Source organism: Mirounga leonina, unplaced genomic scaffold (genome assembly GCF_011800145.1).
Source record: "Mirounga leonina isolate KUSES-001 unplaced genomic scaffold, KU_Mleo_1.0 Mir_376, whole genome shotgun sequence".
NCBI lineage: Eukaryota > Metazoa > Chordata > Mammalia > Carnivora > Phocidae > Mirounga > Mirounga leonina.
In genome coordinates, this window is record NW_023270718.1 from 11206465 (window position 1) to 11349210 (window position 142746).

At 45.5% G+C, this 142746-nt stretch overlaps 4 protein-coding genes, 1 long non-coding RNA gene and 1 other non-coding gene across 19 annotated transcripts; all 6 read right to left on the reverse strand.

Annotated features, from left to right (window-relative positions):
- Positions 1-7382: 7382 nt before the first annotated feature.
- ZNF671 (zinc finger protein 671) lies at positions 7383-47028 on the reverse strand. 4 transcript variants are annotated; one of them, XM_034986280.1, is made up of 4 exons: positions 46772-47028; positions 11022-11148; positions 10135-10257; positions 7383-9310 (listed from the first exon to the last, which is right to left on the reverse strand). In XM_034986280.1, exons 1-4 carry the CDS (start codon positions 46802-46804, stop codon positions 8103-8105), a joined length of 1491 nt encoding a protein of 496 aa, XP_034842171.1. In that variant the 5' UTR covers positions 46805-47028; the 3' UTR covers positions 7383-8102. The 4 variants fall into 4 exon arrangements, with proteins under 4 accessions (XP_034842171.1, XP_034842170.1, XP_034842173.1 ...); XM_034986279.1 differs by lacking the exon at positions 46772-47028 and adding an exon at positions 30467-31615; XM_034986282.1 differs by lacking the exons at positions 11022-11148; positions 46772-47028 and adding an exon at positions 30467-31615.
- Positions 47029-48458: 1430 nt separating this feature from the next.
- Positions 48459-73835, reverse strand: CUNH19orf18 (chromosome unknown C19orf18 homolog). Its single transcript, XM_034986395.1, has 8 exons — positions 73693-73835; positions 72971-73064; positions 68827-68868; positions 64867-64959; positions 64329-64431; positions 57467-57654; positions 52455-52653; positions 48459-48774 (listed from the first exon to the last, which is right to left on the reverse strand). Exons 2-8 carry the CDS (start codon positions 73032-73034, stop codon positions 48687-48689), a joined length of 777 nt encoding a protein of 258 aa, XP_034842286.1. The 5' UTR covers positions 73035-73064; positions 73693-73835; the 3' UTR covers positions 48459-48686.
- Positions 50899-51005, reverse strand: LOC117998387. The gene has a single exon (XR_004675979.1). It is a non-coding gene; the product is annotated as a U6 spliceosomal RNA (small nuclear RNA).
- Positions 73836-75593: 1758 nt separating the features above from the next.
- On the reverse strand, positions 75594-106072 carry ZNF606 (zinc finger protein 606). Of its 11 annotated transcripts, none has more exons than XM_034986114.1 (7): positions 101248-101536; positions 100215-100271; positions 99605-99693; positions 90456-90582; positions 89696-89791; positions 89510-89548; positions 75594-75611 (listed from the first exon to the last, which is right to left on the reverse strand). In XM_034986114.1, exons 1-6 carry the CDS (start codon positions 101276-101278, stop codon positions 89514-89516), a joined length of 435 nt encoding a protein of 144 aa, XP_034842005.1. In that variant the 5' UTR covers positions 101279-101536; the 3' UTR covers positions 75594-75611; positions 89510-89513. The 11 variants fall into 11 exon arrangements, with proteins under 11 accessions (XP_034842005.1, XP_034842003.1, XP_034842006.1 ...); XM_034986112.1 differs by lacking the exon at positions 75594-75611 and adding an exon at positions 77144-77312; XM_034986113.1 differs by lacking the exon at positions 75594-75611 and adding an exon at positions 79060-79373.
- Positions 106073-113977: 7905 nt separating this feature from the next.
- LOC117997889 (zinc finger protein 391-like) lies at positions 113978-115343 on the reverse strand. The gene is given in 1 exon segment (XM_034986429.1): positions 113978-115343. A coding segment is annotated over 1 exon segment (633 nt). The 5' UTR covers positions 115049-115343; the 3' UTR covers positions 113978-114415.
- Positions 115344-115562: 219 nt separating this feature from the next.
- Positions 115563-122894, reverse strand: LOC117997927. Its single transcript, XR_004675900.1, has 4 exons — positions 122741-122894; positions 122208-122333; positions 121825-121920; positions 115563-115924 (listed from the first exon to the last, which is right to left on the reverse strand). It is a non-coding gene; the product is annotated as an uncharacterized LOC117997927 (long non-coding RNA).
- Positions 122895-142746: the final 19852 nt, after the last annotated feature.

Here is a 142746-nt window from a genome sequence, read left to right on the forward strand (position 1 = left end):
GGAATCCAAGGAGGTACTCTTTGTGTTCACAAGCAGGTAGCCTCTTTTCCCCTAGGGCCAAGTTTGGAAACAGGTGTGGAGCTCCTGGATCCTATGATCACATGACCATGTGGGTGGTAACTTGGCCCACAGGTATCAGCTCTACTTCCAGAGGAACTAGAGACTAAGGTCAGCAACAAGGGCAGACTTGTCTGCAGTACCAACCCTCAGTGAAAATTCTGGACACCAAAGCTTGAGTGAGCTTCCCTGGTTGGCAATACTCCATGTGTATTATACATAGTTGCTGAGGAAAATCAGTGCCATCCACCTGACTCCACTGGAGGACAACTGGAAGGTCAGTGCCTGGTTTCTCCTAGACCCTGCCCTATGGGCCTTCTTCTATTGCTGGTTTTAATCTTTTGCTGTAATACATTGTAACCATAAATATAATGGCATTGCTGAGTTCTGTGCATTCTTCTAGTGAAATATTGAACCTAAGGGTAGTTTTGGAGACGTCTTGAACTGTATCATGTATTTTGCTTCATTTTGTAGTTTTGGAGTGCAGGAAGGAAACCTGGACCTTTTATGAATCACTGCCTGAGAAAGAAATTGGGCTCTGATTCTTAATATATTCAATGGTTTATAATTAACTACTATCAATATTTATTTTGATGCTGGGGAGCCCGGGTGGCTCAGTCATTAAGTGTTTGCCTTCGGCTCAGGTCATGATCTCAGGGTCCTGGGATCGAGCCCCGCATCGGGCTCCCTGCTCAGCGGGGCACCTGCTTCTCCCTCCCACTCCCCCTGCTTGTGTTCCCTCTCTCGCTGTGTCTCTGTCAAATAGATAAATAAAATCTTTAAAAAGAATTTATTTTGATGCTAAATTTGTCCCAGATCTGGGTGATGGGAACACCTTAAAGCTACAGCCTCTGTGTGTGTGTGTGTGTGTGTATGTGTGTGAATATTATTCTTTGAGCATTTCTTTGTTTCCAAATGCAAGAATATTTTCAGGCACATGTTGCACCTTTTCTGTCCCAGATTGGAATCAGCTTCTCCAAGGAGTTCTGGTTCATCTCATCAGAAAATGGTATTTGTAAATAAACAATTGAGCACTAGTTGTGCTCTCTTAGACTTCTAAGTCATTGACTGTCAGAGTTGGGGGGCTAGGATACGCACACATGTATACATTTCTATATACATTGATTTCTTTAACTATGATTATACCTATAGAGATATCACACCTATCTTTGGAATTGTGAGGCGCTGAGAGCACTCTCCCTTAGGGCTTTCATTTAAATGCAGGGTATAGGGGCACCTGGGTGGCTCAGATGGTTAAGCGTCTGCCTTCAGCTCAGGTCATGATCCCAGGGTCCTGGGATTGAGTCCCACATCAGGCTCCCTGCTCCTTGGGAGCCTGCTTCTCCCTCTGCCTCTCTCTCTCTGTCTCTCATGAATAAATAAATAAAATCTTTAAAAAAAATAAAATAAAATAAATGCAGAGTATAGGATACAGCTAGACAAAGAACAGTCCAGCACTGAGGCTTAAAGACACAACTGCACAGAAGACCCTCAGGATCCTTATTCACAACTGGACATGCTTCATGTCTGGATTGAACCACTAAGATCTGTGTGATGATGGAACTTGACTTTAGGAGAGCTGAAGGCATAAGTTCCCAGCCCCAACTTTAAGGCCCCTCTGATTCCAAGACCTGAGCCAAGTGAAAGTCATCAGGAAAGAAACCAACCTTGGGAGACCTTAAGACATTAAGGAGCACGTTGTATTCCCACTGCTTTTATCTTGGCGAAGAATCAAACTAGATATCCAGATGTCCCCAGAGATAATTATAAAACAATCTCTATCCTCCATAGTATCCTCCTGTTGGTTAAGTGTTTTTAATTATAAATCACACATTCTTTTTTTTTTAAAGATTTTTATTTATTTATTTTACAGAGAGAGAGAGAGAGAGCACAAGCAGGCAGAGTGGCAGACAGAGGGAGAGGGAGAAGCAGGCTCTCCACCGAGCAGGGAGCCTGACGCAGGGCTCGATCCCCAGGACCCTGGGATCGTGACCTGAGCCGAAGGCAGACGCTTAACCAACTGAGCCACCCAGGTGCCCCTTAAATCACACATTCTTAATCCTTTGCCTGCATCACTGCAAAAAGATAGCTGCCAAAATATTAAGTATGTGTGCATCATATGAGGTGTGGCTATTGTTTTTTTTTTTTTTTTTAAGATTTTATTTATTTGAGAGGGACAGACAGAGACAGTGACAGAGACAGCAAGAGAGGGGAGGAGAATGAGAAACAGACTCCCCACTGAGTAGGGAGCAGGGGCTCGATCCCAGGACCCTGGGATCGTGACCTCATCTGAAGGCAGACGCTTAACCGACTGAGCCACCCAGGCACCCCAGGTGTGGCTATTGGTTTAAAGAAAATTTCAAAAACAAATTATTCCAGCAACAAAGGTGTTTGTAATCATGTAAAGATTGGTAACCATCTTACCTCTCCACCACCAAGATCTGAACTTTAAGAAAGGTATCAGTATAAAAATAGAATTACCATATGATCCAGTAATTCCACCAGTGGGTATTTACCCAGAGAAGAGGAAAACCCTAATTCAAAAAGATATATGCACTCTATGTTTATTGCAGCATTATTTACAATAGCCAAATTATGGAAGCAACATCTGTCCATCGATAGATGAATGCATAAAGAAGATGCATTCTTATATATATATACACAATGAAGTATTATTCAGCCATAAAAAGAATGAAATCTTGCCATTTGCAACAACATAGATGGACCTAGAGGGTGTTAAGCTAAGCGAAATAAGTCAGTCACAGAAAGACAAATACCATTTGACTTTACTCATATGTGGAATTTAAGAAGCAAAACAAAGAAAAATGAGACAGATGAAAAAACAGACTCTTAAATATAGCGAACACACTGATGGTTACCAGAGGGGAGGTGGGGGGGATGGGTGAAAAAGGTGAGGGGCATTAAGAGTACACTTATGATGAACACTGAGTCATGTACAGAATTGTTCACTATATTGTACACCTAAAACTAACAGAACACTGTACATTAGTTACACTGGAATTTCAATTTTTTTGTTATCAGGAAATTCATTAAATTTGAAATTATGTTATTTTTAACTAATTCTAGTTCCCCTTCTGGCCAAACAAATTCCACTGAGAGAGCATCCTGTAGAAGTTTTAATTCAGTTTCCCAACATGCTTTATAATCTGTATCAGTGTTACCACAGGTTTCGTTAGAATCCATTAAATTAATCTTACCGGCTATACCAGTATCCCACCAAGGAACAGTTATATTATGGATTAGACAACGATCATTACAAAATATGTCAGATTTAGAGTAGTATTTTCTTGGCCTTCCCCTCCAAAAGTGGCTTTGCGCATACACTAGATACCACCATGGAATGGAGTTTAAAGCAAGGGCCAAGTGTCAGCCAGATTTTTGACATCTTCTTTTGAGGACACAGTATCTGCATACTGGGGTCTACTTCTAATGAACGCTTTGGCTTCCTAATATAAAAGAAGGCATTAGCCAAATCCAGAACAAAACACTGATGTCTCTGAGCATGCAGCATAACTTTAATTGTAGATAGCATATTGGATACAGCTGATGATTTGGGGCCCAGGGTGGGGGCTACAACTATCAAGTCCTCCAAAATCTACAGTTAACCTCTCCTTTCCATCAGCTTTCCTTACACACCATGAGACCTTTAAATGGGAATTTGTAAATACTAACACAGCTGCATCTAAAAGATCCTGGGGGTGCCTGGCTAGCTCAGTTGGAAGAGCACGCAACTCTTGATCTCGGGGTAGTGAGTTCGAGCCCCCATGCTGGGTGTAGAGATTACTTAAAAAAATAAAAGCTTAAACAATTTTTTTAAATTAAAAAAAATCGAAGATCCTTAACTAGGGGCACGTGGCTGGCTCAGTCAGTAGAGAATGTGACTCTTGATCTTTGGGGTCCTGAGTTCAAGCCCCACGTTGGGCGTAGAGCTTACTTCAAAAAAAAAAAGGACTAAGTAGATTTATATAACACCATATCCATTCCAATAATGCACTATGGTTAGGGGGAGGCAACAACCATACATGGTTTCTGTCCAGAAATTCCTTTGTGGACTGTGCTTTCACCTGTAAGTCTTCTATAGTAACATCATATTCCTGTAATATTTCCCTCTCAATTTTCATTTGACTTTTAAGTCATAACAATACACAGATCATCAAGCCTAGCAACTGTATATTTTTTACTGCCCTAAGGCCATGTCACCAATACCAATGAAAGCAGACTTGGGGTCCCTGCTGGAAGGTCATGAGACCCCATCACTCAGTCAAATCCTCTGCATTTCCTTGCCTGGTTATAATCAAAACAGGTTCTGAGAAGATTATAGAGGCCTCTTTTTTATAATCTTAATATTTTAAAAGTTTATTTTGGCTAGGATAAATTGAATTTGTCCCAGTTCTTTGAACAGACTGCCAATTTCTTAGTGATCCACCAAAATTTTATTAACTATTCCATCTACCTTCTCCTTTTTAAAGATGTTACTTTTAATCAACCACCTGAACATCTTTATCTGATTTAGTTATTCTGAGAATTCTTCCATCTTTTATTTATAGTTATCTTTCTTCTGAATAATCCTTATCTTCCCCCCAGTATAAAAACCCACTCAAGAGAGCTGAACAGGGGCGCCTGGGTGGCTCAGATGGTTGAGCGTCTGTCTTCAGCTCAGGTCATGATCTCAGAGTCCTGGGATCGAGTCCCGCATCAGGCTCCCTGCTCCGCGGGAAGTCTGCTTCTCCCTCTGCCTCTCTTTCTCTCTCTCTCATGAATAAATAAATAAAATCTTAAAAAAAAAAAAAAAAGAGAGAGCTGAACAGAACAGAGATGCATAACATCATGCCTCACATCATACTGTCTCCCCTTTTACCATGTCCATCAGCTGGCTCAGAGGGATGGCGATAGAAGTTATGGTTTCATACTGAATCACAGGCTATAATCTACACGTTTAAGAGCCTCTAGCTGCTTCTCTGATGCCTTTATTTTTGCTGGCGGGGGGGCAGCCAAGGAACCACATTCTTGGCTGACGTCCCCTCAGTTTGCATTTGATTTGCAATCCATTTAGCAAGGACCTACAGACCCCAGTTCTCACTTATGTTTTTCCTCCTGTTTCTGAGTGCAGCACTTGAGCATACGCAACCCAGGGATGGCCTGGAAACCAACCCATTACCAAAAATCCTTCCTCAGCAGCCTCTGTCATCTTTTTCCTGTGCACTAAGTCATTTTTTTTTTAAGTAGGCTCCACACTCAATGTGGGGCTTGAATTCATGATCCTGAGCTCAAGAATCACATGCTCTATCAACTGAGCCAGCCATGCGCTCCCCTCTTAGTCATTATTATTTGAATTAAAATCAGGAGTCATATTAAATATCCCATCCTTATCACCAACTGCAACCATTTCACGAATATTGTAATTCAAAATACTTGCAAGACTCCACAGAACATACTCATGTGAGGTTTTCTTAAAAGCAAAGGATATAACATAGCAAGAGAAAGAATGCAGAGCCATATTGGGAGTCAAACATCCATGCAGTTTCCCAGATTCTTATTCACACACTCCTGTGATTCACTCCCAGATTAAGCCACAAATATGTGACTGATGAACCCTGGCTTCCAGAGAGTCAGAAGATTCCAGGAGGAATTTTTATGCCTTTCTGGTAACACACTCAAGCCAGACTATCTAACCATTATGCCAGTTGGAAACCATCAGCAACCAAACTGGGACTAGGTGTGGTCAGGAAATTTTTGGATATTAAACAACACATAATAAATCCCACGGCCCTTATCTTAGCAGAGTGTCAAAGACAGATACTCAGAAGTTCCTAGAAATAAAGTTAGAACTTTTTCAGTCCAATTTTAAACTAATTCTATCTCAAGATGAAACAAATGCACAATATATCAAAATCTGGGGAATGCTGCTAACATAGTCATTACAGGGAAACTTACAAAATTACTAAATTAGAGGGGAGTTTTCAAATAAATAACATAGTCCACCTTAAGAAAGTAGGAAAAAGACAAATTAAATCCTATAGGCAACCCTATTTACTCCATCATCACACTCCTCGTGCCTTGGGAGTAGTCCTGCTTCAGTGGCAGCATAAATTGGCAACTCAGGAAAGCTGTTTCTATATGAGTCACCAAGAACACAAATAAGTCAGGACGCCTGGGTGACTCAGTAAGTTGAGCATCTGCCTTCAGCTCAGGTCAGGATCCCAGGGTCCTAGGATCGAGTCCCTCATTGGGCTCCCTGCTCAGCAGGGAACCTGCTTCTCCCTCTGCCTACCACTCCCCCTGCTTGTGCTTTCTCTCCCTCTCTGACAAATAAATAAATAAAATCTTAAAAAAAAAAAAAAAGAATATTGGATAAGTCACAAAAACCACATCCCTGGAATCCCAGATCTCCCTTCTCTCAATCCATTTTCCTGCCAGCGCAGCAACAGTTCTGACCTGAGGCATCTAGGGTCTAAGGGAATCCACAAATATTTAGGTTATTTGTCCTGTAAGTTATCTTGGCCACAGGAGACAGCTCTGGAAGTCCTGAAAATTTCTGTACTCTTCTCATCCTACTCAGCCATAATATGGGAATACTATGAGCAGGTACCTTTCGTGGGGCATCTGTGTAGTGTCCTGCAATCTCTCTAACTCCGTATTAATCACACTTTGTGTCTGTGTCCACTATAGTTCCCACCTGGCCCCTGTAGTATTCCAGCCAGTGACATCTACCTACTGAATTCTGAACTCAGGCTCCTTGCCAGGTACCAGAGGCCAGTCATCTCTTAACAGTGCTTGGGGATATGAAACATTCCATGGGGACAAGGGACTAAACTCATTCTGCTTCCAGATGCACTGGAGGTTGTCACAACCACCTCCCCACATAGTTACTTTTGGACCCAAAAATTAAACTAGCACCCAGGCTGCCATGACAGGTCTCACAAAGTTCCTAAGTCTTTCCTATAAGACCTTGGGTAGCAACGCAAATTAGGCCAAACCTGGAGCGAGAGCTTTTCTCTGACATCATCGTGTCCCCTCTGAGACATGGAAAACTGGGGACTCCCACAAACTTTATCCTTTCATGTTGGTAGAACACAACTGTGTCCTCAACACACAATAAGCAGAACCTTCCAGATTAAAAGTAGCTCAAAGAGGGGCACCTGCGTGGCTCATTCAGTTAAGCGTCTGCCTTCAACTCGGGTCATGATTCCCAGGACCCTGAGATGGAGCAGGGAGCCTGCTTCTCCCTCTCCCTCTGCGCAGCCCCCCACCCCCGCTGGGGCTCTCTCTCTAATAAATAAATAAAATCTTAAAAAAAAAAAAAGTAGCTCAAAGAATAAGCCCTTTATTACTGTACAAACATGAGTGAAGTGAGGCATGTGCTTCCAGGGCTGGAGGCCGTGAGACCATACACATCCACAGTGAGCATCACACAAGATGAAAAAGTCCATGAAGATAAACCTTTGCAAGCTACCTGGAAAACCCACCTTGTGTGCTGATTTTTCCCATGCTTAACCCAGACAAAAGGGAGAAAATGAGGCCCCCCATGGGCCACGGAGGCCAATCATGACTCCTTCTAGGGACTGTGGAGACAGCACAGGTCTACCTGCCTAAGCGTGCTGGAGTGACTGACACACACTGTGGAACTGACAGATGGTCATAGGGGGACGGTTTCTGCCACTGGCAAAGGGAGGTGGCAATTTACAACGTGCAACACGGCTCCTGAGAGCACCTGACATACCAGGCACTCACAAGGAACCTCCCCAGGGCAGAGGTTCCTATGTGTGAGGTACCACTTCTGAATGATGGCTCCCTCACAAAGCCTCCTCTCAGAGCTTCACTCTGGGGAGAGCTGTTAGGCTGAACAAGGAGATGGCACATTCCCTGTACCACTGTCCAGTGTGGATTTTCCAGTGCCGAATAAAGTTTGCTCCTTGGGTAAAGACTGTCCTATGTCTGCTGCACTCATAATCACTGCTAGGAATTCTCAAATGGACAGTAAGTTGGGGGCCTTGGCTAAAGGACTCCCCACATCTGCTATGGTATTAAGGCTCTTCTCCATTATGAAGCTTCTGATGGAGAACAAGTGTGTGTTTGCGGTTAAACTCTTTCCCACATTTGCTACACACGTAAGGCCGTTCTCCGGTATGAACTTTCCAGTGCCGAATAAGATTGGGCCTTTGGGTAAAGGCTTTCCCACATCTGCTGCACTCATAAGGATTTTCTCCAGAGTGAACTTTCTGGTGCTGAATGAGTTTAGAGATGCAGCTAAAGGCTTTCCCACATCGGCTGCACTCGTAATCACTGCCATGAATTCTCCAGTGCACATTAAGGTGGGAACTCTGGCTAAAGGCCTTCCCACACTCGCTGCACTCATAAGGCCTTTCTCCAGTGTGAGTCCTCTGGTGCAGAACAAGTGTGTGTTTGCGGCTGAACTCCTTCCCACATGTGCTACATACATAAGGCCTTGCTCCTGTGTGAACTTCCTGGTGTCTAATGAGGTTAGACTTACTGCTAAAGAATTTCCCACAATTACTGCACTGATAGAGTCTTTCACCCGTGTGAACTCGCTTGTGTTCAATCAGGCCAGAGATCTGTCTAAAGAATTTCCCACATTCACTGCACTCGTAAGGCCTTTCCCCAGTGTGTATGGTCTCATGTTTAAAAAGGTCACAGCTTTGACTAAAGAATTTCCCACATTTGCTGCACTCATAAGGCCTTTCTCCAGTGTGGATTCTCCGGTGCCGAGTAAGCGTGTCTTTGCGGGTGAACAGTTTCCCACATTCGATGCACTTGTGATGCCGCTGTCCAGGGTGAAGGGCTCCCCCAAGCCTGGTGTTCTTGTGGGGCTTCATCCTCATGTGGGGGACCTGGTGCTGAAGAAGGTCAGAGGTGGCTGTAAAGTCCCTTCTACGCGCCCTGTGTGTATAGGTCTTCTCTGGCACATAGAATCTGCAGGTTTTCACCGAGTCCCTGCCCTCATCTCTTCTGAAGGATTTCTCTGCAGTGTGGTGCTGATGGACGTTTGCACCGTGCCAGAAGGGCTTCCAGCAGGCCCCGCCCGTGTGTGGTTCCAGCCTGGCTTCTCCCCCCTGGTATTCAGCCAGGTGTAAGATTTCTTTCAATACCGAGCCAGGTATGTCACATGGCTGGGGGTTCAGACCTGCCACCGGAGTCCTGACTTGTGACACTCCTTCTGAAGAAACACTCTGCTCAGGGGACGGAGCCGCATCCTCCACTGCACACCAACCACCTGAAAGCAGAGGAGTACTGCTGACATGCATGTTAGACTCGCGGGTAGGGGCAACCCCATCGCTAATGTGTGTACGACACACCCGGGAATACCTCAGTGGGACTGTTTACAGGACAAGAGAGGTAGGGACAGGTTGAGGAAGGGGCTGCAATGCAGACCAGTTCTCTGAAGGTCACTGAATGAAGGGAGCCTTCTGAGGACAAGGCTATGTGGACAGAGAGCAGAGAAGAGCAAGTGGCTTCCAGGAGGTATCCGGCTGTCGAGGCGGGAGTGCTGGGCAGAAGGGCACGTGCAGGCCCAGGAGGACCCGCTTACAAGTGTGCAGCTGGGGCTCAAGGGTACTTAAGGACACGAGCGCATCTCGAGACATGTCAAGTGTACGCAATGCCGCAGGACAATGCAGACCCAGCAGGGGGCAGCCTGGGTGCTGGGCAGACGGAAGACGGCACGGGGCTAGAAGGCATACAGGAGATAAGCTGCAGTGTCAAGAATGGGGAAGGACGGGTACCAAGGATGGCCACCAGCCTCGAGGCTGAACACTAGGGTGAAGAGTTAGTACTACTAGTCTTTTGGGGTTTTTTGTTTGTTTGTTTTATTTATTTATTTGAGAGAGAGAATGAGAGACAGCACAAGAGGGAAGAGGGTCCGAGGGAGAAGCAGGCCCCCCGCTGAGCAGGGAGCCCGATGCGGGACTTGATCCCGGGACTCCAGGATCATGACCTGAGCCGAAGGCAGTCGCCCAACCGACCGAGCCACCCAGGCGCCCAGCACTACTAGTTTTGAACCTAACCCTGATATCGTGCCCTTCCCTCATATCCACTCACCAAGTCCAGGCCCCCTCCGAGCCTCTCTTTCTGTGACTGGGGTCATAGCCACCTGGTCAGGCATCTGAGGATCTTCCTTTTGCTCCAGTTGGGTGACTGCGTGTGATCTGGAGGATACAATTCCTAAGAGAGACACAGGACAGGTGAGCAGCCACTACTGGCCAGAGCAAGACATCCTATGACACTCCGTAAGTTTAAAAAAAAAAAATTATTACCAAAAAACCCCCAAAAAAGCCTCGTGGGGGGTGGGTGCCTGGATGGCTCAGTTAGTTGAGCGTCTGACTCTTGGTTTCAGCTCAGGTCATGATCTCAGGGTCAGGGGATCGAGCCCCGCGTTAGGCTCTGCACTCAGCACGGAATCTGCTTGGGATTCTCTCCCTTTCCCGCCCCTCCCCCCACTCATGCTCCTCTCTCTCTCTCTCTCTCTCTCTCTAGAATGAATAAATAAAATCTTTTCAAAATTAAAAAAAAAACCTTGAAGGAAGGTTTTCGAGGAACTGCACAAAGGTCCCCATAAGTAGTGACTATGTGAGTGCCTGTACCTCCTGGTACAATTTAGCCCCAGAGAATGTCCCCTAGAGAAAGGGAGCTGATCTTTAGGCACAGAGGTGCCATAATTCTGGATAGATTCACCAGTCCCCAAAATGACCAAGACTATGGGATCCACTGGGCAAACGACACCTTGTGACTCCCAAGCCCTTCGCTGCATGGCTTCAGGACTGGCTCACCAAGAGATGAGAAAGCTCCATACAGCACAAACCCAGCCCTCACAGCACCTACTCCAGAAAACCTGGAAAGAAAGCAGTACCTATGATCTGACCATGGGAAGGACAGAGCAGTCCCTGGAGAAAAAGAGAAAGCAGATGGGATTGGCATGCAGACCTTACCCAGTGAAGCTAAAAGTGCAAAGTTTTCCAGCATCACATCCTGATACAAAAGTCTCTGAGAATCATCAAGGAGCATCCATTCTTCCCGGGAGAAGAACACAAACACATCCTCAGAGATCACACAGACCTGCAATGACATGGCCAACAAGGTCCAGGAAGTCTCTTGACTGAGTATCCTCACTCCATCTACCCACAACAATGTCGTGCTCACCCACTTCCCCACTTGCCAGCCAATCCCCCCGGGGTACCCTAAACCATGCCTCCTAGACATAAGCCTGGGCTCCCTGTTCTCACAGAAGCCCCCGGTAACGGGGCTGCAGGACCATCATCAGTTCCCACTGACTCCTCTCGTGCACATCACTTCTCAGACCACCCCCTCCCTCACAGCTTCAGCTACCCATCACAACTCTTCTCACCCACACCACAGACAGCACACCAGACTCCTCACAGGTCGCTCTGCACACAGCGTGGAGAGAGTGCTTGGCAATACCACCAGGATCCCGTCCTGCCCCAAACCTCCAGTGACCCCAAGTGTCAAAGGGAAGCCCCCATTCCTGCTTGAAGGCCTCCCAATCTGGACCTTTTCCTCAACCTCAGGCACCCAGGACGACAGGCACACATCGGGAACCCTCAGCCTTCTTCCGGTTCTCCGCTGCACACTGTATTAGTTTCCTATAGCTGCTCTAACAAATCATTACCAGCTCTGCGGCTTAAGTCAACACAAATTTTTCTTCTTAGTTTAAAGATTATAAATCCAAAATGGGCTTCACCAGCATAAAAACAAGAAGTTATCAGGATTGTGTTCCTTCTGGCAGTTCTACAAAAGAATCTGTTTCCTTCCCTTTCCCAATTTCTGAAGACCTCCTGCATTCCTTGACTCCCTGCCCCTTCCTCCGTCTTCGAAGCCAGGAATTATCACTCTGACCTCTCTTTACTCCCTGAAATCTTCTTTGACTCCATCCTCCTTCGACTACACTGGGCCCACTGGATAATCTCTCCATGTTGTTAATATACTCAATTTAATCACACACATAAAGTCCCTTTTGCCACATGAGGTAACATATCCAGAGGTTCAAGGGATTAGAACATGCATGGCTTTGGGAAGCCACTATTTCATCTATTAGACACATGCTGTGCCCTCACAGTCCGACCTTCTTATCCCCACCTAATCCTCTGAACATCCGATGTTCCTGGTTCAGCTGATGGCCGCAGCATGTTCACACCTTTGAGTCATCTCTGCCTCCCCACCTTCCCTCTGGCAATGCACCTCAGCAAACAAAACAGGCCCGAGTAAAGTAACGAAAACACAACCTGTTCTGCCCCCTTTACAGCAATCACTCTGACATAGCTCATCAATACTCACTGGGACTATAGTCATAGTCTCCTCCTTGGTTCTCCTGTGGTGTGACCACATATAAACATAAAATTCTTCCAGTTATAGGGGCGCCTGGGTGGCTCAGTTGGTTAAGCGACTGCCTTCAGCTCAGGTCATGATCCTGGAGTCCCGGGATCGAGTCCCGCATCGGGCTCCCTGCTCAGCAGGGAGCCTGCTTCTCCCTCTGACCCTCCCCCCTCCCATGTGCTCTCTCTCTCTCATTCTGTCTGTCTCAAATAAATAAATAAAATCTTTAAAAAAAAAAATTCTTCCAGTTATAAAATAAGTAAGTCACGGGGGTGGAAAGTATAACATAAGAAATATAGTCAATAGGGGCGCCTGGGTGGCTCAGTTGGTTAAGCGACTGCCTTCGGCTCAGGTCATGATCCTGGAGTCCCGGGATCGAGTCCCGCCTCGGGCTCCCTGCTCGGCAGGGAGTCTGCTTCTCCCTCTGACCCTCCCCCCTCTCATGTGCTCTCTCTCATTCTCTCTCAAATAAATAAATAAAATCTTTAAAATAAATAAATAAAAAATAAATAAATGAATGAATACAAACATACATACATACATACATTAAGTTTTCTGACCCACCACCTCTGCAACAACCAGCAGAAGCCAAACCACAGCCACTGCAGCGACTGGACCGGGAGGGTGAAGACTCCGTAAAAACTGCCATCTTTCCTAACTTTTTGCACCTGCTTCCAATTTGGGGCCAATCAGCTTTCCCACTCCCTTGCCTGCCTTTAAGCCTCAGCCAAATGCCAAGTGATGGTACCAGCAAGCTCTGAATAGCCTTTGCTTGTTCTCATTTGGGTGGCTTATTTTATTTCCACACACCCGCCTCGACCAGCACCCCAGCCCTTCACAGTCTTCTCCACTCTGCAGTGAGGGAGCCTGCTGAGACCGCTTCAAATTCCCTATGGCTCCCGCCACCCTCAGGACAGAGAATGACCTTACCATTTTAGGCTAGAATTCTCACCCTCTGCTGCCTCCACCAGAAAGGAATGAGACCTGTGGTGTGTCGAACACAGCTCAGCCTCACCTCCAAGCATCTCTACCTGCCTAGGATGGGTTTCTCTCTCTGGGTCCTACTGGGGAACCTCTCCACAGAACTGCTTGCTTGGATTGAGTCCATGTCCTCAGGGCGCAGAGACACAATTTCGGGGACAGAATAAAGGAACAAATATTCCATTGGGGGGAAGGTGAGCACACAGCCATAAGCTTAGCAGTCCTCACTGAAGCCTGCAGATAAAACAGGAGTAGCAGCACAACGGCTGGAGATGGAGATGCTAGTGCTCCCCTCGGTCACTCTACACCCCTAGAAACCAACATACCACATAGAGCTATATTAATCTTACGGCACAGGGACAAGAAAAGCAGTAGCCAAAACAGCTACCACAATGGCTGCCATTTGGGGCCTGGACCTTGTCATGGTGTCCCAGGTCTGTGGAGCAAGTGGACTGTGGGCTCTGTCTTCCTCATCTCTTTCATGCTCTCCTCTGGGGTGGGGGTGGGGCTCCTGAGTTTTGTGATCCTCCTCTGGAACCAGGTCACACTCACTGGCTTCACCCTGATGTTTTGGTGCAAGGTCACCACCTCCTTCCTCGTCTTTCTGAATGCCATCGGCGGCCTTCACATCAACAGCATCACCCATCCCTAGAGCCAACCAAGGAAATTTCAGGACCCCCTCCTAAATCTGAGGACAGCAGGTTCAACAAGAAAGTGTGGTCAAGATGGGACTTCTCAGCATGTGACCCCTGGTGGGGGTAGGGGTGGGACAATGCCCTCGACACCGCGGCCTCTTAACCAATAACCTTGGTGTGGTTGGCCACAATCAGCCCAGCGGCCTTTGCTGCCGACGCGAAGGGCCAGGGGCCGGAAGGGTGCCGCTGTTCCACCAGCCGCACAGGCTTCACCACGTTAGTAGGATGTTGATTTTAGAAGAAGTAACACATTTTAAAACCCTTTCCTTGAATCCTTCTTCCCAGGATGGGAATAAATTTGGAAGCAGCTTGGGTAACTGGTGCCCAGGCTGGCTGCACAGCTAAGTGCAGTTCACACCTGCTGCACTGACTATGTGTTGGCACCGAGGCCGCAGAGTCCCTGGAGTCTCCTGGGGTTGCCCAAAGTGGATCATTCTTGCAGCTAAGCATAAGCGGTCAGTGCCCGTGACTCCTCCACAGCTCAAAGGGCCTCTGTGCACATTTCCCTGCCACAGCTTTGGTCATGTTAGGGAGACAGAATTTAGGATTCCCTCGAGTTCTTGCACACGGGTTTTCATACCATTTGACTTAACTTGAACCCTGCCCTTTGCGGGGGGGGCTCCATAATCTCTGAATAACCGTAGTTTCCAGCAGCCGGCTATCCCCTCTGCCTGTGGGAATCCTGCCTTAACTCTCTGAGCAAGTCTCCCAGGATGGCCCACCTGCCTTCCAATACACAGTCCTCTCTGAAAACAAACAAACAAAACAAAATAATACAGCCACCTCAAAGAAGAGACTGGAAGACCTGCTGTGACTGAAGCACCGGCAGGAAGACGCCCTCTCCTGGGCCATCGTTGGCCGGGAGCTGCCACCTCACGCTGCAGAGCCTTCTGGGTATTGTAGTCACCACCATTCCACAGGACTCAGAAAGGCAGCCAGGGTGGTCAGAAGGTGGAAGGCAAAGGAATCAATTATTGAAAGCCTAAGGTATGCTGAGCTTGCCAGTTGCTCCCAAGCCACATTTTGCGCTTCATGACTCCTCTTCAAGTCTCCAGCAGGTGGCCCATGTCCTAAGCACGAATGAACTGTCCCTGGGTATTTTGGAGGTTCAGGATTTGTATATCTCACCCTTCCTAATTGTTTTAAAGATTTATTTACTTATTCGAGAGAGTGAAGAAAGAGAAAGAGAGAGAGCATGAGCAGGTGGAGGGGCAGAGGGAGAGAGAGAATCCACAAGCAGACTCCCGGCTGAGCGGGCAGCCAAACCTAGGGCTCAATCCCAGGACCCTGAGATCACGACCTAAGCCAAAACCAAGAATCAGATGCTTAACCCACTGAGCCACCCAGGTGCACCTCACCCCTCCTAATTTGGGACATGAGGAGAACAGTTTCACCTCCCTGATATAAAATGAAAAATGAAGACAAAACCTCCCTAGCAGACCTCTCTGATGATACTTAAATGTTCCTCACACATAATGCTCCATTCATTAAAATGGCAAGAAAAAACAGTACCTACATCTTGGTGATGTTATATATAAAGCACTAAAAATTAGGCACACAGCGCTGGATACGAATCTTATCACCACAAAACAGGGCTCTCATGTACCCATGTGGTGGAAGGTGAGTCCAGATTGCCTATTTGCAGAATTAAAGACAGTATCTATCAAAATTCAAATACACATACCCCAGACCAACAAGTAGCCTTAACAGAAATGATTAAAAATTTTATAGGATGGCATAGTGTGTACAATCTGTGACATTCAAAATTATTCCAAGAAAAAAAGTCATCAAACCTACAGAATGCTTTTGACATTTCGGGTAGCCCACTGCACAAAGAATATGTTTTTCTAAGCAAGATGATTAAGATTTACAATTTAAGAAATATTTTTTCCTTTGGACTAAATGGTAGCTAAAGGTGGACATCATTTCAAGTTTTGTAGCACATCTCTTCTAGATTTTATGTTCAAATTCACAAACGTTCAACTTAAATTATAACCAATCACATAGTGTTTTGGGTTCAAATTGGCAATGGAATCTGGCAGATGGCATCTGACTTCAGGGCCTGAGCTCTAGAGGGAAGCTACCTGGGTTTGCAGCAAGTAATCCCATTACTGATTATGGTTCCTTTGACAGGAAGCCTCACCTCTCTAAGGCTCCATTTCCTCATCGTTGACATGGGGGAAATAACAGTATCTAAAACAAAGGGTGGTTGGGATTATTGCCTGGGGAACTACATGCTATCCTCTGGTCATTCTCCCAACACTTCAAACCCTTCACAATGGAAGAAAGTGACTCCTGACCATGCACATCCTCTTAACCTGCACTCTTGATTCAGAGGGTTCCAGGTGCTCATCTCCTGTGGGAACCAGAAACTCACCCCCCAAACCTCTCCAACTGTCCTGAGGTAAACTGGGCCTCAGGTGGATCTCTGTAGTCAATGGAAGCTCAGACTGAATTCCTGACTCGCACTCACCAGGTTCCATGTCCAACAGGACAATATCCTTTAATACTGAAGACCAAAGGGGGTACTGTACAATTCTAGGGAGAAAAAGTGAAGCCACTGAATTCTATGGAAAATATCATACCATTTATTTAGGACACCTTTAACTTCTCTCAGCTGAAGTGTTTGTAGGCTTCAACAATGAAGTTTCAGTAATATTCAGACAACTTTGTAGTTTTCAATGTTTGGAAATGAATGTTAATAAAAGAACTTAAACATACTTCATTGTATTCATTCCTAAGAATTTTACTGATGCTATAGAATTGATCTGTAAAATGCTATCATTCAATTGTTGTGTTCTACACATTGTTGACATACAGACTACAGTTCACTCACATCTTTATCTACCTCCTGTGTGTGTATTTATACATTTATGTAAAAGGAGAGAACCTATTCAGAGCGCTGTTACATTCACTTATGCTAATGATTTTTCTGCACAAATTGATATGATTTTTCTTCTTTAAGCTGTTACTATGTTAGATAACATTCTTTGTTTTTCTAGTATTAAAGCAACCTGGCATCACTGGAATACATCTCTCTTGGTTATAGTGTATAGTACATTTTATATACTGCTGAATGTTATTAATATAGTCTTAGTGGTATTTGTGTCTATATTCGTGAGGTTAGTTCTAGTAAAATTTTCAGATGACAGAATTGTCTTTACATTCTGTGTTCGGTAAAGACAGTTGTACTTGGTATGAATTCCTCAATTTAAATGTGTTTGTATATATTTTCATAGGTCTGATAGCCACTTGGGTCCCCCCTTCCACTGACCACTCATATTTTGTCCATTTAGACTAGAGTCTTATTTCTTGCTCTGATTAATACTATTTCTCTGTATGGACTATGTGTTGATCCCTTCCTAATTTTAGACATTGGAGATATCCTCTCTCAACTTTTTTTCTAAATTTCAGTATAATTGTTATGTTAACTTCACGTGGACAATATAGTGATTCAATAATTCTACACATTACTCAAAGCTCATCATAAATGTACTCTTAATCCCCTTCAGCTTTTCCACCCACCCCCACCCACCTCCCATCTGGTAACCACATTTGTTCTCTATATTTAAGAGTCTGGTTTTCTGTTTCACTTTTTCCTCATTTGTCTGTTTTCTTTCTTAAATTCCACATACAATTGAAATCATATGGTATTTGTGTTTCTCTGACCAATTATCACTTAGCATTATACCCTCTAGATCCAACCACATTATCCCACGTGGCAGAGTTTCATTCTTTTTTATGGCTGAGTAACAGTCCTTTGGAGATTGATTATATATATCACCTTGCCAGCTTGCATTACCACCAACAGCGCACAAGGGATCCTTTCCCTAGACATCCTTACCAACACTTGTTTCTTGTGTTTTTGAATTTAGCCATTCTGACAGGTGTGATAGCTCAATGTGGTTTTGATTTTCATTTCCCTAATGATGAGTGATCTTGAGCAGCTTTTGATGGGTCTGATGGCCATTTGGATGTCTTCTTTGGAGAAATATCTGTTCATGTCTTCTGCCCATTTTTTAACTAAATTATTTGGGTTTTGGTGTTGAGTTGTGTAAGTTCTTTATATATTTTAGATACTAACCATTTATAGGATATACCATTTTTAAAGATTTTCTCCTATTCACTAGGTGGTCTTTTTGTTTGGTTGATTATTTTCTTCACTCCTCAAAAACTTTTTTTTTTTTTTTTAAGATTTTATCTATTTATTTAATAGAAAGAGACAGCGAGAGAGGGAACACAAGCAAGGGGAGTGGGAGAGGGAGAAGCAGGCTCCCCACAGAGCAGGGAGCCCGATGCGGCGCTCGATCCCAGGACCCTGGGATCATGACCTGAGCCGAAGGCAGACGCTTAACGACTGAGCCACCCAGGCGCCCTGTTGTTGGTATTTTAATAGGAATTGCATTAAATGTACAGACTGCTTTAGGTAAAAGGGACATTTTAACAATATTTGCTCTCCCAATCCATGAGTATGGAATCTATCTGTTTTAGTCATCTTTACTTTCTTTCATCAGTGTTTTATAGTTTCCATAGTACAGGTCTTTCACCTCCTTGTTTAAGTATATCCCTAGGCATTTTGTTATTTTTAGTGCAATTATAAATGGGATTGTTTTCTCTTTATGTTACTTCATTATTAGTGTATGAAAATGTAATGGATTTGTATCCTGGGACCTTACTGAATTCATTTATCAGTTTAGTAATTTTTTTGAGGAATTTTTTGGGTTTTCTATATAAAGTATATCCTCTGCAAATAGTGAAAGTTTTACTTCTTCCTTACCAATTTGGCTGCCTTTTATTTCTTTTTGTTGTCTGACTGCTTTGGTTAGGACTTCCAATACTATGATGAATAAAAGTGGTGACAGTGGACATCCTTGTCTTGCTCCTGATCTTAGGGGTAAAGCTCCCAGTTTTTCACCATTGAGTAGGTTAGCTGTGGGTTTTCCATATATGGCCTTTATCGTGTTGAGGTGTATTTCCTCTAAACCTACTTTGTTGAGGGTTTTTGAGTGGATGTTGTATTTTGTCAAATGCTTTTTCTACATCTATTCAAAGGATCGTGTGGTTTTTATCCTATCTCTTATTGATATGCTGTATCACACTGATTGATTTGCAAATATTGAACCACCTTGCATCCCAGGAATAAATCCCATTTGATCATAGTGAATGATTTTTTGAATGTTTCATTGGATTCAGTTTGCTAGCATTTTCTTTTCTTTTTTAAGATTTTATTTATTTGAGTGCTCGCTTCGGCAGCACATATACTAAGATTTTATTTATTTGACAGAGAGAGACACAGTGAGAGAGGGAACACAAGCAGGGGGAGTGGGAGAGGGGGAAGCAGGCTTCCCACCGAGCAGGGAGCCCGATGCGGGGCTCGATCCCAGGACCCTGGGACCATGACCTGAGCTGAAGGCATTCGCTTAACGACTGAGCCACCCAGGCACCCCAGTTTGCTAGCATTTTCTTAAGAATTTTTGCACCTGGGCGCCTGGGTGTTCAGTCATTAAGCATCTGCCTTCAGCTCAGGTCATGATCCCAGGGGCCTGGGATCGAGTCCCAAATAGGTCTCCCTGCTTGGCAGGAAGCCTGCTTCTCCCTCTCCCACTCCTCCTGCTTATGTTCCTGCTCTCACTCTCTGTCAAATAAATAAATAAAATCTTTAAAAAAAAAAAAAAGAATTTTTGCACCTATGTTCAGAAATATTGGCCTGTAGTTCTTTTTTTTTTTTGGTAATGTCTTTATCTGGTTTGGGTACCAGAGTAATACTAGCCTTGTAAAATGAATCTGGAAGCTTTCCTTCCTCTTCTATATATATATATATTTTTTTTAATAGTTTGAGAAGAGTAAGTATTAACTCTTCTTTCAGTGTTTGGTAGAATTCACCAGAGAAGCCATCTGACCCTAGGTTTTTGTTTGTTGGGAGATTTTTAAAAAAAGGATTTTATTTATTTATTTGACAAAGAGAGACAGAGAGAGAAAGAGCACAAGCAAGGGGAGTGGCAGGCAGAGGGAGAGGGAGAAGCAGGCTTCCCCACTGAGCAAGGAGCCCGACATGGGACCTGATCCTGGAATCCCGGGATCATGCACCAGAGCCACCTAGGCACACGTGTTGGGAGATTTTTGATTACTGATTCAGTTTCATTGCTGGTAATCAGAGGGTTCAAATTTTCTTTCTTCCTGATTCAGTTTTGGGAGGTTATATGATTTTAGTAATTTATCCATTTCCTCTAGATTATCCAATTTGTTGGCATATAATATTACATTCCTATAATCCTTTGTATTTCTGTGGTGTTGGTTGTTATTTCTCCTCTTTCATTTTTGATTCTAAGTCCTCTTTTTCATTTTTAATTTGATTTTTGATGAGTGTGGCTAAAGGTTTATCAGTTCTGTTCATCTTTTCAAAGAAGCAGCTCCTATTTCATTGATCTGTTCTATTTTTAATTTATATCGTATTCCTGCTCTAATTTTTATCATTTCTTTCCTTCTACTGGTTTGGGGATCCATTTGTTCTTTTTCTAGCTCCTTTCGGTGTAAGGTTAGGTTGTTTGAGATTTTTCTTGCTGCTTGAGGTAGGCCTGTATTGCTATAAAATTCCCAGTTAGGACAGCTTTTGCTGCATCTCAAAAGATTTGGGACTGTTGCGTTTTCATTTTGTCTCCATGTATTTTGTTATTTCTTCTTTGGTTTCCTGGTTGACTGACATTGTTTAGTAGGGTGTTATTTAACCTCCATGTATATGTGTTTTTTTTTTAAAAAAGATTTCATTTATTCATTTGAGAGAGAGAAACAGAGAGAGCACAAGCAGTGGGGAGAGGCAGAGGGAGAAGGAGAAGCAGACTCCTTGCTAAGCTGGGAGCCTGACGTGGGGCTCAATCCCAGGATGTGGAGATCAAGACCTGAGCAGATGCTCAACAATCTGAGCCACCCATTTGTGGCTTTATAGATTTTTTCTGTATTTGTGTTCTTTTATTTGTCTTCTTTACAGGTTTTTTTCTTGTGATTTATTTCTAGTTTCATAGCATTGTGGTCAGAAAAGATGCATGGTATGACTTTAATCTTTCTGAATTTGTTGAGACTTGTTTTGTGGCCTAGCATGATCTATTCTGGATAACGTTCCACATGCAACTGAGCAGAATGTATATTCTGTTGTTTCCGGATGGAATGTTCTGAATATATGTTAGATACATCTGGTCCAACGTGTCATTCAATGTCACTGTTTCCTTGTTGACTTTGTTTGGATGATCTGTCCATCGATGTAATTAGGGTGCCAAAGTCCCCTACTATTATTGTATTACTATCAATTACTCCCTTTGTAATTAGCTGCTTTATGTATTTGAGTGTTCACATGTTGGGTTCATAATTAATTAAAATTATTATATCTTCTTATTGGATTGTTCTCTTTATAATTATACAGTGCCCTTCTTTCTCATTACAGTCTTTGTTTTAAAGCCTATTTTGTCCAACGTAAGTATCGGTACCCTGGCTTTCTTTTCATTTCCATTTACACGATGAATGCTTTTCCATCCCTTCCCTTTCAATCTGCATGTATTTCGGGGTCATAAATGAGTCTCTTGTAGGCAGTATATAGATGGGTCTTGCTTTTTTACCCAATCCATCACCCTATGTCTTTTGATTTGAAGCATTTGGTCCATTTACATTCAAAGTAATTGTTGATAGGTATGTACTTATTGCCATTTTGTTACTTGTTTTGTGATTATTTTTGTAGTTCTTCTCTGTTCCTTTCTTCCTTTGCCTTTTGCTCTCATTGTTTTCTGGCTTTCTTTAGCAATACGCTCAGATTTCTCCCCCCTCCCTTTTTTGCATATCTATTACTGGTTTTTTATTTGTGGTTTCCATTAGGTTTGTATATAATATTCAAGCATAAAACAGTCTATATTAAGCTGATACTCACAAGTTTGAAGCTGTTCTTTAATCCTCTTCCTCCACCCCACATTTTAAGTCAAAAATCCTTCTTGTACTTTATATCCTTTCGTGAATCCCTCTGATTTTTATAGATATATTTAATTTTACTGTTTTTGATCTTCCTAATTTTCTTACCCCTGTTTCTAGTCTTTCCTTTCCACTTGAAGAGTCCCCTATAACATTTCTTCTAGGGCTGATTTACTGGTCATGTATTCCTTATGAAGAGAAGGTTCTGTAGTTCCCTGCGGTGCAATGTTACCTGGGCGTCCTGGTGCTTTAGCGGCGTCCCCTATGTGTGTATGGGCACCCTACCATTGTGGCTGAGCCACTTTTGCCTTCAGTTCAGTAATCTGCAATGGCTCTCTGCCTGCTGCGGGCAGGGTTTGGTCCCTGCGTTGTTAATGGGGCAGTCTGGGGCCACCCTGGGCTTGAGTGGAGTCAGACCAGGCATTTGCCAGAGCTGCAGTCACACTGAACAGCAGGACACTCCGTGTTGTCCTGAGAGGCTCTCATTGGTTGGCGTAGCCTGCGATCAGCCCAAATGTCTGCCCCCAACCCGGCGCTGGGGCCACGGTCAAACTGCTGTGTATGCTTACCTTCCCTCTCCCCAGGACAGAAGTCACTTGGCAGCGGTGCCAGCCCCCGTCCAGACTGCCTGCACACTGCTATGCTGTGGCCCCTCTTCTGGTAAGAGTCCTGCAGAAGGGGTGCTGGAGGGGTGGGTCTGCTGGAGAAGGTGAGCATGCTGGCAAGGCGGTGCTGTTCTGCTTGTGGGAGAGGACCTGAGGTCACTTTAGAGGACTCCTGCGGAGTGGGGCCCACAGGAGAGCATGACACGTACGGTCCTAGCTGCGTTTTCACTGGTCTGCTGTGGCAGGGGACCCATAGCCACTTGGGATGGACTCGTGAGGCTGGATTAGAGAGGGTGGGGCGTGCCAACGGCAAGCTAGGTGAAGAGAGTTCGTTCTGCAATGGTTCCTGCAGGTGTCCATGTATGTAGCCTAGGGGTACAGGGGAAGGAACCGGCATCTGACAAACTCTTTTATTCTGGGAGAAGTCTCCTAAAACTCCCTGCCCCTGCAGCACATGTTCTGAAACCAGCAAACAAATGTCCTTTCCGTATATATCAGGCATTTTCCAAAGTGCGGCGTCTATGCTGTACCTCAGTGGGGCTGTTTTTATGCTGTCTCTTTAAGGTCAGGGATTCGCTTTCCTATCACCCTCCAAGCCACTGATTTTTAAAGTTCCAGGAGTTAGGCACCCCTGATTTTAAGAACAAAGGGTTTTCAAAGCCAAATATTATGGGTATTAGTTTTCCCACTGTGGGTTCCTGGTGCCCTGGGTACCTGGTATGGGGTCTGCTCCTCTCCCTTCTCTGTGCCGACAGTGTCCCTCCCTTCCACAGATAGTCTTGTAGGTCAGTTTGGTTTCCTACCATGACTCTGCCCTTCCTACCCTTTTCGATGTGGCCTCTTCTCTACATTTACCTGCGGAGAGTCTGTTCTACCAGTCTCTGGGTCATTTTCTGGTTTATTTACACTGAAGTGTACATTACCTAGGAGTATCCATGGGACAAGGTGACCTTACGATCCTCCTACTCTGCCATCTTCCCCAAAAGGAAAACCTCTCTCAATCTTAACTCTAAATTTTGGCTGCCATGAGCTTTATGAAATAGAAGTCTTCAATTCTAATAGCAATGTTTACCCATTTTCCATATATTTTATTTTTTAATGCTATATTTAAATCACCCTTGCCTATTTTACAAAATTATGCTCCCAGTTTATCTTCTATTGGTTTCCCTTATGTCTTCTTTTACTTTTTTTTGAAGATTTTATTTATTTATTTGACAGAGACAGAGACAGCGAGAGCAGGAACACAAGCAGGGGGTGTGGGAGAGAGAGAAGCAGGCTTCCCGCTGAGCAGGGAGTCCGATGCGGGACTCGATCCCAGGACTCTGGGATCATGACCTGAGCTAAAGGCAGCCACTTAACGACTGAGCCACCCAGGAACCCTTCTTTTACTTTTTGATAAGTGTTCTGTAAAATTTAAATGTCTGTGGTTTTTACGTTTTAGAGAATATATTAATTCGATTTTAAAACTTACTGAAATTTATTTTATGTCCCAGCAGTTAGTTTATCTTGGTGAATATTCCATGTGTAGGTGAAAAGAATGTGCATTCTGCTGTAATATGGAGCAATGTTTTAGGCATATTTATTGAATCAAGTTAGCTGATGATATTGGTGGTGTCTTCTGTGTCCTTACTGTTTTTGTGTCTATTCTATTAATTATTAAAATAATTTTGGGGGGCTCCTGGCTGGCTCAGTTGGTAGACCACACGACCCTTGATCTCAGGGTTTGGAGTTCAAGCCCACTTTGGGTGTGGAGATTACTTAAAAGAATAATAAAATTAAGGGGCACCTGGGTGGCGCAGTCAGTTAAGCCTCTGACTCTTGGTTTCCATTCAGATCGTGAACTCGGGGTCAAGGGATCAAGTCCCAAGTCAGGCTCCATACGCAGCACAGTCTGCTTGAGATTCTCTCTCCCTCTACCTCTCCCACTTGTGTGTGCTTTCTCTCTCTCTCTTTCCCCCCACTCAAATAAATCTTTTTTTTTTTTTTTTTAGATTATTTATTTACTACACAGCGAGAGAGGGAACACAAGCAGGGGTAGTGGGAGAGGGAGAAGCAGGCTTCCGCGGAGCAGGGAGCCCAATGTGGGGCTCGATCCCAGCACTCTGGGATCATGACCTGAGCCAAAAACAGACCCTTAATGACTGAGCTACCCAGGCGCCCCTCAAATAAATAAATCTTTAGAAAAAAAATTAAAATAGAAAAAATATTTTAAGGGGCGCCTGGGTGGCTCAGTCGTTAAGCGTCTGCCTTCGGCTCGGGTCATGATCCCAGGATCCTGGGATTGAGCCCCGCATCGGGCTCCCTGCTCGGCGGGAAGCCTGCTTCTCCCTCTCCCACTCCCCCTGCTTGTGTTCCCTCTCTCGCTGTGTCTCTGTCAAATAAATAAAATCTTAAAAAAAAAAAAATTTTTTTTAAAGAATTTTTGAAGGCTTATTCTTATGTACAAATACATTTAGCATTCTTACATTTTCTTAAGTTACTTATCTAGTATTTTAAATGTCCCTATGTTATCTTTGGTAATATTACTTTCTCTGAAGTTGACAATTTCTTATATTAATATAATCACTCCAACGCTCTTATTAGTATTTGTGTCTTACTTCATTCCATTCTTTTTAGTTTTTCTCTATTTTTGTAATGAAGGATCATTTATTACAGACTGTATAGAGTTTGCCTATGCATTTAATAGTCTTACAATCTTTCTTTATAATTCAAATATATAGGGGCGCCTGGGTGGCTCAGTCCTTAAGCGTCTGCCTTCGGCTCAGGTCATGATCTCAGGGTCCTGGGATCAAGTCCCGCATCGGGCTCCCTGCTCCTTGGGAGCCTGCTTCTCCCTCCGCCTCTCTCTCTCTGTCTCTCATGAATAAATAAATAAAATCTTTAAACAAACAAACAAACAAAAAAAACAATCTTTCTTTATAATTCAAATATATAGGGGCGCCTGGGTGGCTCAGTCGTTAAGCATCTGCCTTCGGCTCAGGTCATGATCCCAGGGTCCTGGGATCGAGCCCCACGTCCGGCTCCTTGCTCTGCGGGGAGCCTGCTTCTCCCTCTCCCACTCCTCCTGCTTCTGTTCCCTCTCTCGCTGTGTCTCTCTCTGTCAAATAAATAAATAAAATCTTTAAATATATATATATATATAAAATATTTAAAGTAAAAAACTGAAAGAATTGTGGGTACCAAATGTATAAATTACTTGCTCTTGCCTATTCTCTCAGAAAGAGATAAATCAAACAAAGAATAAGCATATAGATGATATTAAGAATATAATATTAAAAAAAGAATGTAACATTTACAAGATATTCATCTTGGTTTTATATCACTGAACTTTTAAACACTTACATTCACTAAGGCAAAAATAAAGTCACAATACAGATTAAGTTTTCTGAATTCTCTATGAACATAGATATATTTATTTACTAGGTCAGTGTGATACTGTGAGTCACAAGAAATATGTATTTGATCTTTGTCCCTGTTTCTGGCACAGAGCTCCTAAAACCACTGGTATTTCCTAAGTGATGAGAGAAAAGATTTCTTAATGAAGTGACTTTGGGAAGGCATCTAAGGATGAGGGCTGGTTGCCAGGAGAACCAACCATATGATTGGAGGGTTGGAACTTTTAGTCCTACCCCCAGACCTCTGGAGAGAGCTGAATCGTTGGAGACTGAGTTTAATCAATCACTGATGGCTGAGGATTTAATCAATCATGCCCATATAATGAGGCCTCCATAAAAGGACAGGGTTCAGCTAGCTTCTGGGTTGGTGAACACGTGGAGATTCAGGGAGAGCAGTGTATCAGGAGAGGGACGGAAGCTCTGTGCCCTTTCCCCACACCTTGCCCTATGCATCTTTTCATATGGCTGTTTCTGAATTATATCCTTTTATAATAAATCATTAATCTATTAAGTAAAATGTTTCCCTGAGTTCTGTGAGCCACTCTAGTATATTAATCAAACCCAAGGAGGGGGGGTCATTGGAACCTCCAATCTATAGCCAGTTGGTCAGAAACACAGGTGATAGCATGGATGTGTGACTGGTGTCTGACAGGGGAAGGGCAGACAGTCTTTCAGGACTAAACCCTTAACCTGTGAGATCTGACGGTATTTCCTGGTAAAAAGTGTCAGATTTGAATTGAACTGTAGTATACCCAGGTGGGTCAGAGAATTGCGACTTGGTGTGGTTAAACCCATCCCTTCACACTGGAATTGGTGTGGTCATAATCTTTTTTTTTTTTTTTTAAGATTTTATTTATTGGGGCGCCTGGGTGGCTCAGATGGTTGAGCGTTTGCCTTCGGCTCGGGTCGTGATCCCGGGGTCCTGGGATCAAGTCCCGCATCGGGCTCCCTGCTGGGTGGGGAGCCTGCTTCTCCCTCTGCCTCTGCCTCTCTCTCTGACTCTCATGAATAAATAAATAAAACATTAAAAAAAAAAAGATTTTATTTATTTATTTGACACACAGAGAGAGAGAGAGAGAGAGCACATGCACACAAGCAGGGGGAGCAGCAGAGGAAGAGGGAGAAGCAGGCTCTCCACTGAGCAGGGAGTCCCATGTGGGGCTCGATCCCAGGACCCCAGGATCATGACCTGAGCCCAAGGCAGACGCTTAACCAACTGAGCCACCCACGCACCCCTGGTGTGGTCGTAATCTTAAACAGACTTTCACAAATAGGGTTCCATAGGAGAGCTGGTTCCTACATAAAATAATTTCAGTGAATATTGTCTTAAAACCCTCATGGAAGGGGATGCCTGGATGGCTCAATCAGTTAAGCGTCTGCCTTGGGCTTGGGTCATGATCCCAGGGTCCTGGGATGGAGTCCCACATTGGGCTCCTTGCTCAGTGGGGAGCCTGCTTCTCTCTCTGCCTGCTGCTCCCCCTGCTTATGTGTGCTCTCTCTCTGACAAATAAATAAGTAAATAAATCTTAAAAACAAAACAAAACAAAAACCATGGAAGGTACATGCCTAGGATCAGTCTAAATGCATGGAAGAAAAATCAACTATCTACAATGGATTCTTCAGGACATTAATGCTTAATTATCTTATAAAATCAATCTGATAGAGGATACAACGTGAAAATAATCTAGAAATTTAGATAATGCAAACTTTTTTCCCTGGCTGTTTTGCAGTCCAAGAAGGAAACAAGATTATATTATTTTCAAAATAATTATCAAATTATATTATCAAAAATTATTTTGAGGGCACCTGGGTGGCTCAGTTGGTTAAGCGACTGCCTTCGGCTCAGGTCATGATCCTGGAGTCCCGGGATCGAGTCCCGCATCGGGCTCCCTGATCGGCAGGGAGTCTGCTTCTCCCTCTGACCCTCCCCCCTCTCATGCTCTCTCTCTCTATCTCATTCTCTCTCAAATAAATAAATAAAATCTTAAAAAAAAATTTATTTTGAGCTGAAGGCAATTAAGAAACAGCAAACACAGAAAAATCTCCCTTTTCTGCCCAAAAGCAGGATATAAATTCTCCATTTACTGGAGATAGATCCTTACCAGCGCAGAGACTGGCACCAAAGGAATCTGCAAACAAATCATAGTTAGTTTCCTCCAATGTGTTTACCTTCCCACAAGTCTGCTGCCCTTGGAAGTCTAACACTACTTCTCTTCCTGTCATTTCTCTGAGAATTTATTGTTCTTTGTTGAAATGCCGTATCAACTGGAACCCTGAACCACCATTTTGAGTTACTTTTGATTTAGGTTTTTCCCATCTGTGCTGCACACATCAAGAAACTATTTTTCGCTTGTTAATGTTTGAGTCCCAGCCAATAATGTATAAACCTGTCTTGTACACCGAGACTAATGTAATTTTGTGTGTCAATTATACTTCAATTAAAAAAGAAAAAAAAGAGGGGCGGCTGGGTGGCTCAGTTGGTTAAGCAACTGCCTTTGGCCCAGGTCATGATCCTGGAGTCCCGGGATCAAGTCCCGCATCGGGCTCCCTGCTCGGCAGGGAGTCTGCTTCTCCCTCTGACCCTCCTCCCTCTCATGCTCTCTGTCTCTCATTCACTCTCTCAAATAAATAAATAAAATCTTTAAAAAAAAAAAAAAAAAAGAGGGGCGGCTGGGTGGCTCAGTCGGTTAAGCGTCTGCCTTCGGTTCAGGTCATGATACCAAGGTCCTGGCATCGAGCCCCGCTTTGGGCTCCCTGCTTCACAGGAAGCCTGCTTCTCCCTCTCACACTTCCCCTACTTGTGTTCCCTCTCTCGCTGTGTCTCTGTCAAATAAATAAAATCTTAAAAAAAAAAAAAAAAGAGTCCAAGCTAAGATGGTTACAGGTGGAGTTTTGCCTCCACTATACTCATAAAAATCACATCTAGGGCATGTGAGCAGAAACATCTCTTGTGTTGGAACAACTTGTATTAGAGGAATGCTTTGGTAGGAACTTCCTGTGAGGCAAGATGTCCCCAATGAGTTTGTCCGTGGAAAATTTTCGTCAAAGACATAGAGAGGCTGAGACTATCTATCATATGGTATTTGAGGTATTTTAAGTCTTTGGCAAGACTGGGTGAAGTGAAATTACTCCTAGCACTGGAGGAGCTTTTCAATGTGTTTCTTTTAGGACAGGCTGTTCAAAAGTGAGGGTGAGGTCATCAGACTGTAGCCATTTTACAGAACCCCAACCTTGGTGGGTCATCATGCCATGCCAGGATCCTCATGCCCTACAGCCTTCTCTTCATGCAGACACTGGGCAGAACCCTTTCAAAGGCCAGGACTCCTTCTTTCTGGTGCAAAGTGTCAGGAATGCCCACGCTTTTCCCCCTACTCCCCCTCGCCCTCCAGCGACAGTCCTCCCCTTTCACACCAGGGACCATTTAAAGTAACATACTTAAGGGGCACCTAGCTGGCTCAGTCAGTGGCACACACGACTCTTAATCTTGGGGTTGTAAGCTCCAGCCCTATGCTGGGTGTAGAGATTACTTAAAAATCTTTCAAAATAAAAATAAATAAAATAAAACAACATACCTAAGACTGCTACCCCTAAATCTGATCTCCAGGCCCTGACCTTGTCCAGACCACTACTCTCACCCTGGGGATATCTCCAACCCCGCCGGTTCTCCCAGAACCCTACACCTTCCAACCCAGATCCCATATGACACCTCTACCCCCAGACATCTCAGAATCAACCATGTCCAAAATTCAACGTAGGATCCCTGAAACCTCCCTACGTTGACTTCACGATTTCCATTTTCAAGACGTCCATGAAAAACAAGAGAACGGCAAAAATTAAGGACTTGGTTTTTCACTCTTTACCTTCAGTGACACCCACATCTGATGCAGCAGTAACTACGGCTGGTTCGATCCATCCAGAATCTGACCACTTCTTCCCTCTCTTCCGGCACTACCCCGGGTCACCCATCATCAGAACACCCCTGGGAGTCCGCTGCACGAGCCCACTTACCGGTCTAGACCCAAGAACCCACATTCCTATTCCACGCCCCAACCTAATCTGTTTTGCGCTGCGGAAAAATGTGGCTACTTTTCTAGTCCCCACTCCCATTAAGTTCTTCTACTCAAAACCCCTATAGCTCCCAGAGCCCTCACAATGAGTACAGCTTCTCGGGAAAGGCGTCCGCCGCCTCACGCTCTCTGACCCCGCGGGCAGACTCCTCCCGCCTCAGGCCCCCTGCAGCCTCCCTCCAGCGCCCCTGCAGCCTCGGCCCCGGCCGCCCTCGGCCCGGAGCCCCGCGCCGGCGCTCCCGCACGGGGCCCCCGCCCGCCGCCGCCTCCCTGTCCGACACCCGGCCGCGGCTCGAGCCTTCGGGTCTGGGTGGGGGGACGGCGGGAGGGCCCGGGGGACGAGCGTTTACCTGAGCCGGGTGCCTGGGCGCGGCCGCCGCCATCGGACTCGGGGTGCGGAGCGGGCCACGGAGCGGCCCGGGTCTAGGACGGGGACGCATACACGGCCTTCCCAAGTCTCGCCGCGGCTGCGGGGCCACGGTGGGCGTCGCTAACGCCGAGCCTCCGACTAGTCTCGGTGAAACGGGAGCGACCCCTCCACCTCCGGCCTAACAGAGCAATCGAAAGCCCCGGCTCGGGTAGATACCAGCAAACACCGACAAAAAGTCCAATGCCAGGAAGACAGCGGAAGTCCCGCCCAGCCGCCTGCCGCACTCCTGGAAACGCCCCTCTCTCGGGCCTTCGTTGGACTGCGGCGCTTAGGCTTCTGGGTAATGTAGTTCTCTATGAGCCACGGGTCCAGGCAAGCGGCTCTGGGCGGAGGTTCCTGGGAAAGCAAAGGACCACCGCGAAGGGCGCGGTCAATGGTTCCCTGTACTCCTCGAGGATGGGGTGGGACTTCTCTCCTCATCAGGGGCCCGCATCCAGATTTTATGAAGTGGACTCTGGACCAATCACAGATATGTTTGTAGACATACTATTTCATATGTTCCCCAAAGCCACAAAATCGAATGGACACACACCACCGCTAAGTCTCTCTCCGTCTCCTCATATCTGGGAGCTAACAACTATTACCTCGATGGTTTTTAAATACATACAGAACGAAGCTTTAAGATCAGTGTTGCGAATTTAAGTTCTGGTTAGGGACAAGAGAGAAGAGACTCCAGACAGGACTACGGAGTGGAAGAAAAAAAGGGGATGTTGAGCACCCATGAAGTCAGGGGGTAATTTCCCCAGAAAACTTCTCCAGCTTGTATAATCAGTGATTGTATCAGCCCAGGGAGGGACACTTTTTTTCCAGATAATATTTCTGACTCCACATCCTAAGATATACAGAATTGCTTTTAAGATCTGAGACGGGCCCAAAAAGGATCACAACCATTTGAATGTCATTTCCTTACTGGACAGTGTCTGTCATTGTCAGATGTTTGGGACACCATGAGGTCATATCCTCCTTGTGAAGTAATGACTGTTTCACGTGTTATTTTATTTTATCATTAAAGATTTTATTTGGGGTTCCTGGGTGGCTCAGTCGGGTAGGCGTCTGCCTTCTGCTCGGGCCCTGATCCCAGGGTCCTGGGATGTAGCCCTGCATCGGGCTCCCTGCTTACCGGGGAGCCTGCTTCTCCTTCTCCCTCTGCCCCCACTCCTGCTTTCTCTCTAGTGCTCTCTCAAATAAATAAATCTTAAAAAAAAAAAAAAAATTGCTGTTTGAACACAAAGTGAGTTCCTGACTTACCAAAAAAAAAAAAAAATTATATATAGGAGAGAGAGTGAGAGCAGGAGGAGGAACAGAGGGAGAGGGACAAGCGACTCCATGCTGAGTGCAGGGCTTGATCCCAGGACCCAGAGATCATGACCTGAGTCTAAGGCAGACACTTTCCCTTCACGTGTTATTTTAGGTAGGTTTCAGCACAGGGAGATTATCACTGAAAATATTTCTGAGTACTGAAGTATGAGAAATGAAAAAATGAAGCTGAGCACATAGCTGTATTGGAATCTTGACCACAGTCAAAGCTTTGTCTACAGGTTTTTCTTTCTTTCTTTCTTTTTTTTTTTTTATTCCTGGAACATGGAGCAATTGGAGGGAGAGATAAAGAGGGTATTTAGAAAAGGTCAGAATGGTAAATACCAATAGCAAAATTATGTTGTCAGGGTAACTCATATATATGTTCAGTGAGCAACTACCAGGTTTTAGGCACTGTCTTGATTGCATGAGGCACATCATGAGTGGGGTTTCCAGGAGTTCTCTATAATATAGGACATATTCTACCTTCAATGATTTTTGTTCTGCATTCTTCACTGACACTGTCAGGATGCCTAAAGTGTTTTATATTCAGCTTTTCTCAATAAACTACCAAAATTCAGCAGTTAGATCTATTTTGCCACCACAGTAATTGATACTAAACTCAGTTAAATGACAACACTAGTTGAAAATCATGTCTCTACAAATAAAGATCATGATAATTCCTGGAGCACATGGCTGGCTCAGTCTGTAGAGCATGTGATTCTTGATCTCAGGATCATGATTTCAAGCCCACATTGGGTGTAGAGCTTATAAAAAACAAGAAACAAAGAGACAATTCATTATGATTTGTCCTGCAAGGTAGGCTAAGGGAAGATCAATAGATGGCACTTAGAATTTGAAATTCTTAATTTTCAAATTCAAGAAAGGAAAAGAGTGGGGCGCCTGGGTGGCTCAGTCAGTGAAGCATCTGCCTTTGGCTCAGGTCATGATCTCATGGGTCCTGGGACTGAGCCTGGTGTTGGGCTCCCTGCTCGGCGGGGAGTGTTTCTCCCACTCCCTCTGCCCCTCCCACCGTTTGTGCTTTTTCACACATGTTCTCTCTTTCTCTCTCTCTCTAATAAATAAATAAAATCTTTATTTAAAAAAGAAAAGAAAAGCCTATCCTTTTAACAAAACTAGTTTTAACAACTACTCACAGTTCATTTGAGATACTTGTGCATCAATATACATAGCTCTGAAAATCAGCCCAGTGGAGTCAGCCTTGATCCAGTACTACACTTCTGAAAGCTAGACAATCAGTATCATTACTAAACTTCTGAAAATCAATCAGTTAGAAATCCCAATCCAGAAAGACAGCCAAGCAGGGACAATCCAATCAGCCAAATGCCTCACTCCAATGGCCATGTTTCTGACAGTGAGCTTCTGAACAGTAAAGGTACTCCAGTGCCTGTGATAACAGAGCCAAAAATCTGTCCAACCCTTAACACTCCCATTTCTGAAAGTCCAGCATTCACTAAATACCAAACTTCCTGGGCGCCTGGGTGGCTCAGTTGGTTAAGGGACTACCTTCGGCTCAGGTCATGATCCTGGAATTCCAGGATCTAGTCCTGCATGGGGCTCCCTGCTCAGCGGGGAGAGTCTACTTCTCCCTCTGACCCTCCCCACCTCGTGCTCTCTCTCTCTCATTCTATCAAATAATAAAAATTTTTTTAAATCTAAAAAAATAAATACCAAACTTCCTAATATCTGATATAAGACTAGCTCCAGGGGCGCCTGGGTGGCTCAGTCGTTAAGCGATTGCCTTCGCTCAGGTCATGATCCCAGTGTCCTGGGATCGAGCCCTGCATCAGGCTCCTTGCTCCGTGGAAGCCTGCTTCTCCCTCTCCCACTCCCCCTGCTTGTGTTCCCTCTCTCGCTATGTCTCTCTTTGTCAAATAAATAAATAAAAATCTTTTAAAAAAGACTAGCTCCATCATGGGACGCCTGGGTGGCTCAGTCAGTTGAGCTTCTGACTTTAGCTCAGGTCACGATCTCAGGGGTATGGGGTTGAGCCCTTTGTCAGGCTCCCTGCTGAACACAAAGTCGGCTTGTCCATCTCCCTCTGCCAACCCTCCCCCACCCCCACCCCCCGCCTCCTGGCTCATGCACTCTCTGTCCTTCTCAAACAAATAAAGAAAATCTTGAAAAATAAAATAAAAATAGCTCCATCTTTATTTGTGGAGACCGTGTCTTATAAATACAGCTTTCTGTTGCAGGCAAATAAGAGGTTTACCCTTTTTTACATTAGATATTTCCTATTGCTGCTGTAACAAATTTACTGGCTTAAAAACAACAGAAATTTATTCTCTTACAGTTCTGGAAGCCAGGAGTCTGAAATGAATCTTATGAGGCTAAAATGAAGGTGTGGGCAGAGTGGTTTTCAGGGGAGATTCTTTTCTTTGCCTTTTCCAGCTTCTGGTGGCTGTCTATATTCCTTGCAGCAGAATAAACTGCCTTCCTTATCACATTGCCTTCTCCTTTTTTATGTTCAAATCTCCCTCTGTCCCCACATTTGTTTTTTTTTTTAAAGGTTTTATTTATTTATTTGACAGAGACACAGCGAGAGAGGGAACACAAGCAGGGGGAGTGGGAGAGGGAGAAGCAGGCTTCCCAGGGAGCAGAGAGCCCAACGCAGGGCTCGATCCCAGGACCCTGGGATCATGACCTGAGCCGAAGACAGACGCTTAACCATTTGAGCCACCCAGGCACCCCTGTCCCCAACTTTGTGATTACATTTAGAACTCACCCAGATTTATCCACCCCAGATAATCATCCCATTGAAAAACTCTCATATTAATCACATATGAAAAAAAAATCAAGTCTGCAAAATTTCTATATACTATCCAGGAGCCTTATTCAACTTACCACAGATATCAAGTTAAAGTCACTTTTGTTGAAATTGTGTAAAACTTCCAAAGGTTCAACTTCTGTTTATGCTTATGGCTATAGTTGTTCTAATAGTAGCTGTTAAATATATTGTCTGTGCAATGGGATACCCAATTGGTAAAATAGTAATTTAGACTTCCACTTCAAAACACACAAAAATATTAATTTCACATGGATAGGTTTATGGTACAACAAGAATTACAGCTCTTAAAAGGTCATGGAAGCAAGATGTCTGGGTGGCTCAGAAGTTAAGCATCTGACTCTTGATTTTGGCTCAGGTCATGATCTCTGGGTTGTCAGACAGAGCTCCACATCAGGTGTGGAGCCTGCTTAAGAGTCTCTCTCTGGGGGCGCCTGGGTGGCTCAGTCGTTAAGCGTCTGCCTTCGGCTCAGGTCATGATCCCAGGGTCCTGGGATCGAGCCCCACATCGAGCTCCCTGCTCCATGGGAAGCCTGCTTCTTCCTCTCCCACTCCCCCTGCTTGTGTTCCCTCTCTTGCTGTCTCTCTCTGTCAAATAAATAAATAAAATCTTTAAAAAAAAAAAGTCTCTGTCCTTCTACCTCTTGCACATTCTCTCTCTCTCTCCCTCTCTAAAAGAAAAAAAGAAAAAGAAAAACAAAGGTCATGGAAGAAATTCCCTTTGTTAAATATACAGAGCAGATTTTGTCAAAGCAGATATAAAAAGCATCATCATAAAATACATCAAAATAAATTCAACTACATTAAATTGATGGGCTTCTGTTAATTATAAAATATTATAAAAATTGAAATGAAATGCACAATTCAGAGATATTTGAATACTCTATAATGATTTATCATGTAGTATTAGGTATCCGGGAACTGGTCAAAACAAGGACGAGTGCTCAGATGTCCTCCATCAGTCAGTTATACCCTAGAGCCAGGGGTCTTGGTGTCAACGTGTGGAGTCAATGGTTTTGGAAAACACATGATGACCCCAACCGGTCACTCCTTCGATGTTATTTGCGCTGGAAGACTCAAAGGAATCATTAACTTCTTGACCTTGACAAGGAGGACCTACATTATAGGCACTATAAGGCATGTGTAGAGTAGGTGTGCACGTCCTAGCAAGAACAGAAGCAGGAAAAGGAGCAAAAAGCCGTTCTTTATCGGGTCCCTTCAGCTTCCCTATTTCATGATCACTTTGCTTCCAATTTATGTATAATTAGAATCACAGGCATCAGTCAAATTCAGATTAACCCTGGCCACAGTGCTCCATAGGCAGGGTTGAGACTTTTGATTGTATCACAAACAAATACTCTTAAGTCTGAGTGTCTGTTTCCTGATGTTAACTTTGCACAATGGGTCAACTGTTATTAGGTTTCTTTATCCACTATAAGGTTTGCCGACTGTGATGAGGGAACAGAAGGCAAGTTGAGGACAAAGTGGAAGCTGACACCCCACAATCCCCCGCCCCCCATGGGATTTATGTGACATTCCTCAGGCACTCCTGGCTGCCCTAAAGGAAAAACAAATGGTTAACTTATAGAGATCACAATCCTCAGTTCACAAATGTTTTAGCAATCTACAAGAACAAAGCATTTCTATCAATGGCCTAGCTTCCAGAAGGGAATGTAGATACAATTAAATGTCCTTATCATCTGCAGCCCATTGACAGATACTTGAAGCAGGGAGAGTGTAATGTCTCTCCAGAAAGTCCCAACTATTTTAATGTTAATGCCTTACTAGAAGGAAAAACAACCTTAACTTGACAATGGCAAGGCCTCTGGTATCCTGTGAGTCTTCTTTAACATACACAAATCCTTTTGAAACCTCCCTTTTCCTTACCTTCCCCAACCCCATAGTATACAATCAGCCACCCCTCACAACCCCGGTGCAGCAGCTCTTTCTGTCCACGGGTCCTGGCCCAGTGCTTTAATGAACCACCATTCTGCACCAGAGATGCCTTTAAAAAAAAAAAAAAAAAAAGATTTTATTTATTTGACAGAGAGAGACACAGCGAGAGAAGGAACACAAGCAGGGGGAGCACGAGAGGGAGAAGCAGGCTTCCCGCTGAGCAGGGAGCCCGATGCGGGGCTCGATCCCAGGACCCTGGGATCACGACCTGAGCTGAAGGCAGACGCTTAACGACTGAGCCACCCAGGCGCCCCTTGCACCAGAGATGTCTTAAGAATTCTTTCTTGGTCCTTGGCTCCGAATTTCACCTATACTCTATTTTTTTTTTAAAGATTTAATTTATTTATTTGACAGAGAGGGAGACACAGCGAGAGAGGGAACACAAGCAGGAGGAGTGGGAGAGGGAGAAGCAGGCTCCCCGCCGAGCAGGGAGCCCAATATGGGGCTTGATCCCAGGACCCTGGGATCATGACCTGAGCCGAAGGCAGATGCTCAATGAGTGAGCCCCCCAGGTGCCCCTAAACCTCACCTATATTCTAAAACCTCATCAACTGGACTATTATCTATTGTGCCAGCTGTTGTTGTAAGTTTTTTGGTTAAAGTAATTGCCTGATGAACTTTGGTTAAATCCATTATTTCATAAGCTGTTGAGACATGTCTGCATTCTACGTAATTTTATCAGGACTTAAGCGTTTATTACCTAGAAATCATATGTAAAGGAAAATTTTCCTAATTTTCTACTTTTTTACCCTGAAATGCCTCTATACACCAAAGGGAGGGAAGTGCTGGTTAGCTTTTCTTTCTCTAGCCATTTTCATAATGTCCCTTGGACAGGAGCACGCCATTTCCTAGTGCCCCTCACGCCGGATCTAGGTCTTTTCTCCTGGAGTCAGGTGCGGGATTGGCAACCCCGGTGGTGCACCGGGCCAACTGCATTTCCCGGAAGCCAATGAAGGCTTAGATAGCAGGCGTTTCCTTTTGAGCACAAGGGTCAGGGCGTGACTTCGGCGTCCTGCTCCTGGGTCTGTTTCAAGGCGGTCTACGCAGGCTAGGGACGTGGTGGTGCGACTGAGAGGGCGCGAGAGGAGGCGCGGTCCACAAGGCAGAGAGGTGGGTCCACGGCCGGGCAATGACGCCGCCGCCCAGGCTGCTCGGCTCGGGGGACAGCAGGGACCCCGGCCTGGGCGTCCGCTCATTCCGGAGAGTCCAATGGCGGCTCCGGCTCAGGTAAACCATCGTCCCCCCTACCCGGTGCTCCCCGCCCCGCCCCACTACAGATCCTAAAGACCTGACCGGGTGGGGGGCGCCTGCTTGAGTCCCTGCCGCCCAGGCCGCGGTGTCAGGACAGGTGATGTAGGAAAGACACTAGGATTTAAAGCCCAGGGCCAAGAAAGAATTCTTGAGATGTCTTTGGTGCAAAAAGGTGGTTTTATTAAAGCACGGGCACAGGACCTGTGGGCAGAAAGAGCTGCACTGGGGTTACGTATATACTTTCCAGTTGGGAGGGGGTTGGGGGTAGTGTAAGTCTCTAAGGAATTTTGGAATCAAGGTTTCCAGGATCTTGAAGGGGCTAGCTATTGTTGGGAAAGGGTCATTTTACTGTCTAATAAAACTTGAGTCATGAGACCCTTCAGATGTAGATCGGTGGGTCATGATTGCCAAAGTGTATGTTGTGGGGTTGGGGAGAGATGAAGTTTACAAGGGAATTTTTATGGTAAGGTGGAGTTACAGGATCCTGGGGTTGGGCTGTTACCTGTTGCCCTTAGCAGGGTATTAACATTGAGGCAGTTGAGTCCCTAGAGGAATTGTACTCTGCCCATTTCAAGGACTTGTCAATGGGCTGTAGGTAGTAGGGAAATTATTAATAATTTTACTTCTGCTTTTGTTTCCCACACAACAGGGAGGTGCCAATGGGGGCGGAAGGGGGCCATGTGTGAGCCGGCTGGTGGAAGAGGCTAGAGGGGGAGCCTGAGGCAGGAGGATTCTGCCCTCAGGGAACAGAGAGCGTGAGGCAGAGTCATGCCTGGAATAGCTGGCAGAGGTGTGTCCCTTCTTGTGAGGACTCTAGATGCCCAAGGAGAGTTTTGGCCAAAGGAGGGACACCTTCTCCGTTAGGTTTTTAAAACTTCCCCAGGGAGGGGCACCTGGGTTGTGCAGTTAGTTAAGCCTTCAACTCTTGGTTTTGGCTCAGGCCCTGATCTCGGGGTCATGAGATGGAGCCCTGGGTGGGGCTCTCCACTTAGGAGGGAGTCTGTTTGAGATTCTCTCTTCTTTTCCCTCTGCCCCTCCCACCCATTCTCTGTCTCTCTCAAATAAATAAATTTTTAAAAATTAAAACTCCCCCAAGGAGTTCAAAGAAAGAGCAGATTGGAGGAGGGTGATGAATTCATTGAGGTCACTGCTGTTAAGAGGTGACACTGAGGCCCAGGAGTGAGACAGCTACCCTTAGGTCACCTAGCTCCAGGGTTAGGGACGAATACAGGGAAGAATGAACCCATTGAACTCCACCATGAACCTATTTCTCTAATGCCTGTTTCTTTGCACATGTTCCCATGACTGCAGAAGCTCTTACGAAACTCACACAGATCATCGGAGGGCCCAATCTCTACCCCCATTTCCTCTGGATTGTGGTGTCGGAGGACTTAGTGCTTCTGTTCTGCCTCCAGACCTTAAGTCAGTACCTTGTTGAAACCCCAAGCCCTGGGGTATGTCTGTGTCCACTTTATGTAGAGGTATTCCCATTAGTGGCAACTAGTATAAGCAGGTGTGGAGGGTTCTTCCAGGAACTGGTTCCAAGATTTCCAAATGCTTACAGGTAAGAGTTGGTGGTGGTCAGGAAACCACAGGTCTGCTTGCTTGCTTGCTTGCTTGCTTCCTTCCTTCCTCCCCCTCTTCCTCCTCCTCTTCTTCTTCTTCCTCCTCCTCGTCTTCTTCCTCTTCTTCTTCCTCCTCCTCTTCTTCTTCTTTCTCTTTCATTCATTCATTTATTTTAGATTTTATTTATCATTTGACAGAGAGATAGCACGAGCACGGGGAGCAGCAGAGGGAGGGAGAAGCAGGCTCCCCGCTGAGCAAGGAGCCTGCCATGGGGCCTGATGCCAGGACCCTGGGATCATGACCTGAGCCGAAGGCAGACGCTTAACCGATTGAGCCACCCACGTGCTCCTCCTCTCATGTATTTTTAAATTATTTTTTAAGGATTTTATTTATTTATTTGCGAGAGAAGGTTAGTGAGAGAGAGAATGAGCAGAGGGAGGTAGGAGGAGAAGCAGACTCCCCGCTGAGCAGGGAGCCCGATGTGGGACTCGATTCCAGAACCCTGGGATCATGACCTGAGCTGAAAGCAGACACTCAACTGACTGAACCACCCAGGCACCCCCCCTTTTTTAAGATTTTATTTATTTATTTGAGAGAGAGAGAGAGAGCACAAGCAGGGGGAGGGGCAGAGGGAGAGAGAGAAGCAGGCTCCCCATGAGCAGGGAGCCCTCTCCTTTCTTTTAGATGAGATAAAAAAGCTGAGGACAATAGTCAGGATAAGAATGGTTGCCTGAAAAGATGTTTGTCTATCTTGAGGTGGTGGGAAGTTTAGATCAGAGGAGGGAGAGGCCATCTTACCAAGGTCTTAACAGGTTGTAGAGTAGAGAACAGACTGGGGTTGGGGGACGAGGAAGGGAAGAGTAGAGGGTAGAGGCTATTGCCATAGTCCAAGGGATGCTTAATGGATGAGAGCAGTGGCTTAGGAAAAGTGGTTGGATTTTGGCCGCAAAAGGAGGATGTCTTGGGGACAGGATAGTATGGCAGGTGACCAAGGCTTCCAAGGGGAAAATGGGCATGGGAGGCCTAGGAGTAACTGAAGCAAGGGGACTGTCAGGTTGGAGTTGGTGCTCATTCACTGCTCTGTGGCCTCCTCCAGGATTTTTTGGCCACTTTGTTGTGCTCTGGATGTTTCATTCAACCTAGATGATGATATCAGGGGCAAATGTTATCTGTTACAGTCAATAGGCCTTGGGTGGGCCACCAGTGGCCTGAGCCTTGAATGGAGGTCAAGTGGACAGAGGAAGAGGAAGGTCAACTGGTAAGGGAACAGCAAGTGCAGTATAGAAGTGGGAGAAGGATAGGCGCCTGGGTGGCTCAATCGTTAAGGGTCTGCCTTAGGCTCAGGTCATGATCCAGGAGTCCTGGGATCAAGCCCCATATCGGGCTTCCTGCTCCGCGGGAAGCCTGCTTTTCCCTTTCCCCCTCCCCCTGCTTGTGTTCCCTCTCCCATTGTGTCCCTGTCAAATAAATAACTAAAATCTTAAAAAAAAAAAAAAAGAAGTGGAAGAGGGCTGTAGGTATCTGAAATCAACACATGATTCTTGTTGCCAACACTGAGGCAAGGAATGGAGCCAAGCAGGGAGGCCTTCAATGAAGACTTTGGCATTAGCGCCACTAACGAGAGCCATGGGAAGTCTAGGTTACTATTGATTCCTGTATGAATTTGATAAGTAATCTCTGGATGCCGTTTGCTAAATGTGGTATAAGGCCTGAAATTAAGTCACAATATTATATGCTACCTTAACATATGTTGAAACCAGGACATAAATGGCCTGAGCACCAGTTCCCCACTTTGCTCTGCTCCTTATTTTATTTAATAAAAATAATTTTTTTAAGTTTTTTTTAAGATTTTATTTATTGAGAGAGAGAATGAGATAGAGCATGAGGGGGGGAGGGTCAGAGGGAGAAGCAGACTCCCTGCTGAGCAGGGAGCCCGATGCGGTACTCGATCCAGGGACTCCAGGATCATGACCTGAGCCGAAGGCAGCTGCCCAACCAACTGAGCCACCCAGGCGCCCTAGTTTTTTTTTTAATTAAAGATTTTATTTATTTACCTGACAGAGAGAGAGAGAGCACGCGTGAGAGCAGGAACACAAGCAAGGGGAGTGGTAACAGGAGAAGCAGGCTTCCCCCTGAGCAGAGAGCTCAATGCGGGGCTCGATCCTAGGACGCTGGGATCACGACCTGAGCCGAAGGCACACGCCCAACAACTGAGCCACCCAGGCGCCCCAATTTAAAATTTTTTTAAAGTAGGCTCCACACCCAGCATGGAGCTCGATGGCGGGGCTTTAATTCATGACCCTGATATCAAGACATGAGCTCAGATCAAGAGTCGGATGCTTAACTGCATCACCCAGGTGCCCCATAGTTAAGGTCTTCTAACTGACCCCTTTTTATAAAAGGGATCAGGAATAGTTCCTGCTTATCTCTTTGTAGTGGGTTTCACTTCCTTGTCTGCTCTTTCTGGTTATTCAGAAAAGAGAATTGTATCCTCTTGTAGGAACCAGGGGGCACCTACCCTCTTGATACTAAATAATTGAATCCCACAGCTGCTGGTTGTTCAGTGTTTTCCAGAGTGTAACCCCATGTAGCCCTATGTGGTGTGTGGTGACCTCCTATCCCAGGCTGTGAATATGTATGGTTAATAAGATGCTGGTAGTCGCCTCTGTCCAGTATTCTTGTGTGTCTGGCCATTCCCATAACTCTAAGTAGGAATCCCACCCTCAACAGTGAAGTGAAAAGGAGGTGATGAAAATACTTGAACATGTGTGGAGGCCAGGCAGATTCTTAAGTAGAGGAATGGTGAGGTGGTGGTGGGCATGGGCAGAGCTGTGGTATGGGAGATGTGAGGGATGTGCGGTCTAGAGTGATGTAGACATGGAGAGACAGTATGTCTGAGGGTCCCAGGGTCCTGGTACTGGGGCTTACATGACGTTGTCCATACCAGGGAAATTGCCTGGCAGGGGTGTTCAATGCCTCTATGCCAGGTTCACAGTTTAGATATCTGCTGCCTGCTTCTTATTGCTGATAGCTGGGCCTAGTAATTAAAGGCCCCCATAAGGAGACAACAGCACCACTAGCACCAAGCCCATCGTTTTTACTCTTGAGTTGGGGAATTGGGAGGATGGGCATAGAATAGGCATATGTGAGAATGGACTATAGGTCTTTGGGAAAGTGGCTATTTGTGGTTTCATTTCTCCCAATCATGACAGGTCAGTGTGACCTTTAAGGATGTGGCTGTGTACTGCTTTTCCTGGGAAGAATGGGGTCTCCTTGCTGAGGCTCAGAGACGCCTGTACCATGAGCTAGTCTCTGCTCTTCTCCTTTATCCATTGGCGTGTCAGCCCTTTCCACATCAGGACCCTGGGCACTGCTTCCTTCCCGGTTCCCTGAATAGGTGCTATGGTTGGTAGGGCTGGGGTGTGAACACTGCCCTCTCCTTCCTTGAGTAGGCCCGACACCTGTTATCCTAGCCTGGAAGGTATGGATCCGGAATCAGAAGACTTGCAGTCACGGATTCCATCTTGCTTGCCTTCTCCATCACCAGGTGAATTTTCTAGGTCCAAGCTACCCTACGTTCTACTTTGTTCCTCTAGCTAACATTTCTTCCTTCTTCCTTGTGCCAGAAATTGCCATCTCTGACTTGGTTCATTATTTATGTGACCATGGGCTATTCTTCAGGTTCTTTCTGTAATATTTAGTTTCCCTTTTTGTGGTCTGTCATGTGCTGAGTTAATTTTGTTCAGTGAGAGCTGCTTATCTGTCCTGTCTTTACCTTAGTATTTGAATCCTCTAGGTTCTGTGTAGTTGCTCATTAAGGAGGTGTGGAGAGGTTCGCAGGATGGAAAGGAATCCAAGTGAAGCAAGGCAAATTCAAACATAGCCTGCATCACCTGGGGGAGGGCATGACACCAGGGCTATGTACAAATCATACCAGAGACCTATTTGCTCATCTTTTGGTGCCAATCACAGGGGCACCCACACCTCATTTTTGCCTTTACCCGTTCTTCACACTTCCCCACCTTGTCAACTCTACTACTTGTCTCTTCACTCTTTTAGCTCAAGGATAATCCTCACCTCTCTGGACTCCACATCTCAGTGCTTTTTCATACTGGTCCATCTGCAGTGTTGTAGACATTGGCGTATACATTTGTGTCATGAGGTAGGCACATTCTTTTTTTTTTTTTAAGATTTTATTTATTTATTTGAGAGAGAGAGAGAAACAGCATGAGAGGGGGGAGGGTCAGAGGGAGAAGCAGGCTCCCCGCTGAGCCGGGAGCCCGATGTGGGATTCGATCCCAGGATTCCGGGATCATGACCTGAGCCGAAGGCAGTCGCTTAACCAACTGAGCCACCCAGGCGCCCGAGGTAGGCACATTCTTAATCTCTGAACAACAGCAACTCTGTTGCAGTTGGATTTTCAGGGACGTGGACATAACACTCAACATAGCACTCATGTGTCACCAATTGCTGCTGAAAGTTGTTTGCAGAGGAATGAGGTGTAGATCCTGCTTGTTCTCTTTGTGTCATATCTCATGATTTTGCCCTTCATCTTGTGAGATCTCCCCCATTCTGTCATCTTCAGTCGGCCAATACTGCTAAGCAGCCTCATCCTCAACATGAACCCAACCGCCCTGTCCTACAGATAATCCCATGGACTCATTCTTGGGTTTGTCAGACATACATTTGTAATAGCGCTGTCTCCCTACACATATATTTGAAAGTAGCCGTAACAAAAGATAGACTAATGTCACTGTATCAGCAATTTTATATGTGGAGAAGGATGAATTTTAAAAGGCAGGAGGAAACGTTTGGTTTCAGGGTGTAAGCATGAATCAAAACATCAAAATGTACATTTTAAGTATGTGCCGTTTAAGTCCATATACCTCCACTGTTTTAAAATCAAATATAAAAACTTCTGACTTCCTAATCATTATACTACCTTTTTTTTTTTTTTTAAAGATTTTATTTATTTATTTGACAGAGAGAGAGCAAGAGCAGGAACACAAGCAGGGGGAGTGGGAGAGAGAGAAGCAGGCTCCCCGTGGAGCAGGGAGCCCGATGCGGGGCTCAATCCCAGGACCCTGGGATCATGACCTGAGCCGAAGGCAGATGCTTAACGACTGAGCCACCCAGGCACCCCCATTATACTACCTTTTACTATTTTTATGTTCTCGTGTTAATTGGAGCTCTTCTGTCATATGGTAGAGACAGAACACAGCTGTGCTACTGCTTCCCAATTCTATTTTCCCAATTGCCCTTCCACTGAAGTTCTAAAATTGGTCATGCTGGTAGTATTCACACCAGGAGGACTGAAAAACAAACACTACAAATCGCAGCTTGATTTACTGTATTGAATATCTATACCTAAGAAAGTGATGGAGAACATATTAGTAATGCAGATAAAACTTAAAAGTATGTGCTATTTGTGGTCACTGAATTGTGTATAGCACAAAGAACATTTTGGAAATATTCTCCCGGTATTCAAAAACAATAACGGCTAACAGCAAACAAGTCACACCACTGAAGAATGAATGAAAAAAAATTTTTTTTAAAGATTTTATTTATTTATTTGAGAGAGAGAGAGAATGAGAGAGAGCACATGAGAGGGGGGAGGGTCAGAGGGAGAAGCAGACTCCCCGCCGAGCAGGGAGCCCGATGCGGGACTCGATCCCGGGACTCCAGGATCATGACCTGAGCCGAAGGCAGTTGCTTAACCAACTGAGCCACCCAGACGCCCAAGAATGAATGAAATTTTTAACATAAATGTTTGTTGTTTCACTCTCTTATTTGCTAACAAAAAGAGAAATAGCCAAAATTCATTTAAAACATAAGCAAGAGATGGAGTGCCTGGCTGGCTCAGTTGATGGAACATGTGACTCTTGATCTTGGGGTTCTGAGTTCAAGCCCCATGTTGGGGATAGAGATTACACAAAACAAAACAAAACAAAAGCAGAAGATATGAATAGACATTTTACCAAAGAAAACCTACAGGTGGCAAATAAAGGGAAAAAAATGCTCAACATGGTGAAATATCAGAGAAATGCAACCGAAACCACAGTTGAGATACTGCTACACATTTACTTAAAAGGGTTAAAATTTTAGAAGAATACCCATACCTACTATTGGTTGGGATATGGAAAAACTTCAACTCATACATTGCTGGTAGGAATACAAAAGGCAACAACCATTTTAGATCACAGTTTGAGGTTTCTTAAAAAGTTATATATTCATCTACCCTGTGATTCAGGCATTGGAACCCAAGATATTAACACAAGCTAAGTAACACGCATATGAAAAACTGCATTAAAATCTGTGTAGCAGTATTTTCAATAGCCAAAAACTGGAAACAACTCAAATGTCCATAAGCAGATTAACAAACAAACACATAATGGTATATCCACAGAACACCCTATTTTTCAGCAATATAAAAAGCATGGGGGCGCCTGGGTGGCTCAGTCGGTTAAGCGGCTGCCGTCGGCTCAGGTCATGATCCCAGGGTCCTGGGATCGAGCCCTGCATCGGGCTCCCTGCTCGGCCGGGAGCCTGCTTCTCCCTCTCCCACTCCCCCTGCTCGTGTTCCCTCTCTCGCTGTCTCTCTCTCTGTCGAATAAATAAATAAAATCTTAAAAAAAAAAAAAAGCACGAACTACTCATAGAAACAACATTAATGAATCTCAAAATGAATACGCTGCATGAGGGTACTCACAGGAAAAAGAGTAAACACTATGATTTCAATCATAAAATTTTAGGGAAAAACTACCGTAAAGGAAGCTAAATCAATAGGTAACTGGAGAGCAGAAGAAAAGAGATTATAAAAGGGCATGAAGTAAATATGGGGGTGATGAATAGGTTCATTAACATCGTAATAAAGGTTTCAGGAGTTTATACAAATAGCAGAACTTACTGAGTTCCCCTTCCTAGCCCTGGCGCCAGGTGACCCAAGGCTAGCTGTCTCACCCCTGGGCCTCAGCGCTCAGGGGGCCTCTTACCAGCAGGGACCTCAGAGCGCTCCTCTCCCTCCTCCAATCTGCTCTTCCTTTGAACTCCCTGGGGGAGTCTTGAAACCCTCAAGGGGATCGTGTCCCTCCTTTGGGAAAACGCTCCTTGGCCTCTGGAGGCCTCTAGACCTGAAGGTACGGCACCTCGGCCCGCAGTCCGGGCGTGACCCCCCTCACGCGCTGTCCCCCGAGGGCAGACTCCTCCCGCCTCAGCCCCGCTCCAGCCTCGGCCCCGGCCGCCCTCGGCCCGGAGCCCGCTCCCGCACGGGGCCCCCGCCCGCCGCCGCCTGCCTGTCCCGGACGCCGGGGCCTGGGCCGCGGGGGTCTGGGTGGGGGGACGAGCGCTTACCGGAGCCGGGTCCCTGCGCGCGGCCGCCGCCATCGGAGCCTGTGGCGGAGCGGGCGCCCGGGCCGGCGATCAAGGCCCCGGCCCCGCCGCGGGGCAGCCCGGGCGGCGTCGCCAGCCAAAGCCCGAATCCGTGCGGCGGGGACAGCGCCTCCCCTCGCGCCCTCTCCGTCCCGTCACCTCGGCCCCCAGCCAGCGCTCCGAATCCCAGACCAGACTGACAGGACTTCAAGGAAGCCAAAACGACGGACTACTAGAAAGATGCCGGAAGTCCCGCCCGGACGTTTTATGTCTCAGCCGGAAACGCCGATTTTTTTTCCTGCGTCCCGCCCCTCATCGCACAGCTTTCCGGACAATGTAGTTCTCACAGAGCCACAGGCGCGCGTAAGAGCGCTCACACCTCACCTCCAATCCAAAAGGCCGAACTGCGCCGCGAGGAACTCTGGGAAATGGCGACTCTAGGTGCCAGGACGGAGGAGGGGCTTAGCTCCTTCTTAAAGAGGCCGTACTTAGATTTCTGGAGAGTCTGGCTGCAACTGAGCACATATGTGGAGATATGTTATTTTAGAGTCCATGAAGCTCAACATGCTCTCAGAAGCTAAACATATTCTTTCGGATGCTCCCAAAGGCTACAGATCCAAGTGCACAAAATTTTCCAGTTAGTCACAAAATGTGTCCACTGGTAGAGGAAACGAATAAAAATTACCGTATACTAACTCAAATGCATGCGCTCTGAAGAATTAGGGCCAGTTTTAGGAACTGAACTGTGTATGTTCAGAGACAAGAAAAATACTCCAGATAGGGGCGTGACAAGAAAGATGGAGGAGGATGTGCTACCCTGAAGCAAGCGTACAAATATGGATCTGTATAACCTGTGATGTGCAATTGGGTGACCTTTTATCCATTCACATCTCTTTTTTTTTAGATTTTATTTATTTATTTGACAGAGAGCGAGAACACAAGCAGGGGGGAGTGGGAGAGGGAGAAGCAGGCTTCCCGCAGAGCAGGGAGCCCGATGCGGGGCTCGATCCCAGGACCCCGGGATCATGACCTGAGCCAAGGCAGACGCTTAACGACTCAGCCACCCAGGCGCCCCCCATTCACATCTCTTATTCATTGTCCTTATATTCCCTTCCTTTAAGATCTGACATTGATCTCAAAAATAGAAAAATGAAAGAAATACTATTTTGATACAGGACAATGTCTGCAGTGTTCACAGGTGGAGCATGCATGCAAAGGGTGCTCTGAATCCCAAAATGTAGGAGTAGCTTAAATCCATGATCTCATCTCATTACTGAAAAGTGGTTATCATTTCCTGTGATTACAGGGAGTACTCTGCATGAAGAACTGATATCTCAGAAAAACAGTTGTAAAATGCAAATTATAGAAAGCTATTAATTTTTGTAACTGTGTAAGGTGATGGATATTAACTAGAGTTATTGTAGTCATTTCACAATGTATACAAATATGGAATCATGCTATACACCTGAAACTAATATAATGTTATATGTCATTTATACCTCAATTTTTAAAAAGATTTTATTTATTTGTCAGAGAGAGAGAGAAAGAGAATACAAGCAGAGGGAACGGCAGGCAGAGGGAGAAGCAGGCTCCCCACTGAGCAAGGAGCCCGATGCAGGACTCAATCCCAGGACCCTGGGATCATGACCTGCGCCGAAGGCAGACGCTTACCCAACTGAGCCACGCAGGCGTCCTCAATTACACCTCATTAAAAAAGTTTTAAAGATGGTTATTAATTATGACTATGTAGTGATACAGAGATGGTGGCAGAAATGTCTCTGGAGAAGTACCTTGGATGGTGAAAGAAGTGAAGATCTTGGAGAAATTCCAGTAGTGATGTTGTTGGTGCACAATGGGTAATTTGGGGATTCTTGCATTGGAAAGTTTTTAGAGCTGATCATTCTGTTTTTCCATTAAAAGATTCCATGTTCCTGAGTAATAGAGTACCATTCAATGGAGACAATTTCTTCACGAAAACTTTGAACCTGTGAAGAACATTAACACATCTAATTGAAAGACTTAAAATTAAGACCAGCAAATCCTAGTTAAGATTAAGCATTAAGCATAAGACTCTCCCTGAGAAGAAACAACTCTTTCATGTAGGAATAGCATTGTCATTGAGTTTATTAAAGGTAAGAAATTTTAGACATGTTATTCATAGCATCCATGTCACCTAATATATTGTTTTAAAATGCTATTCAGGGGCACCTGGGTGGCTCAGTCAGTTAAGCATCTGACTCTTAATTTTGGCTCAGGTCATGATCTCAGGGCCCTTGGATAGAGTCCTGCGGGGGGACTCTGTGCTCAGCTCTAAGTTGCCTTGTCCCTCTCCCTCTACTCCTCCCCCCCTTCAAATAAATAAATTCAATTCTTCAAAGTGCCAATGGCTGACAATAAGTTCTGAAAATGAATTTCATTTTATGGAGGATAATTTACAAAAGCTGCCTACTAAATACTGTGTTGCATTACTTTTTTTTTTTTTAAGATTTTATTTATTTATTTGAGAGAGAGAGAGAGAGCACATGGGGGGGGAGGGTCAGAGGGAGAAGCAGACTCCCTGCTGAGCAGGGAGCCCGATACGGGACTCGATCCCGGGACTCCAGGATCATGACCTGAGCCGAAGGCAGTCGCCCAACCGACTGAGCCACCCAGGCGCCCTGTTGCATTACTTTTTAAACTAATTTGTTATTTATTTGACAGAGAGACAGATAGAGAGAGAGAACACGCAGGGGGAGCAGCAGGGAGCCTGATGTGGGGATCAATCCCACAAACCTGGGATCATGACCCAAGCCAAAGGCAGACACCCAACAGACTGAGCCATGCAGATGCCCCTGTATTGCATTACTTTTAAGCACTAATTAAAACAAAAAACCTTTCCATTAAAACTAATATCAAAAGCACTAAGGTGTAAACTTTAACAAAATAAATTTATTTCAATTGAATACTTAGCACTTTTATCATAAGCAATGTCATGATTGCAATATGCTGTATGATCAGCAGAAAGTGGTAAGAAAAAAAGCAGGAAAAAGGGCATTGGTTCTGGCAAGTATGGAAGGCGCCTAAACAAACAAAACTATCAGGATTTTTTGAAGGCAAGGTGATGGGTTTGTGGGGGTTTAATCAAGTCAAATAAATACACCAGAGTCAGAATATCATGTCAATAACAAAATAAAAAAAACTAAAATAACTCATTTCTCAACATAAAGTTGATGCTAGATTATAGCCAAGTAAAGGAAAGAGGACTAAAATAAATTAAATATATTGGTAAATTTCTTAATTTTGTTTCCTAAATAAAGCCTATCTAGATGAAAATCTCAGAGGGAATACTCAAGTAAAAATAAAAATCAAGCCAGTAGAATTTTGCAATAAACAAGGAAAATAAAAGTCACAAAATATCAATTTCATTGTTATCTAAAACAGAAAAAGTAAATTTCAGGGCAGCTGGGCGGCTCAGTCACTTAAGTGTCGCCCTTCGGCTCAGGTCATGATCCCAGGGTCCTGGGATGGAGTCCCAAGTTGGGCTTCTTGCACAGTGGGGAGCTTGCTTCTCCCTCTGCCTGCCACTCCCCCTGCTTGTGCTTGTGCTCTCTCTCTCTCTGACAAATAAAGAAATAAAATCTTTTTAAAAAGAAAGAAAAGGCTGATGAGGAAGCATGGAGTTCCTTGCTCAGCTGGAAGCCTGCTTCTCCCTTTCCCTCCCCATCCCCATCTTCCTCTCCCTCTGCCTGCAGCTCCTCCTGCTCAGGCTGTCTCTGTTAAATAAATAAAATCTTTAAAAAAAAAAAAAAAAAAAAAAAGTAAATTTCAAACACTGACTAAAGAATCCATCCTGGACATATCAATTAGTCATTTGGTGACAATTCTGTTGCAACACAAAATGACTATGAATTGTACTAAACAGCTTGATTTTAGTGAGGGGATAGAAAAAAATCGTCATAATTATAATAATCCAACCATGTTTAGGAATTTGAGAAATATTTTCTTAAAGATTTTATTTTTTTCAAACCTTTAAGAATTTTATTTCATGCAGCTAAGACAAAGGTAAAACAAAAGTGGTGCCTACACAAAACCAAACAGATAATTCATCTATATAATTCTAGAAATTACAAAAAAATATGGAATACTTCATGAATTTGTGTGTCATCCTTGTGCAGGGGCCATCTTAATCTAACCCGTATCACACCAATTTTAGTATATGTGCTGTCGAAGCGAGTACTAACAATTTTATTTTATTTTTTAAAGATTTTATTTGAGAGAAAGCACGTGTGTGAGAGAGAGCATGAGCAGGGGTAGGGGCAAAGGGAGAAGGAAAAGCAGACTGCCCACTGGGCAGGGAGCGCAACATGAGGCAGGATCCCAGGACCCTGGGATCATGACCTGAGCTGAAAGGCAGATGCTTAACTGAGTGAGCCACCCAGGCGCCCCTAATTTTTTTTAAAGTAATCTCTACACACAACATGGGGCTCAAACTTACAACCCTGAGATCAAGAGTCACATGCTGGGGTGCCTGGGTGTCTCAGTTGTTAAGCGTCTGCCTTCGGCTCAGGTCATGATCCCAGGGTCCTGGGATCAAGCCCCGCATCGGGTTCCCTGGTCCCCGGGAAGCCTGCTTCTTCCTCTCCCACTCCCCCTGCTTGTGTTCCCTCTCTCGCTGTGTCTCTGTCAAAAAATAAATAAAATCTTAAAAAAAAAAAAAGAGTCACATGCTCTGCCGACCAAGCCAGGCAGGCGGCCCTCAAGAAAATATCTTTAAAAATCATATGGGGGGCACCTGGGTGGCTCAGTCTGTTGAGTGTCTGACTCTTGGTTTTGGCTGGGGTTGTGATCTCCGGGTCATGGGATTGGGCCTCCCTGTTGGACTCTGCTTCTACGCTCAGCTCAGAGTTGGCTTGAGATTCTCTCTCTCCTTCTCCCTCTGCCCCTCCCATGTCGCTCTCTCTCGCTCTCTCTCTCTCCCCCTAAAATAGGTAAGCATATAAAATCTTTTAAAAAATCATATGGCAGGGGCGCCTGGGTGGCTCAGTCGTTGGCCATCTGCCTTCGGCTCAGGTCATGATCCCAGGGTCCTGTGATCGAGCCCCGCATCGGGCTCCCTGCTCGGCGGGAAGCCTGCTTCTCCCTCTCCCACTCCCCCTGCTTGTGTTCCTGATCTCGCTGTCTCTCTGTCAAATAAAGAAATAAAATCTTTAAAAGAAAAAAAAAAGAATGTACATAGAGAATTTCTCAAAACAGACACAAAAATATGACAATAAGTATATATTTAAATATAACCAACTACAAAAAATATATATAACCAATTACATTAAAAGTGTCTATGATTACAAAACACCACAAAAACAGAAATGATGAGCCACACAGTTGAGAAGATATGTGAATCACTCATAATTGTTAAAAAGCAGCTATATAAATAATTAATTCATTTAATAAATAAGTCCTACAAATTAGTGAGATAGAAATCATCTCACTCAAAAGTGAAAAACCTTTGTATAGATGACAAGAATTCCAAAAGGCCAACCATGCCAATAAGAAAAATAATTTTGAAAGTTTAACCTTAAACCAGAGTGACATCAATAAATGGCAGACTCGGAATCTACAGGCCCTTACTATCCTTAAAAACACTGAATAAACAAAACATGCTGATCAAAATAGCTTTACACGTACTTACGCATCAGTTAGAGGTCTATAGAGACCCAGGAAGGAAGGAAAACAGTGGGGCTTGATTGCAGTGTTCTGGCTTGTCTGAAAGCTGACCCAGGGCCCGGTTTCTGCATCGCCTGCCTCGGTGATGATGGGAATGGTGGCAATAGTCTGGAAATCAGGTTGGAGGCAGTAAGGACACTCGCAGATCGCAAACCTTGGGATAGCTGCAGGAAGACAGCAGTCTGGTAGGTGGCTGGGGACAGTTTAGGCAGAGGAATACACCAGAAGAAGCGGGTGTGAGACCATAGGAAAACTAAGACATGTGTACTGCAGAGTTGGGGAACACACACACACAGACACACACCAGGGGAGATGCATGATGCCCAGAAAAGATATGAGAAGGCCTCAAGCTTTCATGCTAGGTTGATTAGTGGAAGTCTTTCCCTGCATGGAGCCAGTCCCTAAAGACTCAGAGAGGTGGCTCTCCAGTTGGCTAAGTCAGAGTCTTATATAATGTAACAATTAAAAGAGCAGCTATTCTATCTCCTCAACCTAATCATGGGAGGGCCATACGTGACATTTCCATATTCACAGAGCCACACTCAAGGGGAAGAAATGATACAACTATGTACACCAGGGGCAAGAATCTTGGGGGCCATCTGAGTTCCACCTACCACAGTGGTTTCTGCTAAGAGACATCTGCCCATGAAGACTCATGTTCTTCCCTTCCTTGGTTTATTCAAGGTGATAAAAAGCAGTCCAGCCTCTCCATGCTGGTGTCTATATATGGTATGTAGTGAGCTGCCCGCAAAACCAACACTGGAATATGTACCAGGCTGGGGGCCAATGACCAGAGAGCCTAGCCACAAACCTTGATGGATTCCAGAGGCACAGAGGTACACTGAACCCTGGCTTCCCCACTTTCTGGGCCCTCACCTAATTTGGAACGCTGGGATATAATTGCTCTGAGAGTTATCAATGATGGAATGGATTTTCACCCTGCTTCCTCTAGGACCAGCTAGCTCCCAGTAAAGTTTTCAGTAGCTGGGCTGGGGCGGGGGGTGCCTGGGTGGCGTTTAAGTGTCTGCCTTCAGCTCAGCTCATGATCTCAGGGTCCCAGGATCAAGCCCCGCATTGGGCTCCCTGCTTGGTGGGAAGTCTACTTCTTCCTCTAGCCCTTCCCTGCTCATGCCTGCATACGCATTCTCTCTCTCTGAAATAAATAAGGTCTTAAAAAAAAAAAAAAAGCAATTGCTATAGACTGTGACTCCCTCATCCCCCAAGTTGAAGCCCTAATCCCCAAGGTGATGGCATTTGGAGGTGAGGCCTTGGGGAGGTAATCAGGCCATGAGGGTGGAGCCCTCATGAATGGGATCAGTGCCCTTATAATCAGAAACAGAGGAGAGAGCTTGCTGCTTCTCTCCCTCTCTCCTCCACCATATGAGGAAACCAGGAATAGGGCTTGCCCGAGAACTCAACCATGCTAGCACCTTGATCTTGGACTTCTAGCCTCTAGGACACTGAGAAATAAATATTTGTTGTTTAAACCACCTCATCAACAGCATTTTTTTTAGGGCAGCCTGAGCCGACTAAGATAGCAGTCTTGCTTCCTAACTTAGGATTTCATCTCATAGGGGCTGGGTGTGTGTCTTGCCCAAGGATATGAGGTTGCACTGAAGGACACTGAAGGCCCATCCAAGGTCTGGGGGCTGTGAATCGGTGCAGGACACTGGCCAGCTCTGCCCTGCTGTCCCCTGCGCCACCCACCCCACACGTAACTCCTTCCTGGCTGCACCACCAAGGCAGGTGCAAACTGTTGGCCGAAAGATTCTCTGGACTGTCCCAATTTCTCATATATACCCCACTATTCCTTTGTCACGTTGTCTATTATAATTTTTGTTGTTGTTATAATTTTTTTATTTTAGGAAGGATGGAAACTGAAAGGAAGAGTCAGGAAGCCTAGGTCTGGCTTCAGTTCACCCTCAAATTAGACAAAATCTTTTTTTTAACAGTTTGTTTGAGATCTCTTTCACATACCACAACATTTGCTCTTTTAAAGAGTACAATCCCGTGGTGTTTTTTTCTTTTTTTAGTATATTCACCAGGTTGTATAACCATCACAACTATCTAGTTTTCAAACATTTTCTTACTCCAAAAAGAAACCCCACTCCCATTAGCAGTCCTTCCCTTTTCTCTCCCCACCCAGTTCCTGGAACCACTTATCTACTTTCTGCCTCTATGGATTTGATTATTTTGAGCATTTTGGATAAATGAAATCAGAAAATGTGTGACCTTTGTGTCTGACTTATTTCATTTAGCATAACGTTGTCAAGGTTTTTCTATGTTGTAGATGTATCGGTATTTCTTTTTTTTTTTTTTTAAGATTTTTTAGTTTTTATTTATTTGAGAGAGAGAATGAGATAGAGAAAGAGATCATGAGGGTCAGAAGGAGAAGCAGACTCCCTGCCGAGCAGGGAGCCCGATGCAGGACTCGATCCAGGGACTCCAGGATCATGACCTGAGCCGAAGGCAGTTGCTTAACCAACTGAGCCACCCAGGCGCCCCTATTTCTGTCTTTCTTATGGCTGAAGAATATTCCACTGTATAGATAGACCCCCACTTTATCTTTTTGTCAATTCATGGACAACTGGGTTGTTTCCACCTTTTTGCTCTTATGAGTAATGCTGCTTGGACATTTGTGTCCAGGTTTTTCTGTGTATGTGTGTTTTCAGTTTCCTCAGACCTAACCCGAACAGTGGAATTGCTAGATCATGTAGTGACTGTCTGTTTAACTTTCTGAGGAACCATCAGACCGTTTTCCAAAGCACTGACCCATTTGGATTCAGTCTTGACTCCTGTATTTCCACAGCTCTCAGCAGCTCCCGGCTTATAGCACCCACCATAACTGGCCATGCTTTACAGCTCCTTGCCTGCAGACCCTTTTTCCTCACCAGGTCCCAGCTCCTTAAAAACAGGGATGTTTGCATCTTAATCCAGTGTCATATCTATTTTGATATTCTCAGCTTCCTTGTGAGGAAAATAGAGGCAAGGTACTGGAATTGATAGATAATATCCCTGGAAAAGTTTTGTATCATGAAAGCAATTCCTTAGCTTGGTCTGAGATACTGCCCAAAGAAATTATTTGTGCTTTTGGTTAGGACCAAGGAAAGAAAATCCTAAAAAAACATAAATAAATAAAAAATTTTTAAAAATAGAAAAAAATCCTGACAGTCTGTCTTTCATATTCATGAAGTTGGATTTTTCTCTTTTCCAATTAAGTTATAATTATTAATGGACTATGAGAGCTAAGAATCAAGAATCATTGCACATATGAATTTATTTTCTGTTATATACTTCTAGTTTTCTTCTTTAGCGTGCTCTGAACAGAGCTCTCCAGGAGTAAGTCATGCTCAGGTCCCCAGTCGTGAGCTGTCCTTGCAACTGTTGGCTCCCCACGGGCTGGCACGTCCTGCATCTCTTTCGTTTGCTCTCATAGACCCTCTGAGAATATACTGTGCATAGAATTCCCTATTTTTGTTTCCATTAATAAATCTTGTTCTTTCTTCAATCTCTTGTTTACCATATGCTTTCTTCTTTTGGATCTAATAACTAAAACATAGACATAATGTTACTGAAATACTAATAAATGAGGAATAGAGATAAAAGAGGTGACAGAAAAGGTATGGAAAAATAAAGGTGTAAACAGTAGAATTTTCAAGATATAATGGATGTTATTTCTCTGAAAAGGATGGTGAAAATTGAATTTTAAAGTTATTTACTCCCCCCCAAAATAAAGCTATTTTCCCACATCTTATATACAAGCTTTATAAATGCTCAGTTAAAAAAAAAAAAGAATGTCGGCTGATGAATGGATAAAGAAGATGTGGTATATATACATAATGGAATATTACTCAGCCATAAAAAAGAATGAAATCTTGCCATTTGCAATGACATGGATGGAGCTAGAGAATATTATGCTCAGTGAATTAAGTCAGTCAGAGAAAGACAAATACCATATGATTTCACTCATATGTGTAATTTAAGAAACAAATGAGCAAAGGGGTAAAAAAGAGAGTGGCAATCCAAGAAACAGACTCTTAACCATAGAGAACAAACTGATGGCTACCAGAAGGGAGGTGGGTGGGAGGATGGGGAGAAACAGGTGACGGGGATTAAGGAGTGCACTTGTGATGAGCACTGGGTGTCATATGAAGTGCTGAATCACTACATTGTACATTTGAAACTAATATTACACTGTATGTTAACTAACTGGAATTTAAATAAAAACTTAGAAGAATGAAGAAAAGCTATGCTTCAAAGTAAGGAAAATACATTGAAAAAATATTTCCTAAGGGTAAACAAGGGCATTAACGTCAGTAAACATCACTGATCACTGCACTCCTGGCCTTCCAGCCTGTCTCTGACGCATCTGGGGTTTTAGAGAGGAGATCCATACAAGGGAAGACTGACATGGTTGAATCAGACACTGCACTATACATATTTTTGCTCTAGAATTTTTTTAAGCGGGTATCTCAGAACTTCTACAAAATCAGGTTTATATGAACACATATGCTGCCTTCTCTTCACAAAGATTTGCAGGCATGGTGAGCATCTCTCATACAAGGATCTGTTCTGTGGGCTGGATCCTGTTCACATCAGATGGAGGCAGACTGTGCAAGAGAGACATCTGTCTATCTGTGTTCTAGACTCGGGAATAATGCCACACTGGTAAGTGTGTTTAAAGGAAGAGTTTAGTCTGGGGAAAGTTTTGTTTGGGCAAAGTTTTTTCTCCTGACCTCTGCTTCTGGTCGTTGGAATTGCCCCACAAAAGGAACCAAGCAACCCGTGGCTGTTTGCCCTTCTGTATAATTTGATGAGAACAGTTCATTTCTATCGATGTGGCTGTAAATATTCACTTTTATTACCTCGAACTCCATTAAATCCCTCCTAGCTTTGCCTCTGAAAACCAAACCATCACAGCCAGCTCAGCTTTCATGTGACTTCGCATCTGACAAGATAAACTGGTCAGTCATTTACCTGAGTGAATGAAGTTTTCGAGCTCCTCCTCATTCTCTGGAAGTAGGTAGGTGGATTCATCCAAGCTCTCATCCTCTGAGTCCTCCTTGTCGTCGTCGACATCATTGTCATCATCTCCCAGGAACGGTGTCCTGACATTGTTACAAAGCCACACCAGTTGCTGTCTTTCCTCAGCCTGGACCAGCCGACTGGAGAATAATGTAGATGAATTTACGAGCACAATTTTCACGGGAAGTCATTACATCTTCATCCTGTAACTTTTGACTGAAAGGAGTCACTAGTACATGGTGGTAGGCAGGGGAGGGAGGCAGAAACAGATTGATCTCTAGTGTGTGCTGACAGGCAGAAGAGGAGTAACAATGCCAAATGGGGTTCAGGGCCAGGACTAGGTGAGATGAGTAAGGAACTCGTGGGGTACAAGATAATATAATAATATCTTCTTTTTAAGCTAAATAATATCTTTTTTTAAAAAAGATTTTATTTATTTATTTGACAGAGAGACACACAGCGAGAGAGGGAACACAAGCAGGGGGAGTGGGAGAGGGAGAAGCAGGCTTCCCGACGAGCAGAGAGCCCGATGTGGGGCTCGATCCCAGGGTCCTGGGATCATGACCTGAGCCGAAGGCAGATGCTTAACGACTGAGCCACCCAGGCGCCCCTAAGCTAAATAATATCTTAATGCAACATTTTACAAAAGAAAAATGAATGACAAGAAATCCATGATGAATATCAACATTTTAAATAAAGTCCATATAGGTATTACTGATTCTTCCTTTTGCTCCACTCTCTGATATGGCTTGGCCCAACAATGTTACTGATCCTGTATTTAAAATGTTGGTATTTTGTTCATCATGGATATTTTTTGAAGTAAATTTAGATTTTATAAAATATTACATAAAATATTACTCATATTGATGACTGAATTTTTTGGCACCCTCTTAAATTTTGCACCTGAGGTGAGTGCCTCGCTCACCCCACCCCAGATCCAGCCCTGGGAGTGGATTTTTAAGCACCTATCTCTGATGTGAAAAGGGGTAAAAAGAATGCTTTCCTTTTTCCTAACATATATACCTTCCTAATTGTTTGATGTATGTAACTAGGAAGAACTGGCCTGATCCTAAACATTGTTAACAGTAATCACCCAGGGCGCTGGGTGGCTCAGTCATTAAGTGTCTGCCTTCGGCTCAGGTCATGGGATCTGGGATCAAGCCCCACATTGGGCTCCCTACTCAGTGGGAAGCCTGCTTCTCCCTCTCCCACTGCCCCCTGCTTGTGTTCCCTCTTTCTCTCTGTCAAATAAATAAATAAAATCTTAAAAAAAACCAAAAAACAAAAACAGTAACCACCCAAATCCTGGTCTCCAATGTCTTGATTACAGTTGCAAAATTTAAGGGCATGCCAAAAAAATCCAGTAATGATGATAAATATTTTAGCTCAATATTTTAACAAATTGAAATGAATGGGGAAAAATCCATGATAAACCAAAATTCCAAATAAACATAGGATCCAACAGTGCTATGATGAACCATATGGGAACCTGAATCAAAAGAAAAAGATGAGTCCCTATATACATGTTTTTAAGTATTTTTTTTAAAGATTTATTTATTTAGGGGTGCCAGGGTGGCTCAGTTAGTTACGTGTCTGCCTTCAGCTCAGGTCATGATCTCATGGGTCCTGGGAATTGACCCCTTGTCAGGCTCCCTGCTCAGTGGGGAGTCTGCTTCTTCCTCTCCCTCTGCCCACCCCCCCCACCTGCTTGTGCTCTCTCTTGTTATCTCTCTCTCAGATAAATAAATCCTAAAAAATTTTTTTTAGGATTTATTTATTTATTTCAGAGAGGGGGTAAAGTGGAGAGGGGCAGAGGGAGACGGAGGGAGAGCCCCAAGCAGACTCCGTGCTGAGTGTGGAGCTCCAGGCAGGGCTTGATCCCACAACCCCAAGATTATGACCCAACCAAAACCAAGAGTCAAAGGCCCAACCGAATGTGCCATCCAGATGCCCCATGTTTTTATGTATTTTTAAGTGGTTATTCTTTTCCAGAACATTAAAGAAGTTGATAATGTATTACCAATTTGAAAGTAGTATATCAAAACTCACCTTAAGTTTAAATATTTTATCTATACCAGAAACAGAGCTTATTGTAATTTTACTTTCCTGGTTTAAATGAAAGCAAACTTACCAATAGTATTTTCAAAATCTACTTTTGGAAAAAGTCAACCACTAAAAATTACATTAAAACATGTACTTTGGGGCATGTAATTTTCCTTTTGCCTCATGCTCTGAAATAGCTTGGTGTGGCCCTATGAGTAACACAAATGTAAAAGCTGTAAGAGTTGACATTAGCTCAGCAACTTAATTGGGCACTACAAGTCCCAGAGGATGTTTAGTGACTTATCTTAGAAAACTCTCTCTCTCTATATATATATATTAACATCTTTATCTATACTAATGAAAATAAACTGAAATTGCAGTTATATAAATTGCAAATATCTTCTCCGATTCAGTCGGTTGTCTTTTGGTTTTGTTGACGGTTTCCTTTGCTGTGTAAGAGCTTTTTATCTTGATGAAGTCCCAATAGTTCATTTTTGCCTTTATTTCTGATGCCTTTTGATGCAAGATCACCATGTTAGATATCACAGAGCTAAACATGCTGATTACACTCTCTCATTGTAAAATGTCTTCAATTTTTACCTTTAATCTTATTTGCCTTCATTGGACATATGTGAAAGTGGTCCTAAAATAGCTACCTTAAAAAATACCCCATACATGGCAACATATTCCATGTGTTCATACTCAATTCCAACAGAGCAAATAATTTATTACTTCCTCAAGCTGTTTCTGATGGGACACAACAGAATCCTAGCACTGAATCCTGGAGAAGGAATCAGTATATCATTCTGGTCAGAGTAGCATGATGTCACAGTCTGCACTTTTGTCTAATACTAATTCAAAATGATCATATCACTTGAAAGAGCTTGGCCACAAACTTTATTTGTGCAATCAAGATGAAGTATCTTCCCCAAATGCTACTGTTTTCCCAGATAATAACAAGTGTCTAGTGAAAAGAGAGCAGTTACAATTTTCTGCTTTGCACTAAGATTCCTGCCAAAGTATCAAGTTCACTTTTTAAAAAACTTTAAATTCAGGGGCGCCTGGGTGGCTCAGTTGGTTAAGCGACTGCCTTCAGCTCAGGTCATGATCCTGGAGTCCCGGGATCGAGTCCTGCATCGGGATCCCTGCTCGGCAGGGAGTCTGCTTCTCCCTCTGACCCTCCCCCCTCTCATGTGCTCTCTCTCTCTCAAATAAATAAATAAATAAATTCTTTAAAAAAACCCCCTTAAGTTCAATTAATTAACATATAATGTATTATTTGTTTCAGGTGTACAGGTCTGTGATTCATCAGTCTTATATAATACCCAGGGCTCATTACAACACATACTCTCCCCAGTGTCCATCACCCAGTTACCCCATCCCCTCACCCCCCTCCCCTCCAGCAATCCTCAGTTTGTTTCCTAAGATTAAAGAGCCTCTTATGGTTTGTCTCCCTCTCTGGTTTCATCTTGTTTCGTTTTTTACTCTCTTCTCCTATGATCCTCTGCCTTGTTTCTTAAATTCCACACATCAGTGAGATCATATGATAACTGTCTTTCTCTGATTGACTTATTTCGCTTAGCATAAAACCCTCTAGTTCCATCCACATCGTTGTGAATGACAAGATTTCCTTCTTTTGATGGCTGCATGATATTCCATTGTGTATATATACCTCATCTTCTGCATTCATTCACCTATTGATGGACATCTGGGCTCTTTCCATAGCTTGGCTATTGTGGACATTGCTGTTACAAACACTGGGGTGCACATGCCCCTTCAGATCACTACATTTTATCTGGGGTAAATATCCAGTAGTGCAATTGCTGGGTTGTAGGGTAGCTCTATTTTCAACTTTTTGAGGAACCTCCATACTGTTTCCCAGAGCGGCCACACCAGCTTGCATTCCCACTAACAGTGTAGGAGGGTTCCCCTTTCTCCGCATCCCCGCCAACACCTGTCGTTCCCTGACTTAATTTTAGCCATTCTGACTGGTGTGAGGTGGTATCTCATTGTGATTTTGATTTGTATTTCCCTGATGCTGAGTGATGTTGAGCACGTTTTCACATGTCTGTTGGCCATCTCTATGTCTTTGGAGAAATGTCTGTTCGTGTCTTCTGCCCACTTCTTTTTTTTTTTTTTTTAAGATTTTATTTATTTGAGAGAGAGAGAATGAGAGAGAGAACACATGAGAGGGGGGAGGGTCAGAGGGAGAAGCAGACTCCCTGCCGAGCAGGGAGCCCGATGCGGGACTCGATCCAGGGACTCCAGGATCATGACCTGAGCCGAAGGCAGTCGCTTAACCAACTGAGCCACCCAGGCGCCCTCTTCTGCCCATTTCTTGATTGGATTATTTGTTCTTTGGGTGTTCAGTTTTATAAGTTCCTTATAGATTTTGGATACTAGCCCTTTATCTGATATGTCATTTGCAAATATCTTCTCCGATTCAGTCGGTTGTCTTTTGGTTTTGTTGACTGTTTCCTTTGCTGTGTAAGAGCTTTTTATCTTGATGAAGTCCCAATAGTTCATTTTTGCCTTTGTTTCTGATGCCTTTGGAGACGTGTCTTGCAAGAAGTTGCTGCAGCCAAGGTCGAAGAGGTTGCCGTTTGTGTTCTCCTCAAGGATTTTGATGGATTCCTGTCTCACATTTAGGTCTTTCATCCATTTTGAGTCTATTTTTGTGTGTGGTGTAAGGAAATGGTCCAGTTTCATTCTTCTGCATGTGGCTGTCCAGTTTTCCCAACACCATTTATTGAAGAGACTGTCTTTTTTCCATTGGATATTTTTTCCTGCTTTGTCGAATATTAGTTGACCATAGAGTTGAGGGTCCATTTCTGGGTTCTCTATTCTGTTCCAATGATCTATGTGTCTGTTTTTGTGCCAGTACCAGGCTGTCTTGATGATGACAGTTTTGTAATAGAGCTTGAAGTCTGGCGTTGTGATGCCCCCAGGTTTGGTTTTCTTTTTCAACATTCCTCTGGCTATTCGGGGTCTCTTCTGGTTCCATACAAATTTTAGGATTATTTGTTCCAGTTCTGTGAAAAAAGTTAATGGTATTTTGATAGGGATTGCATTGAATGTGTAGATTGCTCTAAGTAGGATAGACATTTTAACAATATTTGTTCTTCCAATCCACAAGCATGGGACGTTTTTCCATTTCTTTATGTCTTCCTCAATTTCTTTCATGAGTATTCTATAGTTTCCTGAGTACAGATCCCTTGCCTCTTTGGTTAGGTTTATTCCTAGGTATCTTATGGTTTGGGGTGCAACTGTAAATGGGATTGACTCCTTAATTTCTCTTTCTTCTGTCTCATTGTTGGTGTATAGAAATGCAACTGATTTTTGTGCATTGATTTTATATCCTGCCACTTTACTGAATTCCTGTATGAGTTCTAGCAATTTTGGGGTGGAGTCTTTTGGGTTTTCCAGATACAGTATCATGTCATCTGCAGAGTGAGAGTTTGACTTCTTCTTTGCTTATTCAGATGCCTCAAGTTCACTTTAGAACACCACATTTTGGGAGGATGCCAGCATCTCAGACAGTGGCTTTCAAACATTTTGACCATGGTCCACAATAGGAAATACATTTTACCTCATAACTGTGTATTTGTTTTCTGAAAAGTTAAAAATCAGCATTTACACTATGGAGGTTCCTCAAAAAGTTGAAAATAGAGCTACCTATGGCCCAGCAATTGCACTACTGGGTATTTACCCCAGAGACACACATGTAGTGAAAAGAAGGGCCATATGCACCCCAATGTTCATAGCAGCAATGTCCACAATAGCCAAACTGTGGAACGAGCCGAGACGTCCTTCAACAGATGACTGGATAAAGAAGATGTGGTTCATATATACAATGGAATATTACTTATCCATCAGAAAGGATGAATACTCACCATGTGCATCAACATGGATGGAACTGGAGGGGATTATGCTAAGTGAAATCAGTCAAGCAAAGAAAGACAATTATATAGTTTCACTCATATGTGGAACATAAGGAGTAGGACGGCGGACATTAGGGGAAGGAAGGGAAAACTGAAGGGGGGGAAATCAGAGGGGGAGACGAACCACAAGAGACTATGGACTCTGGGAAACAACCTGAGGGTCTCAGAGGGGAGGGGGGTGGGGGGTGGGGTAGCCTGGTGATGGGTGTTAAGGAGGGCATGTGTTGTTTTGTTTTTGTTTTTGTTTTTAAGAGTTTATTTATTTATTCATGAGAGACAGAGAGAGGGAGAGAGAGGCAGAGGGAGAAGCAGGCTCCCAAGGAGCAGAGAGCCCGATGCGGGACTCGATCCCAGGACCCTGGGATCATGACCTGAGCCGAAGGCAGACGCTTAACCATCTGAGCCACCCAGGCGCCTGGAGGGCATGTGTTGTAATGAGCACTGGGTGTTATACGAAAACAACGAATCATGGAACACTACATCAAAAACTAATGATGTACTGTATGGTGACTAACATAACATAATAAATAAATAAATAAAATAAAAATTTTAAAAATTAAAAAAAATCAGCATTTACATCACAAAATGTAATGCTTTTTAATATTTTTTATCCTACTAAATTGTATTCTGTCCTATTTCTTTTTTTTTAATTTATATTGTGACCCACCATGAGTACAGTCCTCTGAAAAACACTAGTGTGGAGATTTAGTATGACCATAATAATTTAGTGATTATAAGAATTATCATCATCATCATTAACATTACTAAATAATAACCTAGTTAGTTATGTCTTACTCAAGAGTGGTAAATGTTACTTCGCAGATACTTACTATATCACATAGGAAATAGCGATTCCACATATCAGGGCAATGCTAAAGGCTACACACGCAATTATAACTACTTGAACAAGAGCAGGTCTGTGCGAAATCAGTGCTAAAAATGGAAAGAAAAGTTCTCATAAAATTTCATTTCACTTGTGCCTATCAGTTAATATATTTGTTAATCATATTGTTATTTCAAAGGCGGATGGGAGACAAAATCAGAAGTACCATAAAAAATAGCATCCTTAATTTTTAAAACTATGGAGGCTAGATCGCACAGCCTACGTGAACAAATATACTTTGAACTCTCACGTAAAGTAATCCCTAACTCCATTTGCTTCCTCTGCCTTTTGTCCTTTGTCAAAGCCCTCTTTTACTCTGTAGAAATACAGGATCCCTGACTCAGTCCAGCAGCACCTGCCACCTCTGTAGCTAAAAGGAAAGTGGCTCTAGTTTGATGACTCAGGTGTTGCACCCATGTTCTCAGGGTGTGCAGTGCTTTGCCGAAAGGACGTTACAGAGAAGGTGAGAACGCTATTCTACGAACCTGCATTCCAGGTGTCGGTATTCGTGGGTGTTGAGTGTGCTATAAAATTCTGGTTGTTCTTTATACGGTTACGTGTATCACCTTTCCTACTACCTGAAATTAAAAAAATTATAACCAGAGAGTTATTGTTCATACAAATCGAACAAAAGAGCAACTGGCAAAGCAAGTACATTATTCAGCCACTTGTAAAATCTGACAAATTGAGGTGATTACCCTTCATCCTGCACTTGGCCTTCCCTCACTCTCTGTCCCTTCCCTGGCGCAGAAAGAGTTCAGCAACGGAACTAAAAATGGCCTGAGGCTCACCCATCAATGAAAGCTCAGCCAAACATGACGAAAAGAACCTGGACTACGAAAAGGCTAGCGGTGTAAAACGCTGAATTGTAGACAGCAGGCATGGGGAATATGGGTGTTCACTCTACGATTTTCTCTGCCCTCCTATATGCTTTCAGGTTTTCCCAATGAAATACTGGGGCACAGAGGAAAAATGGTTTATGGATGGTTTCAGTACAGTGAGTACTAAAAACTGGCCGCTGGGTTTGGCTGCGGGAAGGTCACTGGAGACATCGATGAAGGCAGTGCTAGTGACTGAAATAGTTTGAGAGAGAACAGGAGGGAAGGAATTGGACACAGGGAGTTTTAGAAGCTCCTCTGAGGAACTTTGGTGTTGGAGGGGAGAGAAATGACGGCAGCTCCCAGCAGGGATAAGGGGTCAAGAGATGGGTTTTGCTTTCTAAGATGGGAGAACTGGCAGCACATTCACAGGAGAATGGGAGTGATACTTTAAATTGTGATACTACAGGAAATGAGGATAGAATTGCCAACTATGGCTACGCCAGTTGGTGGAGATGGATGCTGGTGCCCTGGCTGGGGCCATCCTTGGCCTGGGAAGGAAGGAAGACAGAGAAGGAAGGTGCAGTTGCAGGTAGGTGGGGAGGGGGATGCAGATACTCTCTTTTGACTGCTTGTATTTTGCCAGTGATGGAGGAAACAAGATCATCCCCTGAGGATGAGTTGGGGGTTTTGCAGAGCAAGAAAAATAGATGTGAAAGTCACCAAGCAGAACAGGAGAGTAGGTGGGTTAGGGAAATGAGAAACATATATTTTTTTAAAGATTTATTTATTTATTTTAGAAAAAGAAAGAGAGAGCATGAGGGGGAGGGGCAGAGGGAGAGAGAGAATCTCCAGCAGATTCCCCGCTGAGTGCAGAGCCCAAAGCAGGGCTCAGATCCAAGACCCTGCGATCACAATCTGAGCCAAACCAAAAGTCGGATGCTTATCTGACTGCACCACCCAGGTGGCCCGAGAAACATATTTTTAAAAAATATCTTATTTATTGGGCACCTGGGTGGCTCAGTTGTTAAGCGTCTGCCTTCAGCTCAGGTCATGATCCCAGGGTCCTGGGATCGAGCCCCACATCGGGCTCCCTGCTCTGCAGGAAGCCTGCTTCTCCCTCTCCCATTCCCCCTGCTTGTGTTCCCTCTCTCGCTGTGTCTCTCTCTGTCAAATAAATAAATAAAATCCTTAAAAAATATATCTTATTTATTTATTTGACAGAGAACGAGCACAAGCAGGGAGAGCAACAGGCAGAGGGAAAGGGAGCAACAGGTAGAGCAGGGAGCCCGAGGCGGGACTCGATCCCAGGACCCCGGGATCACGACCTGAGCCGAACGCAGATGCTTAACCGACTGAGCCACGCAGGCGCTCCTCTGAGAAACATATTTTTTTAATAAAGTTTCCTAGAAATGAAATTTCTGGGTATATTGACTATATTTTATTTTCTATATTTTTTAAAGGTATTTTAAGTAATCTCTGCACCCATCGTGGGGCTCGAACTCACAACCCTGAGACCAAGAGTTGCATGCTCCACCGACTGAGCCAGCCAGGTTTTCCTATTTTTTGTATTTTTGATGCTCTCCCATTTGAGGTTTTGATCCTGGACAGACTGCCCTTCCCAGGGTTAGCTATTTCCTACAGTTCACGGACAACTCCCCCGCGAGCATGCCTTTGATATAAACCAACCAATCCAGAGTCCACAGCCCCAGCTACCTCTCACACACCAAGCCAATGTTCCCCCTGCCCTAAATTATCCCAGGGCCAGGTGCTGGACAACTAGGAACCATTCCTATAGCCCAGAGGCCACCAAAATCATTCCAACTCTCCACTACTCTGTGTACCTACCCCACCTCATCCATTCCTTCCCATGAAAATACCAATAAAGACAATGGGCCATGCTCTTCCCTCTTCTTCCCCTGCTTCCTGCTTCTAGGAATCTGTGAGTATAAAGTTCTTCCTTCATGAACAATCATTTCTGTGTCTGTATGTCTTACCATACCTCATTAAAATAAATCCCAGGTATATTTCAATATTCTGGGCCAAAAAGTAAATATGTTCCTTTTATATTTATAAGGATTGCCAATTGCCCTCTACAGAAGCTGCACTCATTCCTTGCCTATACACAAGATATGAGATTATATACACTTGAAACTAATAGGATATTATACGTTAACTATACTTCAATTAAAAAAAAAATGTGAGATTAGCAGCCCCTGGGTGGCTCAGTCGGTTAAGCGTCCGACTCTCGATTTCGGCTCAGGTCTTCATCTCAGGGTTGTGAGTTTAAGCCCCGCGTTGGGCTCCACACTGGGTGTGGAGCCTACTTAAAAAAAAAAAAAAAAAAAAGCAAGAGATTATATTTCCCAACTCCTTTGCAAGTTTTTTTAATGAAACATTTTGTCCACTTTCAACATGATAGCTGAAAACTTGGATGTGTATTTCCCTTATTATGAATTAGGCATCTTTCCATATAACCAAGAGCTAAGGGTTACAGAGGAAATTGGAGTCTTCCAATGATCCAAAACAATTCTGTCCTCTAACTCCACATTGGAACCTGACCTTGGACCCAAAGCTCAGGCACAGCAGAGGTCTCAGCAAAGCTCTAGTGCAAGCTCATAACACAAGTTAGTTTCAAAGTAAAGATTAGAATACAGGTCTCCTGCTACCTTGGCAAGAATTCAATCTCTGGGCTTTGGCGGTAGGGGGGTAAACAGGAAGTGAGATATTCATAGCTGAGCTTTAGAAAAACTGATAATGTGGGTGCCTGGGTGGCTCAGTTGATTAAACGACTGCCTTCGGCTCAGGTCATCATGATCCTGGAGTCCCGGGATCGAGTCCCGCATTGGGCTCCCTGCTCAGCGGGGCGTCTGCTTCTCCCTCTGATCCTCCCCACTCTCATGCTCTCTCTCTCTCTCTCTCTGTCTCATTCTCTCTCTCAAATAAATAAAATCTTAAAAAAAAAAAACTGATGGGTTAGCCTGGTGGTGGGTATTTAGGAGGGCACATTCTGCATGGAGCACTGGGTGTTGTGCACAAACAATGAATCATGGAACACTTCATCTAAAACTAATGTTGTAATGTAAGGGGATTAACATAAGAATAAAAAAATTAAAAAAAACAAAAAAACAAAAAAACTGATAATGTGTTTGGGATGGCTGCATGTATTAATTGTGTTTTTAAGATTTTCTGTATTGGGCGCCTGGGTGGCTCAGTTGGTTAAGCAACTGCCTTCGGCCCAGGTCATGATCCTGGAGTCCCAGGATCGAGTCCCGCATCGGGCTCCCTGCTCAGTGGGAAGTCTGCTTCTCCCTCTGACCCTGCCCCCTCTCATGTACTCTCTCTCATTCTCCCTCTCTCAAATGAATAAATAAATCTTAAAAAAAAAAAAAAAAAAAGATTTTCTGTATTTCCTGACGCTTTGACATCTGTGCTATTTTCTAACCTGCTCTGAGTGGCCTCGACAAAACCAACCATCCAGAGGGCATTCCTTTTTCTAATTTGCAGAAAGGGCTGTACAGATTAGTGATGACCACTGTGGGTGGGGCACCCTCTGGAACCAGACACCACAACAGCTTTGGGAAATGTCCCTGAATCCCAGCCACCCTCCCAGATCCCTTGACTTACCATTATGCCCTGGGAATTGCCTGGGTATAGTAGGTCTCAGAGCTAGAAGGCCGTTCAAAGGGATCAGAGAGAAGACACAAGTTTAAGACAGATTTAGGAAAATAAATAACTTGGTATCGGGGTGCCTGGGTGGCTCAGTCGTTAAGCGTCTGCCTTCGGCTCAGGTCATGATCCCAGGGTCCTGGGATCGAGCCCCGCATCGGACTCCCTGCTCTGCGGGAAGCCTGCTTCTCCCTCTCCCACTCCCCCTGCCTGTGTTCCCTCTCTCGCTGCCTCTCTCTCTGTCAAATAAATAAATAAAATCTAAAAAATAAATAAATAAATAAATAACTTGGTATCAGACAAGGGGACCTAATAGCTAAGAAGGTAAATGCTGTTAATAAATTTATTACAGTGCCTCATAGAAATAGGTGGCTTAATTGGCAATTTGTTCTGTTTGCATCCAGCGTTTCCTTTTATGAATATGGAGAGTTAAGAACATAATGCATTTGGCTTCTGGTCTGTTTTTGCAGTCACATGAGCCCGTTGAGGACCTGACGGATTTGAAGGGGTCTGTGCTGTCATCAGGGGTCAGAGAGCCAGGGCCAGGGAGGGCCCCATGGCAATATCCTCTCCTCCTACAGAAATTAGATGCTGTTATATGGTGCAGATAGCATTTCCCTTGTACGGAATAGAGATTGTTTATAAGTACCACATATCTTCACAAAGTTACTGCCTGACTTCCCCAATTGTCAGGGTCAGTTTCTCTGTTTTGAGATAAACTTTGAGTTTGGGGACTCAAAATGCAAAGCATAGAAGACAGATGATTATAAAGAACATTTTACACTTGCAGAGCATCTGTATCTGGATTCCTACGGTCTACTGCCAAAACATCCCCCAAATTACAGTTAAAGTCATACAGACCCATTCAAAAGATCCTGAGGCAGTCAAAGTTTGTGTGTGTGCTAAGTGAAATGAAAGAGAAGCACAGTAATTCCTAAAAAGAAAGCACAGCTTACAGAGAGAGAATAATATCAGACTAATTTCCAAGCAATGCTTATCTAATTATATTATTGTATGGAGCATGCTACTAACAAATACACAAGAAAAGACACATTCATATAGTAAATAGGAGGACCCCAGACTACGGTTTTCATTTCACCGAATGAGTAATACAATGACTTGAGTCCTGAGAAAACACCTTCCTGTTTAGTGACATTTGTGGATGTTTGTGACTATCTGTAGCCTTTGAAAGAAAACTTGTAGCAGTGAAATGTAATTACCCCTTTTTATTTCCCCTGAAACAAGTAAAAACAATGGCTGAAGCTACCCATTAAGTCTGTTGCTAGTTCAACTGGCTGGAACTCACCTCCATAAGGCAAGCATAAAAGAAGTGGGCATTCCATTAAAAACAAAACTAGAAAGGTGAAAGAACTTTGAACCTTGTCCATCACTCCAAAACTGTTAGTCTTTCATCATACGCATGAAAGGATATATTTAGCTATAGTGTAGTATCTGCCCTGTATTTATGGGGAACTAGGAAACTCTGCTCCCTACAGAATGTTTGGGTTCTGACTCGGAGCCTCCAATGTGAGGTCAGCTCCGGTTGCCACATGGACTTCCTCAATGGAACCAAGTCAACCAATGGGGATACCAACGGGATGGGGCGCGGGAGGAGGCGGCTCACCTGTGGGTACAGATAATAAAACCAGGGCCCTGCCCTCAGGGAGTGTACAGACCAGTGAGGAGGCAGCCAAGATCAGTTATAATTCAATAGGACACCTAAGAGGCAAACAGAGAACACAGTAGGGCTCTGGAGTCAGAAGCCTGAATTCTAGTCCTAGTCTCTGGCTTCCTAGACATTTCTGCTTGATCAGGTTACTTAAGCCCTTTGGGTTTCAGTATCCTCATCTGTAAAAATAGCAGAAAGAAACAGCACTTACCTCACAGGGTTATAGCAATGTCTATAATGTAATCCATACAAAGCTCAAAAATAGTGTTGGCACTGAACGTTAGTTCTTGTTGTAATATGGGAGAGTATTTGCAAAAAAGTAATTCAGTACACCTCCACCCTCCGGGTACTGTTCAGAACCCTAGACCCCTTTGGCTGCCTCCAGAAGTTTCTTTAAAGGAGATTAATGGAATCATCTCAAAATGTGGAAATGGAATTGAAGATAGCATAGAAGGTTGCCCCTTGTACTTGTCCTTTGTCCATCCAGTAGTTCTCAAAATACCCAAGGCAGATTTTGATTCACCTCTACCAATAACAATAGCAGACCAGATCTCCCGATGCTTGTGAAGTCCCCTGGGATTAGAAACTGGTTCCACCTGCACTGTACCCAAAGGCCAGCTATTCATTCTTCTTTCCTTCTTTCTTTCTTTTTTTCTTTCTTTCTTTTTCTTTCTTCTTCCTTCCTTCCTCTTTTTTTTCTTTCTTTCTCCCTTCCTTTCTCTTTCTTTCTTTCTTAGATTTATTTACTTATTTTAGAGAGGAGGGGGAGGGGCAGAGGAAAAGGGAGAGAGATCCTTAAGCAGACACTATGCTGAGCACATAGCCCGACTTGGGCTCAGTCTCACGACTCTGAAATCATAACCTGAGCGGAAACCAAGTCGGATGCTTAACCGACTGTGCCACCCAGGTGCCTCCCCAGCTATCCTTTCTGAATGTTTGTGAGATGACGAGGCTAAGACCCTCTAGATATTGCCAGCTTCTTGCTTTATTCTTACAACACCCTAATTCCCACTCCTGTCTTCCTTCCATCCAGCTTTGCCTGGGGGATGATCCATATAAGAACTTGGTTCCCACTCTCTTTCTATAAGTCCTGCAATCTCAGAATTGCCATTCAGACGCATCTGAACAAGTTCATCTGCTGTCTCTTTGGAGTTTTTGTTGTTGTTGTTGTTAAGCAGGTTCCAAGCCCAGCATGTAGCCCAACATGGGGTCTGAACTCATGACCCTGAGATCTAGACCCAAGCCAAGATCAAGAGTTGGATGCTTAATTGACTGAGCCACCCAGGTGCCCCTTTGGACTTGTTTTTGGACTACCAATTTCCATATGGGCACTGCTACTGTGAGACTTGATTTTGGACTGTCAGAATCCCCATGGACACTGCTTTCTCTGGAGTTAGTTTTAGGATATCAACTTCCCAATGGTTACTACTGTTTTACCCAGTCCTTTCCCTTAGGTCTCTGGACACCTGGCTCTTCAAGACTTGTTCTTGAATTGGCTCATACATTCCATGCACCCAGCCCAGCTGGATGAATTGTATTAATCCATCAGAATACCACTATGGTTTAACGATACTGACAGATGTGTAGGTCAGGTCAAGTTGTGAAGATTAGGCCAAGAGATAAAAGTCTTTCATGACATTACCAAAATCTTCCAACAGATTCCCTTAAATCCAGAGTGCCCAACCTGTTCTCTTGGCTTTCTCCCACAAAGTGGGGTACCTGGTTGAGAAGTGGGTCCCAACCCTTGTCATATGACTAATAGGACTCTTCCTAGTTTTTCCCTTTATCAAAGTTTGCCCATCCCAATCACCTTCAACCCAGGTGGCAAGCGTTATCATCCCAATTAGTATTGTTAATGATGTTGAGACACCACAAAATAGATTGTATTGTAATTTTTAAAATTCTAATTGACATAACATTGTGTTAGTTTCAGGTGTACAATGATCTGATATTTGTAGATATTGCTAAGTGATCACCCCAATAAGTCTAGTTAACATCTATCACCATCCAGTTAACAAAACTTTTTTCTTGTGATGGGAACTTTTAAGATCCACTTTCTTAGCAACTATAGCATTAAATATGCAATATAATATTATTAACTTCAGCCACTATGCTGTACGTTACATCCCCATGACTTATTTTGTAACTGGAAGTTTGTACCTTTTTACCCCCTTCACCCATTTCGCTGTATTGTAAATTTTAAAACTTCGTATTTTTCTGCTGCCTCAACAGCCACACAAATAGGCTGCGAGCACTCCACCAAATGACCAGGTTACCCAAGTGAGAAGACTGGCCCCTGCCACAAGTTTTCCCCTTTGCCCTCCCCTGAATGTGACCTATCAACATTCAAATGTATCAGTGACATCCTCTCCCACCTATTCTTGCGAACTCCATCCCGGCCCCCAGTAGAAGTACTTTCCCATGGATACTCACCTTCTGCTCCCCACCTGCTTGGTTGAGCTCGCTCTCTAGGTGCCCACGCTGAGCAGCTCCTCATGGGGTACAGTCGACTCCTGGTGTTATAATTCTATGGGTTTTGACAAATGTATCACGCATGACATTTATCCATACTTTTAGCATTATACAGCATAGCTGCACTGCTCTAAACATCCTTTGTACTCCACCTCTTCATTTCTCCCTTCACCCTCTCCCTGGCAATCACCAATCTTTTTACTGTTTCCGTAATTTTGCCTTTTCTGAAATGTCGTATAGTTGGGATCATATAGTATGAAGCCTTTTCAGACTGGCTTCTTTCACTCAGTAGTATGTATATGAGGTTCTTCCATGTCTTTTCATGGCTTGATAGCTCATTTCTTTTTCTTTTTTTTTAACATTTTATTTATTTGAGAGAGAGAATGAGATAGAGAGCATGAGAGGGGGAGGGTCAGAGAGAGGCAGACTCCCCGCCGAGCAGGGAGCCCGATGCGGGGCTCGATCCCGGGACTCTGGGATCATGACCTGAGCAGTCGCCCAACCGACTGAGCCACCCAGGCGCCCCAATCATTCACATGTTCATTTACAGCTCGTGAACATGTCAGTTCATCGCCACCCGTTTCAGTTCTTTTCAATTTCCCCTCAACATTACAACGTTTGTGTGTCTGCAGAGCCGCATGCCCCCGTTATGGGCCCCGTCCGCGGCCGGCACACGAGCCCACCTGTCGTCCCAGCCTTCGCCGACTGCCCCAGGCCAGGCCCCGCAGGGACGTCGACGGGCCCACCCGCCACGGAACTTCCACGCCCCCGCGATCGCTCCTGCGCCCTGGGAGCGAACGCCCCGCGAGCGAGCTGGGCGAGCCGGCGACTGCGGGCGGAGGAGGACCCTCTCGGCGCTCTTCGCCCGCGCGCCGGGCGGGTCCCAGAAGGCCAAGCGGCGCCGCCGCGTCTCCCAGGTAACCGCAGGACGCGGGCCGGGCGGGGCGGCGGCGGCGCCCGAGACGCCTGCGCGCAGCCCGGGGCCGGAGGTGAGCGGGGTCGGCGCCCGCATCCCGCTCGCGGCGGGGCGGTTCCGGGGGCCGTGAGGCGGCTGCAGCGGGCTCTGCGGGAGGCCCGCGCGGGCCGCGGCGGCTGCAGGTCCGGCCGAGAGGGCCCGCTCCCGCGGGGTCGCTTCGCGGGCGCCGGTGTGAGGGGAGCGCAGGCGCACACGCCGGGCTGTCCCCTCCGGGGCTCCGTCGTCCTCAGCCCCACCCTCCGCCTACTCGGGCCGCGCGCGCCGCTAAGCCGGCCGGGAGAAACGCCCAGCACGCGCGAAGCGCGCCGGGGCCCGTCTTGCGAGGCTGGGCCCCTGCGGCGTCTCCCCGCCGCGTGGGCCGCCGCTTGCCGGGGCGCTTTGCCGAAGCTCGGAAGTGCCGGACTGTTTTCCAGTGACGCGAATCGGCTGCCAGCTTCTCGGCCGTGGCCGCGGTCTTTGGCTGCCTTTGCGCTTCTCCCGGCCTTCGGTGCTTTCACTGCGACGTGGCTGGTTCGTGTTTATCTCGCTTCGAGGTCCTTGTCTGAATACGCAGGCGGAAGTATTTCCCCGCTTCCCCGCACAGCCTCTGCACCGCGTTGGTCGGAGCCGCCGGCAGCCCCACGCTTGCCTTCCTCTCGTGCTGCTGTCTCCGTTAGGGCGTCACCCCCACACGGTAGCCAGAGGGGGTCATTCTGCCCTTGCTCGTTAAAGCTGCTTGGGGGTTCCCAAAGCCCCTAGCATATCATTCCAATACAGAAACACGGCTTTCGCACGTGGTTTGGGGCGCCAAGGTATTGGAAATGAAGATGTCCAGAGTTAGGGCGTTTGTACCTGGGCTGCTGATACCATGACCTTAAAAGGCTTGCTTACATGCATTTACACATAATGCACGTGAAAGATCTGCTCCCTGCCCTCTGTTTGGGGTCTCTGCACCCCTGTCAGTGTTAAGGCACTGGAGGATCCGTGGAGTCATATGCCAGTCCCTGCCCAGTTTATACCAACTTGCAAAGGAATGAGCTCAGAGCCCCCAACCCAGCTGGTTTACTCACTGGACAACTGTAACATCCAGTAAGTAGACCAGGGCAAGAACAGCGCCCAGGAAGTTCTTAAGCATTAAGGTGTGTTTTTCCAATCATTCAAAATCCAGATCAGTCTCACCCATTATTTCCTCTATATGCTGTAATAAACCCATACCCCCAAGTTCTTCCTTTGGCCTGGGTTGTGTTCCCTGGACTCTGTTGGGACCCTTCCATTGTCATAATCACACGGGAGGCTGTTTAGAGACTGAGTGTGGGAATAATCCTAATGCTGGTTTGGCCTTTCGTTCAACAGACATTTGTTGAGAACTTGCTGTGTGCCAGACACTGTTCCAGGTCCTGGTGACAGAACACTGAGCAAGTGAAAAACCATGCCCTACTGGAGCTTGTATCTTGTAAAAGTGATACAGGCAATAAAAAGAAACACAGCAAGTTGGTTATATAGCCTGCTTGCAGTTGATAGATGTTACAAATATTTAGACTAGAAGAATAGAGCAGGGTGAGGGAATCAAGAAGGAGGGGGGTGCTCTGCCATTTTCGATAGAACGTCTTGGCCTTGGACTTGCCTGTGCTGTGCTGTGTGCTGCTCCTACAGAGAAGTTGAGAGAATAAGGGAAGGTATGATGGGACGTGGTCTCCAGTATCTTTCCACAGACCTCACGTTGAGACCATCTATTCAAAGATTCACAACTGAGATTCCAATTCTGGTCCCTATATGCCCTACAGGCACCCACCTGAAATAAACCCAGGTATGACTTAAGAAGCAAAAGATGAGGAATATCAGAAACTGCTAGAAAGACCTGGATTGTTCCTGATTTGAACTAGTATGCTGGGCTGGGTGGCTAGAACAGGAGACAGCTGAGCTGTGAGAATAAAACAAAAGGAACTTCTGGAGTTTGCTCTTGCTTCTTCCCTGCCTTTGCCTTGGAACAGTGTCTGTGCCCACAGCTGCAGTAACCCAACCTCTGGTCCAGGCTTTCCGAGGAACGGAATCAAGGCAAGGCACTAGCCTGTGCTTATGAGTAGCTGAGAAACAGGCAAAGACCACGTTACCTCATGCAAGTGCTTCTCCACCCTGCCTCCTCAAAGCTTGGGGATGGCGAATCACATTCCAAGGAGTGATCTCATGAGGTGAGGAGTCACTGACTAGCTTTCTGATATTTCGACCTCCCCGCCCAGGATCCATTCTCCCCACCCCTGAACTATTTATAGGGACCAGAATCTGATCCCATCACATGTATGCATAACAACGACCTGATGGAATAACCAATGACCCCAAAGGAAATACACTTACTGGCCAAAGTAATAAGCAATTTTCTAAGCATAAGAATTTCAAGAGAAAACACACACTGCATTACAGATTCCATCAGAAGCAGATATATTAGAACAGATGGGCCAATATTTTAAATTAGTCTATTAAATACATTTAAAGAGATAAGGCATGATATTAGCAACAGGAAATAAAAATATTAACATAAAAAGAACCAAATATAAATATTAGTCATGTAAAACAATTGTTGAAGACACAGTAGAGGAAATAAATAGCAAAATGGACAGCTGATAAAGAAATTAGCAAACTGGAAGAGCAAATTGAGGAAATGTCCAGAAAAAAGAAAGGAAAAGGAATTAGAGAACATAAAAGAAAGGTTAAGAAATATGGACAACAGACATAAGCGTGCTAACATTTGAATAACAGGAGTCCTAAAAGAGAAACTTTTTTTTTTTTTTTAAAGATTTTATTTATTTATTTGACAGAGAGACAGCGAGAGCAGGAACACAAGCAGGGGGAGTGGGAGAGGGAGAAGCAGGCTTCCTGCCGAGCAGGGAGCCCGATGTGGGACTCGATCCCAGGACCCTGGGATCATGACCTGAGCCGAAGGCAGACGCTTAACGACTGAGCCACCCAGGCGCCCCAAGAGAAACATTTTAAATCAAAAGGATGAAATATTAAAAAATAAAGATGTAAATTTCCATAAAGTGTTTAACACATATCCCAGAATATGTCACTCAAAATTCTTTTACTATATTATTACATACTATAAAATTTTATAATATTTGTATATTGGTCTATGCTAATAACAACTATTACAATCATGGTTTACCTTGTTTTTACTACAGGCATAACACCATTTATACTGCAAGGTGACTCAAGATAAAATCAGAAACATAGGAATTTGACTTTGGAAAGAACTAAAACATTTGTCAAATATGATTATCTGTGGGATGATTTATTGCCTCCTCGTTCTTTCTTCTTCTTTTAGTCATAAATGAGAAGGGAGGCACTTACTCCCTGGTAAACAAAATTAAAAAGAGAAAAATAAATGTTAAAAGCTTAGAAAGGAAATACAGAGACATAGAATCAGAAGATGGATTTGTCTGGGAATACTTGATTGCTTCCCAAAGAAGTGGGCGAGGGCTGGTGAGCAGAGCACCCTGGTGGATTAGCAACATGAGCGCGTATAAATGGCTGTGCCTGTACATAACCATCAAGGATGTATAAAAGACGTACAAAAAGAATAGGGGGAGTTCAGAAAAACAAAGCCCACTATGTGTTATGGGGTATGAATATTTTTTATAAGGTTTTTTAAAAAGATTTTTTATTTGAGAGAGAGAATAGTAGCAGGGTGAGAGGCAGAGGGAGAAGCAGACTGTCGGTTGAGCAGGGAGTCCGATGCGGGGCTCCATCCCAGGACTCCGGGATCATGACCTGAGCTGAAGGCAGTTGCTTAACCAACTGAGCCACCCAGGTGCCCCATAAGATTCTTTTTAAATTTTATTTATTTGAGAGAGAGAACAAGAGAGACAGCACAAGTGGGGAGAGGGAGAAGAAGACTCCCCGCTGAGTGGGGAGCCTGACATGGGGCTCAATCCCAGGACCCTGAGATCATGACCTGAGCCAAACACAGATGCTTAACCAACTGAGCCACCCAGGTGCCCCAGAAGGGTCTTAATCAGGGAGGTTTAACAGAAATCCAGGCAGAAGGAGCCTGAATACTGTAGACTGGCCTAGCTCATTCCTTGTTGTTTTCTGTATTTACTAATCCTTGTGCAAGCCTATCATCATTCTGCTTCTTTCATTTGTTACCATTTGTCACTGAAACAAAAGTAAGGCTTTATTCATTGGTCTCAGATTTAAGCATATCACAGGCTTTTAAAAACTGACCTCTCATCTCTTGTAATGCTCTTCAAAATCCCTATTTTCTTCTCCCTATGTTTATATCCTCGTGCAAAAATGTTTTGTTGTTCTTGTTCTTTAAAAAAAAAAATGGAGGGCGCCTGTGTGGCTCAGTTGGTTAAGCGACTGCCTTCAGCTCAGGTCATGATCCTGGAGTCCCGGGATCGAGTCCCGCATCGGGCTCCCTGCTCAGCAGGGAGTCTGCTTCTCCTTCTGACCCTCCTCCCTCTCCTGCTCTCTGTCTCTCATTCTCTCTCTCAAATAAATAAATAAAATCTTAAAAAAAAAAAAAAAAGAAAAAGTGGTGGAGATGAACTGTAGAGACATGAAGAAACTTTCTGGAAAAGTGAAAATACTCTGTTTTGATTGTAGCAGTGGTTACAAGGGTGTATACATTTTCAACATTCATCAAACCGTAGCCCTAAAAGTAAAGTCCTCAGCATACCAGTGGTGTTTGAAGCCTCAAGACTGGACAAGACCATCAGAGGTGTAAACAGGTAGAAAACAGGGCACCTGACAATATGAAGGGAAGTGGGAAGGAAACAGGCAAGGAGGCCTGAAACGAAGGCCAGACTCAGGAGGGAAGTCCAGAAAGCCAGCTGAAAAATATGTTTTAAGGAGGAAATGATCTATTATCTATAATGCTATTTTAAGAAAGGGAAAAACAGAATTGACCACTAGGTTTAACAATGTGGAGGACTTCTGGCAGTGAGGCAGCTTTGGAGAAGGTTCAAGAAAGAATGGAAAGGAAGTAGGGATAAGTAAAGACAACTATTTGGGCGCCTGGGTGGCTCAATCCTTAAGCGTCTGCCTTCGAGGTCATGCTCCCTGCTCAGTAGGGAGCCTGCTTCTCCCTCTCCCACTCCCCCTGCTTGTGTTCCCTCTCTTGCTGTCTCTGTCAAATAAATTAATAAAATCTTAAAAAAAAAAAACAACTTTTAAAAAACTTGCTTCCTACAACAAAGCAGAGATTATGCAGGAGCTAGAAGGAAATGTGGTATTGAGAGGTTTTCCTTTTTTTTTTTAAAGCATCTTTGCATGTTGGTGGGAATAATCCAGTACACAGGGAAAACTTGATGATACATGAGATAGGGGAAACTTTGCTGGAGCAATGACCTTGAGTAGTATGGAGGAGACAGGCTCTGGAGCCAACCCATTCAGTTCATATGTAGGTACCTGTGGAAGGTAGGTAGATGTTATGGCAGGCTTCTGCTGATTGCTTCTGTTCTCTCAGGGAAATAGGAAGCAAAGTCGTCTGCTGGCAGTGAGCATGAGGGAAGGTTAAGTCAAGGGATTTTTGGAAGCTTGATACTAAATAGTCAACCAGCTTAGGAAACAGAAGGTGGAGGTGTTCCAGTCACTAGTAATGGAATAGTCCTAGTGGTTGACAAAACCATGAGCAGAGGGGACAAAGAACTGAGGTCAGTACATGGGAAGATCATCTAGATGGATGATGGAACCAGGAAGTATTATGATGGAGGTGGTTCTAGATGCAGTAAGGCAGGTGCTGAAATCTTTGATATGTGGATGAATGACCCATTAGATGACTGCAATGAACGGAAGCTGGAATGATGGTCTCATATCCCAAGAGTCAGAGGTAAGTTTTAGAGAGAAGGGAGGAACAATCTAGAAGCAGCAAATAAGAAAAGTGGGAGGGAAAGGAGCGACCCCTGGAGCCATCGTAAGAAAAACTGTACGTAGGGGAGACCCAAACTTCAATCACGGCAGGAAGGTGAAAAGGGAGAGCTCATGGCCGAGTAAGAGTTCCAGCTGGGCCCAACAGAAGGTTCCAGAGTTGGTGAGAAGATAGGGTCAAAAGGGCAATGAACTGAGCCATACATGGGTTAGAATAAGGGAAGTGAGGGGGCCTGGGAGTCCTGAACATCCAAGGCACACTGTGCACATGTGTGACAGGTGGTAGGAATGTGGGGATCCTTCCAGGAGGAAGCAGAAGTCTGGGACTTTCTCTTGACTTGTGATGTCAGCTGGGCCACAAGAGGCACTTTTAGAAAAATTTTTTAAAGGATATTAAGCTGAATAATATAGAATAATTTGTCAGTATGCTTGTATAATATTATGTATGAATTATGAGATCCTTTGGAGTCCCTAAATCAGAGAAACTGGATTTGCTCAGCATGTATTACATCGGGTATTAGAGTACTATACCCACATAGTGACACTATGACTTGATACATACTGCTTTCTCTTACAGAGATGCTGCTAATTCTATGCTCTCTAAAGGTCTTTGCACAAATCACATGAGAAATCCATTCAGTAATTTACTCCTGCAACATTTATTGGGTGACCACTATGCATTAAGCCCTGAAAGGCAGGGAATCAGATGTTACATACCTATGTGAGTTCCAGCTACAGGATGGTGAACACAGCCTCCCCACACCAGTAGGCCACTTTCTCAAACAATGGGAAGTCATGGGCCCTGCAAGAACTCGACGAACCTTTTGTATCCTAGATTTCTAACCCATACCCTTGAAACCTATCCAAGAACTGTTGGCCTCCAATTATAGCCCTACTTTAGGGAAATACAGGAAGTATCTGTGAACTGGAGAGAAGTCACCTAAATCCTCTTACCCATCTTGCCTCCTTTCCACTAGGAACAGAGAGACTTCTTCACTCTGCTGAAGTGGTAAGCTCCCTTCCCTTTGAAGCCCCCCTACTATCAAGCAATCTTCTCCGCTAGAGAAGAAAACATAAACACTGAATTTGAGGGAGACCTTGAGAAATATTGCTCCCATGTGCAGTAGTGTCTCTTGCTGTCTGTCCCATGAGGGCCATTCTAAACCCATCAAGGGGCATTCCTTAGCATTGCCCAAACCTCTGGTGAGTCTTCCAGCCATTTGTTGTGCTGTAATCCTCAAGGTTGTGGGTAGTGAAATCCTAGGGAACCCAGGTCCCAGAAAATGCAGTGATTCTGAACGTCCAATCCAGATTTCATATTCCAAAGGGAATTTAGCTCTCACGTTACCAGAAATCATTCAGGACAGAGAGCCAGGTAACTTTATTTCTCATTGCTTTGGGATTTCTGTATTTTTATTATTAAATATCTACTATAGAAAACTGAACAAAAGAAAAAAATTAGGGGAAAAAATCACTGGAGAGGCAGCATAACATAGTAGTTAAAAACATGACTCTGGAGCCAAACAATCTCAGTTCCATTTCTTAACAGCTGTGTGTCCTTAGGTTTCTCAACATCTCTGGCCCAGTTTCTCCATTTACAAAACTGGGATAATAAAGGTACCTATCTCATAGAATTAAGGAGACTGAACAAGTTAATATTTGAAAAGCATTTAAAACAAAGTCTAGCACATGATAAGTGCTGTATGTGTTTGTAAAAATTTTTAAAAATCTTAAATTAACCAGGTTAATTTCTCCATGGGTCCTTCCAGTCTTTATCTGTATACATTTTTTAGATGTTATAATAGATATGTATGTACAATTTTGTGTCCTTTTCATTCCTTAACATTATATATATTGATGCAGTGTCCACAATTATAACTTTATAGTGATTGCCTAAAACAAATTACAAATGAATTGTCCAACGATGCAATCAATGAGTAAACCATGGACACTGACACACTGGGTCATAAACTGTCACCTCTTGATCAGTCTCATACTTCTAGGTAATAATTTTTCCACCATTAGTAATCTCATTTACTAATCTTTTCTAAGGTTAATCTTGATCAACAGTAAATATCCCATTCAATACTATTTTTTTCTTAAATTCAGATTTAGTATTTCATATTCTGTTCCTTAAAGGGCACCCACATCCTCCCTTTATAACAGCAAAATCTGTATTTCCACAATTATGAACAAGATGTTACTATAAAGCTTCCCATCTATCATTCCAGCTTGATGCAAAAGTGTATTTTCAGTTGAAAAACTTCCCAGAATAAGGTTTTCCCCTTAACAATGCACTTTGATCCACAAATAGTTGAGATCTCCCTAGAAAAGAAGTCTCATTCCCTCCATTCATGTTCCTTAAGTAGGATTCCTGGTGGACCATTAGAGGAGTTTGGAGTTTTCATCACTGTAATTATCTGATGTTAAATAAAGGCTACATAACTGCTGAAAGCTTTTTCCAGTCTTTTCATTCATAGGTTTCTTCTAAGAAGATATTTTCTATTGAATAATAAGTCTTCCTGAATTCTTACTAAAAAATTTCCCCTCTTGATTTATACTTTTTTTTTCTTTTTCAATGTGTTACCAAATGTACAATAAAAGAAAAATCTATCAATTCAATTCACAGTTTCTCTTCACTATGATTTCTCTGATGTTGAAGTAGGGCTGAGTGACCACTAAAGGCTTTTCCACAGTCATTGCATATAAAGCGTTTCTCTCCACTATGCATTCTCTGATGAATAATAAGAGAAGAATTCTTACAGAAAGCTTTCTCACAATGATTACATTTGTAGGGTTTTTCTCCAGTATGGTTTCTTAGATGTACAATGAGGGAAGAACTCTCATTAAATGCTTTCCCACATTCATTACATCTATATGGTTTCTCTCCAGTATGAGTTCTCCGGTGTGCAATAAGGTGAGAGCTACAGTTAAAGGATCTTTCACATTGATTACATTTATAAGGTTTCTCACCAGTGTGAATTCTCCGATGAGCAACAAGGTGACAGCTCTGGCTGAAGGATTTTCCACATTTATTACACTCATAGGGCTTTTCTCCAGTATGAGTCCTTTGATGTCTAACAAGGTGAGCCATCTGGCTGCAGGATTTTCCACATTTATTACATTCATAAGGCTTGATTCCAGAATGAATTATTTCATGTTTAGTGAGGGCTGAGCGTTCTCTGAATGCTTTGCCACATTCCTGACAGTTATACGGTTTCTCTCCTGTGTGAGTTCTCTGATGGGCAATGAGATGGGAGCTCCAGCTGAAGGATTTTCCACATTCTGTACATTTATATGGTTTTGCTCCAGAGTGAGTTCTTTCATGTTTACTAAGCGCTGAGTAATCCCTGAAAGCTTTTTCACATTCATCACATTTAAAGGGCTTCTCTCCAGTATGCATTCTCATGTGGGCAATAAGATGGGAGCTCCAACTGAAAGATTTCCCACATTCAGTACATTCAAAAGGTTTCTCTCCAGTATGAGTTCTCTGATGTCCAATAAGATGTGAGTTCCAGTTGAAAGACTTCCCACATTCGTTACATACATAAGGTTTCTCTCCCGTATGAATTCTTTTATGTACAATTAGATGAGAATTCCAGCTGAAGGCTTTTCCACATTTATTACATTCGTAGGGCTTTATTCCAGTGTGAGTCCGCTCATGTTTAGTAAGGGCTGAACGATTCCTAAACACTTTCCTACATTTATCACATTCATAGGGTTTCTCTCCAGTATGAGTTTTCTTATGCTGGATAAGGTAAGAGCTCCAGATGAAAGATGTCCCACATTCATTATATTCATAGGGTTTCTCTGAGGTGTAAGTGCTTGTATGTTGAGTAAGGAATGAGTCATACCCGAAGACTTTCTCCCATTCATTGTATTTATACGCTTTCTCTACGGTACCAATTTTTTGATGCTCCATAAATGATGAGAAATAAAAGATATTCTCATATTCTTTGTAATCATACTGGTTTTCTCCAACATGAAGTCGTGGATGTTCATTAAATGATGGGCTCTGGTTAAAGACTTGATGGCATTCCTTATATTCATAGAGTTTTTCTCCTGTATGCATTCCCTTATGATCACCAAAATGTAGTATATGATTGAAAGATTTAACAGCATCAGTACATTTGAGAAGATTCTCTCCAGTTTGCATCCTTTCATGCTGAATAGGTTGTATGGACTGGTGGAAGGCTTTGTCATAATCATGATTGCCACAGGTAATCTTATCTGCATACATTATGGCTGAGTTACACCGCCAGCTTTCAGCATTTGTATCAGGCTTATAGAAATGTTCTATTTGAGAAACTCTCTGAGATGGAACTAAGTTTAAGTTCTGGCTATACTCTGCTCCAAGTTCACAGAATTCAGAACCTCTTTGAGACAGTACTTGCTTTTGCATGAAGACCATTTGCCTCATAGCTGTACTCTGGTTCATGTGATACATTTCTAATTGGTCTTTACATCCCAAGACTTCTAACCTGGAGAACCAAGGATCATCCCATATGTATCTTTCCAACTTCATGCTATGGGATTGTTCTTCCTCAAAAATGCTTTGTGTTGGGATCAATGCTTTGCTTTCAAGATTTCTCATCCACTCTGAAATAATCGGAAAAAAAGCCATGAGAGCACAGAGAAAAAACTTCTAAGAACAGAGTGGGAAAAGTGAGATTTACTGTCCATATTATTGAAAAGGCAAATGTGGACTTACTTTCAAATAAAACTGTAACACAGAGAAAGAGTGTAGTAGGAAAGAGGAGAATAGTGAAAAGTGAACAAAAAAAAGAATGTTAACCAGAGTAAGTGTGTACAGAATACCAGCAAAGACCATTTAGGTGTATTTTCCCATGGAAGGAAGACCAGAATAAGTGTGTGTGGTAAAGAGTTAACTGCATGGGGCGCCTGGGTGACTAGGTTGGTTAAGCGTCTGCCTTCAGCTCAGGTCATGATCTCAGGGTCCTGGGGTCGAGTCCCACGGCAGGCTGCCTGGTCAGTGGGGAGCCTGCTTCTCCCTCTCAACCCCGCTCCTGCTCTCTCTCGCGATCTGTCTCTCCCTCTCAAATAAATAAATAAAACCTTAAAGAAAAAAGCTAACTGCATGCCTGAGTTGTTCAAACGTTGCACATTCCCACAAAGGCCTGTTTCACGACTAGCCTTCGGCCAGCTACTAGGAATTGAGGTCTTAAATGGTATAAGGTTGTTCTGCATGCTCGAGGTCTTGAAGCACCCCGTCTCAGTATCTGTAAACAGTTCGTACAAATGTCATTTGTGGTGGACACCTGCTTTCCTTCTGGGGATCTGGAGCTTCCGTGATTGCAGTCAGCTATTCAGGCACTGTGTACCCAAATGTCCAATCCCCAGTAAACACGTCGGGACTCCTCGGCTCAGGCAAGCTTCCCTAGTAGATGACACTTCATACATGCTGTCACAACTCACTGCTGAAGGAATTAAATGTGTCTTTTGCAACTCCACTGGCAAATGACTACTGAAAGCTTGCACTTGGGTTTCCTCCGGACCTGTTTCACGTGCCTTTCCCTTTGCTGACGTTGCTTTGTATCCTTTCACTTAATAAACCACTACTCTGAATATAATGACTTTTGAGTCCTCTGAGTCCTTCTAGGGAATCACTGAACCTAAGGGTGGTCTGGGAGATCCCTGACAAAGGACACAGTGAATACGATTAAGGTAAAAAAGTAAGAAATAACGTTGCTTAAAAAAATAAATAAGTAACCAGGCCTTTAACTAATGTTTAAATGATTAAAGTGCTCTAAATCATTTCTGTATTATAATATCCTGACTCCTCCCCTATTTGACACCTGCCCCCCCCCAAAGGAGGGGGTGGGGTTAAGAGAAAGCATCACAAACAAAAGTTTTGAGCAAGGATGTTATCTATGATAATAAACTATCACCTCATTTCCTATTCAGTTCAGTCAGTGACAAAATTCATCAGCTCAAAAATCACCACGCTTTAAGGATACTCTTACAGTTAGACAATTCTTCTAATAACTACGGCATCATTTGTAGGGTAATGACACAAGAGACAGACTTGAAAGGCAACATATTATGATGAAGACAAGGGAGGTATAGCCTGATATAATCTGTATTTAGAGGCTGACTCTGCACTATCCTTAGAGGATGTTTCGAATAATTCCATAAGATCGTGAATCCAGTGAAATGTTTGGCAAATTCAGTATAAGAAAGCCACCCATCATCATTGCTGAGGTGTGAGTCCTCCAACAACTGAAGAGGTCTGTATTAGTTTCCTATTTCTAAAGTAACAAATTACCACACATGTTGAAGCCTAAGATAACAAACCTTATTACTTTACAGCTTTGGAAGTCAGAAGTCCAAAAGGGCTTTTACTAGGCTAAAATCAGGGTAGCTTCCCTCTAGAAGCTCTAGGGGAGAATCCACATCCTTGCCTTTTCCTGCTTTTAGAAGCTGCCTGCATCCTTTGGCTTACAGCTCCTTCTTCCATCTTCAAAGCCTATCGTTCCATCCCATCTCCATCATCACATCTCCTTTCTCTGTCTCTGACACTACTTACTGCCTCACTCTTATAAGGACCTTACGACTGCCCACTCAGATAATGCGAGATAATCTCTCCAGCTCCAAATGTACTCACATCTGAGAAGCCCCTTTGCCATATGAAGTACCATACTCAGAAGTTTAAGATGTGGACATCTTTTGGGGGGTAGGGGTGGGGGGTTGTCATTATTCGCCCTACCACAGGGTCTAAAGCCACAGACACCTGCCAGGGCCTAGACCCTTGTCCCTTTCTCTAGGTTTTTCTTCTCTATTCCCTATACACCATTTCCTTCCTTTTACTATCCAAGTCCATTACAAAAGGGGCTCTACTCTGCTCAAAAACTGGCATTTATTACCAACTTCAAGCTTAGCTCCTAGAAGTTAGGGAATGATGACCATATAGCTTTGAATCCTCCCAAAAGAAACTTTAAGAAATAGCAGCTGACCAAATGAACAATTCTTGTCCAACTTTATTTTCGATACTTGTGGCCTGAGTATCCAGAACCAGAGACAAGACAACAAAGTATAGTCTAACCAGGAGGTTAGAATCTATGTGATGAGAGGACATACTAAACAGTTATGGACAATACACACAGTGTATCACTGAGAGACTGCAGAGATGTAGATGCTGGGTGGGTGGGAGGCCGGAAAAGGAGATCAGCACGGATAGAAACAACCCAGGAAGGTTTCACACAGAGAAATGACGTGAGCTCGGCCTTCAAGCCTTGCTTGAATACAGACAGACTGCTCTTATACAGCATGACCTAGTCAGAAAATGAGAAAAATAACAGAAAAAATTGGAAGGTCTTGAAATCTAGTCAGAGTTATTTAACAGGCTATTCTAATCACTATAGACTTACTGACAGAGACCTCATAATGGAAGACTTCAGGAAGATAAATCTAGAAATAACACCTGAGGTAACTAATAATAAGAATTTATGCATTAACTTGAGCTAGAATTTTGTAAGGAAACTGAGAATGATGTTGGTGGAAGCTGAAGGACACAGCTGACGCTTCAGAGGCAGAAAATCTCAGGAGGTAGAAGACAGATTACTTCTTGGAAAGAGTGGGAGGTCAGGATGACTTCTCAATTTCCAGCTTAGGGGACTCACAGAAGGCTGGTGCCAGGGATATGCATGAAGAAGAGGGGGAAACATCATCTAGAAGGAAGAAATGAGATTCCTGATTTATCGAGATCAAGGAGATATTTGAGGCGGTTTGCAAGACGGTAGAAACGGGAGGATGGAGGTGGTTGAACCACCAGGCTCAGGATGGTGGCCCAGGATGGTCAGCACCAAGAGTAGCAGAGTGAAAGCTACCGGAATTCATGAGCCCTTGATGGAAGGTTTCAGATCTGAAGGGGGGCAACTGATGAGACTCCAAAAATCACCAGTTCATTAGAATGGATGAGAAGATGTCCACCTCCAGGGCTTAAGAGCAGGCTATGGCACACTGTTAAATTGAAAACAGCAAGATACAGAACAGTGTGTATCATAATCTACTTTAAGAAAGATGAAAATATATGTTTGTAGTTGTATGAAGAAACTGGAAAAATACAATAGAAATTATTAAAACTGATTATCTGGGGCAAGATGTCAGTAAAAAGGGCAAAATAAGGGCCTCTGAAATTTCACCATTCCCTAGAGCAACCACAACACTGGCAAAAACTGTCAGAATCAATTTCCTCAGAATTTTATAAATTAACCAAAGTCTTGAAGCAGCCAAGGGAAGAGCTTATTCAAGCAAAACAGCTGGATTTTTATGACAGTGAGCTTTACGGCATTGTAAATTACCCTAGTCCCATCTCTGGCTCCCCAGCTCCGCAGCAGCCTTGGAAAATCTCAGCCCATATTTCTGGTACTAGAGGTACTAGAGCTGGAGGCTTCCCAAAGCCTCATTCCCAAAGAGCAGTCATCATTTGACCTATTTGGTGGTTCCCTGGAAGACCTCCCTTGAAAGGCTGTCAGGGGCTAGAAGCCTCTAGGGAGCAGGTATTTGTTAAACATTTGCAGGCAATGTATTTAAAAAGTTGTACTGCCTGAGAGGATGGAAAATAGCTGAGGCAAACGATACACAAAACCAAAAAGATTTTTAAAAAGCTGAGGGATGAGATGTTCACAGGGCTTTGAAAACTTCTAACATATTCCTGGGAATCTAGAACACCCATCATAATTAAACTATTACAAGCCGAAGAGAGGATCCTGAAAGCAGCAAGAGAGAAGAAATTCATCACATACAAGGGATCCTCATATGATTAACAGCTTATTCCTCTTCAGAAACCATGGAGGCTAGAAAGAAAAATACTGTCAACCAAGAATTCTGTATCTGACAAGACATTCCTTCCAAAATGAAGAGGAAAGGAAAGCACTCCCAGATAAGCGTCACCTGAGAGAGTCTGCTAGCAAACCCTGCCCTAGAAGAAATGGAGTCCTTTATGTTGAAATGAAAGGACGCTAGACAGTAAGTCAAAAATAGGGCATCAATAAAGGTAACTACATAGGTAAATATAACAAGACGTTACAAATGCATTCTTTGTTTGTAACTTTCTTCCCTATCTTATTTAAAAGACAAAAACAAAGCAATAATTATAAGTCTATGTTGATGGACATACGATATATACATGTAATTTGCGACAATAACAGCATAAATGGGGGAGAATAGAGATATACAGAAGGAAAGTTTCTGTACACTATAAAGTTAATGGTATTAATCCAAACTAGAGAGTTATAAATTCAGATGTTAATTATAATCCCCAGGGCAACCACTAAGAAAATAGCTCAAAAATTTATAGTAAAAAAGTGGTTACCTTTGTGTGTGCCCTGTGTGTGTAGAGGTATGGGAAGAATAACGTAGACAACAGCAGCAAAAGTAAGTGAGATTTTTCAGCTTACTCCTTTTATGTAGCTCTGGGTTTTTTGAGCCATATAAATACATTACCTATATAAAAATCTTTAAAAAAAAAAAAAAAAGAAGAAGAAGAGGGGTCTGTGGCCCCTCGCTACAAGTTTGGCAATAAAGGAAATAAGAACAAATTAAAAGCAGGTAAGTGAACGAGAAATCATCGAGAGAGGGGCAGCAGAGAATACGAGAGGTGGTATCAGGAGAGTGGATGGCAAGGAAGGGAAACTGCAGCTTACAAAAACTGTTACCTTGTTAACAAGGTGGCCATCTTTGCTCTGTATCAACAGCTGCAAAAAAGTCAATACATGGGATAAATCTCCTTGGAGGGAATCGTGAATGTCTGAGGAAGGTAACTCCTCACGTGCTCAGCCCAGTTCTCAAACAAGGAGGGCTTAGAGGAAAGTTCCTTGCTCCCACCTGGGGCCTGACCTCACCTGGACAAGTGCTTTGAGGATATGCTTGTTCCACTGACCATGGCTCCTCTCCTTGCTCCAATAGAGAGATGACCTCCGGCTTGGCAATCTGATTCCCTGTGCGTGGAGGAAAAACACAGCTTTGTAAACTGCCCTTGCCTCTTCTTCCCTGAGTTCTCACTCGGGCAGAATAAGCAGTCTCTCCCACTTCATGCTTTATAAGCATTAGGAATTAGTCCTTGAACATCAGGGCTCAAGATCATCTCAATCCTTCTGAGATGCCCATGAGGTCTTTTTTTTTTTTTTTTAGATTTACCAAAAAGTGTTACTGGTTGGTGGTGGTAGTGTTAAGGATTGATAACTTTTTTTAACTGAGATAGAACTGACATATTACATAATATCGGTTTCAGGTATACATGATTCAGTATGTGTATACATTGTGAAATGATAATAATAAACCTAGTTAATATTCATTACCACAGTTACAGCCTGTGAGATTTTTTTTTTTTTAAAGATTTTATTTATTTATTTGACAGAGAGAGAGAGAGTGCACAAGTAGGCAGAGAGGCAGGCAGAGGGAGAGGGAGAAGCAGGCTCCCTGCGGAGCAGGGAGCCCAATGCAGGGCTCGATCCCAGGACCCTGGGATCATGACCTGAGCCGAAGGCAGACACTTAACGACTGAGCCACAGAGGCGCCCCCAGCCTGTGAGCTTTTAAACACAGAGTAGCAGAAAGTATTGCAATGGAAATTGCTTCATTTACTCAGGCAGCTCCGCCTTACCCACAGAGAGCAGATGCCCATAGGTCTCCAGCATCACATCGCGGTACAGGGTCCTCTGAACAGGGTCCAGCTGCCCCCACTCCTCTTGGGTGAAGTCCACCGCCACATCCTTGAAGGTCACTGGTTCCTAAAAGAGCACAGATGTTCCTCTTCAGCCTGCTGCCACACCCTCTCATGTTCTCTGGGGATAGAGTGAGGCTGACTGCACTGGGGAAGAGACAGGATATGGAGGAACTGTCCTGGATACGTTCAGTACTCTAACTGATTTGGGTCAGGTCCCACTGGGAGCAACCCAAGGGCCCTGTATTTGGGATGTACTCTTAGGGAATTAGGTATGTGGCCCCATAATAACCACAATGAAGATGAGCAGGTCTCTCCTAAGGCTCTTACCCAATTCTAGTAATACTGGCTAGTAAGAATGGGATTCCCACCAGTGCAATGCCCGCCTTCTTCTCTGGAGATGAACATACTGAAGGCCAGGACCAGGAAGAAAGCAGACAAGCACTGGGTTGGAGTCTGCTCAACATGTGCATCTAGGACCTGGATGGATGATCTAAATATTCACAGGCTGTCTTCCTGGCCACTATAGGGAGGTTTCCATTTCCAGATCTTTTCTGTCCCAAGGACTGGAGCTCAGAGTGAGACAGGTTTGAGGAGAGCAGCCCAGGCCAAAGAGAATCAGCTACAGTTGTTGTCAAAAAGCACTTGAGTTTTGGGGCACCTGGGTGGCTCAGTGGGCTAAGCCTCTGCCTTCGGCTCTGGTCATGATCCCAGGGTCCTAGGATCCAGCCCCACATCAAGCCCCACGTCAGGCTCCCCGCTCAGCAGGGAGTCTGCTTCTCCCTCTTCCTCTACCCCTCCCCCTGGTTGTGTTCTCTCTCTGTCAAATAAAAAAAAAACTTAAAAAAAAAAGCACTTGAGTTTTAAAATGTTCCAACTGAGCTTTTTAGGAAATATAGAAGCAGGAATGCTCACTAGAAAACTAGAGGGGAAGATGAATTATAACCTAAGTCTGACTTTGGCAACAAATGCATCCCTCACAGTGCTCTCTCTTTTGAAGATTTTGTTTAATTTGAGAGAGCGCGCGCACACACGTGCAAGTGAGGGAGCACGAAGGGGGGCAGGAGGGGGAAAGGGAGAAGCAGACTCCCCACTGAGTGGGGAGCCCGACACAGGACTCGATCCCAGGACCCCAGGATCATGACCTGAGCTGAAGGTGGATGCTTACCGACTGAGCCACCCAGGCACCCCTCTCACAGTGCTCTTAAGCACTCAGTTATCTTAGCAAGTCCAGGGTGGAGTGGAGTATGCCCTCCCTTGTGGTGGGAGTGGGAGTGAGCTGTCACATGGGTAGTATGTTAGAATCCCCACAGGCCCCAACAGCTTCTAGGTCCTCCCCTCCATTTGGAAACTGGCTTTCTGGTCTACCTCTGTGTCAGTGAATTTCCCCTCTGAGAGTCCTGTGAACCTCTACCCATGCCTTCACAGCCTGCTACGTCACTGCCTTTCCCACGGCCTTCCTTTCTGCCCCTGCTAGTCAAGGCAAACTGAGCTTCTCTCTGATCAGGGTCAGCTGTCATGACTGGGTCTTCAGTGTGCCAACTTGTACTCTGTCAGTCTCAACTGCTCCCCTTCCACCTTCACACAATGCTTGGCTTAAAACACAGAACCGATTCTGCTGCAGTGACTCCATTACTCTGAAACGCACTTAAAACTGCTCATCCCAACCTCTCTTAGTGAAACTATGCCTAACCTTGGACTCATCAAGGCCAACACCTTGGTTTGCTTTTACAGACCTGCCTAGGCTTCAGTTTCCTTGATGGGTGATGCTTCTATGTTTTACGTAACATAAACTTCTTAATTTAAATGAACATTTGGACAGAGAAGTGCACAAAGCCTAAATGAGCTGAAATCATAAGCTCAGTGTCCTTTCACGGAGCCATCACACCAGGGGGAACAGGTGGGAGGCCATATTTTCTAACCAGGATTCTCCTGCTGTGCTCACTTCATACCACCTAATTTCCCCAGAAGGTGGCATCTACTTGATGGCTTCCAAGTTCACCTATACTTAACAAGGTTCAAACCCACATCCTGGCAGCTATCAACCTGGTGAACTGAGCCACAAGTCAACCACCAGGCTAACCACCCCTTCCAAGACCATAATGGAATCCCCGGGCACAAACTTAAAAAGGAATAGAAGAACTACATCTAATAGACACTGAAGGACTGAAAGTGATTCTGCAACCTTTAATCAAATAGTGGACATTGGCAATGATCATCAACAACTGCTAAATCACACATGAAAGGCAGACAGGGAACGAACGTGTCTAAATAACATGAAGACTAATGGAGAAGCAGCTATTGTTAGCCTAATACATCACATCATCCGAAAATGGGATCACCAGACATCCTGTGCCCACTAATGCAACACAGTAGGAAGGACTCAGCACCACCAATGATGTAATCTTGCCCAAAATATAGGACCTGAATCTACTCAGCCCTCCAGTCCAATGATCAGTTACAGGAGACAAAGGGAAGAGGAACTCACCCAATGACATCAAGAGAGCAAAATCAGGCAAATCAACAAGACAATTGACCTAATTTCTTCACTATATGAAGCACACATAATATGGGGTCTTTTTGGATCCTCATTTGAACAAACCAACCATAAAAGGTATTTTGGGGACAAGTGGAAAAAATCAAACATTGCTTGGGTATTAGCTAATAAGGAATTACTGTTAATTTTATTGGGTGTGATGAAGGTAGTGATAAAGATATTATTTTCTAAAAATTATGTATCTTTTAGAAATATACACGTGTTTATAAGCAAAATGACAGAATAGCTGAGATTTGCTTTAAGATATTCCAGTTTTCAGAAAGTGCCAGGATAGATGAAAAGAAAGGCAGAAAGCTGATAGCTGATGGCTGTTGTTACTGAACACGGGTGTTTGTAATAATGCCCCCCACCGAGAGATGTTCACATCCTAAACCCCAGAACCTATGACTGCTATCTTAATGTGACAAAGGGACTTTGCAGAGATGTGATTACATTAAGGATGTTGATTTGGGAAGATTATCTTGTATCATCCCGGTGGGCTCAGTGTAATCACAAAGGTCCCTTTAAGTGGAGGAGGAGGGTCTGAGTCAAAGCAGGAGATGGGACATTGGAAGCAGAGGTTGGAGTGATGCACGTTGAAGATGGAGGTGGGGACCTTGAGCCAAGAAATGCAGGTAACCTCCAGAAGCTGGAAAAAGCAAAGAAACAGATTCTCCCCTGGAGCTTCCAAAGGGAACACAGCCCTACAGAGCCCCCCCCCCTTTCTTTTGTCTTCGAAAAATTTTACCATTTATTGACTTATGAGGGGGAGAAGACATAACAATATATGCCAAAGAAGAGGCTTCAGCTGGAAGACAGAGCTGGCCGATTGCCAAGAGCCTATACAGACCCATCTTAGACTTCTGAGCTCTAGAACAAGAGTAAATGTATATTGTTCTAAGCCATTAAGTTTGCAGTGATTTGTTACAATGGTAACAGGAACTAACACAAGGTTCAGATTCCACATTATGGCTTAAAAATCCCCCAAAGTTTTCTAAGAATGGGAAATACCCAGAAGAGGCCATTGGCAGGTGGCGTCCCACACATTGTTGCAAGATAGGGAACAGATGAAAGTGTGCCAGACCAAGGAAACAGCAGAGGAGATCCCAGCCCCACAGGTTCGAAGGGGCTACAGTGGAAGAGGTTCCCAGGAGAGGCTCTGGGCCCTGAGCTTACATGATACAGTGAAGGCAGGAGTGAGAACCAGGCTGAAAACAGGGGAGTCTGTATTCAGGAGAGCTTTGCCAATGGTCCCACCTCCCAAATGGCCACTCCACCTTGGGGGCAGCATGACCACCAACTGCCCTGCACTTACACTTGGGCAACACTGCCCAGACCCTTCTCACACACAAGAACGTGTGAGGTTCTAAGGCTGCTCAGGTGACCAGCAACCCTGGAGCTGAAATCTCTTCCACAGGACACAGGGTTGGGAGGTCTGTGGCCTGACAGCCAACTGCATACCCGGGAAACCGGAAGCACAACCAACTTGATGGTCCTGGCCCAACCAGGTCCACGGAGCTTAGAGTGAGACTTGCTGGGAGGCAGATACACAGACACACAGACACATAAATACAAAGGGAGGCCAATCAGGAACCAGACTGGTTCAGCCACAGCAAAGCAGGATGCTCAAAGACAGCCTTACTGCTCTTTCCTCGCAAACACAGACCGGAGGAGCCCTGGATACATGAGGAACATGTGCAGCACAGGCAGAGAGACCAAATTCAGGGAACAAAAGGAAAACAGAATATAGGCAGCAGATACAGCCAACTTTCAGTGAACTGCAATTCCATTTCCCCGCCTGGAGGCTTCAGTATAAAACAGGACAGGGCGATGCCAGAGGGGCTCTGAAAGAACAAGAATTCATTGAATATGAAGACACAGCACTTGCTTCAGGAGGCCCACCACGTAAACAGAAGGCCTCAGAAACAGAACAAATATAAAGGAATAGGACAGATTTTTTTTTTTTTTTTAATACAAGAGTTCTTAAAACAAGGCACAAAAACACTAGCCATAAACAAAGCCAGATATGTTTGACAAAAATATCCTGGAAAACATTTGACTGATAAGACACCACAAAATTAAGACAAGCTACAGACTGGGAAAAGACAATTCATGTAAGGCAAAGAATCAGGATCCAGAATGCCTACGTATCAACAGGTCAGAGAGTACACAAATCTAAGAATGAGAGAGAAATACAGATGATTAGTAATGATATGAAAACATACCCAATCTCACTAGCAATCAAGGAAATGCAAAGTAATACAATAAACCTTTTTCATCTTGAGATAAGCAAAAATTAGAAGACCTGACACTGCCAAGTGGCAGCAAAGATGCAGGGAAACAGGCACTATTCCAGAGTGGTGACAAGAGGCTTTGTACCTTCAAAGGGCCACATGGCAGCACTGGTCATATTGAAAACACACGTGCACCCTAAAACTAAGCATAATTCTGCTTCTAGGGGTATGTCTACATTAACATATATATGTGTGCACAAAGTGAAATTACAAGAATGTTCACACATAGCAAAAATGGTGGGGGCAGGGAACTTCTAAGCCCATCCATGAAAAGGATGAACAGAGGGCAAAAGGAATGAACTTATCACATGGATGGACCTTAAAGTCGACCTTGAATAAGCAAAGAAAGGCGTAGAAAAGCTAGATAGGAAAAGCACTGCTTTAAAAAAAAATAGAATAGGGGCGCCTGGCTGACTCAAGTCAACAGAGCATGAGATTCCTGATCTCAGGGTTGTGAGTTCGAGCCCCACTTTGGGTATAGAGATGACTTAAAAATCTTAAAAAAATAGAATATTATTATCTAAGTGATACGTATAGAAATAGATGACCTATGTATGAGTATGAAAATAAATTAGCCGTGTACACACCATAAGCAGTCATTCTGGGTAAGCATGGGAAAAGAATGACTGGACACTGTGTAAAAGGAAAACTAAGCAAATATGACAAAACATTAACTGTTCAGAGTAATGGAGACCATGTTTGATTACTTTTCAGACTTTTCTGTAATGATGGAATTTGTCCAAACAAAACTTTAAACAAATAAGTATTTCTAGGGGCACCCAGGTGGCTGTTGTTAGTGTCTGCCTTTGGCTCAGGTCATGATCCCAGGGTCCTGGGATCGAGCCCCGCATGGGGCTCCCTGCTCAGCGGGAAGCCTGCTTCTCCCTCTCCCAATCCTCCTGCTTGTGTTCTGTCAAATAAATAAATAAAATCTTAAAAAAAAAAAAAAGTATTTCCAGATTTCCAGTAGGTGTTATCAAAGTGGAAGGAATCGTGGACTGCCAAACAGGAAGAAAAAAAACACCCCCAGCTGAATAGCTCTATGTTGGGGCCCACAGTTCATTGGAGGCCTTGAAGATGCAGAAAATGCAAAACCAAGACTGGACGTTAAACAGAAAGAAGAGATGGGGGAAGTCAGGGACCAGTATTACCAGCTGTGGGGACAAGAGAGACCCTAGAAGCTAGGACAGGAAGAAGTGAGCCGTTCCATTCCCAGGTAACCCTTAAACTTGAATTTTACAAACATCTGCTAGGATGACTGGAAAATGTCTCACCCAAATTTCCTGCAATCATTCTTGCACGTTTCACCTTGTACGTATGTATGAGCACTTACCGGGGCTCTCTACAGCACTTTATGGAATCTGCTAACCAGCCGCCATGGGAAGGTTTGAGGGAAGATGCAGAGGGTGCTGAGATGGGTTTCAGCTCCTGCATTATCTGAAATCATGGACAGTTGGCCCATTCATGGACTCTGGGGACATTCAGATGTACTTCTTTGGCATCTTCACAATTTCATTAGTATTTTAGTGCAAGTTCTTTGCAGGGAAGGAGAACAACTATGTGCACATCCTCAAGACAACGACAGATGAGTGCAGAGTATTACTGTTGTTTATGTGCATGTTTATCATGCAGGAAGCATTGGTGGATTGTTATACAGGGGTTTGAGAGTTTCCACATTTGAGGAAGCTGGCTGGAGTTTTTTTTAGATGGGATATTATTATTTTCCCTATTCTTCAAAATAATTGGATCTGGGCTCCCACTAGTTGAAACTTCACTATCCAACATGAACCCCAAAATGGACTATTCAGATAACAAGGGATGACAGCACTTGACGTTTTCACCAGGTGAATGCTTTATTTCAGTATTTAATTTGGAGGGAACAATAGAGGGACATACGGAGCTCTTGTTAGTGTTCCTGAAGACCTCGCTTAATATAAAACTCGTATGATTCAAGTCTTGAGTTTTCCACAGGGAAAAATCCGAAGTGAGTGTGGGGAGGGGGCGAGGAGCATGTACTCAGAAATCACAACTCTTCAGACATTGGAGGGTGTTGTCATTTTAATTCTCCATTTTATTTTCTCAGCATTAACCCTAGTAATTCTCAGAAACCCTCACATAAATTAACAGCAGAGTGCAGCCCAGCGGTTATTAAGGCTTCTTCACAGCATTTTATTACAGCTAACTTCTGTTCCCAGGCGACTGACTCGGGGCCCATCTTTCAGCCTAGCCTCACTGCTGATTCCGTTACAGAATCTAAAAAGGACTATATATCATAGCAGCAGTGAACACCACAGTCTCCCAAGCTCTGATGCCAAACCACCACCACTCTGCATCCCGTGGTTCGGGCCCGGCTGCCTTCCTAGGACAGCAGTCCTGCCACGTGGGAGCAGCGTGCTTGCGATGCACTTCGCCAGTCAGCTTTGAAACTGGGAGATTCCATTACATTTTTTTTTTAATTTGGGGGAGGCATAAAGTTGAAATTTTATTAACATTTATATATCTCAGTATCTCATATTTGTTTAATCTGTTATTTTAACTTAGAAAAGAAAAACTTAAATATAGTAATTAAATTATTTTTCTTCATCTTTCATAGCAGGGAGTCAAAGGGTAAATGTAAATTTCATGAATCAGGATGAAAATCTCTCACTTAGAAATATGGAGATAACCCTAAGGAACCAAAAACAGTAAGTTAAAAATGGCTGCCTCTGAATCACAAGAAGAAATAAAATGTTGATAGGCACTACAACATAAATGATCCTTAAAAACAGAAACCAGACACGAAAGGCCATATATTGTATGATTCCCTTTATGTGAAATGTCCAGAATAGACAAAGTAAATTAGTAGCTGCCAGGGGTTGAGGGCGGTGGGAACAGGGAGTGACTACTCATGGGCTCAGGATTTCTTTTTGGGAGGATGAAAATGATCTAGAAGTAGGTATTGGTTGGTAATAGTTGTCCAATTCTGTGAATATATGAAAAATCACAGAACTATACATTTTAAAAGGGTGAACCTATGATATTTGAATAATATTTTAATACAGTTGTTACAAAAAAGCTTTGTTTGTAAGTGGCTGGTTCTAATGAAGAGGCTGGGCAGGAGAAAAGGGAGAGGACACCTTTCCAATATCATCTACCCTGCTATCCTATTTCCTGCCACCTTTCCCGCAACAACTCTGCTGTCCTATTTCTCTCAGGAGCCATCCTTATGCCCTTATAGTCACAAAGTTCCCCTGCTTTGACTCTCTTACAGCTCTAAGGTCTTCTCCTAGGCCCTGGTCACACTGACACCTGAAATGCAAGCCTGCTTCCCACAGCCCCCTTCTCCCCACACTCCTGCCAGGGACATCCTTCCAGCCACATTTTAGACACTGGTGCCTCCTGCTCCCAACACTTATAAGGCTCTTTATTACCACCAGGATGGAGCCCTGGCTCCGCAGCAGGCGTTCAGGGCCTGGCAGCGTTCATCCTAGCCTCTCCATCCTAGATTCTAATTGGGGTCAGCCCTTACCCAGACGCTGGTCATGCAGTGCCCCCGCGCCCCACACACACCAGCGGCGCTGTAAAAGGCCAGACCTCTGCTTCCCGGGCTGCTGAACCCCTCTCACCTCTTGGTGCAAGTGTGTCATGTCTCCAGGCAGTCTCTCTCCCCACAGCGGAAGGATTCCAGCTGCTCTGTGCCCCAGTGACTCTGTGCAGACTGACCCACTTCCCGAGGCATTAGTTGGGCTCGGCTCCTCCAAGGTTTGGGGCCTCCCTAAGCATCTCAGGCTTATGTCCTGAACCACATATACACCACCAGCAGGCCATGAGGTCTCGGTAGCTGAGTGAACCATCTTGGAAAAGGGACTGAGAATTCCTCAGAACCAGGGCTTGAACTCGTCCATGTTCCCCTCCCAGCAAGCACAGAGCTCACAGGACAGCATCAAACTGAATCAGGCACTGAATACATGAGGTAAGGTGTGAGGAGGAAAGGGGGGCTGCCAGCTAAAAGGGTTGCCCCTGATCCCCCAAAACAACACACAGCACAGCTAGGGCTTAGGAATGTGAATAGGCTGGTTGATAATGTGGCTCTAAGTTACAGAAAACTGCTTAAATTCTTCCTGAATGCTCAGAAAGCAATAAACTTCTGGCCAATTCCTTCTCCACCCAAACTCTAGCTGTTATAAAGTGAGGAACATATAGACTAGGATGGCGGGGGACAACCTGGACACCTTAGGGAACAGGACAGCCCTTCAGGAAAAAGTAGAAGCCCACCTCACCTGGATCTGGGCTGTTGGAAGCCCAGGGGCCCTCCTCTCCTCCTTGGGGTTCTCTTCCACATGCCAGGTGGAGTCCTGAGGACATAGAGCTGGGGAGGAAAACAAAGTCACGGAGGCAGCTCTCCCTGCCAGAAGTATGCCCACGTAAGTCCTTTATCCTGGGGGGAGGGCTCAGGGAGAGCCAGTTCCTGGCCCTCTCTGCTGGGCAAAGGAAAAGACTCATCTCCTCATTTTGAAGATGAAGGAACTGGGGCTCAGAGAAGATAAGGGATGTGCCTAAACACGAACCCTGCACTGCCCCCCTTTGTTCTGAGGCACTGTCTTTGAGCAGTGGTGCCATTCACGTCCTTTCTGGGCCTGGGCCACAAATGGCCACACATTTACTCTCACGCACCCTGTCCTGGAAGCGTCACCATCACTTTATCTCCCAGTGCCATGTTCTGATCCTCTCCTGTTCCAGCTCTGCACAGAGACAGATCTGGACCAGAGTCCCCCACTCTCCCAAGCCCTAAATCCCCCAGCTCGGATTCCTGGCCAGGGCAGGTCAGTTCTGGGAGAAGCCAGGACAAGCAGCCAACATGGCCAACGGGGACACAGGCTCTTGACTCACCCCAGGAGGCCCATGGGTCAACAGCCGCCATTCCCCAGGACTGGTCTGTAAGGACACCTGCACCAGATCAGGTTAGGACAAGTAAAGGAAAGGCACTGTGACAACAATCCGAGTGACTAAAGGCAACAAAATGGAAAAGGAGATCTGCCTCACTAATGGGTGTAACAAAGTTCCATCAACAGAGTCCAAGGGCATGTGACAAAATCCAACATCATAAGCGAGATTTATACCAGAAATGCATAGGTAAGTCACTATTAGAAAATTTGATGTGATGTAGCCACAGAACAATTAAGAACAGAATCCCTTAAACGGCTAATGAGATATCTGATAAAATGTTTAACGTTACCTAATTTTTAAAAAAAATCTAAGACACTCCCTCGATGTCTTTACTGACAGATATATGAAGCCTAATTTAAAGATAGAATACCACTGACATCGCACTATTTACACTGTTCTTAAACTACATGCCAATGCTATAAGAACGAAAAACAAAAATAAAGGTAAAATATAGCAGTGATAGAGAAATTCTGACTGGATGTATGACTGTCTAAGAAATCCCACAAATCACTAGAAAATCTCTTAGAACTAAGAGACATCTTAGGACTATAAAATATACAAAATTACATGGTGTTTTACACCAAGAAGTTTTCCTTTTCACCAACAAACAAGTTGTTTTTCTTTTTAATCTTTTTTTTTTTTTAAGATTTTATTTATTTATTTGACACAGCGAGAGAGGGAACACAAGCAGGGGGAGTGGGAGAGGGAGAAGCAGGCTCTCCGCTGAGCACGGAGCCCGATGCGGGGCCTCACCTCAGGACCCTGGGATCATGACCCGAGCCGAAGGCAGACGCTTAACGACTGAGCCACCCATGTGCCCATTTTTTCTTTTTAAATGTCACTCAGTTTTAATTCTATACCAAGACCAAGAGACCCCCTCCAATCCCCCAAAACCCTCTGCCCCTGCCCAGCTTTGACCCCTGGCTGCAGCAGGTTGCTGCTGAGGCGGCCCAGAAGAAAGAGAATTTGGACTCACCCCACGAGGCCCACGGGTTGATGGCTGCCATCTCACAAGATCAACTGACCAGGTGCCTGCCCAGGTGCACGGGATTCGGGTGATTCACGGAATGCAATTGCAGTACCAACCTAATGACAGATGGAAAACACAAAAGTGGTCCTTTCTCTGGAGAAGATCGAGGGAACAAAGACAGCCCATCCACGGAAGTAACAGAAGACTTCTGGGGAGCATTATAAGAAAACAGAATTTAGGGATGCCAGGATGGCTCAGTCAGTTAAGTATCTGCCTTCGGCTCAGGTCATGATCCCAGCGTCCTGGGATTGAGCCCCACGTGGGGCTCCATGCTCAGTGGCGAGCCTGCTTCTCCTGCCTGCTGTTTCCCCTGCTTATGTGCTCTCTCTCTCTGACAAATAAAATCTTAAAAAAAAAAAACACCAAAAAACAATTTACATGTCAAAAACAACAGAATGAAGAGTGAGTTGAATAAGCTAAAAAAAGAGCACAATCCAGGATGAGAGGGTGGATATTTGTCAATGGCTCCCAAGAGACAGCCAGTGCCAACTTCCAGGTAACTTTTCGGTGATTTACAAAAATTACTGTAAAATCTACCTGCACCACCCAAAAAATCAGTGGCTGCCTAGAGCTGGCGGGGAGGGAGGAATGCGGACTGACCGCTTAATGGGTGCAGGGGTTTCTTTCGGAAGGTGATGAAAATGTCCCGGAATTGGATAGTTTTTTATTCCACAACTCTCTAAATACACAACAAAAACCCCCGACATGCAGTCTAAAATGGTTAATTTTATGTCACGCAAATTTCACGTAGAAGGAAGGAGGGGAGAGAAGCAAGGAATCAACCTGCAAAACCCACCAGGCCCAAGCCTGTCTGTCTCTGGTGTGGGGCCCAGACCACCAACGGCCCAGGTTCCAAGTCTTTGCGCAAGTCCCGAGACCTCTCTGAGGGTTCCCAGGCCAACGGGCAGAGCTCTGCGGATGCCGGGGGGGGGTGTTTAAAGCACCAGGACGCCTACTGGGCCCCGCGAACACGGGGGTCTGTGCCAAAACTCAAAGCAGGCAAACTACTCTGCACGCCGTTTGCAACTTAAAGTCCGCGGTCCCCGCAAGCTGAAAGGAAGCGAGGCCCGGTCCCCTCCCGCGTTCGACGTCGTCCTCCAGCGCCTCGGCTGAACCGCGGGGACGAGGAACACCCGCTGGGGAAGAAAGGTGTTCGTTCCCGTGAGGGCCTCAGAGGCGTCCTCATCACCCGCTGCCGGGCCTCCCGCCCGCCCTCCTCCACCACCCCCGGGGCGGGTGGGATGCCGGGCCCCCGCCTTACCTGGCCCGCGGCTCCCGGCCCCCCACCCCTGCGAGCCGGTCCCCGCCGCTCTCGGCAAGCGACTTCGCCAACTCGGGATCGCTCGGCCGGGGCGTCCGGCTTTTGTTCCGCTCCAAGGTTCGGCCCGGCGGTGCCCCTGGGATCCCGGCGCGCGGCGGGGGAGACAAAGGCGTGCCGGGCCAGCGGCCGCGCCCCGGCGCCAGGCCCGACGTGCGGGGTGTCCCCGGGTCCGCCCAGCCGGCCCAGCGCGGCCGCGAGCCCGGAGGCGGGAGGGTGCGAGAACCAAGGGACACGGGGCGCGAAGCCAGCGCGGACGGGGCAGGTGCGGGGCCCGCCCTGGCGCCGCGCTGGCCCCGATGGCAGGCGACGCGTCTTCCCGCTCGTTCTCCCGACCCGCCCAGCCCTCGGCGTCGGCGGCAGCAGCAAGCCCAGCGCCTCGGCGACCGCCTCACCTCGGCGGCGGACAATGGCGGCCGCTCCCCCGGCGTCGACCAGGACGCGCCGCGCGGGCTCCTGGGAGTTGTAGTTCCGGGCGGTACGCTTCCGGTTGGCCCGGAAGCGTCGTCACGGCAGGTACAGGGAGCAGCCCGCCTCGAGTCCCGCCTCCGCTGCGTCAGGCGCTCACCTGGGCGACTAGTGTTCTAGCCCCCGGCGAACCGGACGCGGCTGTCCCGGGCCTGCACCACCCTCCCTGCCGCCGCTGCCGAGCTCCGGAAGGCCTGGGTAGGTCGCGGCCCCGTGAGCCTCAGTTTGCCCGTCTGTGAAATGGGGGCTCGCGGCAGCTGCCCTTAGCAAGGCGACCTTGACGAAATCCGATAGTCTTCGGCGTCCCGTACGCAGGTCTGAACGCTTTCAAGGGGTCCTTTCACTTAACATTTACAGTGCGGTGAGGAAGGGGCTGTTCTGAGCTCCCTTTCCAGATGAGGCGGCTGGTTTGAAGCTTCTCCTCGCTCACGAAGCCCTTGTGTTTAGAACATGAGGGATCGTTCCCAGATCTCCTTCTAGATGGCGAAGCTCAATGGGAGCCTGAATTACCACGGACCCGTGTTGTGATGTTTCCTTGTTGCGAGGCGCTGAAGACCAGAGCAGGGAACATGGTTCACGCAATCTCTGCCTGGCGGCTCTTACCCAAACCACTCTTCAAGGGCATGGACCAGGATGACGAAAGGGCTCCTCACCCAGCACAGGGAGGATTCCTGGGCCACCACCCCCAGCCCACAGCGCCGGCTGAACCTGGAATCCTCGAGCCCACTGACAGCTCTTCGGGGCCCTGTTGGAACCTCCCTCCCGCCTGAGTTTGAAGTGACCCTCACCCCGAGCTTCCCTGGCCCCCCACCTTCTCCTCCTTGTTCCTGATTCATCTTGCCTGTGCATTTGTCCACCCCAGTTTAGGCTGCTCAGTTGGGGGAACAGCACGGTGATCAGAGAGGGGCAATGGGGGGCCTGACTGCAGACAGCCTTAGGGGCATCGTGATGGCCCTGACTCTGGCTTTGAGTGACATGGGAAGCCATCTCATGGTTGGGAGCAGAGCACCGATGAGCTCTGACCTCACCAAAAGGTCACTTCTGTTTCTGTGTGGAGAACAGACTAAGAGGGTGAGGGAAGGAGCAGGATGATCCCTGAAACCAGTGCAGTAATCAGGTGGGAAATGATGGCAGCTTAGATCAGAGTGATCAGCGTCCAGTTGCGGACGTTGGTATTTTAAAGGTAGAGACAACAGGTAGTAGGTTCGAGGTTTTGCTTCGTGAGCTGCAGTCCAGCCTGTAATACCCAGAGCAAGGCAGGCTTCTCAAGGAACGGCTATTCACCAAGGGCCTTTTTGGGTGGAGAATGGGTTGCAGGGGTGTGAGGATTCTGCTTCCCTGACGCAAGCCCTCCCGCACTCCATTCACCCCAGCGTGCTGCCTAGCACTCTGTTCTCTCCATGCTGTGAGGGCGCAAAGGCTGGGCTGCGCAGCCATCCTGGATGCCCCTACTGTGGGGTTCTGAGCTATTTCTGAGCTGCCACGGTTTTCTGAATGGGACAAGATCAGAGCAGTGGGAGAATCTAGGTTCTCCTGGGGCATGCCTTTCCTCTGAGAGGTGCCTAAAGCGTGGTCACCCCATACCACCTGAAGGGCTCTGGCTGCTTCCATTTCTTCACAGCCAGATGATGAGAATGAAGGGTAAAGGAAGGGGAGTCCAGGGCACATTCTTGGAACAAATAAGACCTTTCATGAGAGTATAACCGTAGGGTCACCGATAGTAAAATAACTAGTACAAATAAGTTAGACTTGAAGTTATCTGTGCTCTCAGATCCTAGGATTAACTCATCTTCACCAGCTAGGAGCCCAGGAGTCATTAAGTTCAACATTCTGTGGGATTGTGAGTCCTCCACATGGAAGTCAGCATGCCTCTCTGCTGTCAGTGGCCATGCAGAAGCTTCCCCTTGCACAGCTCTTCCTTGCTGCCTTTGCCACCAGCTCAGCACTCAGCCTCCAGCTTTTCTCGTCCCAGGGATTTAATGGTAGAGGTCTGCTCATTTTTCTTTTCTTTTTTTTTTTTTAAAGATTTTATTTATTTGAGAGAGAGAATGAGAGACAGAGAGCACGAGAGGGAAGAGGGTCAGAGGGAGAAGCAGACCCCCTGCTGAGCAGGGAGCCCGATGTGGGACTCGATCCCCGGACTCCAGGATCATGACCTGAGCCGAAGGCAGTCGCTTAACCAACTGAGCCACCCAGGCGCCCTGCTCATTTTTCTTTTAAGAAAAACATGTAAAATATAATAAAGTTGTGAGGAATTCAGTGAAACCCTATGAAAACACTTATGCTGAAAAAAAAAATTATCCATGTAGCTGAAACCCCCATGTTCCCCTCTTCCATAGAAACTGCCTTTCAGAGACAGCCACTATCCTGAATGAAATATGGATTGCTCTGTGTTTTGGAAGTTTTACAACATATATGTATCCCAGAGCAAAACAAAACATTTACTTTGCATTGCATTCATATAAATGTATCAATATAAGATTTTATCTGCAACTTGCATTTTTTGCTCCATGTATTTATCGGTGCAAGATTTATCCTTTCTGATATGTGAAGCTTTATTTATTTTCATGGCTGTCTAGTTTCCTGTTCAATGAGTATACCAGAACTTGTTTGAGTATACCAGAACTTGTTTATACTGTCTACTTTTGATGGCCACTTAGGTTCCTTCAGTAAATATTCATTAAAGAACCTACTATGCAGGGTGCCTGGGTGGCTCAGTCGGTTAAGCATCCAACTCTTGGTTTTGGTTCAGGTCATGATTTCAGGGTCCTGAGACTGAGCCCCCGCATCAGGCTCCAGGCTCAGCAGGGTGTCTGCTGGAGATTCTGTCTGTCCCTCCCCCCAACTCTCTCATGTGCTCTCTGTGTCTCTGTCTCTCAAATAAGTAAACAAATCCTTAAAAAAAATAAGAACCTATAATTCAGGAGCTGGGAATAAAGTAGTGAGTAAAAATCACAAAACCACTAACCTCAAGGAGCTCACATTCTGGAGGAGAGTGCACAATAGAAAAATAAGTAAAGGGACGCCTGGGTGGCTCAGTCGGTTAAGCATCTGCCTTCAGCTCAGGTCATGATTCCAGGGTTCTGGAATTGAGCCCTGCAGGGGATCCTTGCTTGGCAGGGAGCCTGCTTCTCCCTCTGCCTGCTCTGCCTGCTGCTCCCTCTGCTTGTGCTCTCTCTCTCTCTCTGACAAATAAATAAAACCTTAAAAAAGAGAGAGAGAGAAATAAGTAAAATATATAACACATCGGATGGGGTTAATTGCTAAAGGCCAAGTAAGGAGGGGGGCAAAGAATGGGGGAGGAGGTGGTTGTGATTTTAAGTTGGTGGCTCAGGGAAGGGCCCACTAAGAAGGTAATATGCAAGCAAAGACCTAAAGGCAGGGAGAAAGCCAGCCATGCAGGTATCTGGGGAAAAGCATTGCAAGCAAAAGGCTTCCAGCTCCTATAAATGATGTTGCTATGAAAATTCATATACAGGTCTCCTTATGGACAGACGCAGGGGCTCTCTGGGGTAAGCCCTCAGAGTGGTCCTGATGGGCCATAGCAAATGAATATTTATGTCCAATGTTGGTAGATGTTTCCAAAAGGATTGCACCTTTTCTTTTCTTTTTTTAAAGATTTTATTTATTTATTTGACAGAGAGAGACACAGCGAGAGAGGGAATACAACCAGGGGGAGTGGGAGAGGGAGAAGCAGGCTCCCACTGAGCAGGAAGCCCGACCCGGGGCTCAATCCCAAGACTCTGGGATCATGACTTGAGCCAAAGGCAGAGGCTTAACTACTGAGCCACCCAGGCGCCCCAGGACTGCACCTTTTCATACACCTCTTAGCAACGGTTAGGAATTCCACTTGCTCCACATGCTCACCAATGCTTGGTAGTGTCAGCTTTTTAAATTAAAAAGTATGGGTAGAAATTTTCATTCTGAGATGTTTGCTCTTCTCTTATTGGTGAGATACAGCATCTTTTCACAGTGTTAGCCATTTGTGTGTTCTCCTTGAATTATCTCACTTCATGCGTTTTTCTCTCAGGTTGTCTTTTTCTTCCTGGCTTACAGAAGTTCTTCACAGAAATTTAACATTAATCCTTTATTAGGAATGTTATCCTTTCCAAGTTTTGACTTACCTTTTACTTTGTTTATGGTATCTTTTGAAGCAAAGACGGATTTTTTTTTTTTTTTAAAGATTTTATTTATTTATTTGAGAGAGAGAGAATGAGAAAGAGAGTACATGAGAGGGGGGAGGGTCAGAGGGAGAAGCAGACTCCCTGCTGAGCAGGGAGCCCGATGCGGGACTCGATCCCAGGATTCCAGATCATGACCTGAGCAGAAGGCAGTCGCTTAACCAACTGAGCCACCCAGGCGCCCCGCAAAGACGGATTTTTTTAAAATGTCTTTTCCAGGACAACTGGATGGCTCCGTCAGTTGAGCTTCTGGCTCTTGATTTCCGCTCAGGTCGTGATCTCGGGGTCCTGGGATGGAGCTCCCCGTTGGGCTTCGTGCTCAGTGGGGGGTTGGCTTGAGATTTTCCCTCTCCCCCAAATTGTTCTCTCTCACTCTCAGATGAATAATTTTTTTTTTTTTTTTTAAGATTTTATTTATTTAACAGAGACACAGTGAGAGAAGGAACACAAGCAGGGAGAGTGGGAGAGGGAGAAGCAGGCCTCCTGCCAAGCAGGGGCCCGATGCGGAGCTTGATCCCAGGACCCTGGGATCATGACTAGAGCCGAAGCCGGACGCTTAAGGACTGAGCCACTCAGGCGCCCCTCAAATGAATAATTCTTAAAAAATAAAAGTAAAATAATGTCCTTCCCAATCTAAGATTCCTTTTATTCCATTTTCTTGCTAATTGCCTTGGCTAGAACCTCCATTACAATGTTGATTAGAAGTGGTGCAATCAGACATCCTCACCTTGTTCTAATCTTCGGGGGTAAGCATTCAGTTTTTTACCGGTATGATATTACCTGTGGATGTAGATGTCCTTTGTCAGGTTGAGGACATTGCCTTCTATTCCAAGTTTGGTGAGAGTTGTTTGTTTGTTTGTTTTTTAAATCAGGAATGACTGTTGGATTTTGTCAATTTTTTTCTGCATGTATTGAGATAATCATATACTTTTTTTTTTAGCTTGTTAATACAGTGAAATACATTTATTGATTTTGGTTAAACCGACCCTGCATTTTTTAGATAATCCCACTTGGTCATGACTTTTTAAATTTCTATTATTTTATTATTATTGGATTCAATTTGCTAAAATTTTGTTTATAAAATATTTGCAGGGGCACCTGGGTGGCTCAGATGGTTAAGCGTCTGCCTTCGGCTCAGGTCATGATCCCAGGGTCCTGGGATCGAGCCCCGCATCGGGCTCCCTGCTCGGCAGGGGGCCTGCTTCTCCCCCTCCCTCTGCTTCTCCCCCTACTCATGTTCTGTCTCTCTCTCTGTATCTCTGTGTCTGGAATGAATAAATAAAAAAATCTTAAAAAAAAAAAATATTTGCAGCATATACATTTAACAAAGGACTTGTATCCAGAATATATACACAACTCCTACAACTCAATAATAAAGACAAACAACCTAACAAAAAATGGGTGAGAGGCTTGAATAAACAATGCCAAGCAGCCAATAAGCACATGAAAAAGTATTAACTACCATTAGTCATCACACCAGAATGAGGTATCACTAAACACTCACTAGAGGGGCACCTGGGTGGCTCAGTCAGTTGAGTGACTCTTGGTTTCGGCTCAGGTCATGATCTCAGGGTTGTGGGATTGAGCCCTGCGACTGCCTCTGCACTCCGTGGGGAATCTGCTTCTCTCTCTCTCTCCCTCTGCTCCCCTTCCTCCCCCACCCACCGCTGGTGTGCTCCCTCTAAAGTAAATAAATCTTTAAAAAAATGCTCATTCACTAGAATGGCCAAAATGAAAAAGACAATGCCAAAATTTGGTGAGGATGTGGAGCAGCAGGAATTCTAATACATGGCCAGTACTTGCAGAAAGTATTACAACCACTTTGTAGAACTGACAGTTTCTTAAAAAGCTGAGCATACATCCACTCAGCCATGTCACCTCTAGGAGTTTCCACAAGAGAAATGAAAGCATATGCCCATAAGAACAAAACAACCTTGATAAGTATGTTCATAGCACCTTTACTCATAGTAAGCAAAAACTGGGAACATCCCAGGTTTCCATCAATCTGAGAATGGATAAATTGTGCTATATTTATACAATGGAGTAAATACTACACAGCAACAAAAAAGAATTACTGATCTATGTAATGACATAGATAAGTCTCAAAAATTTTTTGCTGAGGGAAAGCAGCAGACACAAAAATGCACAAAATATATGACTACAATCTCACCGTAGTAAATTCTAGAATTGGCAAAAATAACCCATGCTGATAGAAATCACTGCTTTGGGATATATAGGGAAGAAGTGTCTGGGGACAAGAAAGGGACAAGAAAGAACTTTCTGGGGTAATGGGAATGTTCTGTGTCTTAATAGGTGTTTGCCAAAAATGATTTAGTGGTGTACCTAGAAGAGCATTTCACTGTTCTGGGTACTCAGCAGAATTCTAGGCTAAGGGGATTTTTTTCTTACAGATTTTATTTATTTTAGAGACAGAGAGGAATGGGGGGGAGGGGGGGGAGGGAGGAGAGACTCTCAAGTAGACTCCCACCGAGCACGAAGCCCAACATGGGACTTGACCTCACAATCGCGAGATCACGACTTGAGCCAAAATCAAGAGTCTGATGCTCAACCGACTGAGCCACCCAGACACCCCTAGGCTTAAGGGGATTCTCAAGAAAAGTAATTCTCAGGAAATTATTCTTGCAGTCAGGGTTTTTCCCGCCCCGAATCTGGGGCTCTGTTCCACCAGCCCACTGTCATCAAAGGCCAGAGCCTTTGTGCAGTTGCTCCATCAGTGACCAGCCACTTTGATGCCCACCTGCACCCAGTCCAGGTATTTGTCTCCAGCATGGCACTGGGCTCACCTGAAAAGGCTTTCCTCTCTTTGGAACTCATCGAGTTTTCCTTGCTTCCACCTCTCCTCAGTAGCGTATCATAGAGGAATATCCAGGTAGATATTCATAAACATCATATACAGGGATCGAGGATCAGCATCTTACTGGAATGGAAATTTTATTCAGAGTTGGTGAAATTCCGTTGTAGATTTGGAGGGTTCTTTAAAGGCTATACTTTTTCCTTTTTCTTTTTAATTCACATTAGCTGCATCCTGGTTTTGTCCGTTGTGTTTACGTCCTGAACATCTATAGATGAAGACATTTTTACTTCTCACAAATGAGGGACACATCAACCCATCATGCTCACATCTCTGGCTTGGAGAGCCAGTCTTGCTCCACCAGAGTCCCCAGATGAGGCATTTATCTTCTGACACAGCTGCTGAGGCCCATACAGCTGGCTTTTAAGAAGCAAGTGTGTTTCCTTATGGACTCATTTTTTAAGCTTTTAATCTTTCTCTCTGTATCTCTCATATACACACATGCTGGCTCCTGTATATTAGGTCAACCTCCCAGTATAACAGCACTGATAATATCTGGCTACACACACATGAAAGATCTGTGTTCTATTTCCCACCCAGTAACATGGGATAATAAAAATTTTGGATTTCATGATTTTAATATTATTCCTGGATGAAAATAATGTTCTTTTAAATTCCAATTATATACATTTATTTTAAACAAAATCACTTGAAGTTAAAGGGAAAGAACAAATATTGCTTACAATCCCACCATCAACAGAGAACAAATTATTAACATGTGGGTGACATTTCTCCACAGAGCTCCCCTGGGAAAGACTTATAATTTCATAGAATTGGGATCATCTGTGTTGTTATGAACCTAATTTTGTCTCCCAATAATATGCCATTTAATTTTTGCACCATAGTAACATAAACTTTCTCCTATTGGGGAGCATTTAGTATTTTGCTGTTATAAACCATGCTATAACAAAGGTCCTGCCCACATTTTCATAGCTGAGCAGTTATTTCCATGGATAAATTGCAAAGGTGAGATTGCTGAATTAACTCATGAACGTACTTTGCATTGGACACTTCCAACTTAACTACCCTATAAAGAGGGAATACCTATCCATCCATGGGTGCTGAATAATAGAATCCACTTCCTACACTTTCTTAGTTTTTTTTTTTTTTTTCTTAAGTAAACTCTACCCCCAACATGGGGCTTGAACCCATGACCCCAAGATCAAGAGTCCCATGCTCTACTGACTGAGCCAGGCAGGCACCCCCATTTCATAATATTTTTAAAAGATTTTATTTATTTATTTGAGAGAGAAAGACAGAGATAGTGAGAGAGAGCAGGAGTGGGGAGGAGAGGGAGAAGCAGACTCCCCGCTAATGTGGGATTTAATCCCAGGACCCTGAGATCATTACCTGAGCCGAAGGCAGACGCCCAACGACTGAACCACCCAGGCGCCCCTCCAACATAGTCTTTTTAAATCATTGTCAATCTTTACCTGCCAGTTAGCCTCTCTAGACTGTGTTTTCTGCATCTATAAAATGGAAAAAACAGAAGAACTTGCTTCACCAGGATCTCTGTATTAAATGAGGTAATGTAGACTGCATGATTGGGGTACTGCCTACCTCATAACAGCTGCTCAAATATTTACTTTTTTTTAAGATTTTATTTATTTATTTGACAGAGAGAGAGCGAGAGCAGGAACACAAGCAGGGGGAGTGGGAGAGGGAGAAGCAGGCCTCCCACCGAGCAGGGAGCCCGATGCGGGGCTGGATCCCAGGACCCTGGGATCATGACCTGAGCCGAAGGCAGACGCTTAATGACTGAGCCACCCAGGCGCCCCGATAAGATTTTTTTTTTTAAAGATTTTATTTATATTTGACAGAGAGAAAGCACGAGCAGGGGGAGTGGGAGAGGGAGAAGCAGGCTTCCCGCAGAGCACGGAGCCCGATGCGGGGCTGGATCCCAGGACCCTGGGATCATGACCTGAGCCGAAGGCAGACGCTCAACCAACTGAGCCACACAGGTGCCCTCAAATATTTATTTTCATCATTTTAATTTGCATCTCTTTGATGACTGATGAACTCATGTACTTTTTAATGTATTTGTTGTCCATTTGTATTCCTTTTGTGAATTTCCTGTTAATACAAAGGACTAGTGAGGAACCTTTTGTCTTGGTCCTCCCTGACTGGAATGGAGATGGCTCTGCATCTGGGATTGGCAAGGCTTTTCTAATAAATATTTTACCTTCTCAGGCTATGCAATCTCTTTCACAACTACTCAAGTCCACCCTAGTGTGTTAAAGCAGCCGTAGACAGTATGGAAATGACTGGGCGTGGCCATGTTCCAATAAGACTGTTTACAAAAACACTTGGGCCTGATCTGGCCTGTGGGCCCTAGTTTGCCAACCTCAGTGCTACTGTCACCATTTAAGCCTGATATCATATGATAAAAATACTTTATTTTTTTCCTGGGGCGCCTGGGTGGCTCAGCCGTTAAGCGTCTGCCTTCGGCTCAGGTCCTGATCCCAGGGTCCTGGGATCGAGTCCTGCATCGGGCTCCTTGTTTGGCGGGAAGCCTGCTTCTGCCTCTGCCTGCCGCTCCCCCTGCTTGTGCTCATTCTCTCTGACAAATAAATAAATCTTAAGGGGCGCCTGGGTGGCTCAGTTGGTTAGGCGTCTGCCTTTGGCTCAGGTCATGATCCCAGGGTCATGGGATCGAGTCCCGCATCGGGCTCCCTGCTCCGCAGGGAGCCTGCTTCTCCCTCTGACCCTCCTTCCTCTCATGCTCTCTGTCTCTCATTCTCTCTCTCTCTCTCAAATAAATAAATAAAATCTTTTTTTAAAAAATATTTTTTTCCTGTTACCAGGGCTTTTTTTTCCTTAAATAATCTTTAAATATTAAATTTTATCAACTTCTTTCTCATTAATCATTGAGATGACTAGGTTTCCCCATTGACTGATTAAAATGGGGTATTATGGTTATATATTTCCTAATACTCAGTACCCTGATTCCTGGAGTGGATGTTCCTGAATTCAAATGTACTAGCTATACCATCTTTCCTGGCAGGATCTGATCTGGAAATTTTCCATTAATAGTCCTGAGAGATACTGGCCTTTAATTGTTCTTTGAGTTTTGACAAACTGGTATGACAAGAGAGGTAAATATTCAGCTTTCTACATGTTCTGGAACAGTTGCGTATCAGCATAGAGCCCGTCCCAGGACTCAGTCTCACAACCCTGAGATCACGACCCGAGCCAAAACCAAGAATCGGATACTTTGCGCCACCCTAGTGCCCCTCTCCTCTTTGTCTTTTCATTTACTGTAAAATTGTAGCAGTTAAAAAAAAAAAAAATTTATTTATTTGAGAAAGAAAGAGAGAGAACGTGTGAGCGGGGGAGGGGGCAGAGGGAGAGGGAGAGAAACTTGTGGGGCCCGACACAGGGCTCGATCTCATAACCTGAGCCGAAACCAAGAATCAGGATGCTCAACCGAGCCACGCAGGTGCCGCATAAAATTGTAGCAGTTTTGAACATAAAAAGAAAAGGAAAGCCACACAATATCCAAAGACTTATTGATCAGCTACGTTCATTTCTGTTTTCTTCTAAGCCCTTCTCCAAATGCACATATAGGGTAACGCAGTCACAACAGTTCACATTTCACTACAGTTGACCCTTGAACAACGTGGGGGTTGGGAGTGCTGACCCCTGTACAGCTGAAAATCCGCATATAACTGACTCTCCAAAAACTTGACTAATAGCCTCCTATTGACTGGCAATCTTACCGATAATACAAAGTCAGTTGATTAACACATATCTTATATATTATATACCGTATTCTTATAATAAAGTAAGCTAGAAGAAAAAAAATCATAAGGAAGAAAAAGTTACAATACTCTACTGTATTTATTGAAAAAAATCCACATATAAGTAGACCTGCACAGTTCAAAACTGTGTTGTTCAAGGGTCAACTGTATTATAGGCATTTTCCATGTTTCTACACAGCGTTCATAATTATAGTTTATAATGAATTCCTGAAACAAATTAGAAGCAGCCCAATTTTCTAGCATTGGGGTAACAATGAAGCAAATAATCGCACTCTAGCTCTTTGGAATGGTAGGTACATCAATCATTCAGTCAAATATTATCAACCTATTTTGACTTCTGAGCAATAGCCCTTCCCACATTGGGTAATCACATTAATTAATATTACTGAAGAGAGTTTTGATCTCACTAATTAAAAAATTTTTCCTAGGTATCAAATGCCACTCAGGTTCAGCCCTTCTCTGGGGATGCATCAAAAACCACAAAATTTAAATGTGTGTGTACAGTTTTTATATATTAAAATAAAATATGTAGTTTTTTCTCTCCGGTATGAGTTCTATGGTGCCCAATAAAATTAGAACCTTGATTGAAAGCTTTCCCACATTGATGACATTTATACAGTTTCTCTCTAGTGTGCGTTCTCTTATGTTGAGTGAAGGATAAATGAAAACTGAATGTTTTCCCACATTTGTTACATTTATATTGCTTCTCAACAGTATGGATTCTCTTGTGAACTGTAAGGTGAGAGATGTGACCAAAGGCTTTTCCACATTCATCACATCTGTATGGTTTCTCTCCAGTGTGCGTCCTTTCGTGTTACATGTAGGAGGAGCGGTCACTAAAGGCTTTCCCACATTCGTTACATTTATAGGGTTTTTCTCCAGTATGTGTTCTCTTACGCACATTAAGATTGGACCTTCCACTGAAGGATTTTCCACATTCATCACATTTATAGGGTTTCTCTCCAGTATGAATTCTCCGGTGTACATTAAGATGAGAATTTTGGCTAAAAGACTTTCCACATTCATTACATTCATAAGGTTTCTCACCAGTGTGAGTTCTCTGCTGTAAAATGAGGTGAAGGCTCTGCCAGAAAGACTTCCCACATTCATTACATTCATAGGCTTTCTCTCTATCGTGATTTCTCATATGTTAAGAAAGAGATGAAAGTTTCTTAAAGGCTTTCCCACATTTGTTACATGCATAGGGTTTCTCCTTAGTATGAGTTCTCATGACCTGAGAGAGGGGTGAGCTATAGGTAAAAAAATCTCCACTTTCTTTACATCCGTAGAATTTCTCTCCTACATTAATTATCTCGTGTGTAGAAAGGTATACGCTCTGGTTGGTATATTTACCATGCTCAATCAACTTAGACAGTTTTCCCAAGGCTTTTCCACATGGACTGCCTTTACAAGGTTTCCTCCCTACCAAGATTTCCTGATGATTTTTTTTTTTTTTTTTTTTTTAAAGATTTTATTTATTTGACAGAGATAGACACAGTGAGAGAAGGAACACAAGCAGGGGGAGTGGGAGAGGAAGAAGCAGGCTTCCCGACGAGCAGGGAGCCCGATGTGGGGGCTCGATCCCAGGACCCCGAGATCATGACCCGAGCCGAAGGCAGACGCTTAACGACTGAGCCACCCAGGCGCCCCCTCCTGATGATTTTTTAAAATGAAATTATGATGTAAGCTTTGAATTGAGTCAATTTGATGGAAATATTCTTTGACAAGAAATCTCCGTGAAGAAACAAACTCTGAATTGAAGCTGCATTTTCCCACACCTTCAGCATTTCCCCAACCCCATCCCGGGTCACTACTTGCCCTTGTTTATGTTCCATTGGCCCTGAACTGCCACCGTGCATCTTCTGCTTCTCTGACTCATCCCCAGATTCCCAGTCGTCTGCTGTGGTAGAACATCAGCCATCATCCACTGCGGATCTTGTCAGGTTCATGCTGCTGGGTAACTCTTTCCCAGAAAAGACCTCTGTTGGTGACAACTCCTGGCTTTTAGCTTTCTTCTTCCATTCTAGAAGGAAATTAAAAATAATTTAGATCTAGGGGCACCTGGGTGGCTCAGATGGTTAAACGTCTGCCTTCGGCTCAGGTCGTGATCCCGGGGTCCTGGGATCGAGTCCCACATCGGGCTCCCTGCTCCTTGGGAGCCTGCTTCTCCCTCTGCCTCTCTCTCTGTCTCTCATGAATAAATAAATAAAATCTTTGAAAGAAAAAGAGAAAAAAAAAAGAAATAAGATTATTTAAGACATTTAAAAAAATAATAATAATAATAATTTAGATCTAGTCTTACAAAGCACCCAGAAGCAGGGTCAGACTACCTCAGTTATCCTCGATCCTTCTCATTCTCAGTTTCTTTAGTTCTCCTTGAGCACGACCATTTCCACCATTAACACATAGTTCCTCTCTGCTTGAGGACCTTCCTTTGGTCTCCAGAGTCTTAGGTGTCAGCAACCCTTTCCCTTTTCATCATTCAGCTCTTGAGTCTCAGGCCACCTCCTTGGAGAGACCCTTCCAAACCTTCCAGCCTGCATGGGTTCCTTATCACTTTCCACCTCATTGTCCTGTTTCATTTCCCTCATACCACTGTTTCGCATTAGTCAACATCATCTTGTTCTTTTTGTTCTTTATTGTCTGCACCTCCCCAGACACCATAGACTGGAGGCTTTAGGCTCCACAGTGGTAGGAACCTTGCCCATCCTGTTCACACTGTGTCTCCAGTGCCCAAAATGCACAGAGAACAAAAGGACTCCACAGGCAGATGGATAAACAAAAAGAGTGATCAGCACTCCAGGCAGAGGGGATGCACCTGGAGCACCAGGGATGCTTAGGACATGTCTGCGAGGTGGACAGAGAGGGTACCTGATCATGCTCCCTAGCAGCCTGACTCTCATCAGGGGGGTAGGTCTTATGTTTCTGACATGGGAAGAGGCTATGGAATTGAATTTGAGGAGGGCTTTGCAAGGTCACGCAGAGCAAAGAGGGATCTGGAAACCTGCAGAGGGTTTCTCCTTGAGACCTTGACTGGACTCCAACTGCAAATGCATAGAAGGCTAAGACCTGACAGAACAGCTGCTACAGGGCTGAGCAGAGGTTTCAGAAGTTACCCAGTGTGGGGAGACTTAGCTGTGACCCAGTAAGCACCCGAGGCACTCAGGTGAGACTCTAGAAAGTTGTACCTTAGGAGGAAACACCATACCCTAAGGATAAGGACTACATCCAAGGACTAAAGCAAAACCAAAGTAACATTACCTTAATAAATCCTAAAACCAAGCCTCATCAGGATTAGGGTGATTTGTAGTAATTTAACTGCCTACCAGAAAAAGAACTCATACTCTTGGTAGAAGACAAGAATCCATAGTCTCTCCAATGCATCGTCTGCAGAATCCAGTATATAAAAATTGACTAGACAGGTAAAGAATCAGGAAAATGTGACTCATAATCAAGAAAAAAAAGTCAATAGAAGCAGATATACCAAACATTAGAAGTAGAAGGAAAAGATTTAAAAATAACTATTATAGCTCTTTCTCTTCAACTTGGTGGCCGAGCGGCAAACACAGAGAAGCCGATCTTCATGGAGACCCTAACAAGCAAGAACATTACCCTCAAGGTCGAGCCCAGTGACACCATTGAGAATGTCAAAGCCAAGACAATGAGGGCATCCCACTTGACCAGCAGTGTCTGTTTTGAGGGCCAAACAGCTGGAGGATGGCTGCACTCTCTCAGACTACAGTATCCAGGAAGAGCACCCTGCACTTGGCACTTGGCCTGGAGGTGACATCCCAGCCCTCCCTCTGCCAGCTCGCCCAGAAATACAACATTGTGTTCCCACCAGACGTGCGGCCACACCAACCATCTGCACCTTCAGATGAAGGTCAATAAAGCCCCTCCATCAGTTCTTCCTTTCCCCACAGGGTGGCCTCCTGCCCGAGCCCCGGGGCCCTGGGGCCTCAATAAAATTTCACTTACACTGACTGGGGGAAAAAGCCCAACCTATTATAAACATAACACAGAATTTCACGGAAAATTTGAAAAAAGAACCAATTGAAAATTCCATTCTGGAATTAAATAAAAATACAGTATGTGAAGCAAACCATGACTAGGCTTAACAGCAGACTGGACACAGAAGAAGAAAGAATCTGTGAATTCAAAGAGAAGTAAGTGGAAATTTTATGATGATACAAAGGGAGAGAAAAGAATTTAAAAACAGAACACCTGACAAAAGGACTAATGTGTAGCTGGAGTTACAAGAGAGATCGAAGCAGAGGAAACATTTGAAAAGATAAGAGCAGAGATTTTTTTTCCAGACTGATCAAAGGTACCATTCTAGGTGTTCAGTGTTCAAGGGCAACAATCTGTAGAGAAAATCTTGTGATTTTGACATCTGATATCAAACTTTTTAGCACTTCATTACATACTTCAATGTTATAAATAAAGCTAGTAAAACCATTCTAAATGACAGTCTCTGGGGGAAAGATACACATGAGACTAAATTCCCACTTTTAAAATGTAACTTTCTACTGGGTACATATTAAAGACACCCCAAAAAAGGTGAAAGTTCACAGGCAGTGTGGGTTTAAAGCACCATACCCAGAGATTTAAGAACTAAACCATCAGTTCTGTCTGATTTCATTCATTTGTTCCCTGTAAACCCTCTCTGCTCTCTAAAAAACAGTTGATAGGGATGCCTGGGTGGCTCAGTTGGTTAAGTGTCTGCCTTCGGCTCAAGTCATGATCCCAGGGTCCTGGGATCGAGTCCCACATCAGGCTTCCTGCTCAGCGGGGAGCCTGCTTCTCCCTCTGCCTGCTGCTCTCCCTGCTTGTGCTCTCTCTTTCTCTCTTGCTCTCTCACTGAAAAATAAATAAAATATTTTAAAAAGAAAGAAAGAAAGAACAGTTGATAAATTGCGCCTGCCTTTCAGAGAGAACTGAAACACAAGTGGGAGCCTCATCCAGGCCAGAATGACAGAAAGAAGTAAAAAGAAGCCAAGACTTTAAAGTGATGACAGGTCTTTATCAAACACTGCACCCAACAGTAGCAGAATATACATTCATCAAAATAGACCATATGCTGTGTCATAAAAACATTTCTCAATAAATTTAAAAGGAGGGCGCCTGGGTGGCTCAGTTGGTTAAGTGGCTGCCTTCAGCGCAGGTCATGATCCCAGGGTCCTGGGATCGAGTCCCGCATCGGGCTCCTGGCTCGGCGGGGAGCCTGCTTCTCCCTCTCCCTCTGCCTGCCTCTCTGCCTACTTACGCTATCTCTCTGTCAAATAAATAAATAAAATCTTTAAAAAAATAAATCAATCGATAAATAAATTTAAAAGGACTGAACTCATACAGAATATTTTCTTCAACCACAATGGAAATAATCTAGACATCAATAACAGAAATCCCCCCATATTTGGAAACTGAACAATGTCCTTCACAAATCAAAGAAAAAATCACTTTCATATGTTGTATTTTCATTACGATTCCGTTCAAGGCATTTGGAAAACAAAAACAATAATGAACTGAACAATAATGAAAATACAACATGTGAAAATGTGCAGGATGCAGTTGAAAAAAGACTCAAAGGAAAATACATAGCTATAAATGCGAACATTAGAAAGGAAGAAAGCATTAAAATTAATAAACTAAGCTTCTACCCCAAAAAGCCAGAGAAAAGGAAAGCAAATTAAGCCAAAACAATGGAAGGAAATAATAGAAAGCAGAAATCAATGGAACGGAGGAAAAAAACCTCAATCATGTCAATAGATGCATACAGAGCATTTGACAACACCCATTCATAATAAAACAAAACAAAACAAAAAAACAAACTCAGCAATCCAGGAATAGAACTTTCTCAATTTGTTAAAGGGCAACAGATCATATTTAATGGTGAAATACTGAATGCTATCCCCTAATATCAGGAGCAAGGCAAGGATGTTCATTCTTATCACGTTTATTTAATACTGTACTGGGTATCTATGGTGACAGATATCAGAAGAATGGTTGCCACACTGGGGGAGTCCTAAGTGGAAAAAGACATAAGGAAATGTATGGGGATGGAAATATTCTATGTGTGGATTGGAGTATGGGTCACACAAATATACATCTGCAAAACTTTTTTGGGCTGTACTCTTAGAAGCAGCATGTCTCACTGTATGTTAATTTCACATCAATTTTTTTAAAAAAGTACTAGAGGTCCTAGCTGGTATAATAATATGAAAAACGAAAAAGCATAAAGTCTGAAAAGGAAAAAATAAAGCAATCTTTATTTGAAGGTGACATGATTGTATAAAATATCTAAAGACATTGAAAATTAATTACTAAAACAATTAAGTGATTTTAGCAAGCCCACACAGGATAGAATGTCAAAGAAAAAATTATATACACTAGCAACAATCAGAAAATGAAATTAAAAATAAGATTTACAATAGCATCAAAAATGCCAAATTTCTAGGAATAAAATTAGTAAAAGATGTGCATGACCCATATGCTTAAAAACTGCAAAATACTGCTTGAGAGAATTACCTAAATAAATATACCATGATCCCAAAGTTAGAAGACTCAACATGTTAAGACATAAAGTCTTCCCCAACTGATCTAAGGCACTACCAATCAAAACTGTTAATCTATCACTCAACAAGTCCACTCCTAGATATTTACTCAAGAGAAATAAAAACACAAGTCCACTAAAAACATTGCACAAGAATATCCATAGCAGCATTATTCATAATAGCCCCAAACTAGAAACAATCCAAATGTTCATTATCAAGAGAATGGATAAATTGTAAGTCATCAAAAAGTAAAATGTCCCTCAATAGTAAAGAGTAAATAGGGGGGCGCCTGGGTGGCTCAGTCATTAAGCGTCTGCCTTCGGCTCAGGTCATGATCCCAGGGTCCTGGGATCGAGCCCCGCATCGGGCTCCCTGCTCCGCGGGAAGCCTCCCTCTCCCTCTGCCTGCCGCTCCCCCTGCTTGTGTTCCCTCTCTCGCTGTGTCTCTCTCAGTCAAATAAATAAATAAAATCTTTAAAGAGTAAATAGGAATGAAATAATAATGCACATAATATAATGGATGGGTAAACCTTATACAAAAGAAATAATACATGCGGGCACCTGGGTGGCTCAGTCGGTTGAGCAGCTGCCTTCGGCTCAGGTCGTGATCCTAGGGTCCTGGGATCGAGCCCCATGTCGGGCTCTGTGCTCAGCGGGGAGCCTGCTTCTCCCTCTCCCTCTGCCTGCCTGTCTACCTACTTGTGATCTCTCTCTCTCTGTCAAATAAATAAATAAAATCTTTTTTAAAAAAAGAAAGAATGTATGATTCTCTTTATATGAAGTTCTAGAAAAGGCAAAAATGACCTATGGTGGAAAAAAAAATCTCAACAGTGGTTGCCTTTCTTAAATGGAAAGAGGTAACAAAGGAACTTTGTGAAATAATGAAAATGTCAACTTTATTTCGGTAAGAATTACATATGTGCATACATTTATCAAAAATTTTCAATTGAATATTTAAATTTTGTGCACTTTAAAAGTATTGTTGGCAAAAAAATAAAAAATACCCATTGTCTTCAAAGTAACAATAGTAAGATGAAGGTTGACTTCTCAACAGAAACCTTGGAGTCCAGAAGACAATGGCATGATGTCTTTAAAGTGCTGAGAAAAAGAAAAAACAACAATAACAACAAAAAAAAACCTGACAACCTAAAATTCTGTTTACGTTATCTTTCCAAAATGAAGATGAAATAAAGGCATTTTCAGGCAAACACAAAATGAGGGCATTTTGTCACTCTAAAAGAACTCTGAGCAATAGGAAAAAGATCCCAGACGTAGTTATGGAAATGCCAAAGGTAATGAAAAGCACTAGAAAAGGAAGATATGAAGGAACATATAAACAAACACTGACTGTAAAGATCTTTTCCCCATCTCACCTAGGCAGGAATCTTGGGAGAGTCCTCTGTCCATCATCCGTTGCTCTACTCCGAGTTCTAGGTGGGCAACAATATCTGGCTTGAGGTTCCAAGGTCCTGTGCAAATGAATGATCAAGCTGTGAGGTTTTGTTTTTTTTTCATATACATTTTGTGACAACACTTTTTAAAATTGTTTTTAAGTAAACTCTATGTCCAACATGGGGCTTGAACTCACAACCCCAAGATCAAGAGTCACATGCTCTACAAAATGAACCAGGCCGTCATCTCAGGCTGTGAGGTTTGATGAGGAGAAATCCCCCCGTGACTCCACACTCCTGGCTAAATCAAACCCACTCTGCCAAGACCCCAGGCAAATCGAAGTTGACATGGGGAAGAGCCTCACCCACAGGGACCAGGTGTCTTACGGTCTCCAGCATCACATCACGGTACAGGGTCCGCGGGCAGGGCCCAGCAGGCCCCACTCCTCCTGGGTGAAGTCCACTGCTACGTCATCGAAGGTTACCTGCCCCTGAAATGTCACCCACATGTCTGCTGAGCCAGGACCCTCACCCCTGCGAAGTTCCCAGAAGAGCAGGGAGGGGCTATGTGGGAGTGGGAAGATTGCACCCATGTGTACAGGGAGGTGTCCTGAAAGCGTTCTGGCTTCTGAGGGATACACCTGGGCCTTCCTGGGGGGCATCAGGGGTCTGCATCAGCCATTTCAGAGGTGAGCCGCCCTTGCACTAAGATGTTCCCACCCATTCTTGATCAACTTGTTATCTTCAAGACCAAACGAACAGTTCCCTTTAGGATTCCCCTTCCTTTTTTACACCACCAGGTACAGAAAAATGACGTTAGTATTTGCTGATAATAATGTTAACATTTGCCAAGGGTTCCCTTTCCCCGCTGGGCGCTGCCTTGAAGTAAGCACTTTACCTGATGGAAATTTTCTTAGTCCTCGGAACAGCCCTAGGACGCAGTTCCCACCTCCTGGGGTGGTTTTTAAGATTTTATTTATTTCTTGTCAGAGAGAAAGCGCAAGCAGGGGTAGCGGCAGGCAGAGCAGGGAGAGGGAGAAGCAGGCTCTCTGCCAAGCAAGGAGCCCGATGCGGGGCTCGATCCCAAGACGCTGGGACCGTGACCTGACCGAAGGCAGGCGCTTAACCGACGGAGCCACCCAGGCGCCCCTGGTTCAAAGGGAGCCTGAGCTCAGAGGTCACACGTCTTGGAATCATGGCTATGGCGGCTGCGTAAAAGCGAACTGAGACACGTTCCCTTCCGGCTGACGGGAATGTGCGGTAGCTGAGGCCATCTGGGAGCTGGGGGGTTTTGTTCCGGTCCCTCCTGGTTACGGGACTTCGCAGATGCAAGGACTGCAGGATTACGGAGGTCCTCCGCCTCGCGGGGCCACAACGACGGGCCGCGGCACCGGCTCCCACCGAGCCCGGGAGCAGGGTCCAGACCCAGCCGGGAAGGGAGGGCGCGCGGCCCCTCCCCCGGGGGCGGGCTGCCAGGGGCCCCGCGGCCACGGCCTCTTCCGACTCCGAGGTCCTCAAGGAGACGCCTGCAGCCCCAGCCGCTCCCCCCAGCGGCCACCGGCTCGGGGCTCCGGAGAGACCGCCCGGGGCGCCCCACACAGCGGAAAAACCAGAGCCGCGCGGCCGGCGGCGCCGAGGACGAAGCGGAACTACCACGACCCGAAAACCCCGCGCGGCCGCTCCTGGCCAATGGGAGAGCGCGGCCGGGGACCCCGGGGCCACGGGCCCCGCCGCACGGGCCTTCCGGGAGTTGTAGTCCTGCGGCCGGAGCCCAGCCGCAGTCCAGCAGTCGGCACCGCCGAGAGCCCGGAGAGTCAGACTACGTTTCCCAGAAGGCGCGGAGGCGGGGCTGTCCGCCCAATGGGCATGCACGACCGGGCCGGGCTGGGAACGGGGCCTTGCGTGCCTGGGAGCCTAGGCTCCCCGGCCGGGCCTAGGGGGCAGTGAGACAGATTTCTCTCACTGTAATTCCCCGAAGTTACCGTTGGTCAGGTTCCCGAACCCCAGAAGCGCGCAATCGGCGGCTCCGGAGACGCCAAGAAGCCTGAGAAGTATTCTAAAAGTTATAGGGAATTAAAGTTACACTAGCTTTGTCCTCCAGGTGGCGGGCCTAGACGCCTATGGCCTCGTACTACATTTCCCAGAGGCTCCGCGGGGCGGGCCCTCCCGAGGAAGGAAAATAGTGGGCGGTGCCGGAAAGTGGGTGTCACCCAGGAGCGTGGCCTCCTGGGAGTTGCAGTCCACTCTAGCCCATTCCCGGCCGGGTCCTGCGCTGAGGCTCGGACTACAGCTCCCACAAGGCTCTCTGGCAGCGCGGGGTTGGGAGTGTCTGGGGGCAGCCGGCCCTCAGCTCCAGCGGTCAAAGACGCTGGCTTCACAAATACACCTTCCTGGGGACGAAGTAAAAATAAGTGTCTTGATGTTCTTTTTTTTTTTTTTAAGATTTTATCTGACAGAGAGAGACACAGCGAGAGAGGGAACACAAACAGGGGGAGTGGGAGGGGAAGAAGCGGGCTCCTCGCGGAGCAGGGAGCCCGACGCGGGGCTCGATCCCAGGACCCTGGGATCATGACCCGAGCCGAAGGCAGACGCTTAACCACTGAGCCACCCAGGCGCCCGACTGAGCCACCCAGGCACCCCTTGATGTCCTTTTTATGTAAGACAAAGACACGTACTCAAATGTTATGTCCGTTGGGACGCCTGGGTGGCTCAGTCGGTATTGCCAAATCACATTCCATTGCATGGATATGGCATATTCTGTCCACTCATCAGCTGAAGGACATTTGAGTTGTTTCCACTTTTTGGCTGCTCTTAACATTTGTGCACAAGTTCTTGCGTGGACATAACATTTCGTTGTCCTTGTGTATCTATCTAAGAGTGGAATTACCAGGTCATATGGTCATTCTATTTTTAATCTTCTGGAGAACTGCCAAACTGTTTTCCATTTTACATTCCCACCAACAGTGGATGAGGGCTTCAACTTCCTCACCAACACTTGTTATCGTTAATATTGTTGTTATTATTATTATTATTATTATTATTGCATCATGGGCCTTTTCCAAACTTTTTTTTATTTTTGGGGGGTTATTTATTTAAGTTTATTTCTTTAAGTAATCTCTACACACAACATGGAGTGTGAACTCATGTCCCTGAGATCAAGAGTCTCATGCTCTTCCAACTGAGTCAGCTGGGTGCCCCCTAAACCCTTTTATTTGTGAGGATCTTCAACAGTGCCTACAAAGAGAATAGTCAATGACCATCCATATGCCCATCATCTTGATCTAACAGTCATTAATATTTTGCTCGATGTACTTCATCTCTCGATCATTTAAGTTGCTCTCCAGCCACAGAAGAACAATGAGTCCAAATCCTGTGGCACCAGCGTCTTCAGTGAGGACTGACTCGTGAGGCTCATGAGGCTCTGTGGCCTGGATCTGGGAGATGCTTGCTCCGGGGTTCCTCACCATGTCTTTCCCAGTGAGCCCAGCATCCATGCCTTAACCAGGCTAGAACATTCTGCTTGGGTTTCAGCAGGATGATGCAGCACTTGGAAATGAGGATGCCATCCAGCAGCCCTGCAGCTGGGGCCAGGATGGAGAAGATCTCCACAGCCACAGTGGCCTTCCCCGGGTGCTGCGGTACACGGACAAGAAGGCCTTCCAGATGCTGCAGAAAAGCAGCATGCTGACGGTGAGGAACTTGGCCTCGTCAAGGCATCAGGCAAACGCCTGGCCAGCAAGGCCAAAGAGAAGCCAGCTACATGGAGGGAGCATTCCACGTATTCCATTTATTGATTCATTCGCTTATTCCTCTTTCTTTTAACTTTACTGAAGTATAATTGACAAATAAAATTGTAAGATATTTGAAGTGTACATCGTGATGATTTGATACACTTGTACACCTGTGAAAGCGTTCCTCCTATCGAGTTAATTAACACATTCATCCCTTACATATTTTTTCTTTTCTTTTTTTTAAGATTTATTTATTTATTTGAGAGAGCGAGAATGAGAGAGAGAGAGAGTACATGAGAGGGAGGAGGGTCCGAGGGAGAAGCAGACTCCCTGCCGAGCAGGGAGCCCGATGTGGGACTCGATCCCAGGACTCCAGGATCACGACCCGAGCCGAAGGCAGTCGCTTAACCGACTGAGCCACCCAGGCGCCCCATGATTTTATTTATTTAAGAGAGAGAGAGAGCATGAGAGGGGGGAGGGTCAGAGGGAGAAGCAGACTCCCTGCCGAGCAGGGAGCCCAATGCGGGACTCCATCCCAGGACCCCGGGATCATGACCTGAGCCGAAGGCAGTCGCTTAACCAACTGAGCCACCCAGGCGCCCAAGGTCTCTATCTTTGTTTTTTTTTTTTGTTTTTTTTTAAAGCAGACTCCCTGCCGAGCAGGGAGCCCGATGCGGGACTCGATCCCGGGACTCCAGGATCATGACCTGTGCCAAAGGCAGTCGCTTAACCGACTGAGCCACCCAGGCGCACTCTTTTCTTTGTTTCTAAGAACATTTAAGTTCTGACGATGCCACGCCTGACAGAAATGCACTTGCTTGTCCCCAAGGGACAAGGACAGCGACAGTCACAGCAGCACTGCTCGTTATTGCCCCCGAACAGAAGTCGTGATCTGTCCGCACATGGGATCCCACCAGGCGTGAGACCCAGATAGCCACAACCACACACAACTGTCAGGATGAATCTCATAAATGTCACGTGTAGGGAAACGTAAGACAAAAAAGAACATTCTGTGCAATTCCACTTATAGGAGTTAAAAAAATAGACAAAACCCATCAACATCGACTGAAGTCCAGATGGCAGTCCTGGGAGGGACAAGAACGAGGGGGAGTACCACAGGCTTTGGGGGGCAGGCCACACTCTGTTTCTCCATCTGGGGCCCAGGCACCCATCCTCACCCAGCACCAGGTGTTTGCTAGGTGAGGATTCAATGGACCACACACAGGAGACACGCATCTGTCCATCCTTAATAGCCCAATAGTTCCACAGAAGGCTGCAGGTCAGGAATCTGGAGGCTGGAGGTGCATTGCTGGCCTCTCTGAATTCAGCCTCTGCAATTCCTCCCCTGCCTCTTTGGTCTGCAAACTGTCTGTTGGCTCAGGGGCTGCACTCAAAACAGCAGTGGGGGGCTCCCTGTCGGGGGATCTGGCTACATCCTGGAAGTCGTGCTGCAAGCAGAGGATGGGTGAGCCAGAGGGTGTTTGTCAGTGACTGGTCCGTGTCCAGAAGCAGTCCAGGGAGGCAGTCCCAGTGTACTTCCCACGCACAAGAAGACAAGGCTCCTTTTACGAGAAAAACACCTTAGTTACAGTGAAGTCACACTGGAGAGGCACCCACAGATTCAGCAAATGAAAGAAGCCCTCCGGTGGGTCTGATGGTGGCAGGCCTGGTGACCCCGTGGCCAGTGGTGCATCAGTCTGTCTGAGACACCCACATAAAGAACGCAGGTGCTCACCTCCCCCTCCACAACCTCCCCTCGGACAGCCAGTGGGTCTACTCAGGACTCGCAAAGGGATCGTCTGACTCCCTGAGCCCACCTCCCACCTCCGGGCAAGAGTCATGGGGAGGGGGGCGCCTGGGTGGCTCAGTCAGTTAAGTGTCTGCCTTCGGCTCAGGTCATGATCCCAGGGTCCCGGGATTGAGCCCCGCATTGGGCTCCCTGCTCAGCGGGGAGTCTGCTTCTCCCTCTCCCTTTGCCCCTCGCCCTGCTCATGCTCGCATTCTCTTTCTCAAAAAAATAAATAAAAATTTTAAAAATAAATAATTTTTTTTTAAAGAAGGAGGAAAGGACCCACAGAAGTCATAGTGCAGCTGATGCCAGGAACTGGGGCCATTCACTCCCTTCCTCAGCCTCCTCATTACCCCCCAGTAGAGTCCAAACCGCTCTGGACGTACTCAGACCGGCCTCCGCCAGCTTGCGATCCTGCGTCTCCCACGCCGCCTCTGCCCTAGCCATGTGGCTACTCTTGCCCATCCTCTCTGAAGAGCCCCGTCTCTGTCCTGCCTTCCAGGCTTGGGCAGAGTGAGCGGCCTGCTCCCAGCCCTTCCCTAAATCGTCCACAATGGACTCTGTCACCTGCCACAGCTGTAAGTGCCGCAACCCATCCCTGTGCCCTGCAGGGCATGGGCCATGTCCCCAGTACTCACTTCCTAGAAGGGGTGCTCCCGGCCCCTCAGACTCGCGTTTCTGGAGCAGAACCCCACTAGCCCGCCACCCTGCTGTTCCCCACTGGCCCTGGCTCCTGCAGGGCCACATGTGCCCTAAGGTGGCCTCCCAGACCACTCCAAGAACAGATGGCCGGGGTACAGATGAGGTGCAGGTGAGCAGAGAACTCAGGGACACCGTGGCCTGGCTGCCGTGCTGTGGAAGGAGGGCCCTGCAGGGCCAGCAGGAGGCGCAGTGATTGCAGCTGACAGGATCTGCTCCAGACCACCAGGCCTGGCAAGCCCTGCAGGATCTGGGAGGCGCCCCGAGACCTTGGGCATGGCTAGGGCCAGCATGGGGTACGGTGCGTGGGGCCTGACCTGGACCTGCGCTGAGGCCATCGGGCCCTGCAAGCCCCGCAGATTCCGGGAGACGCCAGGCTGGCTAGGGCCTGCAGGTGTGGGCCATTTGGGTCCTTATCCAGACCAGCCCCGAGCCTCCAGACCCAGCCAGCGCTGAAGGTTCCAGGAGATGTCGGAGGACCAGGGTGGGCGTGATGCTGGGTTTGTGGGGCGTGACCCAGAATGACCTCGGTCCATAAGCTCCAGCAAGCCCTGCAGGGTCCAGGAGAAGCTAGAGGGCCAGGATGCTGTGCTGTGGGGCCTGACTTGGAACTACCCCCACTTTCCAGGCCCAGCCAGCCCTGCAGGTCCCAGAAGACACTGGGGTGGTGAGGGCTGGCACCGTGTTAGTGTATGGGGCCTCACCTGGACCAGTCCCCAGCCTGTCCTGGCTCATGTAAACCCGAGAAGTTAGTATACTGAGCCCACCTGGTCCTGCACGATCTGCGGGTGACTGAGGCCGGCATGTGCTGGGCCATGGTGCCTGACCCTGACCTGCCCCAGCCACTCAGCCCAGCAATTCCTGCAGGGCCCGGGAGATGTGGGGGCTGACCTAGGCCTGCAGGATTAGGGTCTCTGGGTCCTGACCCAGACCTGCTCTGGACCTGGCCCAGACCACCCGGCCCAGAAAGCCTGGTGAGGTTCTGGATACTCCCGGGGTCACCCGGTCTGGCAAGGTGTGGGGTGTGCGGTGCCTGACTCAGACCAGCCCTGGCTCTGCCCCGGGCCACCAGCTCCAGCAAGCCCTGCAGGGTCCGGGAATCACTAGGGGTGGCCAATGATGTGGGAAACAAAGGCAGAAGGAAAATTATTAAATTTCCTTACTATCTATAGCCCATTGACAAGTCCTTGAAACAGGCAGAGTGACATTCCTCTAGGGACTCAACTGCCTCGAAGTTAATACTTTGCTAAGGGCAAAGACAATCCTAGCCTGACCGCCCCCAACCCGCCCTACCCAGGACCCCATAAGTCTACTTTAACGTACAAAATTTCCTTTGGAAACTTCCTTTACCTCTACCCCGCAAGATACACATTGGCAATCATCCCCCAAGCATATGGCCCACTGATATACATCTGAAGGGTCTCATGACTCAGGTTTTATTAGACGGTAATAAATGACCCTTTCCCAACAATAGCTAGCCCCCTCAAGATCCTGGAAATCTTGCTTCCAAATTCCTTAGAGACTCACACTATCCCTAACCCCCTTTCAACTTCAAAGTATATAATCAGCCACTCCTCACGACCCCAGTATGGCTCTTTCTGCCCACAGGTCCTGTCCCCGTGCTTTAATAAAACCACCTTTTTGCACCAAAGACATCTCAAGAATTCTTTTTTTTTTTTTAAGTTTTTTTTTTTTTTAATTTATTTGCGAGAGAGAGAGTGAGAGACAGAGAGTATGAGCGGGAGGAGGGTCAGAGGGAGAAGCAGACTCCCTGCCGAGCAGGGAGCCCGATGCAGGACTCGATCCCGGGACTCCAGGATCATGACCTGAGCCGAAGGCAGTCGCTTAACCAACTGAGCCACCCAGGCGCCCCTCAAGAATTCTTTCTTGGCCGTCAGCTTCGAACCTTAACATCTTTCCTACATCAGCCAGGGCCTGGGGGGGGGCGGGGCGGTGAGGCTGACCCCGACCTGCCCCAATTCGCTGGGCCTAGCAAGCCTTTCATGGTCCCAGAGTAAGTCGCTCAGGAGGCCTACTATGTTAGTGGGTGTTTGGTCCTCTGTCTCCTAGAGGATGGCTTCCATCTTCTCTAGTGTTCATTGGGAATGACATGGAGAGGGCTCAGCACAGATGCTGGCCTGGCTTAGCCCCAGCTGGCCAGAGAGATGCCAGGCTTCCCACAATCCTCATCTTGGGCCAAGATGTTCACTCAGGGCCACCCAAAGTGGACCACTAGCTGGGCCGTGGGAGCACATGAGGACTGGCCAGGGTCTGAAGGAAGGACAGGAGCTGGGTCTTGTCACCAAGGCTGGCAGGGGTGAGTGAGTAACTGACCTGGGCAGGGAGGGAAGGAGTGAGAACGAGGGAGGCGTGGAGTGGGGGCTCAGGCACAGGCTGCTTCTCGGGTTTACATGAGCGAGGACAGAGCTTGGGGACTGACCCACCCAAGTTCCGTCACATTCCATGGACAGCCTCAGTCCTGGGCCAGTGGCGGGGTGGCAGTCACCCTACTTAGCAGAGTCTGGGACGTGGTCACCTGGTAATGGCCCTCCACCTGGTCTAAAGGGTTAACTTGCTTCAAGCTTATGCACCTCTCGCTTTCTGACCCAAGTCAGAAAGCTAACACGCCGCCTTCTCCATCAACTCCTGAAGGCAAAAGCTGAGAGTGACCTGGAAAGCCCACCAGGAGTTCAGTTTCCCCATGTATTCTGGGCCCTCCATACAACTCTTACTTGCCCTTGATCTGGTCTCCTCCACAAGAGACTTCCTTGGAGGAGTGGGGGTAGGTCCAAGTCAGGCCCCACAGCACAGAGAAAAGTCAATAAAACAAGTCAACACAAAAATAATCTAAAAAGTAAAAGGTGCCAGGAAGAACTAAGCAGAGGGGACTTGAGAGAGCTCTCGGGGCTGCTTCAGCTGACGTGGTCAGGGAAGCCTCTCTGAGGAGCTGATGTCAGAGCGGAGGCCCCATCTGCCATCTGGGGCAAGGATGTTCTGGACAAGGCAAAGACTCATCCATGTTGTAATTCAGGGTCCGTGAACTACATCCTGAAGGCACAATACTGCCTACTTTGATAAATAATGTTTTATTGGAGGGGTGCCTGGCTGGCTGGCTCAGTCAGTAGAGCATGCAACTTTCAATCCCAGGGTCATGAGGTCAATCCTACATAAAGAAAAAAAAAGTTTTACTGGCACACAGCCGACCCTGTCTTTCTGAGCATTGCTTATGACTGCTTTCGAGCTACAACAGCACAGCTGAGTAGCTGTGATAGAGACCACATGGCCAACAGAACCAAAAATATTCACCATTTGGCCCTTTGCAGAACAAGTGTTCTGGCTTCTGTTGTAGACGACGTTTTTTCCCTGGTGTAGAATATCGCACTATGGGAACAGAGCACAACGCACCCCTCCTTCTCCAATGAGTGTTTGGCTTTTCTGAAAGCGGTGCCTGAGCATCCCTAAGTCGGGAGACGCTAGGTCCCATGGTGTGCAGATGGTCAACTGAACTAGAAGATGCCAAATGTTTTCCAAAACTAGAATATCTTCAAATATTCCCCACAAAAAGTTTTCATATTTTGTGTTTGGCTTCAAGTCCCGGATTCATCTGGAGTTGATTTTTGAATGTGATATGGCCACACCAGATCTTCCTACAACCCAAACAGTTCTTCTTTTTTTTTTTTTTTTTTTTTAGATTTTATTTATTTATTTGAGAGAGAGAGAATGAGAGAGAGCAAGCACATGAGAGGGGGGAGGGTCAGAGGGAGAAGCAGACCCCCCGCTGAGCAGGGAGCCCGATGTGGGACTCGATCCCGGGACTCCAGGATCATGACCTGAGCCGAAGGCAGTCGCTTAACCAACTGAGCCACCCAGGCGCCCAGTTCTGCTTCTTTTTAATGATATTTATTGATGTATAATTCACACAGCATAAAACTCAACCATTTAAAGTGTGTAGTTCAGGGCTTTTAACATATTCACAGGGTTTGCAACTATCACCACTAATTCCAGAACATTTTCATTACCCTAAAAAGAAACCCCATGCCTGTTGGTGCACTCTGCAGTCCTCCTCCTTCCAACCCCTGGCAATTACAACAGCACAGCTTCTAGCTAACTTACGCAGTGATCTACCTCGGTGTCATTTGGGACAAAAGTTTCTGCTGCTTACAAAATGTTTGGAAACCTGTGTCTGGTACCAGACTGCCTCCCAATGGATCTAGCATTCAAGCTGCCTAATGATGATGATGCCTTTCACTCTGGCTCTAGAAACAAACTAAGTGAATGTTCTCTCAAGGGCAATTTCCTGAGGTGCGTTGCAGAGTTATAAATGCATAAATAAGTCCAAAGGTTCAGGCCAATTTCAGCTACCAAGAAAATGAGCCAGGGAACTCATGTCACTATAAGTGCATAACTTGCAAGAAGGAGAATGATGAGCCCTCAGCACTTGGATTTTATTGTCCCATCTGTGGCTTCTGCACACAGCAAGCACCTGCTTGAATACAACACTCCAGGGACCAGCGTCCAGCAGGAGATGAGACAGAGGCCCAGCCCTGACCACACAGCTAAGTAGCCCCTCTTGTCACTCCTGAGACTTTATATTTCCATGCCTAGTTTTATCTTTTCTAAGGCACTCATACTTCCAGCAAGCATCTGCCTTACTTGTTTACGGGGGCATAAACTGTGGGCCCTCCAAGGTCAAAGCCACATCAGTCCTGCTCACTGATGTGCTCCCCTCACTCCGCACCTAAACAGCACCTGGTAGGCACTGCTGTCCAGCGGAAACGGCATTCAGTCCAAAGCTCCTGGAGGTGGGGTTCCCATCTCCTTTGTTAGGTCCCCAATCCCACTCACATCCTCCTGCTACTGCATCTCAGCACTGGGCAGCTACAGCCACCCTGAGCCCAGTCCCAGAGCTGTGAAACCCCCTTGAATCATTACCTTGCCCCCAATCTGAATTTCAGATAAATAATAACTTTTTAGTATAAGTATATTCCAAAAATACTACTGGAATGTGCTTATACTAAAATATAGCATTAGTATTTAGAAGAGTATTTGGTATTAGAATTTGGTTTAAATATGTCCCAAATAGGGGCGCCTGGGTGGATCAGTTGTTAAGCGTCTGCCTTCGGCTCAGGTCATGATCCCAGGGTCCTGGGATCGAGCCCCGCATCGGGCTCCCTGCTCGGCGGGAAGCCTGCTTCTCCCTCTCCCACTCCCCCTGCTTGTTTCTCTCTCACTGTGTCTCTCTCTGTCAAATAAACTCTTAAAAAATATATATGTCCCAAATATACCATTAGAACAAATAATAATAAGATACACTGTTCGTAATTAACATAGTATTTAGTATTATTATTTAGGTATATCCAAAATATACTATTGGGACATATTTATACTAAAAAATTATTCATCTGAAATTCAAATTTAACTAGGACTTGTCCTATATTTTTATTTGCTAAATTTGGCAATCCTATTCTGACACATACATATATCAAAAATTAGTTATACTAAATGTAGTATCAGTAAAAAGATTTTAAAATATAATAAATATGGGACACACTTATACTAAAAAAGTATTTATTGTTTACCTGGAATTTAAATTCAGGTGGGCATCCTGCATTTTTATTTACCAAATCTGGCAACCTACTGTGGGACATAGCTACACCGAAAATTACGTATACCACTACATATTTTCCAGGTTTTAAAAAATACAGTAAATGTGAAACACTAATACTAAAAAACATCGTTATCTGACATTCGAGTCCAACTGTGCCTCTTGTATTACTTATTTGTGAAATCTGGCAATCCTATACTGGCACATATTCTACTAAAACAGACATATTTTATTATTTATTATTATTTTTTAAAAGATTTTATTTATTTATCTGAGACAGAGAGAATGAGAGAGACAGAGAGCACATGAGAGGGGGGAGGGTCAGAGGGAGAAGCAGACCCCCCGCCGAGCAGGGAGCCCGACGCGGGGCTCGATCCCCGGACTCCAGGATCACGACCTGAGCCGAAGGCAGTCGCCCAACCGACTGAGCCACCCAGGCGCCCGATGGTTTAATTTTTTTTAAAGATTTTATTTATTTATTTGAGACAGAGAGAATGAGAGAGAGAGAGAGCACATGAGAGGGGGGAGGGTCAGAGGCAGAAGCAGGCTCTCTGCCGAGCAGGGAGCCCAATGGGGGACTCGATCCAGGGACCCAGGATCATGACCTGAGCCGAAGGCAGTCGCCCAACCGACTGGGCCACCCAGGCGCCCTAAAACAGACATATTTTAAAAGCACCTTAACACACGAAACGTGAGACACTCCTACAGTGAAGCCAACAAACCACCGCGTTGATTAAACGCACTTTCTGGCTTCCGTCCGGCCGGGATGCTGCGGTGAGGGGGCCCAACCGCCTCGCTCAGGCCGCCCCGCCCGTCCTCCCGCCGCCGCCGCCCTCACCTCACTCGGACGCGGCGCGCCCCGTCGCCATGGCGCCCGGATCCGTCCTGGGTAACTCCGGGGGCACCGCGAGGGCCCAGATGCCCGTTCCGGGCGGCTTCCCATCGGCCCGCGCGGCCCGGTGCGTTTCTACTCCGTCCCCCGCGGGGGACGACTCTGCGCGCCTCTACGGGCCAATGGCGGCCGCCCGCGGCGCGCGGGGTTCTGGGAGTTGTAGTCCGCGCGGCGGCGGCCCGGCTCGCTCTCCAGCCGAGGCGCCGCCATGACGGAGCGGCCCTGGCCGGAGCGGAGCCCGCGCGCGGTGAGTCCGCCGCGGCCCGTCCGGCCGCCCCGCCGCCTGTCCCGCGGCCGTCCGTGCGCCCGCCGGGCTGGCCGGCCGCGGGAAGGGGCCGCGGGGCGGGCCGAGGGCGTCGGAGTCGGCGGGCGCTGGCCGGGATCGCGTTAGAGGAAGCGCGGGGGGCGGCGCAGCCCGAGGCCGGCGGCGGGGCCGAGCCGGGCCAGGGAAGCCGTCGCGGGGCCGCGAGGCCCCCGGGGATGAGGGGGACGGGCGAGCCTCGCGGGCCTCGCGCGGGGGCCGAGGTGGAGGTGGGCAGGGGGCCGGGGCGCGCCGTTCCGCCCAGCCCCGGCCCGGGTGGCATCTCCCCTCCCCATCACCGGGGCAGAAGGCCCCTCCACCCCCGTCTGTGCGCTGCAGACCCCTCTCGGCCCAGGCCAGGCCCTCCCTCCCCCCACCGGCCAGCAGCCCAGAACCTGGCCGTGTGTCCGCGGCAGATCTCGGTGCCCAGCGCAGGTAAGCCTGGCCTGTCCACGTGGCTTTGAGCCCTGCGAGTGACCCTCAGAGACCCCCTGGCATCCATCCGGGTTACGCCCAGAGTGGAGCTCCAAGACCCGAGACCACGGTACTCCCGTGTAGACCTCACGCCCCCCCGCCCCCGTCGGCGTAAGATCCCGGCACCTTCAGGCCCCCGCGGCAGCCTGGGTCTCCCATTTGTTCCAGGTCCCCGCGAGAGGACATCATCCCCCCACACGGGCCCCCTTTGCCCCCTCGAGGTCCCCCATCAACTCCGCTTCTCCCTGCGTAGACTTCATCCCGGGACCCTGGAGGGTGCTGAGGGGCTGCGGTTCTTCACCGCGGAGAATCTGCCTGGGGCGCACTTCCCTGCTCACCGGAGAGAAGGGTAAGGTCTGAGATCCCGGAGCACAAGGACTGCTTGAGCCTGTGAAGCTGCGAGACGGGCCCTTTTCCGTTTTCAAAAGTACACGTATGGAAGTGTTACTACAGCGTAAGAGTATTTTTGCCTGTGGTCTCAGCAGGGGTGACGGAGCTTGTAAACGCGCAGTCAGGCTGCCGGCGGCAAGAAGCAGGCTCGAGGACTGCGGGCAGGGCACGGCCCTCGTGAGTCGCCCTCCCTGCGTCTGTAAAACCACCTCCCCTCCTGATTGTAAAACCCACACACGTGCACATGAAAAGCTCTCCAGAGGATCAAGAAGGAAACAGTCACACGGAATGCCCCTCCACTTTTCACTTGTCATAAGCATTTCCCATGTCATTAAAAATCCTTCCTAAATGTTTTTGTTCTTTTTTTTTTTCTTCATGATGAAGGTCAAACATCAACATACCATTTGGGGGAGATTAAGGGAAGTATGAAGAACATAGCATTTGGCTGGCCGCCCTTGGGCCTTTCCCAGCGGCCCTTTCTGGGACGCTCATATATCATTTTACATCCCACTTTCCCCTGTACCTCATATCATCTGTATGTCGCGTCTGCTTCCCTTGAGCATGTTCTGTTACCGTACATTTTGCAGTCATAAATTCTCCATGTGATGGGAGGGTAGTTGATCTCACCAGGCTTGACTGTTGGGCACTTTTGTTGTGATTCTTGGTGCCTAAATCTTTGTCCCAATTTCAGATAAATCCCACAGCATGCGAACTTCCAGAATGGTCTTGATATACAAGCTGCCATAGTCCTTTCCAGAAAGGTCGTACCAGTTTGTACTTTCGCCACTGGATCAGCACACAGGACAAGTGTTTAAAAAAAAAAAAAAATCTGCTCATTTTTATTTTTACAACCTTGTTTTCTTCAGTTATATGTTCACTATGGGAAGCTTGGAAAATGCACAAAATGCTATTTTTTCACTGCCCTTCCCACTTTCTCTCTGTTTTTAAAGTCTCTTCCCCCCCCTTGTCCTCCTTATCGCCTCCTCCCTCAGCCTTAACTTAGAAAAGGCAAGAAAGACAGCAGAGGCAGGGCAGGAGGCCCCTGTTGTGCTATTACATAGCATATCTGGCTGTTTCCATTTAAAGGGAATTTAAAGTCCAGTTCCTTATTTCAAGTGCTCAGGAGCCACATAGTAGCTGGTGCCTGCCATGCTGGATGGCACAGATGGAGACCATTTCCAACCCCACAGGAAGTTCTGAGGGGCAGTGCTGGCTACTCCCAGGGCAGGAATCCAGTTCCCCTAGATGCTCAGTAAACCATGTGTTGAATGACTAAATGAGTGAAGGAGGCAGATGTATGCTAAGTTAAGGAAATGAGGTACGTTCACAATGAGGTAAGAGTCGTGAAGACAGCACAACGAAGATGAGAAAAGGGTGATGGCCTGAGCCAGCGCATGGTGACATCCTGCTGTGGTGACAGCTGGGCTGGGAAGAACATCAGAGAGTAGTGTGGGTGGGAACAGCAGGTACAAAGGTCCTGGGGTGACCAGTGCCTTGTCTTCAACACGATGTAACCCATGAGGGTCATATGGAAGGAGATTAGGTCAGAATGAGATGGGGAGGGCTCAGGTCAGTTCCTTGGGAACTAGAGGTCAGGGCAAGGAGGGGGGAGTGAGGGGAGTCCTGAGCAAGGTGGTGGCCACCATCTGATGTGGCCACTTTGCGCCTGCCCCTCTCTGCAGGCCCCTGGCTGCTGACTGCATCCGCCTGCTGCCACCTGGGTTTGTCTGGAGCTGCTGGGACTGTCCTGGGATCCAGCCTGCTTGCCCCCTGAGGCCGGAGAGATGCTCCCATTGGCCAAAGCCCTCGCCTCCCCCAGGAATCCCCAGACCCCCGCCTTGGGGGAGCAGGACGGGGCTCCTCAGCCGGCCAGCCCTGGAGATACTGAGGCCTGGCGCCTGCGTTTCCGACAGTTCCAGTACCGCGTGGCAGGCGGGCCACACCGTGCACTGGGTCAGCTCTGGATGCTGTGTCGCCAGTGGCTGCGGCCCGAGGCACACTCCAAGGAGCAGATGCTGGAGCTGCTGGTGCTGGAGCAGTTCCTGGGTGCGCTGCCCAGCAAGATGAGGACCTGGGTGCAGTCGCAGGGCCCCCGAACCTGCAGGGAGGCCGCTACCCTGGTGGAGGACCTCACACAGATGTCGCAGCAGGAAGGTGAGGGGACGGGCCTCATCCCTAAGAGCGAGTGGCTGCCGGGGGGAGCAGGTGCCGGGTTTGGGTTCTGGCCAATGTCTCCATGGCCCGGTGCCCAAGGATCGCGCTTCTTTTTCCTTTCGGACTCAGAGTGTCGCATCCACCCGCACTGCTCCCACCCACCCCCCACCCGCTCCTGTCCCGTTCCCTCCCCGGACAGCGGCGCCCCAGGCCATCCGAGCAAACCCCCTGCCTGCAATGTCCACCAGTGCACATTGTCGTACACACACGTGTGTTTTTCTTTGTTTTACATAAATGTCATTGTGCTGCACGCCTCTGTCTGCCTCACTTCTCTCGCTCAGCGGGTAGTTGAGGATTTCTCCATTTTACCATGTGTCCATCTGGCCTGTGGCTTTGCATTTGTCTGCTCTCCCTCAGAAGGACCCCGGGCCTCTCAGCCCACACGAGGTGCTGTGAACCATGTCCCCCCACCCCCTACCCCAGGTCCTGTCGAGGAGTCCCGGAGGCTACCAGTCCTCCCCTGCATCCAGTCCACGGGGCGCAGACCCGTCCCCAAAGCCCAACAGCTGGTAATGGAGACTGACACCTAGGTCCACAGTTGTCACAGAATGGGTGTTGCAAAGAGCTCAGCAGACAGAGGGGTCTCAGGTAGCTGCAAGGTCTGCAGGTGAATCTGACACCGCCTCTCTCCCTCGGGTCCCCTTTCTCCTGCAGGGGCTTTGTCCTCCTGCTTTCTTGCCCCTGGGACCCTGTGTAGAATTGCCATCCTCCCAAGCCCCAGTCCCAAGGAATGGGGCTCCCTCTTTCCTAGTAATGTCAACAGAAGTGCAGACCCCGTCACATCTGGAGGAGGTCAACCCTCAGGGCCTGGCACAGGTGCTGTGATCAGGGTGTCTTCAGACCCTAGGTTCAGAAAAGCCTTGAAATCTACAGAAAACAGGGTTCCCAGGTGTCCACACTGCCCGCAGGAAGCAGGCTAACATGCTCGGGAAAGTTTTGCATGTTGCATTTTGCAGAGGCAAGAAGAGCATAGTCCAAGTTGGAAGGCACTGATTGGCGTCATGGAGTCTTGTTCCCAGGTTCCTGGGGAATCATGAAGACGTGCAAGGCAGATAAAGTGGCCCTTGGAACTCACTGTTCCAGGAACCAAGGGGCCAGAAAGCTTTTGTGTCTGGCCCTAGGTGGACCCATACAGCACCCAGGGCCTCAAGCTTAGGAGGCCCAGGCTGGTGTTAATGCTTTGCTGTCGCCATCTTGAGGTTCCCTATCATTTTTCAACAAGGGGGTCGCGTACATATTTTGCATGGAGCCAGGCTGTGGTCCTATGGACAGGGAGGTAGTTGGAGTAGCAGGTGGCTGGGCCTGATAAGGCATCTCTACCTGCATGTGAATGCCTGGAAGTCAGGGACACAGGCAGGAGGCATCTGCATGCTGCTGTCTCAAGACTGGGCTTTATTCCTTGGGAAAGGAAGCTCCTGGCAGTGGGTGTAGAATGGGAAGGAGCAGGAAGAGATGTGCACTGAGGGAAGGGAGCCTAGGGGCTGGCTGGGGCAGGGCTGTGGGTGGGGTGCCTGAAGCCCAGATGGAATCCAGCAGGAGCCTGGCTCTCCTCTTTCCTGTGGGTGGCCCTCTCCAGTCACCGTGGTGCAAGTGCAGGGTGAAGACAGACCCAATATTTCCACTTGAAGTCCCTGATGGCTGGTGTCTGGAAAAATAACTGAACAGAACAAGTCTCTCCCCATCTTAGTCCATGGTGTATCCCTCCCTCTGGCCCAGCGGTACACCTGGATGCAGAGGAGTGTCATGCCCATTACAGCCTATTTATTGATATTGATGCTCTCAGGCACAAGAGGGAGAGCACTGGGAGAGAGAGCCTGCACCTGGGGCCCTGCCTTTATTGGGGGGAGGCTGTCTAGGGTCTCAGAGGTATAGTCTAAAGACTATACTGGCTAATTTAAAGCAGAAGAGTGGGAATTAGGATGTGAGTAGGGAGAAGTGAGTCACCCAAACTGTCAGTTATCTGGACCACCCACGGCTTTCTGAATGAGGGACCTCCATGAGTGGGGGCAGCCCAATTCCTTATCTGGTTTTTCGCTAGTAGCTTTGTCATACAGCTGCAAATATGTTTATTCCAGATGGAGGTCTTTGAAATGGATGCCTCCGCAATCAAAAGTTTAATGTCAGGCCCAGCTCCATGCACTCCCCACACCCATCATCCTATCCTCTGTCCACACAGCAGCAAAGGGAGTGATCAGCTCCTCCCATGTCAGCCCGGCAGTGGGGCTGACCCCAGATCCCTGTCCTGGCTGTGTGCCTTGATCATCTGCCTCTAGGGCCTCACCTCCCTATAACAGCCCTGAAGCCTTGACCCTCAGTGGATCCAGGGGTAGCCAGCTCATCATCTAGGCCTGGTTCAGACATCCATCCCTCTGAGAGGCTACCACACAGGACCTCACTCATGTTCTCAAGGGTCCTCACCTCTCTGTGACTTTATAGGGTTTATCCTTTCCCTGTGTGTCTGTTCTCTGTCCTAGTTTATGTGAGCTTCATGAGATCAAGAGCTCTGATCCACTTTCAGGTGGTTTCTGGAGACTGGATAGTACCAGACACCTAGTGGGTGCACAGCCAATACAGGAGGGGAAGGTGTGGGTGAACAGAAACAGCAGCAAGAACCAAGGATGGGCATTTGGCAAGTAGCAGGCACTGTTGGGTATACTGTACAAAGTAAGCGTCCAACTTTGTTCTTTTGCATGTGGATTACCAGTTGTCCCAGCACCACTGTTGAAAAGACTCTTCTTTCCCCTACTGAATGGTTCTGGCACATTTGTGAAAAACCAGTTGGCCAAAGATATGTGGGCTTAGTTCTGGACTCTCAATTCCTTTTAATTCTATATGTCTGTCTATATGCCAGCACTGTAGCTCTGTAGTAAGTTTTGAAATCGGGAGGTATGTGTCTTCCAACACTGTCCTATTTTAGGACTGTTTTGGCTATTCTGGGTCCCTTGGAATTTCACATAAATTTTAGAAGCAGCTTTTCCATTTCTGCAAAAAGAAGAAAAAAAGACTGTTGGGGTTTTGATACGTATTGCATTGGACCTATAGATCACTAAGTAGTGTTGCCATCTTAACGGTATTAAGTCTTCCAATCCATGAACGCAGAATGTGTTTATTAATAATAATAATCAATGATGTTATTTATTTAGATTTTCTTTAATTCCTTTCAGTAGTAGTTTTCCAGTTTTCAGTGTAGTAGTCTTGTATCTCCCAGGATAAATTTATTCCTAAGTATTTTATTCTTTTTGATTCTATAAGTAGAGTTGATTCTTTTTTTTTTTTTTAAAGATTTTATTTATTTATTTGAGAGAGAGAGGATGAGAGACAGAGAGCATGAGAGGGAAGAGGGCAGAGGGAGAAGCAGACCCCCTGCTCAGCAGGGAGCCCGATGTGGGACTCGATCCTGGGACTCCAGGATCATGACCTGAGCCGAAGGCAGTCGCTTAACCAACTGAGCCACCCAGGCGCCCTAGAGTTGATTCTTTTCGTTGCAAATGAAATCTTCTGAGTTTCCTTTTTGGGTTGTTCATTGATGTTTTATAGAAACAACTAATTTTTATGTGTTGATATTGTATCCTGTAACTTTGTTGAATTCACTTATTAGCTCATGCCATCTGTGAATAGAGATAGTTTTTCTTCTTCCTTTCCAATGTATTTATTTTTAAGAGATTTTATTTATTTTTATTTTTTAAAAAATTTTATTTATTTATTTGACAGAGAGAGACAGCAAGAGAGGGAATACAAGCAGCGGGAGTGGGAGAGGGAGAAGCAGGCTTCCCGCTGAGCAGGGAGCCTGATGTGGGCTTGATCCCAGGACCCTGGGATCATGACCTGAGCCAAAGGCAGACGCTTAACGACTGAGCCACCCAGGCGCCCTACAATGTTGAATAGAAGTGGTAACAGCAAACATCCTTGCCTTGTTCTTGATTGGGGGGAAGCTTTCAGTCCCTCATAATTACGATGTTTTTATCATTAGAGGGTACTGGATTATATCAAATGCTTTTTCTGCGTCAACTGAGATGATCATGTGGTCTACTAATATGGTGCATTACATAGCTTGATTTTGATGTATTGAACCACATAACAGTTTGATTATAGTGTGTCTCAGTGTGGATCTCTTTGAGTTTATCCTATTTGGAGTTTGTTCAGCTTCTTTGAATGTACAGATTTGAGTATTTTATCTATTTTAGGAAGTTTCCCGCCATTGTTTTTTCAACTATTTTGTCTCTCTGTCTTCCTCTAGGATTCCTGTTATGTGTCTGTTAGTATGTTTTATGGTGTCCCACGAGTCCCTCAGTCCCTGTTCATTCTTCTTCTGCTCCTCAGACTGTATAATTTTAATTGATCTATCTTCAAGTTTACTGATCCTTTTCTCTGCCAGCTTAAATCTGAGGTTGAATACCCCTAGCAAACTTTTCATTTTAGTTATTGTACTTCTCTGCTCCAGAATTTCTGTTCAGCTCCTTTATATAATTTCTCCTTATTGATATCCTTTATTTGTTGAGAACAACATTCTCCTGATTTTTTATAGTTCTTTGTTCATGGATTCCTTTAGCTCTTTGAGGGTATTTAAGACAGTTGATTTAAAATCTTTGTCTAGTAAGTCCAATGTCTGCACTTCTTCAGGGACATTTTTGTTAATTTCTTTTTATTCCTCTGAATGAGATATATTTTCTTGGGTCTTTGCATGCTTCTTAATTTGTTGTTGGGAACTGGGCATTTTTAATATTTGATAATATAATGCAATAACTCTGGAGATCAGATTCTCTTCCCTCCCCAGGTCTTGTTTATGCTGCTTACTGTGGGTTGTTAAGT

What these genes read in the sequence shown, in the direction of transcription:
- ZNF671 (XM_034986279.1), bottom strand. Translation starts at nt 30,556, where the DNA reads ATGCGTCCCCGTCCTAGACCCGGGCCGCTCCGTGGCCCGCTCCGCACC. An exon ending in TGCACTTTTAGCTTCACTGG is followed by an intron (nt 10,258 to 11,021) that starts GTAAGGTCTGCA and finishes TGTCTCTCTTAG; the next exon opens with GAATTGTATCCTCCAGATCA. An exon ending in TCGGAGGGGGCCTGGACTTG is followed by an intron (nt 9,311 to 10,134) that starts GTGAGTGGATAT and finishes CTCTGCTTTCAG; the next exon opens with GTGGTTGGTGTGCAGTGGAG.
- CUNH19orf18 (XM_034986395.1), bottom strand. Translation starts at nt 73,034, where the DNA reads ATGAGGAGCTGCTCAGCGTGGGCACCTAGAGAGCGAGCTCAACCAAGC. An exon ending in TACCGACACCTGGAATGCAG is followed by an intron (nt 64,432 to 64,866) that starts GTTCGTAGAATA and finishes TTCCATTTTTAG; the next exon opens with CACTGATTTCGCACAGACCT. An exon ending in CGAAAACTTCATTCACTCAG is followed by an intron (nt 52,654 to 57,466) that starts GTAAATGACTGA and finishes GTCTTCCTGCAG; the next exon opens with CTATCCCAAGGTTTGCGATC.
- ZNF606 (XM_034986108.1), bottom strand. Translation starts at nt 101,278, where the DNA reads ATGGCAGCCATCAACCCGTGGGCCTCGTGGG. An exon ending in CAACCCGTGGGCCTCGTGGG is followed by an intron (nt 100,272 to 101,247) that starts GTGAGTCCAAAT and finishes GATCTGGTGCAG; the next exon opens with GTGTCCTTACAGACCAGTCC. An exon ending in TTCCAACAGCCCAGATCCAG is followed by an intron (nt 90,583 to 99,604) that starts GTGAGGTGGGCT and finishes GTGCTCTTTTAG; the next exon opens with GAACCAGTGACCTTCAAGGA.